Consider the following 142,030-nt stretch of genomic DNA (forward strand, 5'->3'; position numbering starts at 1 on the left):
CGACCTCCTCTCCCAGGTCATTCTCCCTGGGCCCCGCTAGACCTGAGAGCACACACCAGGCAGGTTCCTACCTCTGGGTACCTGGTAGGCTCGGGAACCGAGGTCTGTCTGGCGAGGGCGAGTGAAGGAGATCTTCGTTCTAAGCTTCCAATACTCCCGCTGGTTCTGTGGCCACCAAAAGTCGAAATATCCTTTAGGGACACGTTCACTTCTGAGAGGGCTGCAGGATCGCATGGAGCTCTGCTCCCCAAAGAACCTTTGGGAAATCACAGCACAATGGCCCAGGGGCCAGCTGGCAACACGGATGGAATCCCAGGGCTAGTGTATTGGCCTCCTTTGGGTCATGCCTAACTCCTGCTGATGCCAGCTGTAAGACTGCGTGCTAAACAGCACAAGTCTGCTGGTTTGCCCACCTGCTCAGAAGCTGACATGAGTCTAGCTGGATGTCACATCCAGGGAAGTTTGTACCCACCCAGCCTGGAAGAATCTGTCAAGTCCTGCAGTCAAATGCTCTACCCCTGAGATATACCCCCTAATCTGTCAACTTATCATTGACAGAGGTCTCTAAAGGGGGGCAGCCTTCTTCCTCCCAGCCCCACATCCCCTCCTTGGCCCTTACAGGACATGTATGTTGCAAGGGGTGGGGGGCACTTCTCATGCAGACCCTTCCCTTCTACCTCCCCATGGGAAGAATTTACCAGATTGGTGAGAGAATCCCTGCCTTATGTTGGGGTCCATCTCAAAAGCTCAAACTCTTATGGACCATCTACCTCAGGTATGGTGGCCACAGCCTTCACTCACCTCCAGGCTTCACATGGGAGCAGACCCTGACATCTCTGCTTTCTTTCCCCTTCTCTGCCCAGGTTGAGTAAATCAGTCAAGCAAGCCCTCTACTCCCAGCTGGCTCAAGTTCACAGGGGAAAGGAATGCACCCGAACTCCTGACCAGGCCAAATCACCACTTACAAAAAAACAAAAACAAAAAAGCCAAAATAAATAAGTCCTGAGGGTGTAACGTAAAGCATGGTGGCTATAATTGATAATACTGTATTATATCTGAAAGTTGCCAAGTGCCTAGACCTTAAAGGCTCTCATCACAAGGAAAAATAAAAAACAAGACCATTTAGCAATATACACAAGTACTGAATAAACTGCACACCCGAAACTAATGTCAATTATATCTCAAAAACAAATTGAGCTTCGGTGATGCTGGTACTTGATTCTTGGTACATGGATAGCAAGCTAAAAAGTGAACTTCAAAATCTAAAAGACCCCTCCACCCTTGAATCACTGCTGCTGAGGCCTGGGCACTAGCATTTGTTTAAAATTTTCACTGACACCACAGAAAGTCAGACTTCAGAGTTAAAGGCTCAAATTCAAATTCTGGTTCTGTCACCTAACTGTGCAGTCACAGGCAAGTCATAGAACCACTACGAATTTCGATTTTCTCTATAAAATGTAGAGAAGGGCTGCTTCGTGGGACTTCTAGGATGAAAGATATTACAGTCCACAAAAATGGTCCACAAATGTCCCAAACAGTGCCTGGCACACACATAGCAGCCTCTCGGTATACAATGAATGAATGAAACAAATCCACACAAGGCATAATGACATGCCTGTTACTAAAACAGTAAGGGTGGAATCCAGCCAACAGCTCAGAGTAGTGGCTGTCTCTGGGTTTTGCTGTCCTTCTCCTCCGTGAAATGCTAATGCTGGGCCACATTCTGCCTGTCACTGCTGGGACACTCCCCTTCTCCCTAAACCATAGCTCCAGCAGGTAAGGGAGCAAAATGCCAGCTCTTGCCAGCGTCACGAAGGCACGAATGTGCAACTGGCTTCTTGTGTTCACCCTGTGACTACAACGAAGTTGCCAAGATTCTAGCCTCCCACCAAGTAGAACTTACATTCCATACTGTTACGTGTAAGTAGGCTGGGCACGCCAGGAAATCAAGACAACGCTCAAGTCCAAATAATGGTGCACTGCCACTAAGCTCTCCTTTTTGTTTTTCTGGAAGGGGCTTAAGACAACAGCTGAGCCATATACCCACGAATAGGACACCCGAGCCAAGGAACCGGGTGTGCCTAAGCAATTAACATTTAGCTGAGAGGGAAGCATACAGCAGAAGCTGGTGGTTGGAGCTTTGACGACCAGATCTGACCCTTCATCATGTCAGTGTTTTAGCTGCAACCAAGTACTGCCAGTAGGATGGGGAAAACCTGCCATAAATCAGCACTAACGGAAGCTCTGGACGCCCACCGCGAAACAGGGGAGGCCAGCAGTAACAGGGCTATTGAAGATGGCTACCATTTACTGAGCGCTGTGTGCCAGATCCCACACTAAGTACCTAATCCAGATTATCTTTCACCGTCACTAGAAAGCTGGTCTCATTATTCCTATTTTCCGAGGAGGAAACTGAGGCCCAGAGAGGTTATGGACCTTGTCCCAGTGACCCAGCTAGAAAACGTCTGGCTCCGAGCACAAAACCACTAGGGTACATCCAAGGAAGGGGGAAGTAGGCGTCGTTCCCAGGGAGAAGCAGAAGCAGTGGGGGAAGTCTTAGGCAAAAGCAGCTTGTCCTGGGTAGGAAAGAGGTAGCCAGAAGGCAAGAACCTAAGATGGAAACTGGAAAGAACAAGGACACAAAGAGCGGGCACTGGTCATCCCTAGTTAGGGGCCCAACTTCCAATGTCCGGTCTAAGATACGTCTGAAGAAAGCTAGAGATCCCCACCCCCATCCCAGTCTAAATTTGAGAAGCCAGGTTTTTTCTCCTCTGGGGTCTTGAGATCAGGGAAGTCCTATGTAAACAGATCACCAGCCACCTCTCAGGTCCAGTCACATCAGCTCCCTAGCTTTTTTATAGATGGAAAAATGAATGCTTTGAATTTCATGCTTTCTCCCCACTCAAATGACAGGGCCAGAAGTTAGCAGAACTGGTTGAGAGGGCACGGTGTGACACAGACTAGATCATCCAGAGAGAATTGGCAATAGAGATCCTCAGAGACAGGCTTTCTCCCTTGCAGGATTCAAGAGTTGTAAGACTACTACCACTCAGGACAATGTAAGTACCCCCTGCCCCCCAGTACACACACTTTGCCTTTATCCCTTGTCACCTAGTTATAAAACCCCAATTATCTATTAAGGCCTGAGTGCTGCACTGTGTAGATTAAAGCAGCCCGTTTTTTCCATCCTTCTTTGGGTTTGAACCACACTGTCTACACTGGATGCTTTCCAAGGCTGCTTCCTCTACTGGGGAGACCAGATCCTGCTCTGCTAGTCATAGTTTCTATGGGGCATGTGTCTCTGTTCCAGGACTCTATACCAACAGGTACAATGAACACAGTGAGGTGCCACCGGTGACTCTCAGTCTTTCCTGTGACATCAAGAGCAGAGATCTCCATCTGAAGAGCCTCAACTTTCTCAACACAATCTAGCTGTGCTGGTAAATGCGGAGGGGGCTGGGAGTGCAAGATTCGGTACAGGAAAAGCAAGATCTTGTTCTCTGACATGTATCAGCTTTCAAGTTAACATACAGTTTTAATCCCTGTCACCTTTTGTCAACTTCCAACAACAACAGAGGCCACAAGGTATAGTAATGGCTTCCTAGAAGTCAAACCACACAAAGACGGTGATTTTGAATCCTTGGTCTGCCTCCTGAAATGAGGTGAGGTTGCTCTGGGTACGTGCTGTAATAATGACAGCGCGATCGCAGGAACAATGAAGCAGAGAAGCAGAAGGTGCCTACACAGTTTTACCTAAATGTCTTGTTTGTTAGGATGAAGCTGATGCGCCTGTACCGACGGGAACAATTAGCACTGAGTGGTTCTGAAAAGGGGGAAGAATTCACAAGGCATCACTTATGGGTGAAGGGAAGTCACCATCTGCTAACAGGCCCAGAGTGTCACTGCAATGGAAGGGGAAAAGGAGTGGGTTGGAGGAGATCCAGGGGCCTCTCTGCCCACATGAAGACTGAGTAGCTTCTCTGCCTGCCAGCATCACAGTGTCAACACATTCTCTGTGTGTCTCTCTCCGTCTCACACCCAGAGAAGTAGAAACAATCGACGTAGGAACCCAGGGGAAGAGAGAACCGTACAGATTCATTCTCCTGAAGTGGGGAGCCGTTTTTTTGTTTTTTTTTTTTTTAAAGCCCATGCCTCCCTCGGTCCATAAGGCCTTCATACCTCATCTGCCTCCATCCTGGAGGGAAAGTGCCTGCTTCCCTTTAGGAGACCGAGGTGGGACAGTACCTCTAAGTCTTCGCTGCTCACAGCCTTAAAGCTGCCCTGTGTGCAAAGGGGAAAGAGCAGAGGGGAGGAAAGGACAGGGCAGCACCTTTAGGCCAGTAATAGCTTCCATGGTTAGAAGCCACAACTATAAATGTACCAAATGGAGAGGGGCCTCGACAGTACCCAGCAGGGGCAGAAGATGCAGGTGTGTCCCACTGGTGTGCACTAAGGATCCTACAAGCTGCCAGAAATAAGTCCTTGCATCTACACACCTAAACAGCACTTCTGCTTCCTGGCCACGATGAGATAAGGCCTGTTTGTTTCTCCAAGCTTTAGAGTCTTAAACACCACTGGATGGAGGGAGGAAGGGGAAGGAGAAGGAAAAGGAAGGAAGAATAAGGAGAAATTTCACAATAAGTGATGAGTGTTAAGTGACACTCCCTGCAGACGCAGTTCAGAATCTTTACTTAGTCACACAACATCGAGAATTGGTTAGTTCCAAGGGAGGTCGCCATTCCGTCACCCGGCTCATTTCTCCCACCCACCCCCATCCCCCATGTGTTCCACAATGCAGTACAACCAAACGGGATGGTCATCTAGAGCCGAATGTTTAAATAATACCTGTCCAATAACTGCCCTTGCTTCTTTGTGCTGTTGGGAAAGGAAAAAAAGAAAGCAACATGATCCAAACACTCTGCACACCAGTGGGTGCCTATCTTTCCAGGGCATTTTCAGTGGAATTTCTGCTGAGCCCTCCTCCCCTCCCCCCAGCACATCAGCAAGGAAAGACGCAGCAGGACAGGTCTGGACATCTGCACTGGAGTGAAAAGAGAAACCAAACACAAGTCGGGCCACAAGTGGACTCTGGCACATTTTTAGATGAGGTTAAAAATGTCACGGTGTGCACAGGAAGCAGGCAAAGGAGTTCTGAGGGAGGTAATGCCCGTAGGCAGAACAAACCGTCCGGTCTACTCTTGGGCAGGAGCTTGGGAGGGACACGGGAGCTAGGGGGCCTCGAGGAAGGTGTTGGTTCGGAAGATGGAGGAGACGATCTTGCCAGTGGCGTTGATGGTGCCTTCACTGTCTGAGCTGGACTCGGAGTCGCTGCTGCCCGAATAGGCACCCAAGCCTGGGAGGATGCCAATACAGACCGCGGCAGAGGGGCAGTGGATGGAAGGAGTGCTCAGGGACGTGCTTCCAAGAGACATGCAGGACGGGGCTTCTGCAAAACAGGAGGAAGCACTGTGACTTCACCATTTTGCCCAAAATTCACAGGGTACTTTCCATGTGCGGGGCACAGCGCCTCGGGCTCTACCCTGAAGCCCCAAACCGCCCTGTGCAGTCATCACTACTGTCCCCTGCATCGGACAGCTGTGTTCCTCTTTTACAACTGAGAAAACTAAAGCCACACTCAGAGAACATTTTAAAGCCATGCAGAATGTGACCACGTAGCTAAGGCTCTTTTTGCTCCGGGAAACCCAGAGTCACTGCAGCACCCCAGTGATGGAAAGCCTCAATCCAGGGGAATACGGCACTTAGAAGTAAAAAGAGAAGTTAAGGACTCTACTCCACCACTCCTGTTGCCTCTAAATGTTTCCGGACTCAATGAATCACTACAACAACCTGCTATGTAGGTATCCCCATGTTACTGATGAAGGAGGTCAAATGACCAGGCCAAGGTTAAAGGCCACTTAGAGTAGAAAACGTTAAACTAAATCTGAATCAAAAAATAATGTACTAGAATGATACCAGAGCTCACTGTAGACTAAGTGCTGGACTTTAAACCTCAGTGTCTCAGGCTGACAAGCATATACCTCCCGGCTTTTGCCTTTACAAGCCCCTAACTGACACTTTATGTAAATGTGAAAAGGATACATGGTTCCAAGTATATGAAATCAGGAGGAAGTCAAAACTACCACTGAGAAGCAAGAAGAGACCTCCAGCGGCCAGTACACAGGGTTGAGAAGCTCAGTGGATTTGCTGGTCTTACAGGAAGTTCTAATAGGGGAAAAAGAAGCTGCTGAAGAAAGGCAGTGTTGAAACACAGAGATGTAAGAACGTGACCTGAGAGCCGACACTGATCGTAAAGACGGTGATTACAAGACTACATGAAAGCAGAGGCAGATTTTTGCAACAAATATCACAAAAGTCAATTTCTTCGTGAGATCAGGTTCTTCCGACACCAACCAACCAACCAACAACCGAATAGAAAACTGGACACAAGCTACAAAGAGTTCACAGAAAAAGCAAAACAGACATTTAAACTTGGGAGAGGAAACAATCTATAAGGAGGGAAGGTATAGGGAACAGGCATCTTTATATGCTGCTGAGAGGATGTGGGGCAGTTTGGCAACGTCCTTCAATGTTAAATGATGTTCATATGAGAACATTCCCTGCGGCACTGTTGACAGTAGCAACTGAAAGGTTCATTAATAAGGGACCAGTGTAATGGGCTATTATTCAGCCATGAAGAAGAGTAAAGCCTCTACGTACTGGTACCAAACCACTACGCTTTGTGAAAGAGGCAAGGGTATGTGTAAGCTATAATCTGTAGGGAGGGGAACATGCCCATAGACATGCATGATGATGTCTAAAACAATACATATAAAACTGGTAACAGTGGTTGTCCTGGGGAGATCAGCAGAGCGGTTGGGGAACAGGGAGACTTAACTTTTTTTATTCCAAACTTTTTTAATTTTATTTTTATTTAAAAAAAATTTTTTTTTTTTAACGTTTATTTCTTTTTGAGACAGGGAGAGAGACAGAGCATGAACGGGGGAGGAGCATAAAGAGAGGGAGACACAGAATCGGAAGTAGGCTGCAGGCTCTGAGCCATCAGCCCAGAGCCCGACGTGGGGCTCGAACTCACGGACCGCGAGATCGTGACCTGAGCTGAAGTCGGCCGCTTAACCGACTGAGCCACCCAGGCGCCCCACCAAACTTTTTTAATTTTAGAATGAATAAATAAACTTTATTCTTTTGCCCCTTTTGAATTTTCTATGCATATACTGCCAATGCAGACAATTTTTTAGAAAAGCAAATGCAAAAGTTCAAAGAGCATCATAGTCTACTTAAATTGGGGAGGAATAGCCCCATGTATCTCTGTAACCTCATGGGCACCCCACTCTTACAGCCAGGAAGGCTGCAGAAGAATGGACAGTCTAACAACAAAACGGGTTGCTTGTCTGTATGTTCTCATTGTAAGCCACTTGAGGGCAAGGGCTCCTTCTTCACCACTCTGTCCCCATAGCATGGGGTCTAGCACAGAGCAGGCCAGCATTTGCCATGTGTTAAAGATATTTTACACATTTCATTGCAGATAGCTAAATTGGGGGGGAGGGGTGAAAATCTGGGACCCAACATCAAATTGTACATTATTCATTACTTGAACATTCCCTGTATTATTTTCATATATACAGTGATACTTTCAGTATTCTGTTAGAAATATTTGGTTAAGGGATGCCTGGGTGGCTCAGTTGGGCTCAGGTCATGATCTCACGGTTCATGAGTTCGAGCTCCATCAGGCTCTCTGCTGTCAGTGCAGAGCCTGTTTTGGATCCTGTGTCTCCCTCTCCCTCTGCCCTTCCCCTGCCCACACACACTCTCTCTCAAAATAAATATATATTTAAAAAAATGAAATATTTGCTTCAAAAAAAACCTGATTCATAAATCAGTTACTCAGAAAAGTAATTTATGTGAAGCTGTTCAATGAGATGTCATTTTATTAAGAATTTCAAGGGTGAATTGAATTTTAGGGTCTATCTGAGATAGAAAAGGAGGATCAAGTTCAGAGTAGCTGTGCAAGACTAGAGCTGGCCTAACGGAAGGACGGAAGCCAGCCACGAAATGAAACCAAGAAATCTGGACCACAATGGCATCAGCAGAGTTTAAGCCAAAAGACCAAATCTCCCGATTATCTAGGTTTCAAGAAAGAAAAGAGACTGCAACTCTGACAAATTTCATTCCAAAAATAGTTCAACTGTCCAAAGAGAACAAAATGGTGCCCTCTGATCTCACCCATTTGGTGAAGTTTCCTGCCAGCTTCTGCATTTGCAGGACCACGTTGTTATACCAAATTAACACCGAAAATTACTAATAGGGAATGTTCTTGGGATTCAAACAGATGCGTGAGTTGAGAGTCAATGGGGCCAACTTGTGCGTTCACTGGCTCTGCTCAGAGCCTAAGTCCAGAGCCCCCAATGGGGGAAACCTGAATCTCCATTAGGGTCACAGAGTTCTTTTCTGGGGGGAACAAAGGCACAAAGCTTTCTACTGCGAAGGACAAGACTTTCAAGCAAGCTTTTAGGGGATATTCTTCCAATGGGGCCTTACTAGCAAAAGAGGGTATCTCTTGCCCAGCTGTAAGAATGCTGCTGTGAGAGTGGAAGGGAAGACAAAGAGATTAAAAGGTGGCTCTGAAACATGGTGTCTGCCTTAGATGGTTTTTTTTTAAACAAGTATTATTATTATTTTATTTTACTTTGAGAGAGACAGAGTGCAAGCAGGGGGGGAGCAGAGAGAGAGGGAAAATCGAAGCACTGCACTGATAGTGCGGAGCCCAACGCAGGGCTCGAACTCACAAACTGTGAGATCATAACCTGAGTCGAAATCAATAGTCAGATGCTCAACCAACTGAGCCGTTCAGGTGCCCCCTAAGATGGTTTCAAAAGGCCACACAAGTGGGGCACCTGGTGGCTCAGTCAGTTAAGCGTCCCACTTCAGCTCAGGTCATGATCTCATGGTTCATACATTCGAGCCCCGCATCAGGCTCTGTGCCGACAGCTTGGAGCCTGGAGCCTGCTTCAGATTCTGTGTCTCCCTCTCTCTCTGCCCCTCCCTCACTCACACACTCTGTCTTAAAAATAAATAAACGTTAAAAAACACAAAAACAAAAACTGCCACATAAGTTTTCCTTTCCACTGACTAGTGCAAATACTTCCTACAAGGGAATAAGCACCAGACACAGACAGGGCTAGCTGAAGTACATTTAAGATTTCTATGAAGTTTTATGTACTTGTGTGTATGTGCATGTGTATACGCCCACAGTATACACTTAATCCTATTTACACATCCAGATTAGCAAGTTTCCTATATATTAAAAAGACATCTGTGAAATGGAAGTCCTATATTGCTGATGGGAATGTAAACTGGGATAACTTCTTTGCATGGCAATTTTACAATATTTATCAGAATTACAAATGTATATCTTCTCTGTCCCAATAATTCTATTTAACCTAACATATCATGGGTGTGAAAAATAACGCATGTACAAAGTTTTTAATAAAACATCATGACAGAGAAAGCATGGAAGCAATCTAAATGTCCATCATAAAAAATAGAAAAAACATACTATGTTGCAACCATATAACAGAATACTACATAGTCTTAAAAAGGAATGAAGCTCTTTATGTACAGTCATGCAATGATTCTCAAGGTACTACAGGTGAATTAAACAATGAACAGAGTATGTTAATTAAAATAATGACGATGACAGGAAGTACAAAACAACATATGAGGTATTCTTGCCAAAACACTTGAATTGATCAAGCTCTAGATCTAGTTACCATTTTCACAGGAAACACAGGAATAAAGGAACACCATGGAGATATAATCAACAAGATCTAGAGCATGGGAAACTCCACAGGACAAAGAGACCCAGTTTCTTCACAAAAACAAAGGAAGCAAAAAATAAACATAAAAAGGAAGAAGAACCTATAGGCCAAATGAGACTTAAAAGGCACACTAGTCTATTGTTAAGATGCTATCTGATGGCAATATTCCCAGACTGATCTACAGATTCAGGTGATCCCTATTAAAATTCCAACTGCCTTTGTTATTGAAATTGACAAGTTGATCCCAAAATTCATATGGAAATGCAAGGGACCTCAAATAGCCAAATGATCTTGAAAGAGAACAAACTTGGAGGACTCACACTTCCTAATTTCAGAACTTGCTACAAAGCTATGGTGATCAAGACTGTGTGGTAACGGCATAAGGATAGACATACAGATCAATGGAAGAGAAGAGAGAGCCCAGAAATAAACCCATACATGTTGGTCAACTGATTTTCAACGAAAGTGCCATGACAGTTCAGTCTGGAAAAAATAAGTCTCTTCAGCAAAGGGTGCTGGGCCTACTGGATACACACAATGAAAATGAATCCCTACTTCAAACCATATACAAAAATTAACTCAAAATGGATCAAAGACCAAAATGGAAGAGCTAAAGTCATAAAACTTAGAAGAAAACACAGGTGTAAGTTTTCATGGCTGTGGATTAGGCAATGGTTTCTTAGATACGACACCTAAAGCACAAGCAACCAAAGAAAAAATAGATAAGTCAGATGTCATCAAAACTAAAAATGTTTGTGCTCCAAAGGACTCTATCAAGAAAATGAAAATATAACTCACAGTAAGGGAGACAATATCTGTAAATCATCTATCTGACAAGTGTCTAGTAACCAGAATATATAAAAAACTCTTTAAACTCGACAGTAAAAAGACAAGTAACCTAATTTAAAAATAGGCTCAGGATTTGAGTAAATATTTCTCCAAAGAAGATATACAAATGACCAATAAGTACATGATGCCAACACCACTAGTCATTAGAGAAATGAAGTATCACTTCCCACCCACAAAGATAAACAAAATAAAAAAGACAATAACAAGTGTTGACAAGGATATAAAGAAACTGGAGCCTTCACATACTGCTGGTAGAATGTAAAAATGGTGCAGTTGTTTCGGAAAACAATTTGGCAGTTCCTCAAAAAGTTAACCATATAAACACAGAGTTACCATATGACCTAGAAATTCCATTCCCAGGTATACACCCAAGAGAAGTGAAAATAGCTGGTCACACAAAAACTTGTACACAAATGTTCTTAGCAGCATCATTCAGAGTAGCCCAAAAGTGTGAACAATCCAAATGCCCATCAACTGATGACTGGACAGAATGCAGCATGCCATACAACAGAATATTATTCAGCGTAAAAAGTCCCAATACGTGCTACCACATGGATGACCTTTGTAAACACGTGAAAAGACACTGGACACAGAAGGCCGCAGATGGAATGATTTCATTTATAGGAAATGTCCAGGAAAGGCAAGTCCACAGAGAGAAAAGTAGATGAGTGGTTGCCAGTGGCTAGAGAGAGGGAAGAACGGGGATAACTGTTAATGGGCATGGGGACTCTTTTTGGGGTGATGAAACATTTTGGAATTAAACAGTGGTGATGAATACACATTTCTGTGAACATATTAAAACAAAATCACTGAATTGTGCTTCTTTCAAAGAATGAATTTTATGGCACTGAGTTGTATCTCAATATTTTTTTTAAAAGCCATATAGGCCAGATACAATGTATGACTGATCTTTGCTTGGATCCTGATTTTTAACGTTTATTTATTTTTGAGACAGAGAGAGAGACAGAGCATGAACGGGGGAGGGGTAGAGAGAGAGGGAGACACAGAATCGGAAGCAGGCTCCAGGCTCTGGGCCATCAGCCCAGAGCCCGACGCGGGGCTCGAACTCACGGACCGCGAGATCGTGACCTGAGCCGAAGTCGGACGCTCAACCGACTGAGCCACCCAGGCGCCCCTGGATCCTGATTTTTAAAAAACCAATTGTCAATGGAGCCCCTGGGTGGCTCAGTTGGTTGAGCATCTGACTTCGGCTCAGGTCATGATCTCGCAGTTCGTGAGTTCAAGCCCCTGCTCTCTCTCTGGCTCAAAAATAAACATTAAAAAAAATAATTGAAAAACCAATTGTCAAGAAAAAAATTGTGAGAAAATTGGGGAAAATGAATACTAATATGCTATCTGATATTATTTAGAGATCACTGGAGGGTGGGTGATGGGCATTGAGGAGGGCACCTGTTGGGATGAGCACTGGGTGTTGTATGGAAACCAATTTGACGATAAATTTCATATTAAAAAAAAAAAAATCACTGTGATGTCAAAAACAAAACAAAACAAAGAACCCTTATTTTGTAGTGATATGTACAGAAGAATTATGGATAAAACAATATAATGTCTGACATTTGCCTCAAAACACTATAGTTAAGGAGGTATAAATAAGATTGGATATGTGTTAAAAAAACTGATGAAGCTACATGATGGGGTTCCTTATTATCTCAATGTTTGAATATGTTTTAAGTTATCTCAATAAACATTTTTTTAATTTTAAAAGCATATATTTGTAATTGCTTATACAGACACAGAATAGCTCCGGATATACACATAAGAAATGTATAATACTGTTTCTCTCTGGGAAGCAGAATTGGATGGAAGAGGATATATACGTAGAAAGAAGACTCTTCACTCAATGTCCTTCTTAAAAGTAATTCTAGAGCAAAAAGTTATCAGCAACAGCGCACCATTACTGGTGCTCAGCAGATATACATTTTTAAATATCCATTATATTTTGAGGGAGAAATCAATGTAAGCCCTGTTTTATAGATGACCCACTGAGTTTAGCGCAGAATCTCAGTCCCCCAGGGAGTCAGGGGTAGAACTAAAAACGCTCTTGGATTTCTTATCCCCGATCCAGCCCTCAGGAACACTCACCTTCACTTACAACTCTGTGCCACTTAATACAGTGCCAGATTTGATTGCATAAAAGTAACCACCAAAGAAAGTATGCTTCTGGAGACTGTATTAAGCTTCCAGGCTCAATCCGATCCAACCATCAGCAAGAGCCAGGCATTCTACCTCTCACTGGTAGCCAGCCAGGTGAAATCAAGAAACTTGACATTTGGGGGACACAGAGAAAAACCCTTTGTGAGCAGACAGGGCTTTGGCTTTGTAAGCACTTCTGGGAAAGCACAATTGTCATTTATCAGTTCCACTGGTTTCTAACATATTGCTTGGCAGGGCAGTTGACATATACTCTTGGGTATAAATCCTGCCTGGTAGAAAACAGTTTGGTAAACTAAATTTAGATCAGCTTGCTCAGAGACCCATGCATTCCTTCACAGCTGTGCTGCGGTCCAGCCCTGTACTATGGTTCATGTGTATTACAAGTAAACAGTGAAATGAAAGCTGCCACCCTACCTTGACTCTTGTCATCTGGGTCAGTGTCCGACTTCAGTCTTTTCACGCTGTTCCCGCTCTCTGAGCTGTAACAAAAAACATGGTAATTTGAGCTATGTCCAATTGTGGGGATTAAAACTTTGGGACCCAGGAATTCCAATAACCATTATATGGGCCTTAGGTAGCCTCAAAGAACTGGGATGATCTGAAATGAAAAGTCTTCACTTCAGGTTCCTAATCTCCTTCCAGTTACATTACTGTTATAAGGACAACATAAACCCCTGGCCAATTCAAGGGGTGAAGCATTAGACCTTCAGACATCACCTAAACTTCAGATTCTTTGTTGTCCTTATCATTCATCTTGGTTAGAACCACAGATGGATTTGAAGAATATCTGGACAATTTCATACGTGATGAAAATTTATTTAAGTTCTTAAAGATTAAAGGAAATCTCTTTAGTGACATGTTAGTGATTCTGAAAGTCACTCAAAAGACCTTCACTGAAAGACGGTCTAGAGAACGTACTTCCCTTGCTGTGTAGCTTAGTGCAATACCCCAAGCTCCACCATTACTGCTAATATTTAGGGCAGTCAAAAAAAAAAAAAAAGAATGCACTTCAACACGGAAAGAAATGATCCCAGAAAGAAGGCTTTAATCACAGAAGGAAGGGATAGTGAACAAAGGAACTGGCAAACACAATCTAATTTGTGGTGTTCAACACGACCATACTCAAGTCCTGGACAGTAGTAGCATGTAAGGAAGAGGTGATTAGAGTGCAAAGTTCTAAGGTCAATGTATAATTTTGTAGGAAAGGAAGACAGTTATTTAACTTTAGGTTGTGCTAAGTACTCCTAGTAAGTTGCAAGGTTAGCCACCAAAAGAACAGAAACACCGCATGAATCCAAACCAGTAGAAAGAAAACGAATAAACAAAAGTTTTTAAAATCATAATTAATTTTTTAAAAATACAAGGAAAAATATCTTTTAAGTAAAAAGACAAGCAACATTAAGACAGCAGAAACTGTGTCAAAAATCCCAACAAATCCAAGCCTACCTGTAAAAACAGATGAACATACTCCATTTAAAATCAGATATTTATGAGACAATCCAAAAGATTTAACAAAAGTAAACAAAAACAAACAAGACCCAGAAAGATTGAAAGCAAAGAGTAGCAAGAGTCACTAAAGCCAAACCCAAAGAAGGCTGAGCTACCCGGCACAGTATTAGGAAAACAGACTTTAAGACCAAAAACATTACAAGAGGTAAAGTTTATAATGAAACAAAGTTTAATTCATTATGGACAAATAACAATTCTGCACCTGTATGCTTCCAATTAAAGAGTTTAAAATAGATATTCAACAGAACTCTGAAGAAAAATCAAGAAATCATCATTATAGTGGGAGATTTCAAAATACTGAAGTACTGACAGAGCAAGCAGACAAATATGTAAAGACACAGAAGATATAAACAATACAATTAACCTGCTTATTTGGTGGTACCTACATAGAACCCAGAAATTTGCAAAAAATAAACAAACAAACAGATTCTCCTCAAGCTCACTCAGAACATTTGTAAAAATTAACCTTAGGAGTAGGTCACAAAGCAAGTCTAAAGGAATTTCAAAAGGATTAGCACACATAAACCACGATGCAATTAAGAGAGATATCAACAACAAAAGATAAATATTGTATGTCATAGATTCTAAGATACCACTGATAAGGTGTTAAAATGTGGGGGTAGGGGGAGAGCTTCACCTTAGTCCTGTGAAATACAGTTGAGTTACCTGAATATGTCTGGAAACTTTAAAAAATGTTTCTAATTCAGAAGTTAAAGAAGAAATCATAATGGATATTTAAAAATAGTTGGAAATACAAAATCGTATACAGTGAAAGCTGAGGAAGAATTACACTTTCAGGTGCCTATAACTAAAAAGAAAAGCTGAAAATTAATTAGCTAGGTATCTGACACTCATTTATGACAGAAATTATAAAAGAATAAACTTGAAGTAAAGAATACCCCAGAGAAAGAAGGTAGGAGAAATTAAGAAACCAGCCAAAATAAGAATAAAAATACAAGCCATCAATACATGGGATGAAAAAGGACACAATTACAGATACCACAGCAATCAGAAAAACAAAAAAACACTGGGGCACTTGCGTGACTCAGTCCGTTGAGCATCTGACTCTTGATTTTGGCTCAGGTCATGATCTCACAGTTGTGAGATCGAGTCCCGCACTGGGCTCTGTGTCGAGCGTGGCACCGGCTTGGCCTTCTGCTTCTCCCTCTCCCCCTCTCCCCTACTTGTGTGCGGTCTCAAAAAAAATAAATAAATAACCCCGAATTGGGCCCTGTGCTGACAGAGTGTGGAGCCTGCTTAGGATTCTCTCTCTGCCCCTCCCCTGCTCGTGTGCTCTCTTTCTCAAAATAAACAAACATTTTAAAAAATAAATGAAAAAAATAAATGAATAGGGGCACCTCAGTGGCTCAACTGGTTAAGCATCAGACTTTGGCTTAGGACATGATCTCATAGTTGGAGGGTTTGAGCCCCTTATCGGGCTCTCTGCTCTCAGCATAGGAGACCGCTTTGGATCCTCTGTCCCCGCCCCTCCCCACTTGTGAGCTCACACGCACATGCTCTCTCTCTCTCAAAAACATTTAAAAAATAAAAATAAATAAAAATTTAAAGTTACTAAGAGTTATTAAAGAGTTATTGTTAAGGTTAATAAGAGCTGAGTGACCAGATATAAATACTCCAAAATTGGCTGCACTTTTACAAACCAGCAACAAAAAAATTATAAAACGCCTAAGAATAATCTAATAAAATATATGCACAACCGTTAGCTTTTGAAAGATAACTTTAAGACTTTATTGAAGAACATTAAAGGAAACAAATAAATGTATATATACCATGTGTAGAAAGACTCATATCCATAAAGATCTGTTTCCTCCATAAATTTATCAAACCATTTAATAGATTCCAATAAACTTGAAGAACTTAATCGAAAATTTAAATCTAGGTGTGCCTAGATCTAGGTGTGGCTCAGTCGGTTAAACAGCTGACTCTTCGGCTCAGGTGATGACCTCATGGGTTCAAGAGTTTGAGCCCTGCATCAAGCACCATTATACGACAGTGAAAATGAATGAATTACTCTGAGCTGACAGCACGGAGCCTGGCTTGAGATTCTGTCTCCCTTTCACTCTGCCCCTTCCCCGCTTGCTCACACACTCTCTCTTTCTCTCAAAATAAATAAAAATAAACTTAGACTAAAAAAATAAAATTTAAATCTAACTAAAATTTATATGGAAGAACAAAGTGGCCAACAATAGACAAAATACCCCTGAGAAAAGTATAAGGGGGCTAGCCTTACCAGATATCAAAATTATTTATAAAGCTACAATAAGTACACAGAGTGGTAGTGGTCCTATAGATCCGAGGAACAGAAAAAAGAAAAAGAAAAGAAAAAAAAAAAAAAGAGAGAGAGAGAGAAAACTCCCAAACAAAGCCATATATGTTTGGAAACTTGTTATAAGACAGAGTAACACTGAAGATCAATGGGGAAAGGCAGTAGTGTTTGTTGCTAGAAAATTAGCTACTCACTTGAAGAATAAAATTGAAAAGGGATCCCTAGCTCATACCTTCAAAAAAAAAAAAAAACAAACTGATTTCAGGGGCACCTGGGTGGCTCAGTCAGTTAAGCATCCAACTCTTGGTTTCGGTTCAGGTCCTGATCTCATGTTTGGGGAGTTTGAGTTCCTTGCTGGGCTCTGTGCTGCCGGTGTGGAACCTGCTTGGGATTCATTTTCTCTCTCTCTCTCTGCCCCTCCTTTGCTTGCTTTCTCTCTCTCTCTCTGTGTGTAAAATAAATAAACTTAAAAAAAAAAACTGACTATCTTCAAAAGGTATAAACTTCCAGTTAAAAGTCATGGTGTTGTAATGTGTAGCAGCGTGACTATAGTTGATAACACTGCACTGTGTACATTTACAAGTTGCTAAGAGTAGGTCTTAGAAGTTTTCATCACAAGTAAAATAAAATGTGTAAACATGTATGGTGATGGATATTAATTAGTCTGTGATAATTTCACAATATATACATATATCAAATCATAATGCTGCATACCTGAAATTAATATAATATTATGTGTCTGACTGCCTTAGAATTTAAAAACCAACCACCTTAAAATTAATTAATGAAAGTAAAAAGAAAAGCTGTAAACTGGGGGTTGGGGGGGTAGGGACATGTCAGGACTATATTTAAAAACAAACAAAACACACCTGCAAATCATTAAGATAAATACAAATAACCCAGTAGAAAAATGGCAAAATATTTGAACGTACCTACCACAGAAGAGGACACCTGAATGGCAAATCAACATATGAAATACGTCAACTATATGTGAACTGGAAATGCAAATTAAGACAGCAAGGAAACACTATTTCACAAAATCACTACATCACTGATCTGTGCTGTCCGGTAGGGCAGCAGTTAGCCACTTGTGGCTATTTAACACTTGAAATGTGACTAGTGTGACTAAGGAACTGGACTGAAAATTTTAGGTTTTTTTTTTTTTTAATGTTTATTTTTGAGAGAGACAGAACATGAGCAAGGAAGGGGCAGAGAGAGGGGGAGACACAGAATCCGAAGCAGGCTCCAGGCTCTGAGCTGTCAGCACAGAGCCCGATGCGGGGCTCGAACCCATGAACTGTGAGATCATGACCTGAACTGAAGTCAGACCCTCAATCAACTGAGCCACCCAGGCACCCTGAAAATTTTAGTTTCAATTAATTCAGATTTTGATAGTCACAGGTGGCCAAGTGGCTACCACACTGACCGGCACAGCTCTGGAGAAACATATGCACATACATAATAGAGCACGTCCTGGACCTATCAGCACCATTTATTATAGTTCAAGCATGCATCCACAAGAGAATGGACACATTTTAGTATCTCATAAAGCACTATGATATGACAGTGAAAATGAATAAATTACAGCTATATATAGATGAACACACACAAAACTGTTTCAATCACAGAAACAATTGGAGTGAAAAACCAAATTTACAGAAGATCACATAGAGAATGAAACTGTTTTTATAAAGTTCAAATACAAGCAAGCTATTACACTGTTTATGAATACGTATATAGGTAGTCAAAACAAAAACAAACACAAACAACCCCCTCCCCCACACACGCAGAAACTACTAAAAGTAAAGAAAGGCAAAAACATGATAAACCAGACTTGGGAACGTGGTGTGAGAGCAGCAAGGCAGAAAAGCAATGGAGAGGGAGCACAGAGGTGGACTCAATTTTGTTGATTATGTTCCAGGCACACACCAGGCACCAGACTTTCACAAGCATCAGAATCACCTGCGGAACTTTGAAAATCAGACTCCCAGACCTCACTTCAAACTTAATGAACCAGAATTAATGAAAGGCCTAGAAGCCACATTAACAAACTCCCAGGTGATTCTAATAAACCCAGCGCTGGGTAGATTAGGAACTCCTGCCCCAGGAGACTAATTTATCATCTTGCCACAAAAAAACAATAATAATCGATGATCTAATAAAAGGTGATCTAAGGACTAAGGAAAAGAGATGGTTGTAACACCCATTCTGCCAGCAGCAAGACGCTGCTGAGAGGTATCTAACTGCCCACCTAGAGAGCCCTTTCTTGGTGAAGTCCAGTAAAACGGACCCAGGGCCAAATCCTGAAAGACACTGGGCAAGGCACGAAAGCTTATGTGAAAACTGGAAAGGAATAATTCATGGCTCAGGTAATTGGCCCTTTTCAGGTTACTGCTACTCCTCCCCTCCACCGCTAAACCATGACGACATTTTTAGATGTAAGCCATGTCCTAGGAACATCTGCAGCGGATAGATGGTGCACCAAACCACAAGAGTGCATCAATGCGCTCCCTTAAAAACATGTGGCTGGTTGCCTTACTGATTTTCCTAACAGACTGCATTTGAACTTCACATTATTTCGCCCATGGTATGGCTGGTCAAACTGAAATGACCGGATTTAATCACTGGTGCCATTTCAAGACTTAGAAAGGGAGGAGCAAACGTAAGACAGAACTTATCAAAACCTCCAGGCAGTGCTGCCACCCCACATCAGAACCCCAGCCAGGTCTATAATGCGGTCACAGCTTCCAGGGTCTCAAAGGCCACGGTGCCTTTGCAGCAGCTACTCCCGCTGCCCGAAATTTCTCCTCTCCCTCGTCCGCCAAAGCCCTACTTGTTCTATATAATCAACATCTCCCTCTAATGCTTTTCCTACCTTCCCCAACCTGAGCTCACATGCCCTCTCCAGTGAGTTATGTGTTTCCTCCTCCCTGCTCTCATTACACCCTACCCAAATCTTTTCACAGAACTCGCTCCCTCATTTGCCTAGAAATAGAGGCCCAAATATTGAACTCTATACCTCTGTTACTCTATAACCTTGGACAAATGTTCTCAACCCATCAAACTTGTACTTCATAGACTTGTGTAAAGAGATCATTCCTGGAAAGCACTTAACACAATGCCTGGCACATGACAGGTGCCCAATGAAGAGCTGGGCTAGCGTTGGGCTAGTTGGGCTAGCTAGCGTTCTGTTGAATGAACAGTCCGAGAGACAAGGGTCAAAGGCTACAGAAGACACCAAATCTGGAGGAGGAGAGAGAGGTAAGGCTACTAAAGAAACATCACCAAGACTTCCGCTTAAGTATTTGCTCAGGCTACCATTACCAGTGGCATTTCAGAGTACACAGAGGGACATTTCAGTTGTGTGAGTGCTGGCTGACCTCTTATGTTTCACAGCTCCTGCCAACAGCTTCGCCTGGGAGAACTTGTTCTTGGTTTCTATGGATTTCACAGCCACTTTCTTCTCCACCTCCTTCTTGTTTTCTGGAGAAAGTCCAACTTTGTTGAGATTACTGTGTTGTAGGTTAAGGGTCAAACTAAGCAAAAATAAGAGTAATGGCAGGACAGTGGTAAATCAAGAGAAGCCAGACTCGCATAATCCACTAGGACTTCAGCTCTGCCATGTAATGTTTGGCCTACTTATATTCAAAATAATGTCCTCTCCTCTTTATTCTGCCAGGAATATCCAGCTGATTTAAAGAGAGATGAAGGTGACCACAGAGGGAGAAGACCCAATTTAATATACAGAAGCAAACTTTTTCCCTCTGACTCTCAGTGAAAATCTGAGTTACAGTCTGAAAACCTCCCTAAAGATATGGCCAACATCATGCTTGCTGGCAAAAACAAAAATCTTAATATAAACGCAACAGAAAAAAAACGTGGCTTCCCCCCAAATTTTTAAATATTTGCTTTCTTCCCCCAAGGGTAAAATCAAATCTTGCAGAATGTCCTACCACCAATGGCATTCAATCTTGGACACCACAGAGACTAACTCCTACTCTGCTGGTGCAAGACAACATCAGAATCACCTTAAGCCTCGTTAAAATACAAGAGTCCCTCCCCTGTCCCAAACCTACTGAATAAGGACCTCCAGAGGCCCAGGAAACTGTCTTAAATACTCTCTTCAAGGTGATTTTACCCAGTGCACATGCAACACAAGAACCAAAATGTCTTTAAAAGCACAACCAGTTCACTTGTAACATCACTTCTTGCAGGCTTGACCTCAATCTCTGGCTGTCAAGCTTTGGCACTTTCTTTTGTTCTCTCCGCCAGCCCCTCCCCGTCCTTCCCTTTCACACTCTCACAAACCATTAGCAATAGATTTGGACTTGGTGCAATTCTTTATTTAAGAGCCAGCGATGCCTTAACGGAACAATAGTGACACCTAGCGACCAAAACATCTAAGAAGTAGGTAATATCAGCCCAAAGCAGAGGGGGTATATGTATATGGCCTTTGAATCCTGGAGAAAACTGGGTATCAGAAATAAGGAAATTCTAATTCTGATCACTCTTCAGGCACTCACTTTCTTACAAGCACCAGTTACCTTAAATATTTGCAGTGTTCAATGGAGATTACACAAAACACTCTTACTATTCTGAGTTTCATCAATTTAAGGGTTTCAAAGTCAACATGGAAACTGATTGTATGTTAATATTATGTGTTTGGCCTTTTAGAATAAAAAAGAATCAGATTTCATCTTTCTAGTACCAAATGCCAAAAACCACCAGCATGATGATTTTTACCTGCAACTCCTTCATTAAGGGATAAATTCTTTTGAGAGACAGAGAGAGAAAGAGAGAGAGAGAGAGAGAGAGAGACAGTGTGTGAGTGGGACAGGCAAAGAGGGAGAGACAGAATTTGAAGCAGGCTCCAGGCTCTAAGCTGTCAGCACAGAGTCCGACGTGGGGCTCGAACGCACGGACCGTGAGATCATGACCTGAGCCGAAGTCGGATGCTCCACTGACTGAGCCACCCAGGCACCAAGGGATAAACTCTTAAGAGAAAACTCTTAATATTGAAAAATAAAAATGGAAAAACTTAACAAAACACACATATTTATAATACTAGGACACAGACAAAAAACACTTCACTTTTTATTCCTTTAAAGTGAAGAAAAACTGGGGCGCCTGGGTAGCTCAGTCGGTTTGAGTGTCCAACTCTTGATTTCGGTTCAGGTCATGATCTCACTCATGATCAAGGGACTGAGCCCCACATGGGCCTCCAAGCTGAGCGTGGAACCTGCTTGGGATTCTCTCTCTCCCCCTCAGTCCCTCTCCCCAGCTCATGCTCTTTGTCTCTAAAATAAAAAAATTTTAAAAATCAATAGGTGAAAAAAAACGCTGCAACCTTTTTTTGGGGGGGTGGGGTAGAGAATAATATTACTTTTGATCCAGAGCCAAAGCATAAGCCATTTTTCCCCTTAAGTTCCTCTCTCCCTAAAATGCTCTATATACACAAGCACACCTCAAAAATCTCAAGGAATTCATTAGATGAGGCATTTTTTTTAATTACATGCTTTTTAACACATATAATATCGCTAAATACTGGTTTAATCTGAAGAAAACAAAAGTTCTATTGTTTATGGCACAAACCACAGTTTATCATCTTTACAAGTATCACATTATAAAATGTCTCCTATTATAACAATCAAGCAAAGTCAAGAATCTGCTCCTGACTTAGAGCTTCAATAAACAAATGTCTAATCCTTCAGTTCCCATCTCAACATGTCTCTGGCTGCATGCATGCCAGGGATCCGTGCATTACAGATCAGTGGGTTGGAAGGCTTGCTTTTCTACGGTTTTTCTAGACAGTTGGAACTTACCAAGTTTCCAACAAAAGCCACTACCCGTGGGGCCTCTCCAGTGTTGTCCTGTAATGTTAGCAGGGCAGGAAAGTTTCTTTTTGCCTTACTGCTGCCCTGTTCATTCTTCCCTTTGAACTGAAAACTGGAAGGCTTTGCACACTCATGCCAAACCAACACCACGCTCCAGAATGTCGCGTTGGGAGATGTTCTATGTCTTATTTGCTAGCCTGCCAAATTAAGCACATAAAACAAGACATAATTCTAATGATCACTGTAACTGATATATTTCCTTAGAGGAAAAAAGGCTGGTGCGTGACACAATGCAGTATGTACCACATCTGCCCATCTCTACAAACATGAGCAGTATTCTTCTGGAGTCGCCAGGGAAGGCAGTGGAGGAGGGGAGCGCCAGAAGGGCCAGCTTCAATCCTACAGTTGGGATTGAGGTGTGACTCTCCATCATCTCCGATCTTATTTTTTTTTTTTTTCAACGTTTATTTATTTTTGGGACAGAAAGAGACAGAGCATGAACGGGGGAGGGGCAGAGAGAGAGGGAGACACAGAATCGGAAACAGGCTCCAGGCTCTGAGCCATCAGCCCAGAGCCTGACGCGGGGCTCGAACTCACGGACCGCGAGATCGTGACCTGGCTGAAGTCGGACGCCTAACCGACTGCGCCACCCAGGCGCCCCTCATCTCCGATCTTAAATGTTACACCAGAATCCCACTAGGAAAACTGGGACTGGAAGCCAGGGCTCTCACCACCAGTTCACAGTGGGTTTCACGGCACCAAGCTGCCACCTTATCTCAATTGTTGTCAGTCACCTTGATTTCAGCCAAATCCCTGGGAATCAGTCCACATTTGCTCCTACACAGCTCTTTAACGGAACCTACTGCACATTCCCTGCAAAAAAAACCAACTAGCACATACACACAGCCGTATCACTAACTTTAGAGGTAAAGCCTGCTCAATCACACCAGTGGGGTTATTCGATTTATAAGCTTGAAATATTCAAATAAGTCTTCTCATAGGAAAAAAGCTAGGGTGGCTCTCCTGTGAGTCATTCATTAATTTGTTCACACATACACTGAGAACCTACATGCCAGGAACCAGGGAAATCAGTGGTGACCAAATCTTTATTCTTATGGATCTTTATATTCCAGCAGTATGAAAGGCACAGAAACTAAGAAGCAAATTAAATTAAGATTTTCTTAATTTTCTTACGAGAATTACTGTTAAAAAGTGACATCATACACACTGATGTGCTTTGGTGAAATTTTAGAGGGGGTATGGAGGGAAGAGGGTCTCTATGAGGGAGACGAGAGCTGAGACCCAAGTGCCATGAAATGCCAGCCCTGTAAAATCTGAAGACAGAACATTCCAGGCTGAAAAACAACAAACACAAAGGCCTTGAAATGGAATCACAAAGCTCAGCCTGAGAGGAACATAAAGGAGGCCAGCAGGCTGGAGTGTAGTGAACACGAGGAAGCAGTTCAAGATGCAACAGGAAGATGGGTTGGCCTAAATCATGCAGGGCCTGGTAAGAACGCAGACTTTTAAGCCTAAAGGCCACAGGAAGCCACTAGTGTTTCAAATAGGAAAGTGACAGGATTTCATGTATGTTTTTAAATGTTCTTTTTGACCAAAGTGAGAATGGATTGTTGCAGATGAGAGCAGAAGCAGAGACTAATTTGGTGGTCACAGTGGTCCTGAGAAGCACAGAGAGTCGAACTTCACAGAGGTGGAGTCCATTTTGGAAACAGTTTTTGGGCCAGGCCCGTATGGGCACGGAAGCACCGTTACGGAGATCTGAAAGAGCAGAAAAAGAAGAGATCGGGGGGCGAGGGCAGTGTGAGGAGTGGAGAGTAGGGGTGGTGAGGCACAGAACTGAGAATTCTGACTCAGCCAAGTTACACGTGGGATGCCTATTGACACATGCAGGGATGACAAAAAGGCAACACTGAGCCAAAGCGAGGTCATCTTTGTTGTCTTCTCAGTTTTCCCCTCTGTGGAAACAGAACAGGCTATACCTCTAGGGAAGATCTTAAGGAGGACACAGGAGAGTCGCTAAACATTTCCTTCTGAAACTCAGAAGCCAATTTCTCCCCTGGATGAGTTTACTGCAGCGCCCATCTGTTTCAGAGTCTAATCCCACAAGGCAAAAATACCCTGGTACTGACTATTAGGATTTAGGCCTTTAGTTAATCCTAAAGGATCTGGACTTTTGATTGCAACAGACTCTTGCATGCGACCTAACTCCATAAATCACTGCCAGTTATTCAGTCACAGGAATGTCAGTGTTGAAAGGGAACTCAGAGGTCACGAGGTAAAAAACCTTATTCTCATTCTATTTGTGAAGAAACTTAAATCCACAGATGTTGACGAGGAAACGGACATCATACAGATTTGTCTCAAGGTACAAAGGATATTCTGTATTCCTTCAGTTCTTTCAGTTCTTCTTCTCTTCGTTGCTTTTCTAGTAGTTCCTGCTGCCGGGAAACCTCGTCGAGGAAGTTAGTCTCATCTTCGTCTAAGCCTCTTACCATGTTTTCTGAGGAAATAATTGAAAAGGAACACTTAGCAGGCTAAAGGGAAAACAGAGTCAAATAAGATTTTTCCTTCTCCTTATTTTTAATAAGCAGCAGATCCTTTAGAGGATTAGAAGAAAGAATTTGTAAACACCTCGGCTTCTGGAGAGGGAACACAGCATAAAATCAAGGCATTTGTTCCATTACTAGACATTAGCACAGAATTAAAATGGGTATCTTGAGCTCAAAACAAAAATGTTCAATGTGGTCTGGAAGGCAGCAAGCTATCTCTTTTCCACCAAATGAACATCTAGAGACTAGATAATCAAGACAGTTCCGTGGCTAGTTAGACAAAGTGTTGCATGAGGCAAAAGTACACCAAAAAGGCTGCGCGGAGTGTGCTGGACTGTTTCTGAAGCTTACTGAATTTGAACTGCTCCTCATACTCCTGCTGCTTCCTGTCTTTCTGTTCCTGTAGCCTTTCATACAGAGACCGAGGGTCATAAACCTCCTCTGGACATTCTGAAAGAAAGGGGGAGGGAAAGAAAGAGAGGGGGGAGAAAAGGTACATACTTTAGAATTGTTCACATTATTTTGGAATCACAAAGGATTTCAAAGATAAAGTCAAGTCTCTGCATGATCTGAGGGCAAGGATAACACAAAAATAGCACAAAGTCCACAGCTTCCCTCTGGACCTGAGAGAGGGGCCGGCAGTTCTCAAAGGCAACCACCAACGGCAAGAGGACCCACGGCCGAGACAGTTAACTGGAAGAGGGGCCAGCCCAACCCCCACAGAGCGGCAGCATTCTCAGTCGTTCAGATCCTGCATCCCCCTGTAAAGATGGAACAGACTTGCAGAATCTTCTAGAAGGCAGGATGGTGGCATGGACAATGCATACTGTACTTCTGCTCTGCCACGGGGGCCTTGCATTGGCTCCTGCCCCACTCTGAGTCTCAATCCCCCTACTCTAAAGTGAGGACATTAGTGCCTCCTCTGAGGGCTGCTGTGAAGATTAGAGATCGTTATGCTGAATACCGAACTGTAAGCCCACATACCTTCTGGATCTTCAGGTTTTCGAACTTTCTCCCATTCTTCTTGCCTCCTTTTGCGCCGTTCATCTAGTTCTGCCTCGGACACAAACCTCTTTTTGATAACAAGATTACCATCATCCCCTCCATCCATAATGGAACAACTGGTCTACAAAAAACATATGAAACATTTCAAGTGAGAACCGCAATTTAACTTCTATGGTGAAACAAGGAGATTTAGCTCTGTCTCACCTAGCAACAGATTATAGATCACTGATGGAAGCACATGATTACATTTTTCCTACTGTATCAGGCAGTTTTATTCACATTTATGTTATCTACGAAGTCAGCGAGAGGACCTGGACTAATTCTTATTACCTGCTGTAATTACACGGAAGTCTTACACTGCAGATATTTCTTGGTCCCTCTAATCTAAACCAATTGGCTTCCTGGGCACCCTAACTTTTTCCCCAGTTTTCAACCTCTTTTATTTCGGTAACATCTGACATTGTTCCTTCTTGAAATACCTGTTTCAGGGACATTCCACTACCTCCATTTGCGTTATTGTTTCCAAGTAGGTTCAGAATGGAGAAACTCAGGTATTCAAGGAGCCCTGGAAACAAAGTCTAGTTTGTACAACAGGGAAGGGATGTGCCTAGAGGCACACAAGCCCCAAATGGAGAAAGCGAGACGAGAACCCAGATCTCCTAACTTCAGGTTTAATGTGCTGTGCGCCACACTGAGTGGGGTTCAGGTCTTTCCTGACCTTCCTTCCTGTAAGCTACAGATATATGCCCCTAAAGAGTCTATCTTCAATCCTTCCCTTTTCTCACTCCCACAATGACCTCGCCCACTTTATGAATATCTTGATGTACAAGATTCCCAAATCCCAAATCCATATACCTCTACCTGAGCCTCTCTTCGGAAGGAAGGGACAAAGAAATATAGAGGAGTGTGCATTACTCCTTTTAAGCCTTTCTGCTTTTCTTTGCTAGTTTCTTTCTTTCTGAAGAACCGTGGAATTAACTCTCTACTCAGACATGTTGTATTATTCACAGAATTACACCCTAACAAGGAAGCAGATATTCTGCACTACTAAGACATCAACTCAATGTCCATTCCAAGATGATCCCGAATAACAAATGTAAGTCTCTACTGATAGCACAAAAATAAAGAAGCTGCCATTTATTGAACTCTTACATGCACCAAATACATTTTTATGTATATTATCTCATTTATGCTTCCATTGACCCTATGAGAAATACTCTCTCCTCACAGATGAAGAAATGGAAGCCCAGGGAAGTTAGGTCACTCGTCCAAGGCGATAAAAGGTGGTGAATGGTAGAGCTGGTTTGACATCAAAAATTCATACTCTTACCCACTTCACCATCCCCTTCCCCAGAAACCTGGGATCCTGGTTAAAAAGAAGGACATGTCAATTTCAGCGTTCTTCCTGTACCAAATTCCAGGCTGAAACTGTTCATGTAAATATTTTAATAAAGACGAAAATGGAAGGTAAGAAAACAAATCCAAACATTCTTAACAAGAGACCAGTTTCAGCCTAAATCCTACTGTAGCTGAATTTGAGTTCAATATAACCATGAGAGAGAATTTTGAAATTTACTAGAAAGAAAACCAAATCAATTGGCAGAAGCTACTGTTCCCACCTAAAACCCACAACCTGCACACTTGTGATTTACCCTCAATGTCTCCAGCCAAAGGACTGTTACAGAAACAGAATTATTCAGTCTCTGTTGACCATGCCAAAAATTCCTCAAGTTCTGCAGAATAACCTCTTAGGAAACATGAGCTGACATATTCTTAAATGTCTTAAATTAGGACTCTAATGAATGGGAGAGATACACTGGATTCTCGATGTCCCCCCTTTCTTATTTCCTGGTAAATAATTCAGAGTGGCTCGGGTCCTTATGTCACACCTAACAGGATTCTCCATCCAACATACAAATCCACCATACATACCCAGGAGATTTTCATCCAACCCACACTCTAAAACTTCAACAGGGACCAATGCACTCATTCCCAGGCAGCTGACTCCCTCTCTGAGTAGATTTGACTGGTAGGATAGTTCTTCCTTAAACCAAACTGCAATCTGTCTCCCTATAAATTCCACACTCAGGTTTAATCCACTGGGACTACAGAAAAGGAGCCAAATCCTTTTTACAACATGACAACGCTTCCACTGTTTGAGGACAACTCCCACGGTCCTCCTAATCTGTCACTTTTCTGGACCAAACATCCCTAGTTCTTTTAATCTTATGAAGCAGAGAAAAATAATAGTTTCTCAAAGCAGTAAACTTATCAGATTGCATAGGATTTCAACCTGGGAAATAAATGTTAGGATGTGGCAATGCCCTGGCATTCCTACTGAATGCATCTCTCCACTCTCATTGTACGTTTTAAAAAAGGAAAGAAAGTAACATATTAATACTGAAAAAAAGTGTTCCAATAGGCAAAAACAAAACAAAACAAAACCTAGACTCGCAAATGGTTCCATCTAAATGAGAATTCAGTCTCTAAGATTTATTCTTATAAATCAAAATTAAGAAAGTAAAATCATTAATTTTCACAGCTTGTTGCATTTTTGGAAAAGGAGAACCTGTCTTCACTTTAACCAAGATCCCTGAACTCAAGGGACAAAGCCTTCAAGATACATGTGTTAAAAGATTTGAATTTGAAACAGAAACTAGAGAATCTTCCAACACTTCACTCTGGGGAAAAGACAAACCTATGGAATTCCTTATTCTCTTTCTCATCAATCTTTTTTCACTTAAGTGTTAGAATTCAACTTCTACCCAAAGGGTTGAGTCTGTGCCATTCACCATCTTTCACACCACAAGGACAAAACCAGGAATTGGAGATGGTTACCAAAACTCAAAGAAGATGAAGCAGCACGTTGAAAATGAAGCAGCACGTTGAAAAAGGGAAATTTAAAGACAATGGCTTCAGAATTTGACAGAGAAACTACCGCTCTCAATGGGATGGTTTCCCGAAAACAGAGTCAAAACGAATGAACACTTAAAAAAGCCTGCTCTTGGGGCGCCTGGGTGGCGCAGTCGGTTAAGCGTCCGACTTCAGCCAGGTCACGATCTCGCGGTCAGTGAGTTCGAGCCCCGCGTCGGGCTCTGGGCTGATGGCTCAGAGCCTGGAGCCTGTTTCCGATTCTGTGTCTCCCTCTCTCTCTGCCCCTCCCCCGTTCATGCTCTGTCTCTCTCTGTCCCCAAAATAAATAAAAAATGTTGAAAAAAAAAATTAAAAAAAAAAAAAAGCCTGCTCTTTAAAGCTAATATTATAGTCCTGATATTCCCTTGTCTCAAAATAAATTTGAAAAAGCTAGATGGCCACACCTAATTATAATGAATTTCTGAGCATTAAAGGGATACAACTAAAGCACAGATTGCTCTATCCTTTCTAGCCTTTCTACATCTTCCGCGTGTCCTCATTCCCTGGCACTTCAACCATCATTCCCTCCTTGCCTTCAACCTTGCCAGTGGCCCTCCTGGCTACTGGTCACCTTCCTATGTTAGGAGAGGTCAAAGATAGGGACAGAAAATGCTCATGAACAAGTGGCCATACTCCTGAGTATTCAGATAATGGTCAGGATATTCTCCAGAATATCCTGAAATACTCAGATTTTTTCAGGATTCAAAACTTCACTGTCAATACATACCGCCAAGAAGCAAGCTTAACTTCACACACCTTTCACCACAACTTGATCGAAGTTCCCCACTAGAAAACAAGTACCTTCTGTACCAGTCTCCTTACACAAGGCAGCGCAGGTAGCGATAAAGACTTTACAGTCTGTCTGAAATCAAGAGACCTCAGTTCTGCCAGTTACAAGCTGTATGCCCTGGGCAAGTCACTTAAGTGCTCAGAGTCTTGGTTTCCCCATCCACAGGTTGCACTTACCAGTGGGGATTAAAATAGTCCTGCACAACAGAGAGTTTCTGTGAGGATAAACAAGGTAATTCGTGCAAAGCACTTAGCACACTGTTTGACACATGCCTAAAAAATGCTTTGAAAGGTCTGCCATTACTATAAAGCACTACGCTCAGCTCTGGACTGATTATAGGAGAGAAATACTGTCTGTACTCAAGGAGTGGGGGAGAAACAGATCAGTCACGTGAACAAAGGGATTACATCAAACAGAGAAATTAGGAAAAGCTTACATGTATATATAATTTGGTAATTCTGTATTTTCCCTTTAGTTGGGTTCTCCATTTTACTGTTTTATTAGGTTAATTTAAATAAACTTGACATTGTGCTTCCACTAGTCCAGCACTATGCCAGATTCTATGAGGTGCATAGAAGAAATAAACTTTAAAAGAGTTAGTGCCCTTAAGCTAGTTAATACCAGATAATAGTGTATATAACGAATTACTACAACGAATAGTACAAGTAAGGGGCAACAATGAAGGGCATAAATACGGATCAATCTAGTTTCCCTGGCTGAAAACCTGGACATGAACCTTTTCCCTCACTGCCTTACATCTCACCAGTCACCAAGTCTGGTGTTGCTACCTCATAATGACCTCTTTTTTATCCATCTTTCCTTTTTTTCAAGAGGAGAGTCCTTTCTTTTTTTTTAGTTTACTTATTTATTTTGAGAGAGAAAGAGAGAGCTGGGGAGGGGCAGAGGGAGGGAGAATGAATCTCAAGCAGGCTCCGCACCCCCAGCACAGAGCCTGACACTGGGCTTGAACCCATGAACCGTAAGACCATGACCTGAGCCGCAATCAGGAGTCAGAAGCTCAACTGACTGAGCCACCCCGGCCTCCTGAGTCCTTTCCTTTCTAATGTCTTCTTTTCAGGGCCTCATCCCGGCAAGGGCTACTGCAATAGCCTTCCACTAGTCTCCCTGTTTCTACATTCACCCCTACTCGAGCCATTTCTAACTCTAACACGACCCCAGCACTTACCCACTGTGTTTTACCGTTTGTGACTGTTCCAACGGCTCTTTGTATTCGTAGTGCTTCTTAGCACAGTGTCTGGCATATATTAGGCAGATAATAATAAATACTTATTGAATAAACCAACCATGAAGAGGATTTCAAGAATTTATTCAGGGAAGAATGATCTCACATGAATATTCTAAGGTAATGTCCACACAAGTTACAGAAAATAGTAGATGTTACGTAAGCATTTGCTCAAGCTCCTATGTCTCACAGCGAATTCTATTCAAACACAAAATTTGGGTGGCCAGAAACACACGACCAAAAATTAAATCGCTTTCCTATATTACATAATTGATATCTTCAAGAATAACTCACTACTTTCCTTTAATTTCAACTGACTGAAAAATGCTGTTACACTGAAGAATAAGTATTTCCCACACAAAGCATTTTTCTTTGAAGAGTTCAATTTTCATTGGTTGTTTATTCTGCAAAAGAAGGTGATGAGAACCTGGAGCTCATTCACCTCCTTCTGGAAGTAGGCAAGAACTGGAAAATAAACTGTTTATTTCTAAATCCTACTGCCCTGCTAAATTTCCACGAGTCTCTTATTTTTCCCCTTTGCTAGAATAATTAAAAACAAAACACAAACAAAGCCCAGGGGCCTGGGACTGAACTATAAAGATTCATGTAGGAATGAAGAGTATTTACAACAGGAATATTCGTTTTCTTCAGTGTTTAATTTTAGAAAGAATAAATGCTGTCAACTTTCCTTTACTCACATTGCTTTTTTCCCCCGTAAGATGATTCAAGTTTAATTATCAAACTAAACACTGCATTACCTTAAAAAGGATTAAGTTCTTCAAATAGGGAATTCATGGAAAACCAAAACCATACCAAAATCACTTTGTGCAACCTTAAAAGTTACAAACTGACACTTATAAATAAATAAATAGTTTTCAAATTTGCTTGACAGCCAAAAAAACACAAAGTTCTTATACATCAGGCCAAAGTAACTGTTAAACATAGCACTTCTGTGTTTGTACTGGAGACTGTGGTATTTAATTTCCAGGTTGGAGGGACAAAATGGGCCCGGTGACACCGCATGCTATACAAGATATAAAACTTCCACTGCTGCTGCCCCCAAAGTAATTCCTACTGCTGACTTGAAAAATTATTCCATTTAGCTAGTGCCATGATACAAGTTAATGAGATCTGGTTTCCTATGGAATTGAATTTTGTGATGGCAGACTACTTAAGTGTTTACATCACTGGCCACTACACCTTTCTAATTCTAACATTAGACTGTAGTGTAAAAATACACCAGGGGGAATCAGATTTCTTTGTTATGGTGTTCTGAGGCTTCTCTTTGGGAAGCAAAAACAATAGGCCAATCCACTTTCCTTTCGCCAGTAAATATACTTAAGTCCTGCTCTTCCAACATTTTTACCCTGATGTTCAAGTCACATGGGATTTCAAAATGCAGGACAGCAATTAAGAGGAATTTGCCATCTGGCAAACTCAACTGTATTCCAAATAGATAGCTTTCTGGCCAGAAGTCACTTCTACCAAGCCACAGTAATTCAGATCAAGATGACTTTCCCTATACATTATAAAACTTCAGAGCACGACAACTTCTAACAGAGAACAAGATAAGCGTTTGTTACCAAAGTAATCCTCAATCTAACATTAAGCCTTATTTAACGCACTCCAGTAGCAAAGGAGACTAAAGGAATCTAAAAATCAGGGTACAGCATACGCAATTTTATTCATATTTAAAATGTTTATTATAAAGAGCAATTTGTCACAATCTTCTGGTTGTCCAGGCATCTAAAAAAACACATGCAATAAAAAAAATTTTTTTAAAGCAAACGTATATATACATTTATCTTTTCATAGCACAAGAACAGTCTCATCATATGTGCTTTTACCTTGAATTCATCTATATGCACTGAAAAGAAAAAGAGATCTTAAAATATTGATTCCCTTGGCTGATCATCAGTTCCTTAGTTCATGTGTGCCTCTCAGAGTATAATCACTTTCCTCACTATGTATGATTCTAATATTAGCTGTATTTTTTACACATTGTGACTCCTAAATGCCAACCAACTAGTTCATCTGGGGTTCAAAGGAAGATAAACTTTGCATTACACGAACCATACAAGGCCAACTAACCCATTCAGTGGTATTGTTGAAGTAAATCTTTACAGGGGACCTACTGCGTGCAAGGCACAGAGTGCTCGGTGCTGAAATGGCACTCTACAATTTAGCAAATGAAGAAGTTGCATTCAGTAAAAGAGATAAGGCTGGCATAAGCAATTTTAGGAGAAGAATGAGGTTAAATGCTACAAGAGAATAAATAGAAGCTAAGCACTATGGAGTTCAGAAAAGGAAGACTAAAAAAAAGTATCAGGGAAGCTTCATGTTGACAGCAGCTGTGACACTACATAGGGAAAAGTGGTGGAAGTTTAAGGTATACGGAGAAAGATCTTTAAGATTGCCTGAAATCACAAATTTCACATTCCAAAATCAACATGAAAGGGGGCTTTCATTTCCAGAAATAGTGGGCTAGGTAATAAAGACCAATCCTCTACCTCTATGACTAAACAAACAAAAAACTGGAAGAAATTTTTTAAATGATTCTTAAACAGAAAACCTAACAAGGCAGTAAAAAAAACAAACAAACAAAAAAGGCCCAAAGCCAAGAAAGGTGAAAGAAAATCAGAAATTAAACCCAACATTCAAACTGGTTTTCATCCTGAGGATTTCTCTGTCCTTGACCTTGAAAACTGCTGTTTTGATGCACTTACGAAGCAACAGAAACAAAAGTCAAAGCCAGGAGTCCACAAAAGGTGCAGAGTCTGCAACTTCTTCTTCATCTTAACCTAGTGTCCCAAAGAACTATACCATTAAGATAAAGGTGGGGGCGCCTGGGTGGCTCAGTCTGTTAAGTGTACGAGTCCTGATTTCGGCTCAGGTCATGATCTTAGGTTAGTGAGTTTGAGACCCGCGTCAGTGCAGAGCCCTCTTGGGCTTCTGTCTCTGTCTCTCAAAAATAAATAAATTTTTTTAAAAAGGTAAAGGTGAGCTGGGAGGAAAAACAGCAGCAATAATGAGCAAAAGAAACAGACTCAAAGGGAATTGACAGTGGAATTAACACATATAGATTATAAAACAATGCTTACTGCATTGAAAGAAACAAAAACCAAGCCTCTAAATTAACAGCAGACTGTGAAACAATGGCATAGCACATTTGAAAAAGGATGAAATAGAACCTCAGGAACTAAAAAACACAATAACTGAATTTAAGATGTCAATGGAAGGGTGTAATAACAGATTAGAAATAACTTGAGAATTAATGAAGAAAACATTATCCAGGATGTAGTATGGAAAAATAAAGGAGTAAGACGCATAGACAATAAAGTGAAAGGATCTGTGTTAAATCAGCAAAGGAGATAAACAATGGGGCATAGCAATATCAAATGGCCAAGAATTTTACAGAATGAAAAGAAGTCTGACAAACACCAAATCCAACAAAAACACATCCATAGTTGGATATATCGCCAGGAAAATGCAGAAAACAAAAAACAGAAAACAACTTTTAAAATACATCCTACAATAAAGAAACAGATCACATTTAAGAATGAAAACAAAGCATTTTCAAAAGGTGATCAACAGTGAATATACTGAACTTGTTTAATGCAGCTGCCCAAAAGGCACGATTACAGTATGAGTGCATGAATGGCGGAACCACGCACTTTAATTGCTTCACTTACCAGCTACGTGGATTTCAATTTCTGAGGCAGCAGCTTAACTCTAACCAAATATCAAGATTCTTAGAAGGTACAAGGGAAGACTGCTAACCAGGTAAATGGTCTTGACATAATTCTAACTGATTGTAAGGGATTAAGACACCAACACTTCAGCTGAGAAAAATATGTGGCCAGCCTCTGCTTTCAGACCCCTATAAATTGTTAACAGCTCCTCTCATGCTCCATTTGAAAGACTGTAAAAGCTGCTTTTATCTCCGCTCAATTCCTGGTTATCAAAAGGGAGAATAAACACTGATTCTTTTCAAGGATTTCAGAAGTCGTGCCCTCCAAACTATTTCATGAGGTCCCTGTTTGATATCAAGTCAAACAGCCGAACAATCAACAAATCTTACCTCACAGCTGGTATACACAAGAGGGCATTGGGAATTCTGACCACCAGGCCCGCACTTGGCTTCCCTGGGTCCCAACTGCAGACCTACTCAGTCAGACTATCTGGGGGGTAGGGTCCGAGAATCTGCATTTAAACAGGCCACAGAAGATCTCGTTTTCTACTAGATTAAAAACCACTGCTATCAACAAGTAGGTCGCCACCTTTACATCTGTGCGCATTGACAACTCACGTGAGCAAACTCTCAATCAAGATCCTTCAACCCAACCCTCAGTTAGTTTCCTTTTTTTTTTTTTTTTTTTGCGAAACGAGCACGGTGGATTGCTATCTATCAGAAGAAAACGCATTGAGCACAGCAAAAGGTGCATGGTACATAATAAATGTGTTTCCCATCCTACACTTGCACTCTGTGATTCAACCATGTCCAACCAGGCACTCCCACATCTCCTGAGTAACCTGGAGCCTTTCCAAGACCCCTGGGAGAGAGCCCGCTCCTCACTTGGAACCTGGGTGGCCCCACTTAGCAGAAACGGTGGAAGAGATCCGGCAAGAGGTGCGAAGTCCCAAGACCGCTAGAAAGGGCCGGGATCCTTCCCCCCAGACGACTTGGAGGCCCTCCCGCGGGGTTCCCTCGGCTCCCCTCAGGCTGGCCCCCAGCAAGCCCCTGGCCCCAGTGACTCAGAATACTGGGCAAGTGCGCAGACTGAGAACGGGCTTGGCCCTAAACCTCACACCAGACGTAGCCCCCCCCCCCCCCCAACACACACCCATCTCCTCAGCGAAGAAGCTGGAGCCCAGGTCTCTCTGCCAGGGCCCAGGCCGCACTCACCTACCAGCGTGCAGGAGGCTAGACCCCCTCACCTCGGCGGCGCCCACCCCAAACCGCCACCACTAAGGCCACGCGCTCTTTAGGGGGAAAAAAAAAAAAGGGAAAGAGAGAAAGAAAAAAAGAAAAGAAGGAAAATAGCCTTTGCTTTTGTATTCCTTTTGACCCTTCAGGGCTTCCTCTTCCTCACCGCCACAACAAAGTTCCGCCCCGCTTCCGGTAGCGTAACCCAATCCGCACCTTTCTTCCTCCCCAGGAGACAGATGGAAATCCGGTACCAGGAAAGCTAGCCAGAGAGACTTGATTGGGCCATTCTCACCTCAGCAAGGGGATTGGCCAGCTCGTGCTTGGGGGGCGGGTCGGGCCGGGCGATCACGTGATACCACCCCTGAAGTATGATTGGCTGTAAGGGAGAGGGCTTGCCACAGAGGAAGGGGCGTTTCCTAGGGGACTGAGGGAGGGCAGGGGCGGTACGAAGCGGGGGTGGGCCCAGCGCGTAATGGCAGCGCCGTGGCCTCGCGTCCATCTTTACCGCTCTCTCGGACCTGTCACAAAGGAGTCGCGCCGCCACCGCCGCCCCCTCCCTCGGGTGGGCCCTGGAGCTGGAGAAGTCAGTGCCGCAGCCCGGCCGCGCTGCTCTGGGAAACCACTGGGGACGCGGAGCTGGGGGGAGCCCGAGGGCTGGGGACGTCCGTGAGGGAGGGGAACAGCCGCCCGAGTCTGCGGTGGGGAGACCGGACTGGGGCTGAGGGAGACTCCGGGAAGGGGCCCGGGAGGGAGTGGCGTTGGGCAGAGCCCAGGAAACAGCCCGGAGGTTATCCACTGAGGCCCGCGCTGAAGGCGCCTGAAGAGGTACCTGGAAGAGGGTGTTCCCCCTTTAGCGGATTCGTGACCGGAGGAGGTTGTTGGGGGTCGCCCTTCCGAGGAGGCCGTGGCTAAAAGGGCCCAGGTGAGAGGCAGGTAGCTCTTGGGAGGCTCCTGATGTTTAGGGGTGCTCCTCGAGGGTGTCCTGGACGGAAGGGGTAACGGGAGGAGGCTTTGGGAGGGTTTTCTTTTGTGGAGTTTAAGGTTTAGGTGGCACGGGTGGAAGTCGGACCTTCCCCTGGGAGACATAGAAATGCCTTCGGGTCGAGAGACACCTCAGGGAGAGGGGCTAGGAGTTGGGAGCCAGAGCTAGAGGATTCTTTTACTCCGGAGGCCCGATGTGGAAAATGGGTAAGGGCCCTAGAGAGAGGTTGTTGCTGAGCGGCTCTGGAAAGAAGAGACCACCATCGGTAGGAAAGCCCGGCGGAGAATAGTGAGAGGGAAGCAGTAATGGCAAGGGTTTTCCTCTCTGGAGACCGAACCTGTGTCTCAAACACAGGATTCAGCTGCTTCTGGGCAAAGTGCAGGTGGGGTGGAGGGAAGTCCATCCTAACAGCACTGCTTGCGTGACTCTAGCTGTGGCTTTTGTTCCTACCTGGTGCCTCAGTTTCCCTGTCTTCGGGGAGGGAGAACGAGGCAGAGATGGTTCACTGAAACTGTGCAGTTCCATGCCGTAGAGCTGTCTGAATGAGGCTGGCTGCTCCCCCTTGGAGTGTTGTACTTTGAACTTCAGAAGGTTGGAAGTGTCTACGAGTGACTGAGTAGGGTCCTGCAGACGTCCAGGCCCCTCACCTACCGTGTACCGTCCTTATTAACCTCCTCGGGTCCCTTCTGTAAAATAGGGCAGTACGTGTAGATACTTTACAAACTACAAGCTGTGTGCGAGTCAAGTACTGCGATTCTACCACCAAAGGGGTTGGAAAAGAAAAGTGAAGGCACTTTCTAAACTGTAAAGCAGTATGTAGATGTAAGGGATTAGTATTAACACAATTGTTGATCACCTCTTGTACTGGGAGCCATATTGTATGAAAACCTCAAGGTTCAGAGCTTTCTAGGTCATATTATGATCTAAACCCATGGTTTCAGCCCCTGCTTAGGTAGGAGTGGAGGGATTTCCGGTTTTTTGCTCCCAGAGTTTTAATTTACTCTGAACTGCTGATGGTGCTGGCAGGAGGTAGCACTAGAATATAATCTTTTCCTTCAGAAAGTTTTTCTCTGACAGCTGAAATTTGATCTCAATATTATAAACCTCCTCCCCTTTTTCCATCTATATATTTATGGCCTTTGGATGTCTACATGTAGTGAATATCATGCTTCCTCTCTTGTGATTTTGTAAATGAGACCTCCTTTTTTCCCCCACGAATATTACGCCTTTCTGCACTCTGCGGTGGCCTCAAACTAGATTATGAGGCACATAAGCAATTGCTTTTAAATTTCTCTTCCACAATGGTTCTTTTTATTTTTCCCCATATATAGAAGTTACATTTCCTCGAATGACATCTTGCTTTGTAGCTCCCCCTATGAAGCTATAAAATACTTGAGTCCATGTATGACATTTTCCTAATATTTGGTTAATGGCGTTTGTTAGCTGGTTTTCCAGATGTTGGATAATTTGTGATTTTTGAAGTTTTTGTTGTTGTTGTTGTTTTTTAGCTAAAAGCTGGCTTGAAATTCATGTTTTTCTAATTTTATATTCCATGGGTCTTTAAAAAAAAAAAAGCACTGTGGTGATTTTATGAGCTTTCTGATTTCCCAGGATACATGTTGTCCTGACCTACTGCTTAATGTCTGTGGCCTGCTTTTGCTGTTTTCACAAACCCTTCATTATTTTTGTATTCCATGATTATTTTTAAGTTATTGATTATAGGAAATGTTCCAGCATGCTCTATGTGGACTTTTTCAGTTTGTCAACAAATGACTTTTCACCTTAGTAAATTGGCCAAGAAACAAGGGGAAATAAAAACTTAGCATTATGTATAAAAGTTTGTTATTCAATACAGCTCTGAAGTGTGTTTTGGCAAGAGAATAACAAAAAAATTGTTGTGTGTTCCTGAAGTGCATTTACTCATTTTGTTTCTACACTCATCTTAATTCAGCCTATCAGGAATTACAAAAATAAATAATTTTTTTAATGAAGTGAGAAGTCATTTTGCATCCTTTAAAATACAACTCTCCTTGATACTCTAATATCTACATAGTTTGAGAAATTATTAGGAATTCTTAAGGATGGTAATCAGTATTACGACTTCAAATTGGAAGTTTTCTGTTTCGTGATCGGATGCTTGTAAAGTAGGTGCGATAGTCACAGGGCTTAAAAAGTAAATGGAAAATCATTAGGCACCACAGATGGGAATCACAATGGAACCAGCAGTCTATATCCAGAGTTATTTGGGAGCAGTAAACTATCAGTGTAGCTTCTCTTCAAATATTTGGCATCTTCGCGTTTACCATTGAGTTTGGATAGTTTTTCCTTGTGTACAATTTTGAAAATTGAAAAACAGAATAGGAAGTGGTGAATGATAAAACTTGGGCCAAAACCATTAGAAGGAGACTTACAATTTTAGTAGTGCAAAAGAATGAATATTTTCACTTTGGTTTATCTATTCGGTGGTCAGCTTTTGAAATAGCTTTTGCAATATGATTGGGAAAAAAGGTAAAATTGTTAAATTTTACTCTCCGTGTCCATTTCAAAAGAGAATGCTTGCTGGTTAAAGATGTAAGAGCATATTTAACTATAGAAAACTGTATATAACTGTGTGATATATACAAGGCTAAATGAAGCAAACATTTTATAGTGGTTGGCTGTAAGAGAATATTTTCCTTTCTCCCTTTCTGAGCTTTTGAAAATGAAGAATGTGTTTGAAAAATTAAAGAATTGATGCACTCCAGAAGTTTGTTAATGAATGAACCGTGCATGTAACTTTCTTGTTGTTTGAAATTATTCCAGGCATAATATCATGGGTCCTATACACATCAAATAGAACGTTTGAAATACTTGACTTGGCAAGTTGATTATTACCTCGGTTTAACGTTGCAATGTAATTTTTTTCTTACCCCTTCTACCTCCGGAAGAGTTAAGTTTCTGCTCCTGGGCTCCCCTAATGCAGTGACTCTCCAAGTACGGCTCCTACCCCACCGTTCTTTGTGAGAAGTGCAACTCCTTTTTTCAGTTCTTATTGCTTCATAGTTGTTCATACTTTCATATACCTAAGGGCTGCTTATTAATAACTTATGAAGTGAATTGTTAAGAATTACTAAAATGTGTATTCATAAGCCAAAACTAGTATAGCATTAGAGTTTACTGTTGTCTCTGAGTCTGTCCTGGGAAACTTGGCAACAGTGCAAAGCTTCTTACATGTCATATGCAGAATGGGGTTCCTGCCATATTCAGGAAGGGTGCTTATTTAGGATGTATCCTCAGTATGGTCTCAAATGGATCTTGGGTTTCCATTGTGCTTCCTCTTTTCTACCCCCCTCCCCCACCTGCCATTTAAATTACTATTAGCTTCATCGTTATCTATTTAACTTATGGGCTTTTGGTTAACTTTTCACTGTGTGGTCAGGCATAGTTGTACCAAAAATGCTTTGGCTTATAATTTAAAACATGAATGTGTTGCAGCGCAGATAAATCTTCATTCCCCTTTTGCTAATTCTGGTATATATAGTCACCTAAAAACTTGGTTGTAAGAGATACTTGAAGGTCACTAAGTTCCTTTTCCACTGGAAAAACGGTCGAGGGAGAGGCCTCCTCCTAGTAGACCTAATGCTTTATCCGTAAGCTTCTATGGCATGTGCTGTGTTATGGGTCCAGCACTAGGTGTGTTGTCTGTTGCTGTCCTTTGTTCCTCTGCCAAAAACATGAGGACCTTTCTTTGGCTTTGCTTGGTGCATATAAGCATTGGATTTATATTTATTGAGTGATGTTGTCTCAGTTTTTCAAAGTGATAACTCCTTTGGAAATATTTCATTTTTACAGATTTTAGAATAAATTCACTTAAATTACTTATTGACTGCCTATTAGTTTCTAATAGGTATCCAATTGAGTATGCAATTGACTATTTAAGTAGATCTCTTTAAGGAAAGTGTTGCCATACATGCTATTGACACATTTTGTTTTCTTAATAGCAGAGAGTTCTGTAACAGTAAAGTCCTTTTCCTTCAGATTTGTGGATGATATATGTGTTTGAGTAACAGATCTATATGACTTCCTGTTATTTGGTCTCCCAGGGGGGATAAATCCCCAATAGTGTGGCGTATTACGTGTGGTTTTCCCCTCCGTACTGTAGCCATCATTAGCGCTTACCTCAGTTCTTCCTTAGCATTTCCGTTTTGGATTCAAGGCAAAATTTTCAATTCTTGAGACCAGGCAAGTATTATTTACTTGTCCTTTTTTACTATTATTTGCTTCTGGAAATTCCTTACTCTATCCCAGCCCTACATTTTATTTCTTGTTACAATTTTTGAATATTAAAAGGATTTGACTCTTCTCCTTTGTACTGTTTCAGGTCAGGGCTATCTTCTATAATTTATTCTGCTAAAAAATCTCACCTGACCACAGCCACCACTGCTACTGAGTTAAAAAGTTCCCAACGTTTTAGAAGCTTTTTCCAGCTACTCCTTCTCTACCAATTCAACCAGAAAAATTAACTACTTTTCCTCCCAAAGTTGTACTTTCTCTAACTAACCTCTGTGCATAACAGAAGTATGAAAATTACCCAGTGCTTTTCTCGGACAATGTGAAGGTTAGTTATGATCTCTGGGATAATAGTACCCTATCTGGCTTAAACTTCAAGTGGCCAGCACTAATGCAGATAGTTTTGGACACCTGGTTGACATGTAAAACTATCTTACCAGAGCTGCTTTTCCTTTTGGGGGAAAAGTGAAGTCCCAACCAAATATTTCACAATCTTCCCCCCTCACCCCCACCCCCACCACAGAATATCAGATGCTTTTGAGTCTAGAGAAAAACACTCTTGTTAAAATGTCTTTAGGTGGTTTCTGTTTCAACTTGTAAGTATACTCTTGACATATAATACACTTTTCTTATCTACTTATTGTACAACTAAATAACCTTGTTGACCTCCAACTTTTCCCCATTTAGACACAGTCTTCAAAAAAAAAAAAGTTATGGTCTTTGGGCTGTTCTGTAGAATATTTTAAAAACAAAAATATTTGAGTAAGGTTGTCTACCTTTGAGTTACACAGGTGTATGCATTTGACAAAACTTGGCACGTATATTCTTAAGACTTGTATCTTTCATTATGTGTAGGTTTAACCTCTGAAAACATATTGAAGGCCAGTTAGTGATATACATGCTGAATTATTTAGGGAGCCAGTATACTAATACCTGTGATTTACTTTGAAATGCATCAAAAACAGATGGATTGAGGATAGGTGTGTGATAAAGCAAGTATAGTAAAATGTTATTGTTAGAATGTAGATGGTGGGTATGTAGGTGTTCACTGTAAAATTCAACTTTTCTGTATGTTTGAAGCTGTCTATAATAAAATGTCGAGGGCGCATTAAACATGACACTGGACGCTATCCCTGGTCCTATGCATATTCACTATCTTAGGATAAAATCCAAAACTTGATCTAATGAAAGAAAACCATTCAAATTTTCAATGTATTACATGTTGTTACTCTTCATGCTATAGGATTTAGTCTTTGAGAATTGGGGAGTGGCTTGGAAAAAATTACTGCATCCTGGAACACTGTTTTGGAATGATGAGGTGAAGATGACAGCAATGGTAATTTCATGCCCAAAGTGTGTTTTTTCTTCCTATAGCCATTCATTTAACCAGCTTCTCCCTTCTTGGCAGCATAATCCTGAAGTCTTATTTTCAGAGAAAAGAAAGTATTCTTAATGTCACTGAGCTTTATTATGATTGAATGCAAGCAAATATTTGAAGAGATGAATCATTGATTCCTGGACCATCGTCAGACAGAGTTAGATCAGTTGGCCACATGTCTCTGTGGTGGATAGTTTATGATGGTGGAGGTCTGTGTTTTGAGTACCAGACCTCACTGCCTTAACACTGAACTTTCTGAGAGCCCAAGTTTGATTTCTTTTTCCCTTTCAGAGCAGCGCTAAAGTAAATAAAATGTAAAAATCTAATAAATCATAAATGACATAGAAATGGAAAGAATAGTTGTTACTTTATTTTGTAAAAGGAAATGTTTTATAATTATGCACTTGCAGCAAAATGGCTATGAACAGTATAATGATTTAAAACGCATTATCATTTAGATGGTAAAAAGTGTCTCTACTAAGCAATGGCATCCAGTGGCATCATTATAATTTAATCAGTTGGTGGTTGCCACGTCAGTTGATGACTGCTACAGCCACAGATCTAGTCCTTGTGTATATTTAAATTATGTGACTAGCTTTTTTTGTTCTCAAAATCGAGCCAACCATCTAATGCTAAGTAGTCATCAAAGTTATGTGGAAGTATATAGGTATTTGAGATGTTTTGCCTTTACATAATCTCTATTCTTATTCATTTTCCATTTCATTCAGTCTGTCAACCATTGAATGACATTACCCATCAGCAGGGTACCATCTCGATTCATGATGCTTCATAGGGTGGGTCTGTTGGGAAAAATAGGGAGCTATTTTATTCATTATGTCAATATGTACTGTATATAATCATTAATGAATGTAACTGTACTCTAATGCCTTTTTTGGCTGCCTTCTCCAGAAGGCTAAGTTCAAAGATAGTATCAGTTCATTTTTCTGGAAAGGGAGATTAACTTTTTTGACCTCAGAAGAATCACTCTGTAGTGTTTCAATTTGTTCCTTCATCCAGTTAGTAGGTCCTACCTATTGTGACACATTTCTGTGTTAGGTTCTATAGCACAGTGATTTCCAAACCTGACCACCATCAGAATCAACTGGAGAATTTGAAGAAAATAGTTGCTTGGGTCACATCCTAGAAATTCTGATGCTGGTGATTTGGAGTGGAACCAGGAATTTGCATTTTAAGAAGTACTTAAGCAATTCTAATGGACATTGCCTTTGGGATGATTAAGCTACAATCCCTTCTAAGGTTCTTTGTCTAAAAGTATGGATAAGTAAAAATTATTTTAGTACAGGGTAGATGATAACTATAAAAGATAACTTCTTTGGTTATCTTAGTGCTGTTTGTTTCTTTGTTTAAAGTTTATCTCGAAAGAGAGGGGAGGGCAGAGAAAGAGGATCCCAAGCAGGCTCTGCACTGTCAGCGCAGAACCCCACGCCAGGCTTGAACCCACAAACTGTGATCATCACCTGAGCTGAAATCAAAAATTGGATACTCAGCTGACTGAACCACCCAAGTGCCCCACAGTTATCTTAGTGCTCTTTTTTTTTTTAAATTTTTAATGTTTATTTACTTTTGACGGAGAGAGAGAAAGACAGAGGGAGAGCAGGGGAGGGGCAGAAAGAGAGGGAGACACAGAACCTGAAGCAGACTCCAGGCTCTGAACTGTCAGCACAGAGCCCGACGCAGGGCTCAAAACCACGAACCGTGAGATCGTGACCTGAGCCGAAGTTGGACACTCAACCGACTGAGCCACCCAGGCGCCCTTCTTAGTGCTCTTAAATCAGGTCTTACTCCAGAGTCCCCACATCCCAGATTATTTAGTCACTCATTTTATAATAACATCTTGCATTTTTGGATCCAGTGTAAGTGTAAGGCTCTGTGCGACATGTTTTACATGCACTATTCCATTTAATCCTCACAGTAGTACTGTGTAAGAACTATTATTATCTCCATGTTTTAAAGTGTGTCAATAGTCAGGGTACTTAGAATGCATAGCTGTAAATATTGCAGAGCTGGGACCTGCGCCCAGTCTTTCTGACTGCAAAGCCCCGTACCCTGTACTGGAGGTGGCCTCTGGCATCCTGTATAAGATCTGTAGGCTGAGTGTTACTGTCTTAAAACAATGGTCCTTCGGAAGAGGACCACATAATGATTTTTGGAATGAGATAAAACAAAGCTGTGTAAAGTGTAATTGTTTAACTTCATTACCTCGTCTTTTGCCTAAAGTATTCACAATTTGTTCTGTGAGAGAAGTATAACAAGTGGCAATGATTTCCTGATAAAACCTATATGTTCTTTAGTACTGAATAAATCTAAAAGATCATACCCTTTGTTCACTTATGTCCCCTGCCTTTAGATGTGACCCTTAAAGATTCTCTGTATGTTCATTTCAGAAGTTTTTTAAAGATACCAGCTCTTTTTTTTTCTTGTCTGTTTATGATTTCCCCCACCTAATTAGCCTCTTCTTTACACCTGGTCTTTAATTAAAGAGAAAGTCTTTAATTTTAAAATATTTGAAAACTTTATTTTTTTACTCCCATTTCCTCCTATGACAGATTTTGTAGTTGGCATCATTTTGGGGTCATTTGGGGAAAATGACTCCTTTGGAAGAACTTGACCTGAACTACACTTGAGTTCAGTATGAAAATAAGCAAAAGCTCACTGAATTCTTGTCATCTTCCTCCAAATTTAGTCAGATTTTTATAAATACCTATAGGTACTGGATATCTTCCCTTTACTTTAGAACAGTACTAAAAGGAAATCTGCATAGATTAATTATTCTATATCCAGTTTAGCAAAACATTTTTGGATAGAATGAAGTTTAAGACTTTGAGATTCAACAAGCTTTTTTTTTTTTTTTAACCCACTGTATTTCTCAGAAGCATTCCCATCATTTCTTGTTAATCTAAATAGCTTTACAAGTGATGGCATTAAACTGTAATTGTAGGATTCTCTGTTCTCTCCCAACACTTTTTCTGAGACTTAATCTCAACTGACATTCTCAAATCATTACCAGTTTTTTAAAATGCCTGATTGGTCTTCCTTCCACAGTTATGCATTCCCCAATTTAATGTGTCTGAATGGACTGAATCTTATTTACATGACACGCCTATCCCAACTTCCATATTGATCATCTGGAAAGGCTCAGGAGCTTTAGAGAAGCCAGTAGAATTCCCTCTGCTCCAGTAACCCCAACACCACGGAGCAGTTCAGGGTAAGAGAGCACTTGGCCAGGAAATGAAGCATTACCAAATAGAGTTCCCTTGTATTGAATCCTGGACCACTCCCACTACCGTCCCCGAAGTATTAGTTGGTTTAGACACAGATTTTTATGGCCTAGTGGGTAAGAAACTATGACAATCCAGAGTATGGATTTTGATACAGACTTAACTGGGATGAGGAGTAGTTTTAGATATACTGGTATAGAAAGATGTGCTGTTGGTGTGCCTGGGTGGCTCAGTTGGTTAAGCATCCAACTCCTGATCTCAGCTCAGGTCATCTCCCCCATTCATGAGATCAAGCCCTGCATCAGGCTCTGTGCTGACAGCATGGAGCCTCCTTGGGATTCTCTCTCCTTCTCTCTGCCCCTCCCCCACTCATGCTCTCTTTCTCAAATAAACAAAAAAATGTATTGTTAAGAAGAAAAAAAGCAAACCTCAGATGTTTATGGCATCATCCTATTTAAGTTAAAAAATTGGCGGGGGGGGGGTGCACCCGGGTGGCTCAGTTGGTTAAGCATTTGACTTCAGCTCACATCTTGATCTCATGTTCTCGAGTTCGAGCCCTGCTTTGGGTGAGGTAAAGCCCCACATCGAGTGAGCACGAGCCCCACTTCAGGTGAACCCCACTTCTCTTTCCCTTTCTCCTCTGCCCCTCATGGGATATTTTTTTCTCTCCCTGCCCCCCATCCCAGCCCTTTGCTCACTTGTGGCCTCTCTCTTAAAAAATAGTTGTTGTTTTTAAGTATAGTAGTGTGCAAACAGACACATGAAGCTTTCAGCAGGGGTTACCTCTGGGAAAGGAATGGACTATGCAGAAGAGAGGCTTTCACTTTTCTGTAGACTGTATGCAGCATTTCAGTCTTAAAATGAAAGTGCATCCATCTTTTGTTTTAAAAAGTTAACAGATGGGGTGCCTGGATGGCTCAGTTGGTGAAGTGTCCGACTTCAGCTCAGGTCATGATCTCATGGTTCATGGGCTCGAGCCCCATATCGGGCTCTGTGCTGACAGCTCAGAGCCTGGAGCCTGCTTCAGATTCTGTCTCCGTCTCTCTGCCTCTCCCCCACTCCTGCTTGCTCATGCTCGTGCTCTCTCTCTTTCTCTCTCTCAAAAATAAGTAAGCATTAAAAAGTTAACAGATAAAAAACTTTTAATATAATTCTTTGATATTTCATGGGAGTGCTCTAGTGGCATATCAACTGGGCAGACCTATCAGAAAACGTTGGGTTCTTTACCCGCTTCGTCTGAATTGTTCCAACAGTGTCTTCTCTGAAATTTCTGTGAGAAGGGCTGGAGCACTGCTTCTTAAATATGTTACTTTTTGGTCTTAGCAGCATAGTTTATAAGATCAATAGAAATTTATAGCAGGGACCCTTTTAAAGCCTTATTTCTGATTTGTCTCTTGTCCTTTTAAGCATTGAGAGCTCTTAATTATCTACTCTCTGAGGGGAATTGTATGTATACCATGGTCCCTGCAGTAATGGGAATGGTATTCAACTCTTTGTTGATTCTCTTTTAAGAAGCTGTTTCCAGCAGAGTCCTTGTCTCATGCTCCTACCTATACTTCAGTCACATCCTTTTAAGTATAACATCCAAATTTTAAAGACAGCCTGACTGGGGAGAACCAAAATACCTATGGTATTACTTGGCTCAGCCATTGCTATCTTGCTAGTCTGGAGAGAGATACTGTCTGTTAACTCTCTTCTTTCTTCCCATCCCTCCCTCCTCTTCCTTCTGTTGTCCCTCCCTCTATGGGTTATATTAGATTATTATATGTATGAGTAAAGGCTTTCTATCTCCATCTATCTTCTATCTCCATCTCCTTTCCTTTAGTTTTCCCCCATGAAGAGTAATTAAACTAGGCAAATATTTAAAAGAATTTGCTGCAAATCTGTCCCAATAATGGAGTTAATTTTTCTCTTGCTTTTCTCTTGCTCCATTGAATTAACACATTTTATTTATAGCTATTCCTGAGCCAGTGCTCAATATACACAGATTTAATTGTAAATAACCAAATGTTGAGAGTACACACTAGTCTCTATTCCTTATATGTCCATTTTGTCCTTATGGGTCTTGTCTCTGGGTCTTGGCATGATTTTTTACTTTCTATTGCCAACCCCCTCCCACTTCTGTTTTCTTCTTCCAAATCCTTTCTAGACCTAACCAGATTTTCTTAGTTTAATGAGGAGGTGGTTCTATCATTAGGTTTTTGTTGATGACCAGACTGTATGGGATGAGAATTGCCATCCATGAATTCCTGGAGGGCAGGGACTGTGCCTTGTTCATTTTTATTCTCCCAGTGCCAGCATGGTGTAGGCATAGGGTGCCTAGTCAGTATTTTTAGACAAAGATCATGGGTGTGCTCTTTCTTAACTTAGTAGCAGCAGACATATTGTACAAAAAACTCATCGTTGTGAAAATGTAACTTTGTAATGTATATTTGCCTCTCTCCAAACAGTCTTGCTGACATAACAGAAAAACTTTGTAACTGCTTGTATGATTTCTGTAAATTCTCAAGAGTGCCTCCAAATGGGAAAGTGTACAGTTTGGTGATTGCATTCAAGTGAAACACTCTACTCTTTATTCTCCTTGATATCAAGTGGGTGCTAGCATATTTGTATCATAACTTTTTTTTAACAATAAGCATCTGTAATTAGATAGTTTATTTGAAATATTAACTTTTCTCATACATTTAAATTTAAAAAGGAAACAGTTCTTTTTTTTTTTTTTAATCCATTAAAGGAGTCTTTGCAACAACGGCACACATTCTTCTAATGTATTTCTGCATAGGTAGAACCATGCATATGGATTTTGGGGGGGAAAATCAGTGGTAATTTGTGTGGTTTACAAGGATATGGTTTAGCAATCAACTTTATGTTGTAATGCTAAAAAGAAGTTCTTGATTGTAATTCCCTTATGTAAAGGTACCTCTTTGTGTCGGAAACCTATAAAAATAACCAGAGATGATTTCCCACTATAATCCTATGCCTATAAAATCAAACTTAGAAACTGTGAGTAATTAAATGACCAAGAATCTTTGATGCATTTTTCTTTTCTTCTCTTTTAGAACTGCCACTGGATGACCCAGATTCCCTGTAATTGATAATGTTGGAGATCGGTTCTGCAACTTTCTTCCATATTCGTTTGTTAAAAACAAATAGAATGCAAGTTCCTCCACTCCAGATTATGAAAACAGTACTTGGAAAACTGAAAACTATCTAAATGATTGTCTTTGGTTGGGCCGTGTTCTTAGTGAGCAGAAGCCTTGGCCAGGGTCTGCTGTTGACTCTTGAGGAGCACATAGCCCACTTCCTGGGGACTAGAGGTGCCACTGCTACCATGGGTAATTCCTGTATCTGCCGAGATGACAGTGGAGCGGAAGATAGTGTTGACACCCAGCAGCAACAAGCCGAGAACAGTGCAGTACCCACTGCTGACATGAGGAGCCAACCCCGGGACCCTGTTCGGCCACCAAGGAGGGGCCGAGGACCACATGAGCCAAGGAGAAAGAAACAAAATGTAGATGGACTAGTGCTGGACACACTAGCAGTCATACGGACTCTTGTAGACAAGTAAGTATCTGACTCCTCGCCACCTCCTATGAGATGACAGCGTTCTATAGGAACCATAACCTTTGACTCCTTCACTTCATTAGGATCTCTTCACCAAGCCTTGAGCTCATAAGGCAAGGGAGAATATTTTATTTCTCCTCTGATGGCAGAGTAAATTATAAGCTTTGATATTTTTACTTGCTAACATCTACTCCTGTTTGGAAGTATCTAAACATTTCAATAGCAGAAAACACAAAGCTATGATCTTTATTAGGGAATGTAGTAAATAGGGAGCGAGTTTGTGTTGCAAGCTACAATAGGAAATGGTTTCACAAAGACTGATTCTTATCTTGCTTGCCTATCTACGCCACAGACCAGAGATTCAAGATGAGTTATTTTTCTGAGAGCATGGCTGTGTGCACTTTCTGTTGGCGATGTAGGGACAGAGATCAAGGAAAGCGTTCGTCCTCCTCTCTTTTTGTATCCCTTATTTGGCCATCTTAGATCCATTTGGGAAGCTTGTAAATTGAAACTGCAGGGCACACCTGTACGTGTTTTGTTTCTCCCCTGCTTTGTCTAACTATATGTATGAAATCCCAGATTGAATAACAGTGAAATGAAAGAACATTGTTCAAGTTGAAAAAATATTTTAACTTAACTGCAGTTCAGTAGTTAGGAGCAAAAGTTTTAGAACCATGATCAACCAAGTTTCAAATTTCGGCCCAGCCCCTTGACTAGCTACATAATAGTGGGTGAATTAATTCTCTAAGCCTCAGGTTCCTCATCTATAAGAGGGAAATTATGTCTTTCTTACAGAGATTATCATAATATATGTAAAGCTTCTAGAATAGTGCCTTACACGTAACAATCACTCAGTAGATGATAGTATTTTTTTTTAATGCTTATTTATTTTGAGAGAGAGAGAGGGAGCACAAGCAGGGGGGAAGAGCAGAGAGAGAGAAAGAGAAAGAGAGAGAGAGAGAGAGAGAGAGAGAGAGAGAATCCCAAGCAGGCTCCACACTGTCAGCACAGAGCCTGACACAGGGCTCGATCCCATGAACTTCGAGATCATGAGCTGAGCTGAAATCAAGAGGAGCCAGACATTCAACCGAGCCACCCAGGTGCCCCAACTTTTTTTTAAAGTTATATCTGGGTTCTTTTTGCCTCAGGCTCTGCTAGTAAATTTAAGTATCTAAATATTTGATAATCACTTTTATAAAACCTAGTTTTAATTCCTCAAAATTATAGCGTTAAGCAAGGTATACCTGTGCATATTATTCTGAGGGGAATTTTTTCCCTCATAGAAATAAATTTAGTTTGTACATCTTAATATCTGCTGTAGAACAGGCCGGGGAAAGGAGGTTCTTACAAATCTTCTCCATAACCAATTCGGAAAGGTCTTCCTAACATTAATACCAGCCTTTGAAGCAGTTCTGATATCTGACTCAATTTTGTTTATACTGTGGATAGACTCTTTTTATTTCTTTTTTTAAATTACTTATATTGTAGTTAATATACAGTACAACATTGGTTTCAGAGGTAGAATTCAGTGATTCATCATTCACATTCAACACCCCGTGCTCATCACAACTGCCCTTCTTAATACTCACCACCCATCTAGCCCGTCTCCCACCCACCTCCCTTCATCAACCCTCAGTGTGTTCTCTGTCAGTTAAGAGTCTCTTGTAGTTTGTTTCCCTCTCTTCTCTTTCCCTGCCCTTCCTATATATCCATCTGTTTTATTTCTTATATTACACATATGAGTGAAATCATGTATTTTTCTTTCTCTGATTGACTTTCTTCACTTAGCATAATATATTCTAGCTCCATCCACGTCATTGCAAGTGGCAAGATTATTATTTTTGATGGCTGAGCAATATTCCATTGTATATATACATCTTTATTCATTCAACAGTCAAGGGACATTTGGGCTGTCTCCATAATTTGGCTATTGTTGATAATGCTGCTAGAAGCATTGGGTTGCACGTACCCCCTTGGAATCTGTATTTTTGTATCCTTTAGGTAAATACCTAATAGTGCAATTGCTGGGTCATAGTTCTGTTTTTAGTTTTTTTGAGGAATCTCCACACTTCTTTCCAGAGCGGCTGCATCAGTTTGCATTCCCACCAGCAGTGCAAGAGGGTTTCCCTTTCTCTGCATCCTCACCAACACCTCTTGTTTTGTTGTTAATTTTATGAATTTTAATGCTCATATGTTTGTAGAAAATATTTATTGAATAGAAATCTATGCCATTTACATCCCTCAAACTCAGTCAAGAAGGTAGAAACTGTTATTTAAAGTTTTTTCATGGTGCCTGTTTTTTTTTGTTTGTTTTGTGTTGTTTTTGAGAGACAGCACATGCAAGCGCGTGAGCAGGGCAGGAGCACAGGGAGAGAGAATCTTAAGTAGACCTGCACCTGGGGGGTGGGGGTGGGGTGCACACACACAAGGCTCCATCTCACAACCCTGTGAGGTCATGACCTGAGCTGAAATCAAGAGTCGACGCTTAACTGATTGAGCCACCCAGGTGCCTCTCTGCATGGTGACATTTAAAACATACTATAAAATTATAATGAAAAGTTTCCCTTCCCAAATAAGGAAACCACAAGCAGTGTTATTTAAGCCCATTCGAGAAGTACAGAATAGGCTTTGCCGTATTTTTTAAGAAAGTGATTAAGACAGTATGGAAGCAGAGTAGGAGATTTATCTCCAATCTTTTAGAAAATATTACACATTATAAGTGAACTTGTTGATGAAGCAACTAATTCACTAACCTGAGGCAAATAGCGTACATTTGAGTAATAGGGTCATCTTTACCGTAAACCTGCTTATACCAAATTATAGCTAGAACTCTTCTGAGAATGAGCAAATAAGGCAGATGTAGAGCAAGTGTGACGGGACCTGTTCGAGAAGCTAATGGCCAAACAGCGTTCAGACAGTTACAAACATAGTCACTGTAGCTTGTTTTTCAGAAACTACTAAAGGAGAAGAATTTCATACCTATAAAGTTTATAAGGCTGTTAAAACTAACCGTGGAAGATAGGACTGATGGACTTGGTAAGAATATACCTAAAAGGATGTATGCAGATGTCACAATTCTAGAATAATTGGTATTGATTGTTCCCCTCATTCTGCTTGTTACTTAGGAAAGGATGATGTTGATCTGAGAGAGGGGAGCAGTTTCTAAAGCTGTAGTGAGAGGCTTATATAGGAAACACACTTTAAATATACTTAAAGTTGTTTTGAAGTTCTCTTATTTGCATTTTTTTTTTTTTGGTAGTGACTTTATCCTCAAATTGTCAGTGGTATTAATATTATTCTCATATAGTTTGGGACTTTAAGTTACAGACTCCTCCTGATGGAAGTTTTTTCCTCACTGTGTGTGTGTGTGTGTGTGTGTGTGTGTTCTGTCTTCCTCTCTGTCATTCTGTCTCTCTTCCTGTCATTTTTGCTGTTATCTCCATCTACCTTCAGTCTACGACTTAACCTAAAACTGGCAGGTCTGCGTTCCCATAGCCTGAGTCCTGCTACATGGCTTTCTTTGCCTTTTCTGTCACTGGAGACTTGCAGCTTGATATCAGTTGTAGGTCAGATTGTCATTCCTAACTTTCTTCCAACTTCTTTCACTGAGAGGGGAACCCCATCTGAGCTTCACTTCCTGAGTCTGTTCCATCCCTTGCACAGGTGTGGTTTTGGTCCCCATTACCTACCCTGCAGGCATAGAGCTTCTGGTCACCTCTGTCTAGTTCCAGACAGTGAGCCCCATTGTCCTGCAGCTTTAGCTCCTGCGTCCCACCAGGAATTTCTGCTGCATTTCTGTTCCACAGAGAAGTTTATCTTGTTTTTTGAATGTAAGGATGTGTGTGTGTGTCCTTAAAGTGCATCTGTGTAGAATCGAGGTGTTGTAGTCCTCATTGGTCACTGACTCTACCACATTTTTATTATTCTTTCCTTTTTCCCTAATCCTGTTGTCTCCTTTGCCTGACCCACTAACCAAATATCAATGGGTAACCATTCTCGTGAATTTAAGGTTATTTTCTTCCAATCTGCCTGCCATATGTATGTTTGTGTCTCTATAGGAAGTTTATAATAGTATTTTGTGTGTGATTTTAAAAACTTACATAAGTGATACATAAATCTTTGTTTTTAACTTCTGTCAACATTATTTGAGACCTATGTTGCTGTGTATCAAGCTACAACTGCTTCTGAGTCCTGCAGATTATTCCTTTGTATGTTTGAAAGTCTGCTATTTTGTTATCCTGTTATCTGGTGATGGTCACTTACATTGATTCCAAATTTTGTTCCTACAAATAGCATCATGACAAATAATCTCCTACACATCTATTACCTGTGTTAATAGTTTCTCTGGCATTGTTGGGACATTTAATTTCATTATTGCCAGATTGCTCTCCGGAAATATTTGTAATTGGTCAGCTACATCATTTAAGACAAATCTTTTGAATGGTTATTTGTTATTTCTTCTGAGAGAGATTGAGAAAGAGAGTGTGTGTGTGCGCATTCAGGGGAGGGGCAGAGAGAGGGAGAGAGAGAATCCCAAGCTCCATGCTGTCAGCTCAGAGCCCCATGCAGGGCTAGATCTCACAAACCATGAGATCATTACCTGAGCTGAAATCAAGGGTCTGATGCTTAAGGAACTGAGCCACCCAGGTGCCGCTAAGGCAAATCTTCTAAATGATAATTTTCCCTTGTTATGGAAAGGTACAGGGTATGTCAGATAACCAGTACCTAATGAGTACCTGAAATTAACTTAATAATTTCCATATCATAAGAGTATTCTGAGGATTAAATGATTGAAAACAATAGTTTTTACAGGTTTCTTCATAGTAAAGCAGAGAGCCACGATATGTAAATAAACCTGAATTAGATCTAAGTAATTAGATTTATCATTGTTTGATGGAAAATATTTCGTTCATTAGTGAAGTTCCCCTAAAGCACTTCCTTAAGATTCCTGGGATCACAGATTGAAAACCCACTAAATTACAGTTTATAATGCCATTTTAGAGCATCATCTACAATATTAAATATCTCCTTGATTAAGTTTGGTTTCTTTTTCTTCTGCCATTTTATGAAACTTAAGCAAATAGTGTTATCTCCCAGAAGAACACTTAAAAATGAAGACGTTTATGTAGGCGCTTTCTTCCATAAATCCTCAGTTGAGATTGTAATCTCCCTTCCTGGTGTTTCTTTGAGGTAAGTTGGAGGAAGATGATTTGGGCCTCCCTAGCTCATCTTGGTTGGCATTGGTCCTCTAGAGAAAGCTGAGTAGTTCTGTGGTCTCCAGTTCTAGTCCCATGCTTTTGCTCCAGGCCATGTGGTGGTCCGTGCCTATGCCCTCCCGCCCCTTTTATTTGTGGGCCATCACAGATGATGGTCTTGGTCTTGAAAATGAACACATGTGGTGTATATTTGTCCTCACAGCATGTATCTCCAGTTGTCTCTTCCATCTCTTTCTCCACAACCTTCCATGTTCATTTCTTCTTTCTCTTTCTATACCACACTGTCAGTTTGAATTTTTATTTGGAATTGTCATTTCTTATTTCTTCAAGTTTGATGTGTTGACTATTTGTTTTTCAGTGATCAGGAACCTCCCTATTCAATGATTACATTGCACGAAATGGCAGAAACAGGTATTTTTCAAATTTTTAAAAAAATATTTTCTAATGAATTCATAATTATGGAAAATATGACCACTTTATTTTAAATAAAAGATTCCAAAAGTACTTAATACACATGACCATTAAAAGCCTTACATGTGCAGAAGTTTTCCTATCCAAAGGTAAAAATTAATAATCACTATATATTGCATCCTGAATATGTAGCTGCACCTCTCAGCAATGGTTTTATTTCACCTAAATTATTAAAAGAGAACTTGGGGGAGCATTGACAGATCTTTGACCAAAACTCTTCCAGAATGGGAAGGGTAGTTTTTTGGCCCTTAATTTCCTAAGTATCATTCTGAAAGTAGAGCCAACTGCTTCAGATATTTAATCTTCTCAGTACGCTCCTATGTTATAAACAAGATGCTGAAAACTATTTTAATTATAATTTGAGAACCCAGGATCATAGCTTCAATTCTCTCCAAATAAAGATGCCCCCAAATCACCAGGCTCCTGCAAATTAAGAATCTTTGGTTCTACCGTGATGACTACAATTAATGATTGTCTATGCTAAATGTTAACTGCTTAAAAGCTACAAGATGAAAGCCAAAAGTGTTTCTATTTTAATATAAAGTCACCTTGTGTTATAAGTGATATATTTTCACATTTTAGAAATAGTGGCTCTACCATATAATCTTATTGATTTGCTCTTAGATGAAGGATGGTTGGATGTTGTCCAGTCTTTAATTAGAGTTATTCCATTGGAAGATCCACTGGGACCAGCTGTTATAACATTGTTACTAGATGAATGTCCATTGCCCACTAAAGTAAGTTAATACTTCTCTTTAATGAAACTGTCACCTATGCTTAAACACAGGATAAATGCCTACAAAGAACCTTTGATATAATGCATTTCCTCTTTATACATTTGTGGTCTGTTTCATTCAATATTGACTGAGGGGCATTATGTAAACTTTTTTATTTCTAATGAAGTGCTACATCCTCTTTCTATCACTAACTTACTATAAAGCTTTGGTTTAAAATTTTAAAATGTTAAAAATTAAAACATTTATATTTGAAACAGCAATCTTCTTGAAGTTGGAAGACGATGTTCAATTGCTGAGCTGATTTTCTTACCTGTCTCTAAACAAATTTCCTCATAACAAAAGGTTTTCTTTAATGTTTCCTATTAGGAGAAAAAGCTATTATACTAAAAGCCCTTGTGAGTCTTACTCTAACATATTAAAGATTGGTATGACCTTGATTTTCCCTTAAATAGAACAAAAGTATCAAACTTTCATTGCCTTCGTCCATATCTTCTATGGAATGGGTTTTTGTTGTTTTTTTTTAAATTTTGGGTGCTGGCATCTGTCATTTGGTTGAGCCTCAGACATTTGGGCACAACATGGAAAAACTTATGAACAGAAGAGAAAAGCCTTTGGCCCAGTCACTGATGAAATGACCTTTACCTAGGCTTATGAGAGGTTTCTGTTATAATTTGCCTCAAAAACTCTGGTGAGCTTTGTTCTTGCTTGATTAAAAAAAAAAAAAAAATGTAAGTAACCTTTTACTTAAACATCACTAAGACCCTATTATTATCAATCATATTGGCATTTGGGTGGATTTAGTCTGTTTAATGATTCAGGAGTAAACAGCATATTTTTTTAATACAACTGGTACATTTTTTTTTTTAATGTTTATTTATTTTTGAGACAGAGAGAGACAGAGCATGAGCAGGGGAGGGGCAGAGAGAGAGGGAGGCACAGAAGCTAAAGCAGGCTCCAGGCTCTGAGCTGTCAGCGCAGAGCCCAACGCGGGGTTCGAACTCACGAACTGTGAGATCATGACCTGAGCCGAAGTCGGACACTTAACCGACTGAGCCACCCAGGCGCCCCTACATTTTGAATGAAGTAGAATCTAGCAATTCATGTAAGAAAACTTCCAGGTTGATCAAATAACATTGATATCATTGAGTGCATTGTATCATTTTGTAGGTGCATTCTGAGTTAATTTCATAACTGGCTATAGCTTTTGTCTCAAATGATTCCCCTGGAGGAAAAAACCTAAGTGATGATATATTTACCAAATTCCCTTGTACATTTTTGTTTTTAGGATGCACTCCAGAAATTGACTGAAATTCTCAATTTAAATGGAGAAGTAGCTTGCCAGGACTCAGGTCATCCTGCTAAACACAGGAACACATCTGCAGTCCTAGGTTGCTTGGCTGAGAAACTAGCAGGTAACTCTGGAAACCTCTACCAAGAAAGATCTTCAGTTTTTTTGACATGATGGAGAAGATTGCAGGTCTTTAATCAAACCTGTATCAGAAAGGAGTGTCTCAAAAGAAATAAAATAAAAATTTAATTTAATTTAATTTAATTAATACTGAGGGACAAGAGCTAACTGGAAAAAAAGTACTCAAAGTCCAAAGAGATGAATGCAATCTAATTTAGCTTTGAGGATTTTCAGAGACATTTATTTATTTTTAAATGTTTATTTTTGAGAGAGAGAGAGCACAAGTGGGGTAGGGGCAGAGAGAGAGGGGGGCACAGAATCTGAAGCAGGCTCCAGGCTCCGAGCTGTCAGCACAGAGCCCGACATGGGGCTCAAACCCATGTACTGGGAGATCATGACCTGAGCCGAAGTCGGATGCTTAACTGACTGAGTCACCCAGGCGCCCCCAGAGAGACATTTAAAAGAAAAAGTTGTACTCATTTGCTTTAAAATTAAGAATAAAAGGTTACATTCAGTATAATAAAGATTATGGAGGTATATATTTATGCATATAATAGATAATATACATTTATGCACTTTATAGAGTTTAGCTAGATAATAGAGACCTACAAGGTAGGAGAAGAAGAAAAGGAACTGTCATTGTAGTAGTTCCTGAGAAGAGAAGCAGATATTTAACTTGTTTATGAACATTACCCACTTTAGGAAAGTTAGCATCAAAGTGCAGGTGAAGAGCTCAGCTAGTTAGAATCCTGTATGGTGGAAGAAACAATGGATTCCAAATCAGGACCCGTGGGTACTGCCTCTGATTCTGCCATGTGCACCCCAAATGCACCAGAATGAGTGACTTCACTGTGGGCTCCATTGCTCAGCTGTGAAATAGAAACAGTACTATTCCCTGCCTCAGAGCAGGAGGCTTGAATAAGACACTGTGCGTGAGAGTACCTTGTCAAAGAGTTCTAAAAAACAATTTTACTGTTATTAGTTACTGATGAAAAAGAATATGGCCCATTTCATTGTATCTTGTGTTTGTTATGTTTGTCCAGGTCCTGCAAGTATAGGCTTACTTAGCCCAGGAATACTGGAATATTTGCTACAGTGTCTGGTAAGTGAGGCATCAAAGCCAGTTATTCTTAGTCATCTACAACTGTGCATTTTTCTAAAATTGCCAGCTTAACCACTGGCACAGAGAATGGAATCAGTTATAAATTTTATTTGCAGGTGTTTCCTGAGTGTTTATCTATTCCCTCCTGTTCAAAAAAAAGAAAAAAAAAATGAGGGCGGGATAGGAATTTATTGCAAGCAAAAGCAGCTGAGTTGGTCTGGTTTTAAATTTAGTCCTAAGATAGCTGCTATGATTGGCTTTTGTGTGTGTGTCCTTAGGGTCGGCCAAATGGTAGTAGGGACCTCTGCAGCGGAAACAAAATTACATGGCATTCCAAGCCAGGAAACTGTCAGGTCAGATTGCCAGTGCATATAAATCTCCACTTCTTCCCTCCCCCTCTGGCTACTGCTCTTATAACTGTTGTCGTGGAGTACTTGATCTATTGTCTGTGAAGCTTGAGGTTTGCTGAGGTTGTGCTGTCAGATCTCTTACACTGCTGGACTGCAGACTTGACTGGTCTGTATTTGTTAAAGTTATTTTTGCAGGCCTCCTGAGCATTGGCCTTCTTCAAAATCTGAAAGACCTTATTTTTCAATACTTATATGGTATGTACCTAAGACACACCCCACTATGCTAAGCAAGCCCTGTGGGGATACAAAAGTAGTATAACCAGTCCTTTGCCCTTAAGAAGTTTCCTGGTTAACGGGGGGAACAGAACTACTCGGACAAGACCGCCTCCGTTTTATGACAGGGCATGATCAAGGGCAAAATCCCCTCTCTCAGACTAAGTGCCGTAAGAGTACTGAGAAGGTGATGGGGAGGTGAAAGATGGTGGTGGTAAGGGCCAGGAGAGCCATGGGAGACAGGCTTCCAGATGAAGGTGGCATCTCAGCTAGGTCACATCATAGGTTAGGATTTGACTGTGCACACTGGAAGGAAAAATGGGTTTTGGCTAAGGGCCCATCACCAGCAGAAGCTCAGAGATAGAAATGACCATGCTCCTGGCATATTACAAAGAATTGTCTGTTCAGGAGACAGTGTTTAGAGACAGGAGGACAGGCCTGAACATCCTGATGGGGAGGGCTCTGGGCCTGAAAAACCAGACTGAGGAATTGAGAGTGGATATGGCAGGAAGCAGGGTGCCGAACAGGCTTTGCTGCAGGGCATGCTGGTGGTTGCATGAGAGTTGCAGAACCTTTGAGCCCCAGGGAAGTGAGTAGGAATCACCTGATGTTCTAGAGCTCCTTTGCAAGCTGCTAACGTAGCTGCGGTAAAGGATGGCTCTGAGAAGGTGTGATGTTAAGCAGGTAGGTTTTTCTTTAAATGATGAACACATGTGATGTGAAGTTAAATGTAATTTAAAGAGCGCTGTCCCACCTACCGTTAGCATTTGTGGATTTCCTTGCAGAGAACAGACTGAAAACTAAGCCATAAGGTATTCATTCCATCATTTATAATTTTGGAACCTGGTAGTAATGTGTGGTTCCTTTAAGGCTTCTGAATAAAAGTCATTCTTAGCTACAATTCTAGGTTTCTGTTTGGCTTGCTTAAATCAATGTAAGAATCCGCATGGTTTTCTTTCACAAAGCCCTAATATAAATGTTACTAAGTGGAATAACACAGTGCATTTAACAAAATACTTCTGAAATTTGCATATCTGTAAATGAACCCAGTAGCTTCAAGAAAATAATATACATTTTATGAGACTCTGTCTTGGTTCCTTATTACTAGCAGTATTAGCAAACAGAGGATTAAGGACTCAAATGAGTAAAACTCTTCTGATTGCTCCAAAAAAATCAAGCACATATTGGGTAAGAAGAAGAAATTGGTAACTCGCCGCCTCTGCAGGGAAATGATGTTTTTGCTTTATGTTTCTCTATCTTTTGTTGTCTTTCAGAAGCTACAGTCCCACCCCACAGTCATGCTCTTTGCACTTATTGCGCTGGAAAAGTTTGCACAGACAAGTAGGTATAGTGACTTCTTGCACTAATGATCTTCTGAACTGGCTGTTAAAAATCTTATTTTTATTACTTACTGGATGAGCTTATGCTTTGAGCCCCATCAAACAGGTATACGTTCCGTATTTGGGTAGACACTTCAAGGCCAGTGAGATATAACAGGGACAAAAGCCAAGAGTTTCTCACCTAAGAATCAAAGCTTAATGACCATGGTTACTGACTTTTTGTAGCTAAAAAGTTAATGATGAGGGATGCCTGGGTGAATCAGTCAGTTAAGTGTCCAACTTCTGCTCAGGTCATGATCTCACAATTCATGAGATTGAGCCCTGCATCAGACTCTGCTCTGACAGCACTGAGCCTGCTTGGGATTCTCTCTCCCTCTCTCTCTGCCCCTCCCCTACTTGCACTTTCTCTCTTTCTCTCTCTGACGCAAAATAAATAAACCTAAAAAAGAAAAAAAACATTAGTGATGAGATTGCTACTTCCCAGAAAGTAGTCAAGGCTCCTGGGCTATGTCCTTATTCTAGTTTCCAAGTTTTCTAATTGCCTGTCCTCACTCCTTCCCACCCCTTACCTGCCCAGCAAATCATCCTACCTTTTCATGGTTAATTCAAGGTTTATGTCTTCCCAAACAGGTGAAAATAAATTAACTATCTCTGAATCCAGTATTAGTGACCGGCTTGTCACATTGGAGTCCTGGGCTGATGATCCTGATTATCTGAAACGTCAAGTCGGGTTCTGTGCCCAGTGGAGCTTAGACAATCTCTGTAAGTAGCAATTGTCCTTCCAAAAAGGAAAAAGCCTGTTTCCCCTTCCAAACCCATTTCTTACACAGGACCACTATTCTGTAATTCACTATTTTGTAATAGTGAATGTGACACTTACCTTATAAGGTCCTATACTGTAGCTTGGCTGTATTCTAGCAGAAAAACATTCTAGGGACCCTCTAGATAAGAATTATATGGAATGCTTCTAATTCCAGCACTCTTTCTGTTCACAAACTTTTACTGATACCCTACTTCTTGCTGCATCAGGGCCATTAATCAAATGGCAGTGTCTAGGGGTGCCTGGGTGACTCAGTCAGTTAAGCGTCTAACTCTTGATTTCAGCTCAGGTCGTGATCTCATGGTTCATGAGTTTGAGCCCAGCATCGGACTCTGCTCTCATAGCATGGAGCCTGCTTGGGATTCTCTGTCTCCCTCTTCCTCTCCACTCCTCCCCCACGTGCATGCACCTGCTCAGACTCTGTTTCTCTTTCTCTCTCTCTCTCTCTCTCTCTCTCTCTCTTTCTCTTTCTCTCTCCCTCTTTCTCAAAAGTAAACATTAAAAAAAATAGCAGTGGGGCACCTGGGTGGCTCAGTCAGTTAAGCATCCAACTTCGGCTTAGGTCATGATCTTGCGGTTCATGAATTCAAGCCTCACGTTGGGCTCTGTGCTAACAGCTTGGAGCCTAGAACCTGCTTCAGATTCTATGTCTCCCTCTCTCTCTGCCCCTCCCCTGTTCTCTCTGTCTCTGTCTCTCTCTCAAAAATAAAATTTAAAAAATAGCAGTGTCTAATCAACTCTTCTGACACAAACTATCTCCTCACTGTCCTATAAGCGGGCCCCAGTCATTCCTGCCTCTGGGCCTTTCCCTCACTTGGAGTTCTCTGTCTTTACTGTCCTCCTTATCCTAACTTGGCTCTTCAAAACTCAAGACTCGTCTTACCTATATGAGGAGGGTTGCTCCCAGCTTTTCTTGTTCCCTTTCAACAGTTGCTAGAACTAAAACTACCCCTACTACTAATCCTCACTCCCCCTCCAGAGTTAGCACTGTGCAGAAGCACGGCTGGACGTGTGCACCCCCTGCTCCTGCCACAGCACTGTGGGGAGTTGCTTTGTGCACGGCCTGTGTGGTGCCAGTGAAAGAATCGTTCTTAGAAAGTATAGTTTGGCTTTGGTTGCGTGCAAAATAACAAATCCAGAGAACAGAAGCATGAACCTCACAGTGCTGTCCTAGCCTGTCCTAACTTTTGCTTAATTGATCCTCATGTGGTCGTGCAGCAACAGAGCCAAGGTCTTTAAGTCTCCCTACCAATTCTGCCATTTCTGAGCACCTCCCCTTAACTAGAATGGCAGCCAGTGATGACACTAGCTTTTTCCCCACAACAGCCTGCCTTAGAAACATGACCACTTTTTCTTTTGCAGTTTTAAAAGACAGTAGGCAGCTGACCTATGAGAAAGTGGACTTGAATAGCATTAGGGCCATGCTGAATAGCAACGATGTCAGCGAGTACCTGAAGATCTCACCTCATGGCTTGGAGGTAAAGCTTTCATGGATGGAACATTCAGGGGGAAGAAATCTTGGTCTCATTTTCACACCCTGGTTCTGAACAAAAAAGCAATTTTTTGCAGAATAGATGGAAGTTCATTTCATACTCCAGGAGTGTTTAGAGGTAGAACTGGCAGACAGAAGGTGTTTGGGATATTACTTAGTCTTTTATATCCCACACGTGCTATACTCATAGTAAGTAAGCACTATAATATTTTTTGACAATTTGATTTTTTTTTTTGTAGTTTCAAGTTTTCTTTAAATTCCAGTTAACATACAGTGTAAATATTAGTTTCGGGTGTATAATTTAGTGATGCATCACTTACATACAACGCCCAGTGCTCATCACAACCAGTGCCCTCCTTAATGTCCATCACCCATTTAACCCATCCCTCCACCCACCTCCCCTCCAGCAATTGTTTGTTCTCTATAGAAAATTTGATGTAAATATGTCTGTTTTCAATCTCTGCCATTTTATTCAGCTAAAGGTACAAAGACTAGTGTTTCCTAAAGAAGCCCTTCCTTTTTAAATCCCTGCATAACCAGTTGTATTCTGTCTAATGTTCCCCCTCTTCCCTGTGTGTTGGAAATGTTGCCAATTTTGTGGTGCACGTTGGTGAATGCTGCTTCTGTACAAGAAGGCACCTTAAGGCACTAGACATGTCAAGATTAAAGAACTGTTTGAAGAGTGGCTGCAGACAGCTCTTTGATCTTGCGTATTGCGAAACGCCTCCGTAGTTTTCTGCTTTAGATTATCTTGGGGTATCCCGTCTTATACCCTTCAATGTCCTTCTCTGTCTCCATCCTAACAAGTGCAGGTTAAGGCCATGTTAATGCATCTGTAAAAGATTCCACTGTGAAGGTAAATACCTGTAAGTACTTCAAAAAGAAGCCAGTAGCCCTCGTTAATTCTTCCTGTGGCCATCTTTGAGGCCTTTCAACCCTGTTAGAACTCCTTGGGGATAAAACCATAAAATAGAGTGTGCTTCATTCTGTTTTGCACTTTTTGTACCTGGGGATGTACAGAGAAGGAAATGACCATCCACCAGAAGCTTTGATAAGGAAAAAGACTCCACCTCTGAGTGGTCACTTGTCTTTGGTAGTCTCCAGGCATTGATGGTAGACTATGACCCGCTTTGGTTTTGCCAGGCTCGCTGTGATGCTTCCTCTTTTGAAAGCGTGCGTTGCACCTTCTGCGTGGATGCTGGGGTGTGGTACTACGAAGTCACTGTGGTCACTTCTGGCGTCATGCAGATCGGCTGGGCCACGCGAGACAGCAAATTTCTCAATCACGTGAGTACCCTAGAGAACTGTGTGAACAGGGCCAACCGCAGGCTTTTGGTGAGCGGGTGGAGGACACGGCTTTTTCAGGTAGGCTTGCAGTGTCATCGTGCCTCGGGGTGCACCACGTGCTGCCAGATCCCTCGCAGAGGGGGTGCCGAATGGATTCAGAAAAAGCGAAACACAAGTGAAACCGCCCGTCAGCTTTTTTCCCCCTCGAGTTTCAAGTTCACATTCGTTTTTACCTACAGGTTGGATGTGTCCTTTGTCTCTGTAGGGTGTCTCCGCCCCCAGCCACATTGCTGGCTTGGTTTTCGTATTGGGACCCAGCATGACTTTTACCTTGCATTTAAGCTTTAGGAACCTTGTAGGAATTCTCTTCCTTTCATAAAATACTAAATATTGGCTTGACTTCTTTAACTTGACTTTTATCTTGTGATTGGTAGGCACATTTGTTTTCAATATTTAGTATTTATCTTTTGTTGTAGAAAGCTGGCAGGTAAGAGGGAAGATGAAATCCACTAGAAGAAGCAGGATTCAGCTACCGCTGCTCAAGTGTGAGGGCAGGGCTTCCTCTCTTTCCTATAGATATTAATTTCTTGCCAGTTTATGCCCTTCTGATGCCCAGCCTGATCGACTTTCTTGTGTTTCTCCAATTTTAAGCTGTTTGGAATCAATCCAGTTTTGATCTGGAATCTTTTGTGTGGATGTATGATTTTTACCCTTTGAACTGGGAAAACACTTTGGATTATTTTGCTAATTTAAACAGTAGTCTCCCATCTGTAAGGTGCTAGGTTGGGTGTTAGAAGTGAACCAACAAAACCAGACTCTGCTTGCCTGCTATAGGTATAGTTTTGGGAGGACCGTTTCAGCAAGGCTGTGTAGCATCTTAGAATTGTGCATGGCCTTTTACTAAACTCCTTGCTGGAGAGACAACTGGAGGAAGAGAGTCAGTGGAGAGGTCAGATTCTTGTCCAGGATAGAAAACTAGACCCCAGTCTGCTGTTGCTTTTGTCGGGACCTTTCTCTGATGAAGGGCCTCCTCAGTGACAGCACCTTAATTAAGACCTGGATGCGTGAGACTTTATTGCGGCACCATGTGGTCAGAAGTACACGGGTCTGGAGAACAGTGCTGGTTAGTCTCTTAGTTCCCACCTTGGGCACTGATTTAAAGCAGGTAGCATCAATTATCCTGACAATCTGACCCAAAGGAGGTCCCGAAGACAATTTTTTAGACCTTAGGGGGCAAAAAGGTTTGTTTCCAGAGCGTTGTCATTTTGGAGCCATTCCTCTGACTCCCACAGCAGTCTGTACTGCCACCACGTCCATTTCACATATGACAATTGGAGACTGGGAGGACCTAAAGAATATTGGACTAGAATTCAGGCTCCTTCCTGTTCTATAAGAGTCATCTTCTTTGCATTTGAAAATGGAAAGAATCTCAGAGAATTAGCTAGGTTCCTCATTTGGGTGTAAAAAAAGTTGTTCCAGAACTAGAAGAAAGATGGAAATCTCTAGGGAGGAAGGTCTAGGACAACATTTGTTTCTCATCATTTGGCAGCAGCACCACCACCGCCCCCCCCCCTGCCGCCCATGAGTCTATGTGTAGTATATCTAATTCTCGATATTGTAAATTGTTTTTAATATTAAAATTTTTTAATTATTTACCAGTGAGGCTGCCACTAATTTCTGCCATATCATTGCAGAAACTTTGGCTCCTCAAATTAAGATCCTTAAAATGCTGTTTTCCTATCCTCTAAATTGCTTGACAGACTTTTAATTTCTTCCTTTAAAAATCAAAACCAGGGGTGCCGGGGTGGCTCAGTCTGTTAAGCATCCACCTCTTTGGTTTTGGCTCAGGTTATGATCTTATGGTTCATGAATTCGAGTCCTATGTCGAGTTCTGTGCTGACAGTGCAGAACCTGCTTGGGATTCTCTGTCTCTCCCCATCTCTTTGCCCCTCCCCAGTGTGTGTGCTCTCTCTCCTCTCAAAATAAATAAATTAAAAAAATGTTTTTTAATCAAAAAATATTTTTTTCCTGATCTAAGTACTTGTTGATTCTCTGTTAGAAGTCAATGAAGTCTGATACCTCTTTTCCCAAACGTAGGATTTTAATCATGTTGCCATACTTACAACTTTGCTTCAAACGGACGTTCTGGTAATTCTGATTTTTTTTTTTTTTTTTTTTTTGCCTGTACAGACGGGGTGTGGTTTCATGAAATAAGTCATCCCTAGGATACACCCAGTCTCTAACGACTTGAAGTCAATCCACAGTGCCTCTTTTAACTCTTACTGCTTGGGCTTCAGTTTTGAAAGGATGATAAAAGTGTTGGGCTCTCATTAAAATGAGAAGCTTAAGGACAGTTCTTGTTCAGGTCACCTACAGAATAGTTGGTCTTGTGTATTTTTATGGAGGTTTGGGTGAAACAAGTTTTTAAGGGTGCATTTTGAGTTATCTGAAATAACTTTTGCCTTTTCATGAGCATCTACCATACTTTCGCATACTATCTCTAATCTTTTTGAGAGTTTGGGAAGGTATTATTCTCATTTAAAGATGAGAGTGAGGTTCAGACAAATGAATTTAGAAACTTACCCGAAGTCACCTGGCCTCCAAGTGCTAGAATCACTCCAAGAAGAATCGAGACCCTGGTCAAGATAACCCATGCTCCTTCCCCTGGGGTAGCCTCGTCCCTTGGAGAAAACGAGTCTGCTTTCTGAAACAGAAAAGGGGAATAACTCGGAAGCCTATTGGGAACTCCCAGCCTGTTGAGGAGTTTGGGAACTAGACAGGCACCAAGGCAACATCAGAGAGCCAAGAGACAGGAAGTACAACAGCCAGTGTTTTAGGCGCTAAGGTGCCAACATTTCTGCCACAAACCAGTCCTAACCATTCCTCCGTGTGGGTCACTCCTACCACACTGGGTGTCTGCTGGACGGATCCAGCTGGCCAAGCCTAGGTTACATCCTACCCCTCCAACTCCTGAGCAGGAGGCAGGACATTGTATCTTCATTAAATTCCCTAAAACAGGAAGGGGTTGGGATGCTGGACAGCAGAAAAAAAAGGGGAAAGAATTCAAAATATTTCCTGAATGGCAAGCTATGGATTAAACTTTTTGTTTTCAGTAATGTTTCCGTTACTAAAATATACATGACCATAAACAAGCATATCAAAATTATTACTCCAAGTACTAAGCTAGCTACCCTGTTCTCCCATTTATCTGTCTCAGCTGGAAACCACAGTCCTGCTGGGAATGTTTTCAGGTTGACAGAGGGTGTAGGGCATCTAGCTCGCTCTCAGAGATGTCAACTCAAAGGGATTTTTCCAAGTGATCTCTGCTTGGTAGAAGTACCTACTTCTTAGCCTGTAGACGTTGAGCTCTGGTTGAAATTATTACAGTTCCACCTTTGTCCCACAGTGCCACTCTCCAGTGAAATTCATCCTGGCATGGAAGACATTGCATGGTAAAAGTCTGATCTTAACCAACTCTTGTGGCTAGAAATCTTCTAGGAATGTCTTCACGTTGTTCCACAGAGGACTTGGTAGTACATTAGAAAGTGAATTGCTTGCCTTTTGCCTATGACCAACACGCATAAAATAAAAAACGATTTTTCCTCGTTCAGGCTTGGAAAGGAGGGATAGCGAGGTATTCTTTCTAGTCAACTGATGAATTTCTTCTCTGCCTAAAGACAGGTAGATGAAAGTTCATTTGACTCTTGAATAATCTGAATAGTGCATTCAGAACAGCTGGTTCAGAAGCCTCACTTTGGAGAACACTCATGAGAATTCAGTATATTGTAGTCCCAAGTAGTCAAGGAATATGTTCGAGCCTTTTCTCCGGTCGATCTCCTCACTGCATTGTTTATTCCAGAGAACAAGCAGAACATCACCAAGGACCTGAAATCTTACTTGGATTTGGCCCACTAAGAATCTTTCACCATGAACATTTAAAGATAGCAGTTGCCTGATCTGCATGCTTCTTCTGTTTGTTCTATTTTTTCATAAGCACTTAAAATAATTTAAGATCCCATCCACCCTTTTAACAATAAAATAATTGTGAAATAATTAAAAGGCAATAAGAAATAAAAGAACTGCCGAGGACTTGTATGATGCTCGAGTTGAGCCCACCTCCGAATAGCTATTAGCTGACTGTCCACTATAACCTTTTTGTTGTGTCCAGTTTTTAAATCTCCGTGTATGTGGTTGTTTTGAAGTCTACTACATGCAAGAAAGTTGTTTTCCCAGCCACAGTGAAGTAGAAAGCACACCATTCTTAGGATCAGAAGAGTCCAAGGTCCAAACGTGGCTTTCTTAGTAATGATTTGTCTTTGGGTGATGTGGTTGACCTCTCTGAGCCTTTATCTCCTCTTAAAGTGGAGCAGGATGCCATCAGCCTTATGGTGGCTCATGAGAATTAAAAGAACTAACAAATTTGTTGGTGAGGTCATTATCCAGTCATGGAGAACCAGGCTTCCGGGTCAGCATTTTGGTATCTTCTAAGAACCATAGGCTCCCTTCATCCGGAAAGCTTAGAATTCCAGCCACCAGGTCTATGGTTACAAAAGACACACCGTCTTTTCTCAGAACGCAGCAGGCAGAGCCTTGCTAATCTTCTGGACCCTATCTCCCTCCAGGAAGGCTATGGCATTGGGGACGACGAATACTCCTGTGCCTACGACGGCTGCCGGCAGCTGATTTGGTACAATGCCAGGAGTAAGCCTCATCTACACCCGTGCTGGAAAGAAGGTACCCGTTCCTCTCTGTCATGAATTTATCAACTGGGTCCAGACATCTGGTTATGATGAAGGCATCTATTATGTTGGGCCTTAAAATGTTTTAATGGAAGAAGATGTGATATGAAAAGGGATATGAGCCTTTGTATTCCCCCTCATGGATGTAAACAGCGTTCTGATAAGTTCACCTCTGGTAGAGCCCTTCCTTTTGCAAAAGCATTTCAGACTATAGAATTCTTAATTGAGTGGGGAAAATGATAAGATTAATATGAATTCTAGTTTTCTCTCTGGGTATATGCTTTTTTTTTTTCTTTGTTGAGATTTTATTTTTAAGTAATCTCTATACACAACTGGGGCTTGAACTCAACCCCAACATCAGGAGTCACTCGCTCCACCAACTGAGCCAGCCAGCCGCCCCTCTAGATACATGCTTTGAATCAAAGCCTTCAGGGAGATATTGAGGACACTGATATTGTAATGCCAGTAAAATGAGGATATTTTTAGAGGCCAGGTGGCTATGGAATAGGCACTATTCAGTTGCCACATTCTGGGCCCCACTAGAGCAGCTTTTAAGGATGAGTTGAGGGCACCTGGGTGGCTCAGTCGGTTAAGCGTCTGACTTTTGATTTCGGCTCAGGTCATGATCTCACGGTTCGTGAGGTCGAGCCCCGTGCTGGGATCCATGCTAACAACATGGAGCCTGCTTGGGATTCTGTCTCTCTGTCTCTCCCTCTCGGTCTCTGCCCCTCCCCTGCTCATGCTCTCTCTCAAAATAAATAAATAAAAACTTAAGAAAAAAAAAAAAAGAGGCACTGTCTGCAAAGACTGTCTCATTTTTGTTTTCTAATAATTTTAAAAAAGATTACTGAAGTAATACGTTTAGCATAAAAATTTGGGAAATAGGGGAAAGGAGTAAAATGAAAATCCCTTATAATTCCTCCATCCAGAGATTTTTTTTTTTAAACACTTAAAATTTGGTGTATGTATTTTTTGTTATTGTCTCACTCCTATGCCTTGAACAGCTTTCCAGGTTATTAAATAACATGATTTTTTTGTGTGTGAAATTTATTCATTTTGAGAGAGAGAGAGTATGTGTGCCAGGGGGCAGACAGAGAGGGAGAGAATCCGCGCTCTTTTTTGCCACCCAAGTGCCCCAGCAGCATTTTCTTCTTAATCGTAGTCTAAAATATTAGACCAGTTGCAGAAGAAGCAAGACTGGTGAATGTGTTGATACATAGCTACAGATGCAGACTTGACTTGATACAATGACTAAAACCCTTGAGACACTGAGCAGAATCCTGGTAGTAGTATACACCCTAACCCTTAGCATGTTTCACTTTCTCCTGTAGGAGACACAGTAGGATTTCTGTTAGACTTGAATGAAAAGCAAATGATCTTCTTTTTAAATGGCAACCAGCTGCCTCCTGAGAAGCAAGTCTTTTCATCTACTGTGTAAGTAGCTTTCCTCAGTCAAAAATTTGAGTAGATGCATGGAATTCACTTTTCTCCAGAAAAAGACTTTGTCCATTTATGTAGTCAGTTGTGATGAGAAATCATTTTATTTAGAGTAATTAAGGACCCATTTGATCATATCTATAACCGTCCTGAAGCTTAATATAAGAAGATGAGGTTAGGACATTGTCAGGGTCACAGTCCTGTCTAGGTTAGTAAACAGAATCCATTACCCTTCCTTTCTACTAGGGGATAATGTCTAAAAACCACTTCCATGTATGAGCTTTACTTTGTTTTCATGAATTCTGTTGACCTCTGTACTCCTTTTTACTTGTAGATCTGGATTTTTTGCTGCAGCTAGTTTCATGTCATATCAACAATGTGAGTTCAATTTTGGAGCGAAACCATTCAAATATCCACCATCTATGAAATTTAGCACTTTTAATGACTACGCCTTCCTCACAGCTGAAGAGAAAATCATTTTGCCAAGGTAAGGAATCTGCTTAGACTACCTGTAGACTTTCACGTGCATCTCGTAAGAAGCTGAAACAGTTCCTGAAAGACTTTTTACAAATAATTTTGAAGACCTGAATAAAATGGATGACCTCCTAGGAAATATAAATTACTCAAACAAATCCCGGAAGAGATATAAACTAACCAGTTATTATTACAAAATTAATTGAAATGAAGTAAGAGATATGTCCCCCAAAACACACCAGACCTGGGTGATTTCACAGGAGATTTCCACCACATTTTTTATTAATGTTTTTATTTATTTTTGGAGATGGAGACAGAGTACGAGTGGGGGAGGGGCAGAGAGAAAAGGAGACACAGAATCCGAAGCAGGCTCCAGGTTCTGAGCTGTCGGCACAGAACCCGGCACAAGGCTTAAACTCATGAACTTCGAGATCGTGACCTGAGCAGAAGTTGGACACTTAACTGACTGAGCCACTCAGGCACCCTTCACCACATTTTTAAATAAAAGATAACTATTTAAATATCACTATTTAAAATGTTTCAGAACCAGAAAGAAAGAGCACTTCCAAATAATTTTTATGAGCTAAATAATACCGGTATAAAAACCAGGCAATATAACACATGCACAAACACACAAAAAAACTGCAAACTAACTTTACCTGAATGTCAATGAAAAATCTTAAATATTAGGAAATCAAGTACATTTTTTAGCAGATATGCTTTTAACTTTGGAGTTTGTTGAAACATACTTCTCTCTCTCTCTCTCTCTTTTTTAAACATTTTTTTATTTTTGAGAGACAGAGAGCATGAAGCAGGGGACGGGCAGAAAGAGAGGGAGACACAGAATCTGAAGCAGGCTCCAGGCTCTGAGCTGTCAGTACAGAGCCCGATGCAGGGCTCGAACCCATGAGGCATGAGATTATGACCTGAGCCAAAGTTGGACGCTCAACCGACTGAGCCAACCAGGCGCTCCAGAAACATACTGTTGCACTGCCAGCACTGTTCTACAGCCATTAGGACAGTGAATGCCATCTTGCATAAAATTCCACAGCCCTTCTTTGCCGAAAAGTGTGATAGACATTAGTTATCTCCTTGGAAGAGTATCTGCTTTTCTTTCTTATGAGATGAACGTGGTCTGTTCCTTAAGCTGAGAAAGACTCAAGCTGCTTCCTGGTAATGATCTGAACTTGAAGCTTGTTTCACAATAAGAACCAAAGCTTATCATTTTTTAACAGAGCAGTTTTCTAGATCCCTGTGGGGAAGGGGATTCTTGCCACATGTATTATATCAATGACAGAGATCACACTGGCCATGGTGCGGTCAGTGTTGGGCTGTCATGCCCCGGAAGGTATATGTAACATAATGTTATAATCCTAGCTCCTGTTTTGGCTCAAAAAGCAGGTCTATTATAAACAGCCCTTCTGGGCCATGCTTCACCTTGGACGTAGTGTCTCAAGCCTGAAGAGCGGCTCAACAATTTGCAGACGAACCAGAAAAGGTCACAGAGTGACCCAGCAGCATTGCCTGCTATGGCAGAACCTCCGTAACATCACAAGAACAGAAGGGCCCCTTACATACCAGCTCAGGGACCTGAGGTTCATTCCTAGAACTTCCCTTCAACTTGTGTTGGTGCCTGACAGAGATTATGAACTTTAAATTCCTCTTGAATTTAGTGAAAGTCTGAAGTAATACCTCTCTTGTCTGTCATACCTCATTCCTTTTTAATTTAGCCTGTCTCACTGGAAGCGGCCCATCACTAAGCCTGCCTTGTGACGTATACCCTGAAAAGTGAGCAAAGGCTCCAGGAGTTCCCCTGGAGGCTGGCCTTAGTTAAAACGGCAACAGCATTTAGAGGACCGCCCCCTGCAGAATTAAGCTTTGTGAAAGTCAGATGGCAATAGGTGCCAGCTGTTCAAAAGTCTCCTTTTACGGGCAGCTTCCAAGTACTCAGTACCCTGTCAGGTCAGCACCCAGATGCAGCCTGCCTTGAGTAAGAGCAGAGTTCCAGGTTAGGGCATCTTACGTTGCACTGTCTCTGACAGTGACACCAACACGGGAGTTGCTGGAGGCTCATTGAGTGGCGTCCTCCATGGCACAGAAACCTGCCACTGTCTTTCACCTCTTTAACATCTCAGTTGCACCTCATTGTGGCATTAGGTGTGAATGTGCCTGAGACCATTTCCTATGCTGTTAATATTTTCAGCCTGTGTTCCAAAAGCTTATATTCGGCTTGTGTTTGTTTATTCACTGGAATATATTCCTTTCTGGCTTCATGGTAGGAGATCATGGCCCTGTTGCTATCTGGGATTTTGTAAATTGCTCTGTATACTCTCTGTATGTACTCTCTGTCTCTAATTCTCATTCATTTATTCACTCTTTTTTTTTTTTTTTTTTTTGCTCCTTCTTAACCTTTTTATTATTTGGAAACTTCAAATACACACAAAAGAAAAACAGACTATATGGCGAACCTAGTCACATACAGGGTTGGAGGGGAACTACTGTCTTCCTTTGTCTGAGCTCCGTTGTCATTCCAGGTTCCCTGGCCATAATCCTAGAAGTTCTTTGACACCTTACTTTCCACCATTCCTACATCCTACTCAGAAAATACTGTGGGCTGTGCCTTCGGAATATATCCCACATGCAACTACAGCTTGTCACCCTCACTCCTGCTACCATCGTCCAAGCTGCCTTTTTTTTTTTTTTTTCCCTTTAGCTAGTCTCCCTGTTCCTACCTAGAGCCCCTTCAGTCTATTCAACACAGCCTCCAGAATGATTTTGTTACAACTTAAATCAGATCATGCCCTTCTCTGCTCACAAGACTCTAGTAGTTTCTCGTTTCACTTAAGATAAAAGCTTAAATCCTTACAGTGACCTTCCAAGTTCTACATGATTTGTCCCCTTCCTTCCTTTATTACTTCTCTGACTTTACCTCCTACTTACCCTCTCCCACTTGTTCATGCTCCTTATTCAGCCACCCTGGCCTCCTTGCTGCTCCTGAAACATACCAGATCTATTATAGCCTCAGGGCCTTTGCACTTGCTGTTCTTGCTGCTAGAATGGGCCAGTGTGTGTTTTCCAACACCACCAAGCAATTAACTCAATTCCGACACTGCCTGACTGGAGACAGTCAGTGTCAGGTCCCACAAGTTAAGGTCTCATTCCTACAAGGCTGCCCTCTACCCCGACTTTAAATGCCAGTCGCAAGTTCAGGTTTCTATATTTGCTTCTGGCTGACTGGCTGGCTGTAAATTGAAGGTTCCCATGATCCCCCTCATCAGGTTTGAATCACCTGCTAGAGTGGCTCACAGAACTTAGGAAAGTAGTTTCTTTGCTAGACTGACTACCAGTTTATTATAAAAGGATTTAATCCAGGGACAGGTGGAAGCAGTGCAGAGGACAGGCATGTGGGAAGCAGCCTCCATGACCTGTGAGTGTACCGTCTCCCCAAACCTCCACATGTTCACCAACCTTGAAGATTTTCAGACGGTCCCCTTAGGGGTTTCTCTGGTGGCTTCATTACAGAGGCATAGTTGATGAGAACATTGGTCATTAGTGAGTACATTCAATCTCCAGCCCCTCTGCCCCCCTGGGAGGTGAGGGGAGGAATGAAAGTTCCAGCTCACTGATTACAGTGTTGGTTCCCCTGGCAGCCAGCCCCAAACTTAGGTTACCTAGGGGCTTTTCAAAGCTGCCTAATTAACATAGCAAAAGACATCTATTGCTCTCATCTCTTAGAGAATTCCCAGGGTTTTAGGACCTCTGTGCCAGGAACCCAGACGAAGACCAAATATGTATTTATTATAAATCGTAATATCACAAATGGTGTCTCTCCAGATATCCACAAGACTCAATCCCTCGCTCCCTTCATATCTTAAATGTCACCTTAGTGAGATCTTCCTTGGCTGTCATATTTAAAATTGTACCTCCCTGCTCCTCGTATACACACTGCCTTTACTCTTCTCCCTGCTTTATTTTTCTTCATACTGCTCATCAGCGCTTAAAATTCTATATATTTTACTTTTTTACCTGGTTTCTTTCTGTCTCCCTTCACTGGAGTGTAAGCTCTCTGAAGGCAGGCATATATGTTTTTAGTCCTCTCTTCACTGCTGAGTCTCCAGGCTCAGGCCAGTGTCTGTCACATGGTAAGGCCTGAAGTGAATAGAATGAATGTTTCATGTTTCTCTTGCCCCCTGGCTGTCAGGGCTGCACTTTTAGCAAAGCAGTTCTGCCTGTCCACTTTTCCGTTTCAAACTGAGTGGAAGTGTCATGCAAGGATTCTAACCTGAGGTGTGTGGACTTCCAGAAGAGTCTGTGCTGGCCTATCATAAGCACCTGAGACTGTATAGAAACTTGTGTGTGTGCATTTTTCTTGGGAAAGACTCCGCTGCTTTTCATCAGACTCTCAGAGCTGTGTGACTCAAAGGTGAAAATTTGCTGGTAAAACAAAGAGTACTAGTCTGAGAACCAAAAGGTTGGCATTTGATTCCTGAATCTGTTTCCCATGTGTTGACCTTATGCAGATCACTTCCATGAACTGGTTCTTTGCCTATAACATGGGATTGATCACATCTGTGTCATTCTCTACTGTAGAAAATCACTGTCAGGTTGAAATGAGATGCGTGTGTGCAAACCTTCCTGAACAAAGCTTAAGGAGTGCGTAGCGTACTTCACACGGACAGAGCATTTTCACAGCATTTCATATGCATCACTGCTCATAGGCCCATTGATTTGTTGACCAAATAAGTTGTAAACTACACTTTCTTCTCAGGCACCGGCGTCTTGCTCTGTTGAAGCAAGTCAGCATCCGGGAAAACTGCTGCTCCCTGTGTTGTGACGAAGTAGCAGACACACAGTTGAAGCCATGTGGACACAGGTAAGAGGGTTTGCTCATTTCTTCTTTTTTGTATTACATTAGGCAATCATCCTATTCTTGAATTATTTTATGGTTATCAGAGAGGAAGAAACTTTCCTCTGTCCAGGGTTCTTCTAACTGGACTAAGAATTAAATATATATGATACAGATTAACAGGAGAGAATCAAATGTAGTTACGTGCACATGGGGAATCCACACAGACATGAAATTCCAAAGACAGGCAAAATGAGGTATGCATGTCGTCCTCAGTTAAGGAAGGGGGTAGGGGTCTGGGGGTAAAAAGGGAAGGAAAGCCCTTAGCAGGAAGCAGAGGGGATGTTTGGAAAACAAAGGTTGCCCCGTTGTGCAGATATGTTTCTTAGGTAAAGAGGAATCTCTTATTAATAACTCTCTTCCTGGTAACAGGTCCTCTATTTAAATTCTTTTTAGGCAGTTGCAGGGAGGTCAAAGTTTCTTCCTGAGTCTTTTGGACCTTGATTGTTTTCAGCTCAGAATAATCTGTGTGTCCTTGCAGCCCGTCTTGGGCTGTCTACCCTGGTACCCCACACAATGTTACCAGTTCCATAGCTGTTCTTTAAAGTTTATTATATACAAAGTGGGCTGAGAAATTCGAGTTTGCCAGACAGTTCATGGCTGTCTTCCAGAAAGTACCTGAAATAGAAGAAGCTGTTTGATGGAAGGCCTCTGTTTTTATCTTGTTTACTCAGTACTATATTTTAATACAGTTTTACAAAATGTAAAAGGCCTAATACTACTTATGATCCTCTTGGGAAATCCCTTTTAGTTTTATTTTTAGGGCCTCCTCATTTACTAGCTGCTTAACCCTCTAACCATTGAGAAGGCAGCACCTCCCTCCCATGCAGCCAAGTTGAACTAGAAGGCAGCCTGGATCCTGTAGAACAGTGTCTAAAGATCAGCAAGAACAGCAAGTAAGACGCCCCCAAGAAGGCCTCCCAACCGAGTTTGGAAGCAGAGAGAGATGGGGCACCTGGGTGGCTCAGTCGGTTAGGCCCTGCATTGGGCTCCACGCTGGGCACAGAGTCTACTTAAATAAATTTTAGAAAGGAAACAGAAAGAGGAGCTGGGCGGTGGGCTGGCCCTGACCTGGCCCAGGCATGTATGCTGACTGGGTGAGCAGTGCCCGGGCCAGTCTTCCAGGCCAGCTCCCTGTAACTCAGCACATCCTCTCTCCTGCCCTGCTCTTTTTTTTTTTTTTTTTTTTTTTAACGTTTTTATTTATTTTTGGGACAGAGAGAGACAGAGCATGAACGGGGGAGGGGCAGAGAGAGAGGGAGACACAGAATCGGAAACAGGCTCCAGGCTCTGAGCCATCCGCCCAGAGCCTGACGCGGGGCTCGAACTCACGGACTGCGAGATCGTGACCTGGCTGAAGTCGGACGCTTAACCGACTGCGCCACCCAGGCGCCCCCCTGCTCTTATTTTTGACAGAGCTTTAGCCACCAGAGCTCCTGAGGGTCCAGAGTCTGAGTGATGGACCCCAATTGTCACCTCCAGGTGTGGCTTAGTCTAGGCCCTTCACTCTACCTTGCCAACTTTTGCAGTGGGTTGTTATCTAATTGGCTGATAAGGGAGGTGCATGCTGTGTATCTTATGTCACTGCTCACTGTACCAGTTTCTCTTCGAAAAGAAAGGCACGGTGACTCCAGCGGTAGCTATTTCCTTGGTATCGACTCTGCAGCCTAGAAGTCTCAGTTTGAGCACCTTTGAAGGTTTTAGTTATTAGGGCCTCACAGGCAGATGCAAAGTTTAAAGGATGGATATCTCGATACCCCTTTTGATCTTTGTTTGTGGGAGGATATTAAGATCCCAAAGAGCAGTATCTGGTCTTCACTCATCCTCAGGCTCTCTGGCCTTCTCAGTGGGTTTGCTCACAATGAGCACTTGTAAATGAGGGCTGAAATCTAAAAACTTAGAACCAGGTATCTTAGCCTCCGTAATAGATATATACAAAACAGGATTGGAAGAGGAAATGTAAAGAGTTATAAGAAAAGTTAGCTCAACTTTCAGCAACAACAACAATTTTAAAGGGTTAAGAAAGGAAATCTGGATAAACTGAATGTCGTGAGCTGACCCCGGGAAGAAATGGACAACCTAGGCATTTCTATTACCGTAGAAGAAAATTGAAATGATTATCAAAGGTATATTTGCCCTCCATTCCCTCCGCCCCAAGCAGTAAGCCCAGATGGTTTCACTGATAATTCTTTCAAACTTTGAGGGGCTGGGTAGATTCTATTTAAACCTCTCCAGGCCAGGAGCACCCGGCTGGCTCACTCAGTGGAGCATGCAACTCTTGATCTCGGGATTGTGAGTTCGTGCCCCACTTTGGGTATAGAGATTACTTAAACAAGTAGATAAAAAAATAAACAAGGGCTGTCTAAGAATACGTACCAAGAAATATGTGGTGCCTATGAGAAGAAAACTTTTAAACTACTAAAGAATGCAAGATAAGATTTGAATAAATGGGTCTGTTCTTGGATAGGAAGTCCTGTTGGTGTTTTAAAGGTGACACTTTTCTCTAAACCGTAAGTTTAATCTGGGTTAACTTTTTTTTTTCTTCTGAAAATAGAAATGCTAGTTTAAAAGCTTGCTTGTGTGCTGGGACACCTGGGTGGCTCTGTCGGTTAAGCATCCGACTCTTGATTTCAGCTCAGGTCATGATCTCACGATTCGTGCGTTGGAGCCCTGTGTCAGACTCCACACTGTCAGCGTGGAGCCTGCTTGGGATTCTCTCTCTCCCTCTCTGCCCCTTCCCTGCTTGGCAGCTCACTCTCTTAAAATAAATTAAAAACTTTAATTAAAAAAATAAGTAAAAACTTACATGCTATAAATAAGACAAGAAAATTCTCAAAGAGAAGAGTTACAGAGGGGACCAAACTACCTACCACATCTTAAGATATATTAAAATAAATGCTAATAGTTCGCTCCCCATATATAAAAAGAATGGCAGAACTGTGGAGAACAGAATAGAAACCCAGAAATGGAACTAACCACAAGTGAAAATTTCACATATAAAAGCCTCGTGTCAAATCTGCAGTGCAAGATGGACTGTTTGATATTGGGATAAGTGGCTAGCTGTCTGGGAAACAAAGCGTGTTGTGTTTCGACCTACCATACACGTCTGTAAGTTTTTTTCGTGTACATACAGACTTTGTGGAAGAATATACTTGAACTTTTTACTTACTCCTCACAAGAGGATGAGGGAGGATCAGAAATGAGAGACTTGTTTGTTCATATATTTGCTTCGTTTTTTAACCATGTGTAATGATTACCCTTTCAATTAGCCAGCTTGTTAATATTTTAGACTGAGTTGGCACATTGTCAGTTTGACCTCCTGAAGCATTAACCTAACTGGCACTTGTATCTTTCTCCTTAGTGACCTGTGCATGGATTGTGCCTTGCAACTGGAGACCTGCCCATTGTGTCGCAAAGAAATAGTGTCTAGAGTCAGACAGATTTCTCATATTTCATGACACATGTGAAGAGGCATCATGGACTTATTTCTACTCAATTCCAGCCAATGTTGAAGAGACAAAACAAAGAAAAAAAAAAAAAACATCTCTAATCAGTTGTGCGCACATTGAAACTTATAGCCATGGCCAGATTTTATGCTAAAAATGGTAGTTTGTCAAAGACAAAATTCTCTTAGAATCTAACCCAACTTGCCAGCCCTGAGAAATTCCTTTTAAGGCCAAGGAAAGCTGAGTGCTAACAGCTAGGCCTGTGGTACTTCCATGGAACACGCTAGGAGACAGTGCCCTCCCAAGTGCTGAAACCACACCGGAATTCTCCCATGTTGGGTTCATGTGAATGTCTAACAGGATGTTTTCTCTCCTATTCTGAAGTTTTTATTTGGGGCAGAAGTCATTATGGAGAAGTAAATGACAGCAGTTCTGGGTTAAGCATAACTTCCAACCGGTCAGAGAGGCCCTGGTGTGTTAAGCGTGGATATTGCCCTGCAAAACTTGAATCTATAAACCAGAACCACCCAGGTCAATACTACAAGCAACATGGAGGGCCCGAAAGAAGGTGCACAGACTGTGGAGAAAACCCAATTTTTGATATTTCCGTGATTCCAAAGAACATTGTAGTTTTTTTTTAACTGCAGAAAACTGGTGTATTTTCACATTCATGGTGTTTCTATCCAGTTTCAGTATCCGCATTTTGTGAGGAAAAAATGTTTTAACAATGCGGGAGGAATTCTTAAATTAATTGCAATGTTAGACTGGAGAAAATTTGGTATTTAGGGTATTTTTAAGGTACCATCAAATCAGGTTTTTGTTTTTTGTTAAAATTTTTTTTTAATCAGTATTGTTTCTGGAAGTAATATACTTTGAAACTCTTGAACTAACAGTCTCAAAAACTCTTAGAGGACAGTCTGAGAGCACGTATTCCTGTTGTTTTAAATAAATACCTGTTTTTGAATAGTATATTCAATCATGGATTGTTGACTATGTCTTCATCAAAAGTGTTAATCCCTCTCAGGGTCTCTGGTGAAGACCTTCAAGAGTTTGGTTTTTTCTCCCAGAAAATTGGAAGGTAGAATTGTAAATTCATAGAACTTATTTTATAATGGTGTACCTCAGCAGCTGCCTTTCAATTTATGCCAAGTCCTTACTGAGTTTATACTTGAATAGTAAATACGTCTTCTGAGTTTTACAGTGTCTTAAACTCAATGCACATCTTTCTTTCCTCCTTTCCTACCCTTTCTTGTTTGTAATTCATTAAACTGTCCTATTATAGAGATGATTTCCTTCCTGGCCGTACTTGTTGGGGTGCTGGATTTTTTCCATGTCTTTAGTCTTCCATAAATTCAAATATATATATAAATATATATATATATATATGTTCTCTTCTTTAGCTTGTGGTGAATACAGTAATTTGCATTGAAGAAATAAAACATTTGTTGCCTTTTTTGAGTAAGATTTCACAACTTTCATTGGTGCCTGCTGCCAAGGTCCCAAGACCTCACCCTCTCCGATTTCAGGGCTACTTTCCAGGGCAGGAGAGAATCAAGTATTAGATTTTAAGAAGCAAAGGTAATCACTTACTCATCCCACAGATCTTTATTGAGCACATAATATGCTCTGGGTACTGTACCTAAGTGGTATACAAAACAGATCTATTCATGGAGCTGCTGGTAGTTAATGCCTTACAAGATTAGGGTGCTATGAGAGAATGAGGGGGATTTAATTTAGATGGGTGGGAGGGGCAGAAGAAACCTCCCTGAGGAAGTAATATTAGTAAAAACTCCCTTTTTTTTAATTTTTTTTTTAATGGTTATTTATTTTTGACAGAGACAGAATGCGAGTGGGTTAGGGCAGAGAGAGAGGGAGACACAGAAGCAGAAGCAGGCTCCAGGTTCTGAGCTGTCAGTACAGAGCTTGACGTGGGGCTCGAATTCACGAGCTGTGAGATCATGACCTGAGCCGAAGTCGGACGCTCAACCGACTGAGCCACCCAGGCGCCCCAAAACTCCCAAGGAAAAAGTAGGACATGGCCAGGCAGAGACTGAGTGAGGACAAGCTTCCAGGACTATGTAGCTATGGGAGCACAGCATTACAGGTGAAGGCCTAACTAAGGAGAAAAGGAGCTCAGCCTCAGGATCTGATGGACGACCCCCGTAGCTAACAAGGGGGTAGAATAGTATGCTCCCATGTTGGAGAGGTGAGGAGATTGCTCATGAAACCATGTTAAACATTTAGTATTTTCTCCCAAGTGCAATAGAAAGCGAAAGAGTTTCAGCTTTGTTAAAGTGCTTTGTTAAATCGTTTTAAAAGAGAGCTCTGGCATCTATGTGGAGAATGGAAAAGAGAGGTGTGGGGTGGGGGTACAAGACAGGACAAGCAAAATACGCAACGAGTAAGACCAGTAGAGAGACTTTGAAGTCCAGCAGAGAGGTGAAGGTGGTCTATAAATTTAGTGGAGATAAAGTAGACAGAATTAATAGGTAATCTGTCACAAATCAGAGGAATGCAGGAGCCCGTTAGCTTTCTAGAAATCTACCCTTGGATTTTGTTCCTAAGATGGTCTATTCCAATTCTTCACTGCTAGACCATATGACAAAAGGACTTCAATATTGATAAAGGTATTCAGGATGGAAGCAAAGTTATAATCTTGGAGCTGCTTCAAAGGGAAAGACCACATAGAAAAAAAACCAGGGAACAGCAAGCAATGTGGAAGAGAATAAACAGCTTTATATTCTGCACTGCATGTAAACATTTTAAGAGAAATTGAAAGGTAGGCTGGGGCAGGGAGGGGAATTAAGTAATGGCATTTCTCCAATGATTCATTGGGGTAATGCTACTAGGGTTCCAGCCAAAAAAAAAGGTTTTAGTGAATTGCCGTCTTTTTGGAATGAGATTGATAAAGCAAAGTAAATTTGGTGCCATTTGCACACCAGGAAACAGGATTCAATCACAGAAATCAATTTCATTTGCAGAAAATGACTTTTGCATGAATTTCAAACATCTTGAATATGTATCCATGAAACAAACTATCCAACTAAGATCAGCTCTTTCCAAGATTGTCCATTATTCACTTAAAACCATTTTTAATGTCAGGGCACCTGGGTGGCTTAGTCCGACTCTTGATTTCAGTTCAGATCATGATCTTGCAGTGGTGAGATCAAGTCCTGTGTTGGGCTCCATGCTGAGCACGGAGCCTGCTTAAGATTCTCTCTCTCTCTCTCTCTCTCTCTCTCTCTCTCTCTCTCTCTCCCCCTCTGCCCCTCTCCCCTGCTCATGCTCGCTCTCTAAAATAAAACAACTTTTTAAATGTATTTATTTGAGAGAGAGAGAGAAAGAAGGAACAAGGGGGGAGGGGCAGAGAGAGAGAGACCAAGAATCTCAAGCAGGAATATTTATTTTTGAGAAAGAGAGTGAGCAGGGGAGAGGCAGAGAGAGAGACAGAATCTGAAGCAGGCTCCAGGCTCTGAGCTGTCAGCACAGAGCCCAACGCAGGGCTCAAACTCACAAACTACAAGATGATGCCCTGAGCTGAAGTCAGACACTTAACCGACTGAGCACCCCAGACCCAAGCGCCCCTAAAATAAAATAATTTTTAATGCTAACCCACAAAGGATTTAAGAAATGATTATTAATGAAAAATATTTATTTAAATTTTCATTTTTTTTCTTTAAAGGCCACTTCTGTTTTCAGCAGAAAAACTTCACATTCTGATTTCCAGGAGTATTTGACAACTCAGGAATTGGAGCTATTTATAGCATGATGGTTAAAACATGCCCTTGGGTGTGAGCTTGGACCCACTTCCAGCTCGTTTAGCCTTTCTTTCTTTTTTTTAATTTACATCCAAGTTAGTTAGCATATAGTGCAACGATGATTTCAGGGATAGATTCCTTAATGCCCCTTACCCATTTAGCCCATCCCCCGTCCCACAAACCCTCCACTAACCCTCTGTTCTCCATATTTAAGACTCTCTTATGTTTTGTCCCCCTCCCTGTTTTTATATTATTTTTGTTTCCCTTCACTTATGTTCATCTGTTCTGTGTCTTGAAGTCCTCATATGAGTGAAGTCATGTAATACTTGTCTTTCTCTAATTTCGCTTACCCTTTCTTAATCTCTAAAATGAAGATTATAATACCTCACAGGAATTGTGGGGTGTTGTTATTGTTGTTGTTTTCTCCTAGAGTTTCAAGTATTTCAAAAAGAGACAATGTATTTATAAATTTTTAGCACGGGGTGCCTGCGTGGTTCAGTAGGTTGAGCCTCCAACTCTTATTTCAGCTCTGATCACGATCTCAAGATTCATGGGATTGAGCCCTGAGTCGGGCTCTACACTGAGAAGCAGAGCCTGCTTGGGATTCTCAATCTCTCTCTTTCTCTCTCTCCCCCTCTTCGCTCACGTGCATGCTCTCTCTCTCAAAATAAATATTTAAAAAAATGTTTAGCACAGTAACTAGCACATGCCTGAGTATATGGGTACCTATTATTATCTTTATGCCCATTTGTTCTTAAGGCCAGACATGATGAAGTGGATTAAAAATAGCCACAAATTCTTTGATAGCCCTCTCATCTACAAATGAGGTTTATGCCCCTCCCCTAAAACCTGGGTGGATTCTGCGTCTGTTTGACCAATAGAACTCCTTGGAAGTGATACTGTGCCAGTTCCCAGTCCTTAAGTGACTGGTAGCTTCCACTTCCTGTCTCTTGATATATTTGCCCTTAGCCCCAGCAACCATGGTGTGAAAAAACCCACGCATCTCTGGGAAGACCTACATGGAAAGAAACTGAGGACCCCCTCCCCTCCAACCACCAGCCACCTGGCCAACATCCACAGCTGAGCCCCCAGACAAGAGTCAACAGTTATTTGCCAGCCATGTGAGTGAGCATGTCAGAAGAGGCTCCTCTAGCCCCATTCCAGCTGCCCCAACTGATGACAAGTAGAACAGAGACTAGCTGTCACTAACAAATCTTGCCCAAACTGAAGATTAGTGGGCACAATAATTGTTTTCAGCTACTCAATTTTTGGGTGGTTTGTAACAGCAGTAGATAATAACCAGCAACAGATGAAATCACAAAGTTTTCTCCTCTACTCTGATTCCATATATGATTTAGAAGTAGGAAAAGGGTGGGAAGTTCATTTAGTCCAGAAGAAATAAGTAGTTTATAGAGAAAATAGGTCATGAGGAAATTTGCTGAGTTTGCTTTGAGCTGCAAAATGGGTACTTGACTTAAATATAACTCAGTCCAGGTAATCAGCAAACCTTTACAGATACCTGTCCTCTACTTGGTGCTGAATATATATATATATAGTATAGATATAGATATACAGATAGTATATATCTCTGAGAACTGATCTCACCCTGGATACAACTATGTCTTGGTAACCATTTTTAGTTGCAGACCCCACCGATATCTATTTTATGTCCATTCAAAATGTCCATTCAGGCTGGCCATCTGACCCTGAGATCAAACCGAAATCAGACCTTAAACCACTCTAGACAGGTAACACACATTTGGCCCAAAGGTATAATGCAACCGAACAGCCATGCCTAACGATCCAATAAAGAGAAATCAGCTCTAGGGAATCCTTTTGCAAAATCTGGCAGTTTGGGAGGGGAGTTTTTCTGAAAGTTATCCGATTTCTGGTTGCGTTGTCCAAAGTGAGTGTCAACTTTTATCTTGCCCAACTAGCCAAGAAACTAATAAGTGCCAGATAACGTTTATGATGTGTGTGTGTGTGACAGAGAGGGAAAGAGAGGGAGAGAGAGAGAGAATACTGTATGATGTAAGTTATGTCTACTTCTTGCAGTGGGGCTTTCCTCCCATGAAAAGGAGTAACTATCTTGAGAGCCCCAACAGGCATCTGGCAATCAGGCAGGCCAGAGGTCTGCATTATCCGATTCAAAAGCTGAGGGACTGGTTCTCAAGAAGTCTGCAGTTCATAGTGCTCTTACAACCCTCTTTAAACTATTTAATCTTCTTAAATCCTGTAATTTACCGACAAGTTGCAAGTGAGAAAACTGAGGCTCTTAACTTCGATTCCTTCCTCCTTAAAATGGGGGCGATGTGAGACTTAACCCCACACAGGGAGAGCACCCAGTAACCCCTAGGCTTGCCTCTTGAAGCCCAAGGAGCTTCCCTTCGCGTCTCTCTATCCCTTTCCTGGCTTCCTCTCCCTATCTTTGCCCCGCCCCCGGCGTCGAGCAGCGCGCGCCTGTGATTGGCTCTTGGGAGCCACGGGGCAGCGGATGGGGTTGTGGTGGCCATGGTGACGGGAGGCGGGGCGCGGCGGTTGTGGGTAACTGACGCCTGTACTTCACGGTGGCTGCGGCGCGCGTGGAGAGGCCTGGCCCCGCGTGGGGCCGAGCCAGCGCGAGGCTGCCGCCGGTGAGCCTGAAGCACGGGCCACGCACGCAGGGCCCAATCTTTTGGGCCGTGAGCGGCCGCGGCGTTGGCGGCGAGACCTCCCAGATGCCGGTTGGGGCTCTTAGGAGCGGAGCGCAGGCTGGGCCCGGGCCGCGGGCGGGATAAGAGTCCGACGGGCCTGCTCGCCCCGCGCGTGGATGCGGCGGCGGCGGCGATGGACGCCGTAGAGGAAGAGAGCTTCGCCCTTTCCTTGTGAGTGACGCCGTCGGGCCGGGGAGGCCTCGGCTTCCGCCCTGGGGAACGGGTGTCCTCGAGGGGTGGAGTGGGGGTGAGGGACCGCCAAGGCTCCTCCCTAGTTCCCGCTGTTGATTGTGCGGCTGCTGTGACCTCCGGGTTCAAGCCCTGAGGACGGGAGTGCGGGGCGAGTGTCTCGCGGTGATCGACGCCTCCATCACAATTCCCCCGGCTTTGACCCTGGTTTGAGCTGCCAAGGTCCGACCACGGGTCAGAGGACCCTTCACCACCTCCACCTCCAGGGACTTCCAATCCAATTGTCCCCTGGCCAGTATCTCGCTCGCGCCAGTTTCACGCTCACAAGCTGATAGGTGGGGGGTGATAGCGAAGATGCGGTGAGTAAACCCAAAGGAAATACATAAATACGAGGAGCCTTAAGATGTGTCATGTGAGCCTTTGCTCCCTTTATATGTCCCTTTTGTAGTTCCTTGTGTCATAACAGGTTTTCTGAAAATGGAGCCCTTGAACCCTAATGTCACAAAAATACGTTTTCTTGTTGAAGTTGGGTGATGGGAAGTTCATTTTTCTGCCCTCTTTTGCACCTGTGTGAAAGTGTCTCTAATATAGTTGTTTAAAGCGAATTATTTGAAACAGCACCTAATCCAGGTATATTTTTCAGCTCTTCCGCCTCCGATGCAGAATTTGATGCTGTGGTTGGATATTTAGAGGACATTATCATGGGTAAGCTTCCTTACCACAGTCTCACCTGTGCTCTCTCTAGTTCTTAGACCTTTGCAGCTTGGAGGGTTAATTTTGAGAGAAAACAGCAAGCTGCATATAATTTTTAATGTAGCACAGACTCAAGTGAGATTAAGTGGTTTTAGAGGCAAACGTTCTCCTTGTTTTAACAAGTAATAATCATAATTATTATAGCTGTCTTGTAAGGCAGCTATCCAAGTAGTGGGGCCCTAGACGTTACGGACCTCTTGGCAAAACTTCAGGAGCGACTTATTTCAAAGAATAAGAGGAATTCCATTTTTTTTGGTTTTGAGTTTTAACATTTTTGTGCCATAAACCACAGCATAGTGCCATAATCATAGCGCGCGTGTCCGTGAAGAAAATAAAATGCCATACTTCCGCTGGTTCTGTATTTTCCTGGGTTCTGAGTTCCTATTCGTGCATTCATTTTTTGGTGTGCACAGACCTGCTAAGTAACGAGCGGTAACAGGCACCCGAGGTTTAAGACAAATGTATGGGAAGGGGAGACTCTGAGAAAATTTTTGTCTGAGTTTTCTGAGAATTAGGCGAAAAAGAAACGTTTACTGTGGTGGTGCTAGTGATGTTTCTTAGTCTAGTTTAGTCTGAAAATCACTGACCCACACGTTTGTAATCTTCAGGTCCCAAGAAAGTTCATGCCCTTAATGCCTAAATACAGGTGTTTCACCATTAAGCCCTTGTCCTGTGTGGAGGTGAAGATTTCTGGGGAATACTGAGGAATACCTTGAATTCTTTTGTCCTTTGCTTACCCTGTGTGCCATGGGAAAATGAGCCTTTTTTGACCTCGGTGTTTACCCTAAAGTCTAGGTCATTTGTGAAGCTTTCCTTTTATTTTTAGAAGTAATTATTGTATGCACTTGTTAAAATTCCCTGTTCTCTCACGTTCAGGTGTTTGCTATAAGCCAGTCTTTCTACCAACCCTCATCTGAATTCCACCTGGCAATCCTATGCGATAGGTACTAGGATCATTCTCATTTTCTAGTTGACAAAACCGGGGCTTAGAGAAACTGAGAAATGTGCCCAAGGTCACACAATTGACGTGGCTGAGCTAGGATCAGAGCCCGTGTGCTTGATCACTACGCTGTTCCCACCACAGCTGCTGAAATCATATTCAAATAAGAGATCCATTTCATTCCGTTGTGGGAAAGGAATGTGATGGAGTTCCCAGGCCACCCCGTATGGGTGTGTTTAAAATGGACTCAAGGATGGTGGTAATGGTTGTACAACAATGGGAATGCACATAATGCCACCAAACCACACTTAGGGGCGCCTGGGTGGTCTGACTCTTGATTTCAGCTCAGGACATGGTCTCACAGTCGGGGGCTCCCCACTGGGCATGAAGCCTGCTTGGGGTTCTCTCTCTCCCTCTGCACCCCCCTCCCCCACCTCTGTGCCCTCTCAAAAAAAAAAAAGTGAATTCATGGGAATGCAAATTGGTACAGCCACTCTGGAAAACAGTATGGAGGTTCCTCAAAAAACTAAAAATAGAACTACCCTACGACCCAGCAATTGCACTACTAGGTATTTATCCAGGGGATACAGGTGTGCTGTTTCAAAGGGACACATGCACCCCAATGTTTATAGCAGCACTATCGACAACAGCCAAAGTATGGAAAGAGCCCAAATGTCCATAGACAGATTGAATGGATAAAGATGTGGTATATAGAGACAATGGAGTATTACTCGGCAATCAAAAAGAATGAAATCTTGCCATTTGCAACTATATTGATGGCCCAGAGGGTATTATGCTAAAAGCAAAGTTAGAGAAAGACAAATATCATGTGACTTCACTCATATGTGGGATTTAAGATACAAAACAGATGAACATAAGAGACGGGAAGCAAAAATAATATAAAAACAGGGAGGGGGACAAAACCTAAGAGACTCTTAAGTACAGAGAACAAACTGAGGGTTGCTGGAGGGGTTGTGGGTGGGGGGATGGGCTAAATGGGTAAGGGGCTTAGGAAGACACTTGTTGGGATGAGAATGGGGTGTTATACACAGGGGATGAATCACTGGAATCTACTTCTGAAACCATTATGGCACTATATGCTAACTTTTGGATGTAAATAAGATAAATAGTAAAATAAAATACTTAATGTGTTTCAAACTATCAGGAACCACAGAGGTATGAGAGTAAGGATGTAGCTAGACTCTTAATAGAAGGCTTCACCTCCCCTGCCTTTCCTCGAAGACTCATTGATGTGGAATACTAAATACAGGACTTAGAAAAATGTGATATTATGTGACTCTTGGTTTTTTAGCATACTGCATTTGATATGTTTCTTAAACTTTATGTGACATGTTAGAAGGGCTTGCAACAAAAAAATAATTTAATGTTAGGTATATTTTACCACTATTTTTAAAATATTAATATTTATTAATAAAAAGACTGGGTTTTAAAAATATTAATATTTTTAAATTATTAAAATATTTTTAAATTTAAATATTTTAAATTACTATTTTTAAAATATTAATATTTATTAATAAAAAGACTGGGCTACTTGAACATCGGCGTCCTATTGAACACTTCCCTAAAACACTGTTAGCTTTCCCTCTCCTAGAGACTGACCATTAGGAAGCAGTTCTGCTGACATAGAATTTGGCCTATTTATAAATCAATGGTTTTTAATCTCCGTTGAAAAGAATAAAGTTTTCCTGTTGTTCAGATGACGAGTTCCAGTTATTACAGAGGAATTTCATGGACAAGTACTACCAGGAGTTTGAAGACACAGAAGAGAATAAACTGACCTACACACCTATTTTTAATGAATATGTAAGTGGTTTTCTGTTTCTTTCCCCAGAGATTAGAATTTCTTTAAAATGTGAATTCAGAATCCAAATATGTTGACATTTCGGGCACCTAGGTGGCTCCGTCAGTTAAGTGTCCAACTTCACTCGGGTCATGATCTCACGGCTTGTGGGTTTGAGCCCCACGTGGGGCTTTTTACTGACAGCTCAGAGCCTAGCACCTGCTTCGGATTCTGTGTCTCCCCCTCTCTCTGCCCCTCACTCACTTGTGTTCTTTCTCTCTATAAAAAAAAAAATAAGAAACGTTTAAAAATTTTTTTAAGATGTTGACATTTGGAGGACTTTAGAAGCTGCCAGGAATTGTAGTTAGAATCTCCCATTGCTGGGGCGCCTGGGTGGCTCAGTCGGTTAAGCGTCCAACTTCAGCTCAGGTCATGATCTCACGGTCCGTGGGTTTGAGCCCCGCGTCAGGCTCTGTGCTGACTGCTCAGAGCCTGGAGCCTGTTTCAGATTCTGACCCTCCCCTGTTCATGCTCTCTCTCTCTCTCTCGGTCTCAAAAATAAATAAATGTTAAAAAAAAATTTTTTTTTTTTTAATAAAAAAAAAAAAAGAATCCCCCATTGCTTTCTTCTGCAGTTCTTGAGGGTGTTTGATGATTTTTGTCCAGCTCCTATTTTTATTTCTTTCTTTTGAGGGAAGGAGAAAGAGTGAGCATGGAAGGGATAGAGTCCCAAGCAGGCTCCACACTGTCGACTGTGAGATCATGACCTGAGCCAAAATCAAGAATGGATTCTTAACTGACTGAACCACCCAGGGGCTCCTCCAGCTTCTGTTTTAGAAAATGCTTGGCTTGATCAAAATCCCGTTTTCAGTTACAATATATGGGTTCGCTAAACCTTGCATTCATATACTCTGTGTGTGTGTGTGTGTGTGTGTGTGTGTGTATATATGTGTGTATATATATATAGTATACCATATGTATATGATATTCATATACAATATATTGACCTTTTGACTTGCACACAATACAGTTAAACAACATGGGGACTAGGGGTGCCCACACCTGCACAATTGAAAATCCACGTATAAGGGTGCCTGGGTGGCTCAGTCAGTTAAGCATCTGACTTCAGCTTAGGTCATGATCTCACAGTTAACAGGTTTGAGCTCTGCATCGGTCTGTGTGCTGACAGCTCAGAGCCTGGAGCCTGCTTTGGATTCTGTCTCCCTTTCTCTCTGCCCCTACCCTGCTCACACTGTCTCTCTTAGTCTCTCAAAAATGAATAAACGTTACAAACAAAAAATATTAAAAAAAAAAAAACAAAACCTGTGTATAACCTTTGACTCCTGAAAAACATAACTACTAATAGCCTATTGTTGACTGGAAGCCTTACCGATAATGGAGATAGTTGATAAACACGTATTTTATATAGATACTCTGTACTACTGTATCCTTACAATAAAGGAAGCTAAGGAAAATGTTACTAAAATCATAAAGAGAACATACATTTATGGTATTGTGCTGTACTTATCAATACAATAAGTGGACCGTGGAGTTCAAACACTTACTGTTCAAGTGACATCTGCGTTTTTTTTTTTTTTTTCTACTGTGTAATCTAATCAGGTGCACATGACCGTTAGGTAGAAGCGAAAACCAAGGCTAGATCCCCAGGAGTTTCAACTCTGGACCCTTGGGCCTTCCCATTGTGCTGAGGCCTCCGGTAGCCTCCTAGAACAGTCTCATCTGAGAAGAGGTTTGAGCCTCGAGAACTTTCTTAACCTTAGAAGCATGGCATACCTGATGGTTTCCCCAAGTCAAGCCTCAGCTTACAATGAGGAACCTGTGATTACCTCCAACAGTATGCTTCTTTATATATTCCTTTTTAAACGTTTTTTTAAATGTTTATTTTTGAGAGAGGGAGGACCCAGAACCCCAAGCAGGCTCTGAGCTGTCAGAACAGAGCCCGACACGGGGTCCAAAGACACAAACTGCGAGATCGTGACCTGAGCCGAAGTCAGACGCGTAACCAACCAGGGGCACCTGTACGCTCTTTTTGCACAGATTCCATCTACCCAAGAAGAAAGGCCCCGCTTTGTTCCTTACTTCCTGCCGTGGGGGGTGGGAGCCCTGCTGTTCATGGTCTCTACCTACATTAGCGCATTCATCTTGTCACAGGGTAATTACCTGCAGATGCCTCTCTCCCGTGGTGTGCCAGGGCACATGCTCACTGAGGACAGGAGCTCACTGAGGACAGGGGATACTAAAGATACTTCTCTTTAGTATCCCCTGTGCTCAACATGGAGCTTGGCACATAAAATAGGCCCTCAGGAAATGTTTGCGAACGTTGGAGGCTAGGCTTTCTGAAAAGCCGCCTTGTTTTCCTAAAACCAAGATCCTGTCCACTCTTACAGATTTCTTTGGTAGAAAAGTATATTGAAGAACAGCTCCTGGAACGGATTCCTGGATTTAACATGGCAGCTTTCACGACAACTTTGCAGTGAGTTGAACTTGACTCTGCATTTTTGCCTGTTTTCCCTTTCTCCTTTACTCTGAAAAAAGACCTTTTTTTTTCATTGCTTGATCATGAAGGTTTACAGCCCTTGGCGGTTAGGTCCTGGGTGGGAAGGCCCTTAAAATCTGCAAATGGAATCTTGAAGGGACAGAATCTGTTTCAGTCTTCCATGAAACAGCCATCCTTTTCTTTTGCAGGCATCATAAAGATGAAGTGGCTGGTGACATATTTGACATGCTGCTCACGTTCACAGATTTTCTGGCTTTTAAGGAAATGTTTCTGGACTACAGAGCAGTAAGTCCCTCTTGCTTGTGTCATTAGCTACATGGAACCATTGAGATAGTTCCAGATAGTTCCTAGTAGACCAGCTGCCATGTTTCTCCCCATGACTGGCCAATATCAGTCTGGCAGCTAGCAAGGTGTCCAGAGTGAGCAGCTGCCTGTTGGGCAGGACCCAGGTTCCTCTTAAAGTAATCCCTAAATAATCAGAGGGACAAAACCAAAAAGCAGGTCTAACTGCTTTGCCTTTCTTATAAGGCAGACTCTTAATAGGAAAAAGAGGTATTTTTCAGTGAAGAGAGGTATACTTTTTATGAGTGACTGGGCCAGTGCTGAACAAGAATGCAAAATAACCCCCTTCCACCCTCCCTCCCCCTGTACCATAGGCAGGGTTTGGAGCTAGGAAAGGACTCGTGTTTTTTCCCTCTTCCTTGCCGCTTGGGATTCTTTTTCTCATGCAGGAAAAAGAAGGCCGGGGACTGGATTTAAGCAGTGGTTTAGTGGTGACTTCATTGTGTAAATCATCCCCTGTGCCAGCTTCCCAGAATGATCTGCGACACTAGGCCCTGCCACCAGGCAGAGATATCTTCCTGGACGTCGCCAGCCCCATAGACTGGAAGAGGCTTTGGCTATGTGACAGAAAACATCTTGGAAAGACGGGCTCTGTTCCACAACTCTTTGCTGACGTTAAGTATTGATGGGTCAGAAGACAGTCCATCTGACCCTCCTAGGCCCCTGAAGCACCTTGTGTTCAGTAATCCTAGCACTCCTCCCCAAGTAGACCCCTCTCTCAGGCCTGAGTCAGGCTCCTCTGGAGCAAGCCTGAGGCCAGCATCCCCCCGGGGACCCCATCCCCAGCATAAACGTTGGTAGGTCAGCATCATTTGGAAGAACCCACCAGCTCCACCCCTCTTTGGCCCCGCCTGTCCATCAGGCTTTTTGTGTGCTAACAGCTTCCTGTATGCATCAGTTTCAGTCCTGCAGCCTCAGAGGGGTTTCTACCCATGTGGGAACATTTCTCTAGGCTGTTCCTTGAGACAGCTGCCCTCTGCAGCAGCTCCCATCCCAGCTGGTCCTGGCTGTAGGAATAACCGAGAGATGCCCCTTACCTGAAGCTACCTGTGAAAATCACTTCCTTGTCTTACAGTCGGCAGTCCCTGCATCACTCTGTCTTCTGCTGGTCCTGATGTAGTCTGTTTCTAGAATTCTTTTAAGCATTTATAGATAACTATTTTTATAGATGAATACTCAGGCTAACCTAGTGGCTATAATCTTGGAGCTTCCATGATTACCCACTTAAAGATCAAAGTATTATATACTGTGTGCTTTTTAGCTATTAGTGCTATGAAAGCAAAGATGCTTTCTATGTTGGTGTACCTAGTTTACTGGGCACCAGTGAGTGTGTGCTTATGCTGGAAGTAGGCTAAAAGGTCTCCCCTTTCTTACAGCATGTTAAGTGTTCGTACAGGTTTGCTAAAACTTTACCCTTCTGTGTAAATCAGTTTGTTAGGTTTTCTGTTGGAGTAGGGCCTCTGCAGTTCCTTCCTGTCCAGATCTCCCTACCAAGGCGGTGTTCTGCTGGGTTGGCTCAGCATGAGTAGGAGAGCGCAAACAGCTTCACTAGTCATATGTATGCCTTGATTTAGCAGTGTTTCATAGAAATCACCAGAAAACATGGATGTCACATCTCTAGAAAGACAAGACATAGTATTTCAATTCTCAATGTGTACCTTCCATATATTTTTTTTTCTTTTTTTTAAGTAAAAAGACTATACTTATAAACTTCGGTTGGCTGTTCTGGTCTTAAAGTGTGAGCTGTAGACTCTTTCTGTACTGATGCGTGGCACTTATTAAATACTTTTGTACCATGAATATACTCGGAGGTGCATTGCAAGAGCCGTCATTCTCCACGAGTCCCTCCCCTTTCTTGGCTATCACCCCTGCCCTCGGGGTCACTGCTGCTTTGGTCCTTCAAAGCCAGAGGCCCTCGCAGAGCCAGCTTTTTCCATTGCTGCCCCTCCTGGCCTTGCTTTCCCTTCTTGCCCTTTTTCTATAAAGGGCTACTCACTGTAGGCTGGGCATGTCCGAAGTACTTGATGAAGACCTGGTTGAGAAAACCCATGTATGTGGACTTAACGAAAAATGAACAACAGCAGAGGTAAACGGTTCTTTTCCACTCAGAAAAAAAAAAAAAAAAGCCTGTTGCTTACTATTAGCAGATAGGCTTTCTGATTTTATAAAACCAGAAACCTGTCTCTGTCCACACAGGGACTTCCGTCATCGTGTGCCACCTTTGGTGGGGCTCAGGGCTGGCTGGGATGAGAAAGCCCGCCATCCTGCCCAGTCTCCGTGACAGCTGCCCTGTCATATTGCTCAGACCTCCTCGCCCATGGGAAGCACAGACCCTTCAACTGCAGGGTCTGAGGATCGGGGAGGCATCGGCCTCACCGAAAGGTAGTTGTTTGAGGAAGCATGTTAATATCCGCAGTGCAGTGGGCTGTGTGTTAGCAGGTTAGAAACTGATAAGACCTTGCCTAGGACTTTGTTTCCTCTTAAGCCAAAAGAAAATGAGTTGATCTTAACACTAAACTCCCTCCTTATGGCTTAATCATGGAATGACTCCCATTTATCATATTCTGAGCCACTTGAGAGTAAAAAGCGATCCTGTTAGTATCCACACCAGGACAACAGGCAGGCCGTGGGCCTGTCCCAGGCTAACCAGGACATGGGTGTCTGACTTAACCCCGTCCCTCTGTTCTGGAGCAGGTCCCCCACAACTGTTGGACTCAACAGTAGCCCCCACCTGCAGGGGATCTGCCCCGAGACACCCCCTCCCCGTGGATGCCTGAGATCCCGGATAATACCGAACCCTCTTCACACTGTTTCTCCCTGTACGTCCACACCTGTGACAGAGTTCAATTTAGAAAGGCATGGTAAGAGGTTAACACCAAGAAAATTAGAACAGTTACAACAATATACTGTAATAAGAGTTACATTACGGTGGGCTCTCTCAAAATATCCTACTTCCTGTACTCTTGTGATGATGGGAGATGAGGTCTGGCCCCCAGGCTGAGATGAAGTGAGGTGACTGGTGCAGCTTGACCCTGCTGGTAGCCTCAGGAGGAGGACTGCCTGCTCCCAGGCTACTAGCTGACCGCGAGTAACTGAAAACGCAGAAAGTGAGAACGTGGATAAGGGGAGCCTATGGACTACTGGAGTTACATCCTAATTATCCCTGGGTTTTTGCAAAAGGACCAAGGGGTGCCCAGAAATGCCCTCCCCTCAGCCTACTTACTATCCAAAGCATGTGTGGCAGAGAAACATAAGCTCGGTCAGGAGGACTTCCTCTCTGTGGTCTGCTGCCGGCCCCCCAGATCCAGCCTGTTATTCGCGATGATGACTTGATCTCTGAACTGCACACTTTCAAGGCAGGGGACAGGATGGCAGTCTCGCCTTCAGCAAGGTGACCTTGATGTGCCTAAAGCTGGGATAACTGACTGGCTTAGTGTTAAAAGGACACCATTCTGAGAATGGGGGGGGTGGGGATCTATTAAATCTGTCAGGACAGCTGGCATGAAGGGGAACTGTCCCTGGCAAAGAAAGCAAGCAGGAGGGTACTCAGGTGGCCTCAGGTCAGAGTAGCAGCTGGGGGTGCTAAGTCCAGAACCGGATTTTGAACCTCCCAGTACAACATTTAGCTGCGGCTTCCTGGGCTGTATAAGCGTCTAGAACCATGATTACCCAACATCTTTTCCAAATAGGTTCTTCCAGCTTTATTTTTGTAAAAAACAACAAAAAAAACCCAAAGAGAACCAAGTCACCAAGCACGGGACAACTTACCAGGCAAGGTCTTGAGTCCCTCCCTCCTCCATGTCCCATGTGCCTAATCAACAGCGTCCGGGAAGCAGGTGGCACGGTTAGCTTTTCCCAGAGGGGATATTACAAACAAGGGCTTGGGTACAGGACGGAAACCTGGCCAGGTTTTTAATCGCTGAGAAGTTGCTTAAGACCGATTGCTTTAAATAACTGGTATGTTTGAAATGCAGGAAAAGGACGACCATGCTGTCAGAAATCCTAACCCTCTTTCCACAGATGACTCCCTAGAAGCCACCTGTTGGCTTGAGGGAGGGAGGGTCAGGTCAGAATTTCGGCTGAAGGAATGAGGCCGGTTTCTGAGAGCTCGCTCTGCAGTCCCAGGGCAAAGACTAAGGTAAATACGCGCGGCTTGTTAGGCTTATTCTACGGTGGGCCAGCGGCTGCAGGTCTGGAGTCCTCGTTAGTGTATTTAGTGTTGGTGAGAAGACTGGGCTCCAGCCTTGGACACTGGAGTCTCTAAAGACAAAGCGGAGAGCCCCGCGTCCCCCGTCACCTTCCACTAAATACGGGGGACGGGCAGGTGGTGTCAGCCATGGGCCTCTCTCCAGCCCAGGCGCTTGCCGACTTGGGCCAAACCAGAGGAAGGATCCCGATTCCGTAGGAGCGCTGGGTGAGCCCGGGTCTGAGGAGCAGAGCGGAGCAGGCGTAGTCCCTTCCAGGCCGACTCCACAAAGGGCTCGGGCCTCGGGCTTGCAGGCCGCCCCGCGCTGTGACCCAGCTGCAGCCTTCAGCCCTAAGGTGGGCCATGGCACAGGTGGCCTAGGCATAGCCGCCAGCCATCTGACTGGTGGCTGCGTTGCTGCCCACGCCCCGCCAGGCCTGGAAGCTGAAGAAAGCGCTCACTCCGTAGGCAATCATCACTAAACATGCAAAGAACTGAAAGGAAGAAGACACCAAAGCTGAGTTGGTGTGCGCTGTGGCACTGGGGGGTAGGGTGACAGGGATCCGAGTGCCAGACAGACCGCCTCAGACCCACAGACAGCAAAACCTTGAGCAACGCCCCTCCATTAACCAGAACAAGTTGCTCTAGCACCCGCACCAACTCCAACTTAGCCATACTTTCCTATAGCAAGTGTCTGGGGGTGCCGATGGGTGCCAGGTTCTGGGGCTGCCGACATTACATTCTCGCGGGGGAATCTATTAAGAACCACGCAGGCAAGGTATGTCAGACTGTGATGAGGGCGACTGGATGATGTGCTAAGAGTGACCGAGGGGTAGGAGCTAGTTCACACACACATCAGGGATTTCGTTTTAAAAAGACAACACTGTGATTCCAGGCAATCTTCTGGAATCGGTTCATAGGTGCCCTACGCTAGCACCGGTGGCCATTTTCAGAAGCTCCGTGTCTCTACCACGGATTTCAAAACCATCTTCTTCCTGGTCTAGCTCCTGCCCTACCCTGGACTTCCCCTAGGTGTGCTCACCTCTCTGAGCCTCAGTTTCCTTGTCTGTCCACAGGGACTACCAGTCCCTGTCCTCCTCACTGTGGGAGTCAAAGGGTCCTGTGAGGAGAGGTCTGTGTGGGGCCCCTTGGAGTCAGGCAGGACAGGTGTGGCGGGGGTCACTGGTATTTTACTGGCTACCTCACGGGGAGCCCAAGTTTGGCCTTTCTGAGAGACCCTGTAAATCCCCCCAAATGGTTTAAGCCAAAAGGTTTTGCAAATGCCCCTTTCAAGAAGGGCCGACAGTTTTTAACAGGTCCTCCCAGGGGGCATATGACTGTCAATCAGTATGGAACACCCGGGTTAACAACAAAGTTCAACGGTTAACCCAGAACTTCATTTACTACCACAAAGTACTTCCCAAGCATTCTGGTTCCTCAAGGTTTTACTGTTAATTATGGAAGACTGAAAGCTCAGCTTCCCTGAACCCCTGAGATGATAACTCTAGCGGTGGCGGATGCTGGCCTCAGTCCAGAGAGTGGTGGGAGTCCTGGGGCATAGACTTGGTCTGGCCCGTCTCCCCTGTAACTAACTGCCAAGGGCGCCCCGGGGAACCATACTCACAGAGGCAGCCGCACGCTGGTTATACGGCCGGGTGCCCTTCAGGGACGTCAGCTCGACGGCGGCAGAGCAGGTGATGAAGGCCGTGATGTAGAGAACGGTGGCGCCCACGTTAAATATCATTAACTGGGGGGCGGGGGGAGGGGAGAACAGGCTTAAGACAGCAGACTCTTCCAGGAAGCGTGGAACCTCTTGGTTCCCAACGGCACCTGCCTTTAGTAGCCAGGACCGGGGCTGGGGCTCAAGGAAGGGGAAGGAGACCTGGGTCTTTGCCACTAGAAGGGAAGTCCACATGGGGTCAGGCCGGTGGCCATCTGAGCTGGGAACGTAAACACACCTAAGGCTCAGCGGGGAGGGGACACTATGGGGGAGGCCCGAAGTGATCTGGTCAGGAGCAGCGGCGGTCCCAAGAGGCAAAACCCATTGCCAATGGCAGGAGATTGAACCAGGGCCACGCTCTTCCATGTTGGCTCAGCACAAGCTCGGCCCTCCCTCTTGGCACCGCAGGCCTTGGTCCTGAGGCTGGGCCTGGGAGCACCTCACATCCCTCTCTACCCCGGTGGGAGGAATCTATGTCTGCCTTTTGGCCACATCTTTGGCTCAAGGCCCCCCATGTCAAATGCCAGGGTCAGGACCCCGCAGGGTTCTGGACCAGACTGACAGGGAGGACCCTCAGCTGACATTCAGGCTGAGTCCCATTTCCCCAGTGCTTGGCCCCTGGAGCCAGTAAACAAGTCTTAGCAGACACTGCAAACTGGGGGCCCTCAGGCATGTCTGGTTCAACCTAGAGATTTTTTTTTTTTAAACTACCAACATTCTAAGAGCACCTGGGTGGCTCAGCCGGTTAAGTGTCCGACTTGATTTCGCTCAGATCATGATCTCACACATGGGGCTCTGTGTTGACAGATCAGAGCCTACTTGGTATATTCTCTCTCTCTCTCTCTCTCTCTCTCTCTCTCCTCCCCCCACCCCCTCGCTTGCTGGCTCATTTGCTCGCTCACTCTCAAAATAATAAACATTTAGGGGCGCCTGGGTGGTGCAGTCGGTTAAGCGTCCGACTTCATCCAGGTCACGATCTTGCGGTCCGGGAGTTCGAGCCCCGCATCAGGCTCTGGGCTGATGGCTCGGAGCCTGGAGCCTGTTTCCAATTCTGTGTCTCCCTCTCTCTCTGCCCCTCCCCTGTTCATGCTCTGTCTCTCTCTGTCCCCAAAATAAATAAACGTTGAAAAAAAAAAATTAAAAAAAAAATAAACATTTAGAAAAAATAAAGGTTATTTTCAATAAATAAAAATCACCAACATTCTAAAATTAGATTTCATATGAAAACCTGAAGATTTCATATAACACTTTCAATCCTAAAATATCAAGAGTTGGCACCAGGGGGCCTGCACTCCCGCTAACAGTAGGAACTAGGAGAGGTGGCTCCCTATGGACAGGTGGATGCGGGGTCTCCGGAACCCCTCCTGATCTACTTCACTCACTCATCTTGCCCGGGCCCTGTAGGGTGCTGGTGGCCCCCGTCCCAGACAATGACCGTCTGGCGATCCCAATCCAATCTTCTCTGGATGCAGTCAAGCCTTCCCTGCCCTATCTGCTAATGGGCCCAGGAAAAGAGCGTCCTTCCATCAACAGCTGGGGCTAGAGCCCCAATCAGGGACACTGAGGCCTCGCCATCTCGGGAGATCTCTTTCTTCAAGGCTCCTGGGACACAGAGCAAGGGCTGGATCCCAGCCAGGAAGTCCGGCCACCCCTCCTCATCCCAGGATCTTCCCTCCAAGCCCAGCGCCCGCCACGAACACTGCCTGGCTCCTGCCAGTGATGTCAAGATCTAACAAACCCGGTCTGTCTTGAGGATGACTCACGTTTCCTCGGTTTAAAAAGTCATTGAATTCCAAACAATGCCGCCTAGTCCCAGCCTCGCTTGTCTTACAATCATGTGCCTCTCTTGCCTCGCTGCAGAGCTGAAAGCCTCAGACCCCAGCTGCAGGGGTTTTCCGGGTCAGAGAAAAAAGCCCAGCAGCTCTCTGTGTGTCTGGCCGGGGTCCTTCCTATGGACGCTCTCAGCTCTGTGTCCCGAGGAGACTGGCCCGGACGAACCTGGGACACCACCCTCTCCCAGGCTGTGAGGGCCTCGTCCCGGGTAATTCCGGACAGCTCAGCCCAGCCTCCAGACACAGGGCTGCCAGAGTCCGACAGACCCTTGGCAACACGGGAATCCCCACTGCCCCCCAAAAAGGAAAAATACTTTCAAGATCCCAAATGGCCTCTGGGCTCTCCATTCAAGAGCTCCTCACTTCTACTCCCTCCCACGGAGAAAGCCAAACCTGTGTCCTCCCTGGTTTGTGGCCATCAATCTTCCCTCCCCTACTCGGCCCTGCAGGCTGGCTGAGGGCCAGCCCCCACGAGCCACTCCTCACGGAGGGAGAGGGGTCAGCCTGGAAGCACCCCCGCCCCCCCTCCCCCGGCTCCCACCCGGACTCACCACCAGCGGCCAGGGCACCATGTACAACTTCATGTGCAGCTGAAACAGGTAGAGGATGAAGAAGACAATTGTCACCAGCCAGAGGAAGACAGCAACGAACATGACCCAGCCGTAGGCTGGGTACAGGTGGTACGGGGTATCGGCAATCAGGGCCCACACCAGCAGCCCCAGCACCTGGAGGGACGAGACAGGGCCAGAGTCCCCCAGAACCCCCACCGCTCTGGCTGGAGGCCACAGGGCTCCCTCTGCAGGACACATTTCTCATTTAGTCGAGAAAAATATTTATCTGGCTCCTACTGTATACCACCATGTACCAAATCCTCAGGTGAAATGTTACATACCGTGGGACACCTTCCCTGCTCCTCCAGTCTGGGTTCTAGAACGTTCTTTTGTGCTCTCATGGCCCCCCTAGGCACCTACCACCCAGGACTGGGATACTGTTTCCTTCCCAGCCTTTGAGTTCCCTGGGGGCAGGCCAATGACTGTCTCACCCATAGCTGTACCCTGGCAGCCGGTACCTGGGCTCAGTAAGAGCTGCTGAAAGGTGAAGTCGCCATCCTTGAGGGATGGACACAGTCCAACTTCCAGAGGTGGGAAAACCCACAGCCTGTGCTGTCCTCCCACCCAGGGCCTCAGGGCGACTTCCATGTGACACCCTACCAAGCCCTTCCCACCTTCTCTGACTCTCCTAACTGCCTCTCTATATAGGTGCTACCATCCCGTTTCTCAGGGAGAAACTGAGTCTCACACCATTCCCACATGGCAGGGTGGGCTCCAATATCCCTGCAGTGTGTGAAGCAGCTACCGGCATGGACCTTGCAGCCCACTACCTGGTTTTAAACCCTGCTCCCTTCCCAGCTGTGTGACCTTGGGCAAGTTCACGACCTCTCTGTGCTTTGGTCACCCGATCTGTAAAATGAGTATAGTGACCATACCTACCTCACAGGGCTACATCAAGGACCCGTAAGTTCACGTATATAAATGGGTACAACAGACGTTTGCTTTTATTATTCCCCGCTGGATACACTGCCCTCCGGGCCACGGGGAATTCTGCGCAGACAGGCTGATACCGGCTTGGGGAACTTGGCGGCGTGGGAATGAGCAACGGGCTTGCTCTGAGGCATGGCCCACGAAGCTCAGGAGAGCCCACAAGCAACACCTCACATGTAGCCATCCCCGCCTCCTCCATACCTCTCCTACCCTCTTCCTTGCTGCCCAAGACCCCTAGGCTGAGGCGTCCTCCCTTGTCCCCAAGGGCATTCTTTGGAATCCCTGGAGCTAGGCATGACTCAGGTCTGGCTGCTGAGGCAGGGAGGGTCTACCATGGGGCTTTGGAGAAAGGCTCCTTTGCTGATGAAGATGCACAGAGAGGGCTGCCCTCTTCTTCCTCGGGCGGCATCCAGGCACGTGGCAGCAGGCCTCGCAGTGACCTTGCCACAGCCTGAGAATGAGCAGACCGTCGGCTGGATCCCAGAGAAGTGCCTCAGAAGCAAGATCCACTTCTAGCCGCTGGTCTCAGAGACAAAAGTGCCCCCCTCCCGCCCCCCAGGCCAAAAGCTCCTCTGCCGGCCAGTGCTGGGCACCTGCTAGGCACCCCCACCGAAGCACCCCTGCCAAGGACCAAAAGGGAGGTTTCAGTACCCATCCCCCTACACTTGGGGGGCAGGGCAGGAACGGCCTTAGGTGAGTGGGCCCGGAGTCCGGCAACCCCTAGAGCGACCTGCCACCTTCCCTTCGCGTCCTCCTGCCGCTCCGGCACAAGAGGCTGGGGGAGCGTGTGGTTGATTGGCGTCCCTCCCACAGCACCGCTGGAAAGTGGGAGGTGGAGCCCCAGGCCTGGGAGCCAACAGCTGGGGGTCAATCCTGCCCGTGCTGTGGGACACCGGGCGAGCACCTTTCCCCCTCTGTGCGGCTCCCGGGGCAACTCCGGTCCGTCCACCAGAATGCAGGCCCCGTGAGGAATCCAGGTTTGGTCACTGCTGCATCTCCGGTGCTCAACAGTGCTTGGCATATACCTGCTCAATACCTATGTGCTCGGAGCTAACAGGCCTCAGTTTCCTTATCCATGAAGTAGGAGTCAGACACCTGCCCTGCACAGGTGCTGTGTACTAAAAGAGGAAGCAGGTGTGAGTCAGTGGATGTGCTGCGGGCCTTGCCCCCCCCCTCCACCCGGGGAGAGATCTCAGCCCAGGGCGGGAGGCGGGAAAGGCATCCACTCCTCCTCTCCAGAGCCCTGCGCCCGTTCCCCGTCACCCAGTGGGGTGGGTCCGCAGGGACACCACTCATACTGCACCACGCCAGCCTCAGCTGCCCCATCGGAGATGGGCAGGCCCGCTTTGCAGGTGAGGAAGGTGGGACAGGTGGCAGGGCTTTGCCCACAGGCACACAAACTGGGCACAGAGCCGTTCCCAGTGAGGCCCGTGAGCCAGGTTGTCTCAGCCCATTGCCCCACCTTCTACCACCCATCCTCAGCATACCCTGCTCAAAACAGACACGTCAGGGGGGCAGAGACCCCCACCCCCCTCCCAGAGCTGGGTGAGCTCCCTGCTCCGAAGGAGAACCAACCCTCCTAAAGCAGCAGGACCCTCCCAGGTGAGAACTCGGCACATCAGGGACAAAGAATGATCTTAAAGTAGGGTCCTTACAGGCCTGCATGCCATTGTGCTGCAGGTTCCAACTACCTAAAAGGAAGTTGAAAATCAAGAAAAGAGCAATTCGGGGGCGCTCGGGTGGCTCAGTCGGTTAAGCGTCCAACCTCGGCTCAGGTCACGATCTCACGGTCTATGAGTTCAAGCGATGCACTGGGCTCTCTGTCACCGCAGAGCCTGCTTTGGATCCTGTCTCCCTCTCTCTCTCCCTCTCAAAAGTAAGGAAATACTAAAAAGGAAGGAAGGAAGGAAGGAAGGAAGGAAGGAAGGAAGGAAGGAAGGAAGGAAGGCAGGCGGACCAATGTACACCTATGAATTATCAGTACTATTACTCCTAGATTTGGTCGCAATAACCACTTAATGCTCTCCAGCTCGGTGCCGCACAGGCCTCTGGAAAGCACCTCCCCTTTTATTTCACCCTTTCCCTGTAACCCCCTCACCAGTTGGTACTATTTATTTTCCCCATTTTCCAAACAGAAGCTCAGAGGGAAATGAGCCTGTGGTCACCCATGATCACCCGTGGGTAAAGGGCAGGGCAGAAGTTGCACCCAGATCTGTCCTTCTCTGGAACCCAGGCTGCTGGTGGTTACTTAGTGTTGTGTGAAAAATGAGGACACTTGAGCTGTCTCCTGGCTCTGCCCTGCCCTCCAGCCCTGGTTTCCAGACCAGCAAGCGCAGCCTCAGAGAGATGAGCTGCTAGATAAGCAGCAGGAATTTCTGGTGTCCCTCCTGGCTGTGCCCCGCTGGCCCCGTGCCCTGGGAGCCGCAGCCTCGGTTTCTGCCTCAGACAAGGAAAAGTCCACTTCTCCATCTGAACCAGACAGACTGGTTTTTCCCGTCCGCTCTCCCCCAAGAATCCCAATGGGGCACCCCAGGCCAGGGCCTCAGGGAGACCCCGCTCAGGACAGGGCAGCCCCACATCTGCCAACCCCTCTGCCAGCCTGAGCAGCCCTCCTGCTGTGGACCCACACTTTAGCGGGAAGAAGGGGTCGGAGGGCTTGTCCTATGGTCCACTCTAGGAGAGTAAACACCACTTTTCAGAAGGAGGGGGGCAGCGGTAGGTAGCTGAGGGCAGAGAGCAGGAAGCCGCCTGTCTCCAGGGCCTTACCCGGGCCCCTCTGTCCACGACAGTCACCTTGCAGCTCTGGTGCCCTGAGCACGTGCGTCTCGCTGAGATCATTCATTCAACCAATATCGAAGTGGCCTTTACCTCCGGGTCCCTGTCTCTTGCCTACACATTCATCATCTGCCCCCGTGTTTCTCTGTGAGAAACAGACACACAAACACAGAACCAAACCGTATCCCCTCGCTCCTTTAATGCATCCCTTGCAACATCTCTTCAGGCAAGCACTATAGATAAAGAGAACTGTCTGGAAATCTTGAAGGTGCAGGGTTTTTTTTTTTTTTTTTTTATCCCCGAGAAAAAAATCTAAAGACTTCAGATCCAAGATTTTTCTCTTTAAATGAGGACTGTCAAAAAGGACACATTCACGCATTCCCCAGGACCTTTGCGCCTACAAAATAATTTCTAAACAATTGAAGAACAGCGATATTTTTGTTAAAATCACCTGCAAAGAGGAGAGATTCATCACAAATGCCAGACAGAAAGGCATTCCTTGATTAGGATGGGCCCTGATCCAGTGACTGGTGTCCTTATAAAACGAAGGAAAACGGACAGAGATACACAGAAGTAGAAAGCCACGTGAAGATGGAGACAGAGACCAGAGTGATATGTCCCCAAGCCAAGGAACATGACTGCTGGCAACCACCAGAAACTAGGAGACAGGCAGGGAACAGGTTCTCCTTCAGAGCCTCCAGAAGGAACCCACTATGCCCACACATTGATTTTGGACATCTAGCCTCCAGAACTGCGAGACAATAAATTTGTTTGAAGCCACCCAGTTTATTGGTATTTTCTTATGACAGCCCTAGGAAACCAGTACGTCTTTCTGAGCAACTTTTGACTGCAGATGAATGTCATGATCTGATCTGTGTGACACTGGCATCAGTTTTGACGGAAGGCTGGCCTATTAATTCACTGGGTTCGAGCTCTGGCCCTGCCAACTTCCTAGCTGCGTGACCTAGGGCAAGTTGCTGAACCTCTCTGTGCCGCAGTGTCCTCACCTTCAAAAGGTGCCTACCTCATAGGGTAGTTCTGAGATTAAATAAATATCTGTAAGGTACTCAGATCAGTACCCAACATGGGCTTACCACTCAATACAGGTTCTACTGTAATTATCAGTCTGAGAGGTTGGAATATGGGTTTTCCAATCCATTCTCTGCCTGGGTTCCTGAGGTAGTAACAATGTGTGCAGTTCCTTGGGGGTGGGGGGGGGGGGTGGGGAGGCCTCCCTCAGATAAAGAATGTATCTAACCTTAAGCACCAGGCACCGTGTATTAAGTGATAAGCTTGTGCCCCACCCGTCTTTCAGATAAGGCAGCTGGGCTTATCTGGAGAGGAGGCCCCAGAACATCAGGCGGCCCAGCTCAGCTCTAGAACACCTCCTGGAAGTATACTCTCTGTTCCTCACAGGTTGAAGGGCCCTGGGCAGAACCCTTCAGCCCTTAGACCTCGGTCTTCCCCTTAGTACAACAGGAACAGGGAAGGTCTGCTTATGTTCCCCAAGGCTCCCTTCAGTCTGGGCCTGGCACTCCTCAATGCACACCCCCTCCCCCCCAGGGGGACCCAAAGCCCTCCCCCCCCCCACCCCGTACGGGAGGGACTCCAGCAGCCCAGCACTAAGCTAAGTCCTCTCCCACCCAGGGACAGTCACCCCGACTCTCCTAACCCTCTCCACTTCCTGGGCCAGGTCAGACCCTTGTGGATTTGCTGTGTAGCCTTGGGAGAGTCACCTAACCTTTCTGGTCTATTTCCTCATTTGACATGTGAGACAGCTGGGCAGGCATACCTATCCTGATCACCTCGCAGACGTGTCATTGCAGGTAAAGGAAAAAGTTAACAGCTGTAGGAGGCTGGAGTGACTTCGGGGGCTGTCAGACTGTCCCATCCCCCAGAGTGAGGGAGCCACAGGGAGGGACAGCACCTCAGAGCCTGGAGTCTGACACTGGGGGCTCAAACTCAGCCAAGGCAGGCAGGTCACAGAAATGGCCAAGGTGGGTCAGGTGGGGACTGCGGAGCTGAGAGCAGCCTGCTGGCACCTGGGGGAATGCAGCCCAGGGTTCCAGGACTTCCAATTTTCCAAGAGACACTAAACATCTGAATTTCTATGTGAAATTTTCAGCTTAAACGTCGACAATGAACCCAAAGGTTTTGGAGACGATATGAGGATGGGGCCCGCCCAAGAGCCCCCAGGACTCCCTTCTCCCCACTGCACCATCCAGGAAACTGAGGTCCAGGGGCGACATGAGCCCTTCCGGGGTTCCCCCTCACAGGGACACATCTGGGCAGCTGAGGACACTCAGAACTTGGCCTGGCCAGGCCCAGTCTCCACCCCCGCCCTGGCCCTTCTCCCTACAGTGAAAGGGACTTTATGGGGACAAAAAGCCACCCATTGTGTCACAGGAGACAAAGGCGCAGGGGACAGAGGCTCCGGGTGCCTGAACTGGCCACAACAACCCCACGCACCACCCCCTCCCGGTGCAGAGGAGGCGGGCTTGGGGGTTAGGCTCCGCGGAATTCCCGCTCTGTATACTCTGAGCGCTTGCTGTATACACTGTATACCTGAGCACTCAGGGGGCCCTGGGGCCACCTCCCGGCTCCACCAGGCCTGGCACCGTGTTTACCTCCTCTCAGCCTCCCTTTCACTGGAAAGCGGGCACGGGAGAGCCATTCGGTCATTGAACAAAGTCTCCTGAAGGCCGGCTGTGCGCCAGGCTCCCTTACAGACCCTGGGAAAGAAACACAGAGCCTGCCACCAGAATCTGCGCACACAGCACGTGGCTCCCACCCCGGGCTGTGGCAGGGAGCACGGGGACGGGAATACTGGCCCAGGGCCTGGCTCACCCAGAGGCAAGGCTTTCCAAATGCGGCTTTTGTCACATTACTTGTTATTCTTCAGTCTTGAGTCTCGGAACTGAAAATTTTAAATCCCAGAGGTGGAAGAGATTTCTGCACACCCACCCCAGCGGCCCAGCTGCCCCTAGAGCCCCCTACCTCCAGTGCCTGTCAAGGAGCCCACTCTGCTTGCACTCTGCGTGTCAAGGAGCCCGCTGCTACCCTGTTACTTTGTGGTCTCCCTCAGAGTTTTAGAAAAATCTTCCCAATGGACTGCCTCCTGCTTATCCCCGGGCCAGTTCCCATTCTCCACTCCGGGGCCAGACAGCCCATTTCACAGATGAAGAAACCAAGCCCTTAGAAGATCTGGACCTGGCCCAAGGTCTTACACAGTAAGGGGTGGGGCCTGGACAGTTCTGTGGCCCAGTAGCTGGAGACGCCCAGAGGAGGACGGTCTCCATATTACGGGGCGGGGGGGGGGGGGTGGGGAGACCAGGGCAGAGAAGGGGCAGGGCAGACCTTGAACCCTGGGGCAGAAGGGATGACAGAAGCTTATGTACTTAGCACCCTGGGGGGCCTGGCACCACAAACAGGTCCCAGTCCCGCCAGTGACCCTCCAGAGAGAGCTGGCTGTCGGGAGCATATGGAACTCCATTAAACCCATGCAGCCTGGCCCCACCTGATGGGGAACAGGGTGGTACAGAGAGACTGAACTGAAGGTCATCCATACTCCCTGACCCTCCTTCCTCAGACACTGGCTCTGGTCCTGACTCTAGAACTGTTGTGGGTGACAACCCACAAGCCCTGCCCCATCTTAACTTCAAGGAGGGACAGGTGACCCCAACTGGCCAGCCTCATATAGGGTGGCAGATCATCTGATGTGTGACTCCCTCACCCCCAAAATGAAAGCTAGAATGACCTAGAACAGGCCCAGGTCTATCGCCTAGCAGCTTGAATGCTGAGCCCTACATGACCTTCGGCCCTTGCCTTCGTGCCCTAATCTCCCTATGAGACCCTGGGGTGCCACCCTGGCCTCTCCCCCTTGGGTAAACAGGACAGGCCAACCCAGACCAACAGCAAAGGGCTTGTTAGTATCGAGGGCTGAGCTCACTGGGCTACCAAGAAAAATAGTTCCACCCCTCCCTGCCCACCATACAGGTTCCTGGTGGCCATGGGGACCAGGGCGGCACCCCGGTGGCTCCCCTAGACTTTCCATGAACAGGAGATCAGGGCCCGGTCCTCACTGAATCCCGCCACACAAACAACTCACCAGCTCTCAAGGGCTGACCAACACCTGACCCTGCCACACAGAAACAGCAACCATCCACCAGAGTAGACGGCTTTGCAGGCTCCTTCCATTTATACCTGGTTAAGGAGACCACCCCAGGTCACCCAGCCAGTAACCCGGAATTCAGGGCAACTGCTTGCTGCCGTGTGTTCATGGGAAAGTGTCTTCCCCAATCTGGGCCTGAGGGGCCCTTCAAGTGCCACCTTTGTAGTTTTTGCCATACCCACAAACTACCTGTACTACTTTTGTACTCTGTATCTTCACTGAAAGGTTTTTAATACGTTATTTCATTTATTTTTTAAATACATAATCTGATTTTTTAAATCCTAATCTGTACGACACGGGAGGCAGTAAAAGGGTGTTTTTGACCTGTCTCCCTCCTCCCCTGAGACTCCATTTCTTCCCCAGCGGCAACAGAGAGTGGTTTCTTATGCATCTCTCCAGAGATCATGTGCACGAGCACGCACACACTCTTTGGACAGGTGCCTGGCTACAGTCTCCCTATTTCTCCCACACAAACGACAGTATTTTCTTAAAATGTTTTTATCTTTGAGAGAGACAGAGACAGAGCACAAGTGGGGGAGGAATAAAGAGAGATGGAGAGACGCAGAATCCAGAGCAGGCTCCAGGCTCTGAGTTGTCAGCACAGAGCCCGACGCGGGGCTCGAACTCACGGACTGTGAGATCATGACCTGAGCCGAAGTTGAATGCTTAACTGACTGAGCCACCCACGCGCCCCAAATGGTAGTATTCTACACACACAGTTTTGCACCTTGCTTTTTTCACTTAACCGTACAGCCTGGAGACTGTTGGCCATCACATACAGAGCTGCCTTATTGTTTTCTCCAAGGGGTAAGACATTATATTTTTACTAGCTGCATGGTACGCCATTGTACAAATGTATAACAATTTACTGTAATAGCGTCCAATGCATTTGAATTAAAAATAAACAAACTGGGGGCGCCTGGGTGGCGCAGTCGGTTAAGCGTCCGACTTCAGCCAGGTCATGATCTCGCGGTCCGTGAGTTCGAGCCCCGCGCCGGGCTCTGGGCTGATGGCTCGGAGCCTGGAGCCTGTTTCCGATTCTGTGTCTCCCTCTCTCTCTGCCCCTCCCCCGTTCATGCTCTGTCTCTCTGTCCCAAAAATAAATTTAAAAAAACGTTGAAAAAAAAATAAAAAATAAAAAAAATAAACAAACTGGAGGGTTGGCGCCTGGGTGGCTCAGTCGGTTGAGCGACTGACTCTTGGCTTCGGCTCAGTTCGTGAGATCAAGCCCCATAGTGGGCTCTGTGTTGACAATGCAGAGCCTGCTTGGGATTCTCTCTCTGCCCCTCCCCTGCTGGCTCACTCTCTCTCTCTCTCAAAAACAAACATTTATTATTTTTTTTAAATGCTTGAGACAGAGAGAGACAGAGCATGAACAGGGGAGGGTCAGAGAGAGAGGGAGACACAGAATCCAAAGCAGGCTCCAGGCTCCGAGCTGTCAGCACAGAGCCCGACGCGGGGCTCGAACTCACGGACCACGAGGTCATGACCTGAGCCGAAGTCGGCTGCTCAACCGACTGAGCCACCCAGGCGCCCCACAAAATAAACAAACATTTATAAAAATATATATATAGAAGTCTGTGTGGCATTAAAAAAAAAAACACAAAAAAACACACCATGACCAAAATCAAAAACAAAACTAGGAAAAAGATGTTTGCAAGTCATCTGAAGCTCCTAGCAATTGAAAGACAGACTTACAACTTTATAGAACAGAGGAAGAATACAGACAGACAACAATATATAAACAACTCTTAAACATGCTTTTAGGGGCGCCTGGGTGGCTCGGTCAGTTGAGCGTCCAACGTCAGCTCAGGTCATGATCTCACAGTTCGTGAGTTCGAGCCCCGCGTCAGGCTCGGAGCCTGGAGCCTGCTTCCGATTCTGTGTCTCCCTCTCTCTCTCCGCCCCTCCCCCGCTCACACTGTCTCTGTCTCTCTCTCACAAATAAACATTAAAAAAAAATTTAAAAAGCAAACCATGTTTTTTAAAGGTCAACCTCACTCATAAGAGAAATGCAAACGCTACTTACTGCCCGTGCTACCCTGACCTATCAGACGGGAGCAGGTGCTAATTCACCAGGCTGGTGACCCCTACGGAGGGCGTGTGGCACTCTCTCTCTCAAAATCACACACACATACCCTGAGCCAGCAGTCCTACTGCTGGAAATGTACTGTACAGACGCACTCAGGGGCTCGCGTGAGATCGTTCCTTGCGACAGCGTGTGCAGCAGCAAGAGTGGAAACGCCACGTGTCTGTCCACAAAGGAACGGGGCCGCTCAAGTCACACAATGGAACGCTGCAAAGCCCGAAGACCAATGTGACCGTGCTCCACACGCGGAGACAAAAAGACTGCCAAGACACATTTTTGAGTGGAAAAGGCGAAGTGCGGAAGGATGCGGAGAGACCGTATCCCTTGGGTAATGTGGGGACAGGTGTGCCACATGTGCGTTTCTCTCAAGAAAAAGTCTGAGAAACAAAGGCAGCTGGGAAACAAGAGTGGGGGGGTGGACAGGGCAACTCAAAACCAGGAAGGGACAGAGATTTGTCACTGCGCTCTGGCCCAGGCTATTTTACTCTGAACCGCAGTAAATATATTACCTATTAAAGAAATGAAGAGCATAAAGGATCCAAAAAAGAAACACAGTTCAGTGTGTGCTGACATAGAACATCCCCAAGGGGGTTGCCAGGCGGGGTGGGCACACACACCCAGTGTTCCCATCTGTGGTTTTTTTTTTAAAATTTTTTTTTTTTTAACGTTTATTTATTTTTGGGACAGAGAGAGACAGAGCATGAACGGGGGAGGGGCAGAGAGAGAGGGAGACACAGAATCAGAAACAGGCTCCAGGCTCTGAGCCATCAGCCCAGAGCCTGACGCGGGGCTCGAACTCACGAACCGCAAGATCGTGACCTGGCTGAAGTCGGACGCTTAACAGACTGCGCCACCCAGGCGCCCCCCATCTGTGGTTTTTAAGCGAGGACACGGTTATGTGTAGAAGGCTTCGACTCAGCGGGGACTACGCCTTCGCACAGGTGGCTGCCTCGGGGGACGCGTCCGGGATGAGAGAGACGAGGCTTTCATTAATCACCCTTTGCATTGTTTGAATGTTTTGCCATGTGCCTGTATAATTTCCTCAATACAACAGTTTTGAAAGAAATACTACTTTTTAGAGAAAGTGTGAGCAGGGGAGAGGGGCAGAAGGTGAGAGAGAATCTTAAGCAGGTTCCACGCTCAGTGCAGAGCCGGATGTGGGGCTTAATCCCAAGACCCTGGCATCACGAATGAGCTGAAATCAACAGTCCGACACTTAACCGACTGGGCCACCCTTTAAACGGGCCCCTCAACAGAGAAACAGTGACACTAGGGCAGACCCTGAAACAGTTAACAGGGAGGGACACAGCCCGGTATGACAGAAAGGATCTCAGGTGCCTGGCGTGTAAGAAAAGCAAAGTGCTGAACAAAGGATACAGAATAAAAGCATCCATGTTTTTTTACAACGTACAGGAAAAAGAACCAGAAACACCCAACAGTGGTCCCCTTGAGGAGAGGGGCAGGTGATCCAAGAATAACTTTGGCCTTCTGTGTTATAAGTTTTGACATTTTAAGGAGAGTGTGCTCACATATTTATTGCGAATACTCGACTCCCTCCTGGCAGGACCCAATGGGCGTGTGGGTGGAGCTAACAATACAAAGCGCGGGTTTCCTCTGGACACAGGAGGCAGAAGATGAGCTCACAGGGCCTGGAACGCTGCACCAAGGAGGCTAAACCCCCAAGTCTCAGTGCTCAGGAAAGAGGAAAGCCCTGGGAGGCCCCGGCACTGCAATTCCAATGTGGCTGACCTCTGCACGCACTTCTGAGACCCCAACCACCTCACCGGGGCAGCCTCCTCCCCTCCTCCTGGAGGAGAGAGGTAACTTGCCGGTAACTTGCCCTGCCCCCCACCTGGAGAGGAACGAAGTGCCTGCGGGGGGGCTGGGGACAGAGCCAAGATCACCTTAAGGAAGAACTTTCTAACACTCCCAAATACACAAGGATGGAGCAGACAGCCTTGAGAGGAACTGAGCTCCCCGTCCCTGGAAGCATGCAAGCTCGAGGGACCTCTGGAAGCAAGCATAAGAACCCTAGGATTCTATGGCTCTGTGAATCCTAACTGCCCTTCATTCCAAAACACGCTGCACCAAGCCCTTTACAGCATCATCTTTCATATTCCTCGCTATCTCACCATCACTCTTTCACCGACAAGGACACGAAGGCTCACTCCCCCCAGTACTCTGCAAGACCCATGGATCACAGTGACCTAGTGACAGGTGAAGCTTCTGAGAGCTGTTCATTCACCTGCAAAAAGGAAGGACAGAAGGTACCAAATACTGACAGCCCTATTGCCACTGTCTATTTATCATTGTCTATTATCATTTATCATTGTCATTGCCTCTATTTATCTGGGCTTCTGTGCCTGAGGCCTCAGGGATGCCTTCTGACTGCTGGACTTTTACACAACCTGTTCTGAGGTTCATCTGTTCGGAACCTCCTTCTTACTACTCCCTTCCTTGTAACTAAACCCTTCAGGGCCCACTTCTGTCAGGAAGCCTTCCCTAGTGGCCCTGGCCCCTGACAAGTCTCCCTTCCTGAAGTTCCTTTCCTTCTGCTCCAAAGCACCCTAGAAACCTCCACCCCCCACCAAAAAAAAACAAACAAACAAACAAACAAAAAAAAAAAAAACAAACAAAAAAAACCACGAAAAAACCAAACACAAAACAGGAGGCTAGAGCCAAGCTTTGGATTCCCAGATCTGAGTGCAAATTCTGACTGTGACACTCTACCAGGTGTGACCTTATACAAGTTCCTCACCAGTAAACCCAGGTAGGATCATCTTTTCCCCCAGGGCCATAAGTATCAGTTGACCACACCTTGCACAACTTTCCTGCCACATCCTAGCCACACAAAGATTTGCAGCATCAAAGCCTCTAGTTCTTTCTGGAAGTCTTTATGACCAAGAGTTATCTCTAGATCAAACTTGTCTACTTGCTTTTTAGATGCTACCTTCATAAATGCATCATGTTTCCCCCTTTGCTAGGAAACTCAACAAAGAATCAACAGCCTTCAGGGCATGACCTTGTGGTTCCTGAGTTTGAGCCCTGTGTAGGGTTCAGCGGCTTCCCACTCTCTCCTCTCTCTGCTCCTCCCCCACTTGCCCGTTCTCTCTCTCTCAAAATAAACTTAAAAAAAATTTTTTTAAAGAATCAACAACCTTAAACTTGCTATGGATTCCTAGTACAGTGATCTCTTTTTAGCTCTCTTTAAATCAACCCTTCCCCCTCCAACACAAACACACACACACACACACACACACACACACACACACACACACACCAACTTTAAGAAATATATTACTTTAGAGGTGCCTGGGTGGCTCAGTTGGTTGGGCGAGCTACTCCTGATTTTGGCTCAGGTCATGACCTCATGGTTCGTGAATTCAAGCCCTGTATCGGGCTTCTCACTGACAGTGTAGAGTCTGCTTGGGATTCTCTCATTCTCTCCCTCTCTCTAAATAAACAAACAAGCTTTAAAAAAAAAAAGCAATATATTACTTTAACTTTTCTGCTGTACATGGCTTAATATCACATTCCATTTAAATTCTTTCTGGACCCAGATGTGGGGGTGATAAATCAGTGAACACTGAGGTTCTTCAGGACACATTTAATACCAAAAAGCACATCTCCTTCCCAAGGAGCTGGGGCCTTTCTGCCCACCCCTCCTCCCTCCTCCCACCATTTCTAGAAAACGTCACCAAATCCTTTGGGAAATAAAGGAGAATTAGCTTTCATCTCCCATTTACTGTCTCCTCCATGCAGCCTTCCCTGATCCGTGCACAAAACGCTCATCCTCTGGGCACCTCCCTCACAGACTAAGAGCTCCTGGAGAGCAGGCAGGTGTCAGGGATGACCTCCATCACTCCCTCAAAAGCACCACACCTGTGACCTGTGGGAGCACAGCTGACCGTGGTAGTTAAGAACATGAGCCAGAAAAGTCTGACCACCCAGGGCTTAGATCCCAGCTCTCTCACTCCGTGAGATCTTGGACAAATAACTAACCTCTGAGCCTCAGCTTACTCACCTGTAAAATGGGGAGAATAAGAGGACAGAATGCCCTTGCCAAAGAACCTGGAGCATGGTTCGCACCTGACTGGTGGGAGCTTTCATGGCTTCCCAGCAGATGGCGGTGCCCGTTGGGTGGAACCAGGAAGCCGTCCATTGAAACTGTCTTTTGTGGCCAAAGAAACAGCTCAGGAAACAGCTTCTCCCACAAGTAGATTGGTTAAGGCACTAAAGGGTGCAGGTCTTCAGAACTCTGATGAGAGACCCTCATCCCCCCACCTCCAGGGGCAAAGGCACTTCAGGGAGGGCAAAGGAAGGCCACCCCACTCACACCCAGTCCCTAGGAGTCCGGAGACCTAAGTGCCAAGCTTCCCCACAGGCCTCGTGGCAAGTCCTACACTCTACGTAGACCTCAGTGTTGATATCTGTGCAAGGGGCCCAGATGCTCGGGGCGGGGCTGCTGGGCCCACAGGGACCCCCAAATCAGAAACAGCCTCCTGCAGAGGAATCGACCGGGGATCTGGCAGGGACAGCAGGGCCCTCTTATTTGCTCAACCCCAGCTCTCAGTGTTCAAATGCAAATGATGCCAGACTACCAGGATCACGGCCTAGGGTTCCAGCCCACCATCCTCTGCAGAGCCCAGTAGAGATCTCCCCGTTGTTGCAAACCCCGCTGAGGCTGCCAGCTGAACCGGGTTCCCATCTCCCGCGGTGGTACTCGAGGCCCTCAGCTTCCGACCTCCTCAGAAAAAGGGCTTCAACTCCAGCTTCACCAACCGGATTCCTACTCCCCCCAACTTCCTCTCCACTCACCCATCCCCAAGCCCTGCTCACACGGCACCCCACACTCTGAACCCCCTTTCCTTCGCTCTGCCACAGAGTTCAGTGAAGTCCCACTCAAAAGCTCCCTCTCCGAATTCATCCCCCCTCTCCTCTGCCCCCAGGGCCGGAAGGAGGCTCCCACCCAGGAGGAGCACGTCTCCTGAGAGGTGCTTTCTACCAGCAGACTTCAATCAGCCCCCAACCCGACGTCCTACCCACCTTCCAGAATCTCCCAAACAACTGAGAGAAGATTGCAAATGTAGATTTCTGGGCTGCACTTCCTGAGATTCAAATTCCAATTCCACATTTCTTCCGGGGTGGGGATCCAGAATCTACATTTCAAACAAACCCCTCCAAGAGTCTGAGACTGGGATGGAGGAGGGGGCCCCAGGGAGAGATTTGTGAAGTTCTAAAACAGAGCTAGCACCGACCCAGGTGCAGATGGAGGCGGGCAGACACCTGGGGGGGGGGGGGGCGGAAATCTCCGACCACCTAGACTTCCAGCCTGGCAGTCAAGCTAGGACCCAGCAGGAGGGGACGGCGGGAGATGCCCTAAAAGAAAATGGATCCTGGCCCACCTCCAGTTCCACCCTAGTCCTCTGAAAACGGACCTCGGTTGGTGGGGAAGCTTCCCACAGGGGCAGCCACCCGGCTTCCTGACTGCCACCTGCGGGTACTATGGGCCTGAACTGATGTGTGGAGGAGTGGGGCGTCCCCACCGGTCTGCCCCTCCCGGGGTGTGCACAGGGTCGGGGAGGCATCCGAGCCTAGCCTCTAGCTTCCCACAAATCCTTCCCGCCTGCATCGGGCGGGGTATCTCGGCCCCACGGGACCGGCCAAACCGGCTGGAACCTGGTGGGGCACCCAGTGGAAGCCAGAAAAGCCCGGCTCTCGAGCGGGAGCCCCCAGGGCCGTGTCTAAATGTACGCGCCGGAACGGATGTGCCCTCTCGATTAGACAAGGAGTGTTCTGGGGAGTGACTACGCGGAGCCACTCGGAGGGGACTTTGCCTCACTCCAGCCGGGTGCCCTGGAGGGCTGGGGGCACGTCCTGGCAAAGGCAGAGGCTGAGAAAGAGACAGTTGTGCGCAGCGATTGTGCGTCTGTGAGCGCTCCTTTGGTTGGCCTCCAGTGACCACCTCAGGGCTCGACGGGCGTGCGAGAGCGGGCCCCCTGAACGCGGGTGCTTGCAGGGTCTGCAACGGGGAGGTCTCGAGGCGAGAGGCCTCCAGGGTGGCCTCGGGGGCGTGCGTCCCGGAGGCGCCCCGGGATAGGCACCGCGCGTCGCGGCCCACGGGAGCCGAAGGTGACGGTGTACTAGGAGCAAACCAGGCAGCCCCCGGAGCCCCGACTCCTCCCGTCCCGGCCGCCCCCGACCCCGCGGGCCCGCGCGCGCTCACCAGCTGCAGCAGCATGAGCGCACCGAGGCTGGAGCGCACGAAGCCCAGGTCCGGGCGCAGCGCGGAGACCGAGGTGCCGGCGCCCTGCGCGGGGCTGCTGGTCCGCGTGCTCACTTTCGACGGGAACTCGGCCATGGCGGCTCCGCTAGCCTCCTGACGTCCCTCCGGCCGCCGCCGCCGCCCCTCCCGCCGCGAGTGCCCGCAGCCGCGCCGCTCTCCCCGGGGGCTCCGGCTCCGGCGCTCCGCGCAGTGCAGGGGCGGGGAGCCGCGAGCCCTCAGGTGCTGCCGAGCTGCGGCCCCGCCCCCGCCGCGGGACCCGCCCCTTTAACGCTTCGCTCCCCGCTGGCCGCCCCCACCCACCCCGAGCTGTTCGAGGCCGCGTCCCACTTTCCAGACGGGGACACCGAGACCGCGGCCGATGAGATGGGTCTCTGCCACAACCAGCCTGGACGGCGGCTCCGTTCTCTAGCGAGGAAGGCCGCCTGCCGGGACTCGCCCTCACCCTCGCCGCAGCCTTGACCGCTGCTCCGCGCCCTCCTAGCCCGTCACTTCCAAGCCCAGGGTAAACTCGGCTGGCAGAGCGCAGTGCTACAGGCCTTCTCCTGGATGCCTCTAGGGCGCTGGGTGCCCTTCTCTCTGAGCTCTCTCCTGAAGGCGAGGTCCGCCCCTCTGTGCAGCGCCGCCTAAGGAGTCCGGGAGACCTAGCACCCAGGAGGTGAGGGGCTGAGTAAACTGTGGCTGCACCTGACTCCACTGATGTGGTTTTCACTTCCGAACGCGCTAAGCAGTAACTTAGAAGATCGTTGAGCCTCGGTTTCCTCGTCTGTAATAGAGGGACTGTTGTGTAAAATAAATGAAGCCCCTGACATACCGTGATGGGGGGAAGCCACTCACAAGGTGGGAGACGATGTTGGAGTTAGGGTTTCATTGTTCCACCTGCACCCCGAAACACACGCGCGCGCATGCGCATACATACACACACCCTTCAGGCCTTGGAAGCTTGTACAGATTATTTATCAACCAGTGTTTGCAGAACCCCTACGATATGTCAGGCCCTATCCCAGGCCCTGGGGATACAGCAGGTACAAGCCAGGCGAGGCTTCTCAGATCCCACTTTCTACTGGGGATGACAAGTAATGAACTGGGAAGAAAAAAATGACTTCAGTGACAAATGCTGTGAGTAAAATAAAATAGGAGGATGTGACAGAGATGGTCAGGAGACAATTTTTAGATAAACTAGGCACAGAAGACCTCTCAGAGAAGTGACATTTATGCAGAGAACTGAATCATCAGTACGGTCTGCCTTAGGGAAGATCTGGGAGAACAACTTCGTTAGTGCAAAGGCCCTGTGGCTGGAGGAAGCTAGTTAGTTTGAAGAACAGAAAGATCCTTGGTGGGGCTGTGTGCAAAGTGAGCAAGGGGGAGATTTGACAGGTGGGCAGAGACCAGGTCCCATAGGGCTATTTAGATGATCAGAATAGCTTCCTGTGGCTGCCACCTGAACATGGTGGCTTAAAAAACAAACACAAAAACAAAACAAAAACAAAAACAAAAACAAAACAGAAATGTACTCCCTTACAGTTCTAGAGGCCAGAAATCCGAAATCAGTTTCAGTGAGTCAAAATCAAGGTATCAGTAGGACAGCTGTTCCTCTGAAGGCTCTAGAAGACTATCTTCCTTGTTCTTCTAGCTCTGGGTGGTGGCCTTGACCTTGACCTGTGACCTCATCTCCCCAATCTCTGCCCACCCAGGTAATCCAGATTACCTTCCATATCAAGAATCGAATCTGCAAAGACTCTTTTTCTTTAGACAGTAAATCTACAGATTCCAGGGATAGGATCTGCTATCTTTGGGTGGCCATTTATTCAGCCTACGCAATAATGGAGGGGAGAGGTTAACATTTTATTCTGAGGACTGGTGGGTTTCAGACAGGAGGGTGACAAGATCTGATGGCTAATATCTGATGGAAAATATCACTGGTGGATGATGACGGAACCACTGGGTGTCCAACCCCTTCTGCCACAATGCACCTGAGCCCCTTCTGCCCACCCCCCACACACTCAGGAGATGAGGAGAGCTTCTTGGTAGCTGCAGACTCAGAGACCAGCCTCTCTGCACACTGTAGGAGCCCAAGTGCAGAACACAGCTCTTGGGTAAACCCTTAATTTTACTATGACACGGAAACAGTAAGATGATTGTTTCTGAGGCAGATCCTAGAACAGTAGAGTGTTTGGGTTTTGATTTGGGTTTAGATTTTGCTTTTTTGGTTAATCCCACTTTCATTCCTTTCAAATGGCAACAAGCAAGACTCAATCACTGCATTGTTTTTTACTTTGACATTTTCTTCCAAACCAACTTCACTCGCCGCCCTCCCACCCCTCCGTCAGAAAAAGTGGGAAGGAAACTGCCACCCACCCAGAGTCTCCACTGGCGCCTTAGAAGGTCTGGGAAGGGGTGGGGGAATGAGAGCCAGGGATGAGGCCCAGAATGCCTGTCCTTTCCAAGGGTAGTCTCCGTCCCTGGGGTCCGAGCAGGCCATCTCCACACAGATCACCAGCAGCGCATGCCTTGTCTGAGTCCTCAGTTTTATAAAGACTCTCTACTCTGGCCAAGCACCTACTATGTGCTGGGCCTCCCTCCCTTGGGGTGGGATGAGGGCATGCTGGAGAGGCAGTGGAGATTCAGGCCCTGGGCAGATGTTTAAGGTGTACCTTGCATGGGCTGGGCACTGAGGACAGAGCTGTGAGCCATCCAACCAGAAACCCTGCCCTCAGGAAGTCTGATGGGGGAGACAGACAATCTAGATATACAAACCCACAGATAAATTGATAGTTACCAATTGTGATAACATTACTACAGGAAAAGAGCAGGACCCCATGGGAGAGAATAATTGAGGGTTGGAGAGTGTCAGGGAAAGTATAAACATTTAAGCAGAGACCTGAAGGATGAATAGGAATCAGGCAGAAAAAGAACATTCCAGGCAGAGAAAACCACCATATGTGCAAAGGCCCTGGGGCAGGAAAGACTTTGGGGTCTTTGAGGCGGGACAAAAGATTATGAGCTGAAGGGATTGGGGAGAGATGATGTTTAAGAGGCAGCCAGAGACCAGACCACCTGGTTATTAAACCCTCGGTAATAGAGTGGGTTTTATTATTTTAAAAAATAACGCCCTTTGGAGGGTAGTTATACCTTTCAATTTGCAATTTTTAAAAATCCGCAGAAAGGTTCCCCTGGCGCTCATCCAGCAGCTTCCAGAAGCCAACTCTGGGAAGTTGCTGATTATAATCAGCAACTATTAATTGAACACTTTTCCATCTGACTCTGTGCTTCGTGCAGTAGGGTTGCTTCGATGTCTTTATTTTTGATCACACAACTAATTCATCCATTGATCTTGTTGCACGGCACACACACGTCTCCAAAGCTGCACCTTCACCTCCAGTTAATCACTGAGAAGACTTTGAGTATCTGGCTTATCTTTTGTCTTCTTCTCTCGCTACCACATCGATGTGGGGGGAAAAGGCAAAACGGAAATGTAGATAAAATTAAATTTCCTTCTGGGGTGTCTGGGTGGCTCAGTCGGTGAGTGTCTGACTTCAGCTCAGGTCATGCTCTCACAGCGTGTGAGTTCAAGCCCTTGGAGCCTGGAACCTGCTTCGGATTCTGTGTCTCCCTCTCTCTGCCCCTCCCTTGCTCACGCTCTTTCTCTTTCTTTCTCTCTCAAAAATAAATAAACATTAAAAAAAATTGAAATTAAATTTCCTTATAACCCGCAGCCCACTATAACATTCCTCCAGGAACTCCTGCCAACCTTGGCTGGACTATAGCTAGGCCTCCAGGATCCTATAGCAAATGAGAATGCTTTTGGAAACTTCCCCAGGTCTTTACCTTCACCACCCCCGCCCCCCAATATAATCAATACCCCCGCAATCACCACCCCCGCATATAATCAATAGCTCTTCAGGATCCCAGGGCAGCACCTCTTTCTGCCCCTGAGTCCTATCCCTGTGCTGTAATAAAACCACCTTTTTCCACGGAAGACGTCTCAAGAATTCTTTCTTGGCGGTTGGCTCCGAACCCCAACATTTTCCACATTAACATAACGTGTAGAAATGTAAAGACTTGCTTTGAGTGTCATTTAAAAAAATTAAAAAAAAATTTTTTTTTAAACATTTATTCATCCTTCAGAGACAGAGAGAGGCAGAGCATGAGCAGGGGAGGGGGAGAGAGAGAGAGAGACACAGAATCCGAAGGAGGCTCCAGGCTCTGAGCTGTTTGTCAGCACAGAGCCCGATGTGGGGCTTGAACTCCCGAATGGCGAGACCATGACCTGAGCCGAAGTTGGACGCTCAACCGACCGAGCCACCCAGGCGCCCCTCAAAAATCTTTTTACCAAAAAATAAGTTTCTACTATATATATTGAAACTTGACTTGCACTTAACATCTTGGAAATTTCAATTTCACACGAAGACTGACCTTTTTACATGTCATGTAATAGTGATAAAGTGGCTACTAATTCCCTGTCCCTTCCCCCCAACTGATAGGTGATTTCCAATAGCTCCTCATTACAAGAAATATTATATAAGCCTCCTTATTTACACGTCTTTCCTCACAGGTGAGATTTTCTATGGATCCAGTCTTCAAAGCAAAACCACGAGATTGAGGGTATTTACATTTTTTGATAGATACCGCCAAATTTTTGTAGATTCTACAAAGGACCATATTTGTTGATGCCCCTGTTAAGAGTGAGCTTAACTATTTGCCCAACCCCCAATATGTGTGATGAGCATTAAAAAAAAAAAAAAAAGTCTCTTGTTTCCATTGGCATTTTCTAATACTTGGCTAGTGGGGCTGGGTTCCTACTTAAGCCTACTGGCCATTCATATTTCTTTTTCCTTGAATTTAAGGTTTGAACCATATGCCCTTGTGTGGTAAGGAATTTAAAATTTCCCGGGGGTACCTGGGTGGCTCAGATGATTAAGTTTTCCACTCTTGATTTCTGCTCAGGTCAGGATCTCAGGGTTCTGAGATCGAGTCCTGCATCGGGCTCTGCACTGAGCAGGGAGTGTGCTTTGGATTCTCTCTCCCTTCCCCTTTGCCCATCCCCCCTCAAAAAAAAATAAAAATAAAAAATAAATAAATAAAATAAGTTTGCCCAAAGAGAGGTCTGGTCTTTGCTCTTGGCTTCTGGGAGGTAATCTCTAAACCTCTGGAATGTCATGCCTGATAGAAATGTCCTTCTTTGTTTAGGGTGGGGTCTGGCCACACCAGATATTCTAACAGTGTGGTTTAGGGTCAGGGAACTGGATATCAGCTCATTTAGCTCTACCTGGAAGAGCTGGAAACTGAGATCAGCTATGCCGGAAGTCAGTCAACTGTGGCTCCATGATGAAGGGCCTGCAAAGATTTGGGACACCGAGGTGGTGAGTATACCTGATTGGTAATAGTTACACATCAGTGCTGAGAAAACAGCGCATGGAATCCATGATTCCCTGGGGAGAGAACAATGGAAAGGCCATGTTTAGAACTTAAAAAGCACCCTTTAAAAAATTATACAAGTCATGGGTTTCAGTATATTCACTGTAATGAACCATTACTGCTCTTTAATTCCAGAGCAATTCCATCAGCCCTGTGTGCCCTCCCCTTGGCTGATTTTAATCTGTATCCTTTAGCGGCAACAAACCGTAACTGAGCCTAGCAGTTTTCATTGCTTTCATTGCTTTCATTGCCTTCTAACTAGTGAATTATTGAACCTGAGGGAGGTTTAGGGAACCCCCTGAGCTCTGCCGTTGTGTCCGAAGTGACCGTGGATTACTGTGCTCCCCTCTGACACCACAGCCCTGTTTGTGCTTTCAAATGCTCTGAGCTCTTTTTATATTCTGAATGCTCATTGTTTGTCACTTTTATGTGTTGCTATTGTTTTCTCCCACTTCGATTCTCCCACTCTGTAGCATTTTGGCAAATGTGTATAGTCATGGAATCACCACAAAGATTAGAGTATAGATCACCCCAGAAACTGCCTTTATGACCTCCACCCTGGCCCCAAACAACCACTGATCTGTTTTCTGTCACCGTTTTTTTGAGCCTTCTAGAATGTCATATAAATGAAGTCTTACATTATACAGTTGTGGCAGGTTGAATAATGCCTCCCCTGCCAAGGTGTTCAATTTTGATCCCCAGAACCTGTGAATGTTACCCTGTATAGCAAAAAGGGACTCTGCAGGTGTGATTAAGGATTTTGAGATGAGATTATCCCAGATTATCTGGGTGGGTGATAAATGTAACCACTGTATACTGATAAGGAGGAGGTAGCGTCACCTGCCTAGCTCAGTCTGTGGAGCAGGTGACTCTTGATCTCCAGGTCATGAGTTCGACGCCCCATGTTGGGCATAGATTACTTAAAAAGGCGGGGTGGGGGTGGTGAGTGGGCACCTGGGTGGCTCAGTCAGTTAAGGGTCCAATTTTGGCTCAGGTCATGATCTCACAGTTCGTGAGTTCGAGCCCTGCATTGGGTTCTCTACTGTCAGCACAGAGCCTGCTTCAGATCCTCTGTCTCCCTCTCTCTCTCTCCCCTTTCCCCCACCCTCAAAGATAAATAAACTTAAGAAGAAGAAAACAGCGGTGGCAGAGAGGGACATTTGATAACAACAGAAGAGAAAGCCATGCGAGCAAAGAAAGAGAGACCACTGTGGTGCAGCCAGGAGCTGCCAAGAAAGGCAGGCAGGTGGCAAGAGGCAAAGAATGGATCCCTGCAGCCTCCAGAAGAAACCAGTCCTGCTGACGCTTTGATCTAGCCTCTTAGGATTCGTTTTGGACTCTAGAACTGTAATAGAATACCTTTGTGTGTGTGTGTGTGTGTGTGTGTGTGTGTGTGTGTGTGTGTGTGTTTAATTTGTGGGTTTTTAAATGTCTTTTAATGTTTGTTCTGAGAGGGAGAGAAAGAGATAGCAAGTTGGGGAGGGGCAGAGAGAGAGGGAGAGAGAAATCTGAAGCAGGCTCTGCACTGACCATGTGCAGAGCCCGACAAGGGGCTCAAACTCAAACTATGAGATCATGAACTGAGACAAAACCGAGAGTTGGATGCTTAGACTGAGCCATGCAGGCGCCCCTTAATTTCTGCGCGCGCGTGTGTGTGTGTGTGTGTGTGTGTTTAAGCCATTAAGTTTGTGATAATTTGTTACAGCAGCCAGAGGAAGCTGATACAGCAGTCCTTGGTGAAAAGCTCTGTCCTGTTAACATAAAGCTTTTGAAATTCATCTGTGCTGTTGAGCATAGGTTAAGTAGATTGTTTCTTTTTAATGCTGAATGTATTCACTTGTATTGATATACCACAACATCTTTATCCATTCACTAGTTGTTGGACATTTGGGGTTTTTTCCAGCTTGGGCAGCTATGAGTAAAACTGCTGTGAACATGTGCATGCGTGCAAGCTGTGTGTGTTTGTTTGTTAGTTTGTTTGGTTTTAAGATTTTCTTTTTTTTTTTTAATTTTTTTTTTCAACGTTTATTTATTTTTGGGACAGAGAGAGACAGAGCATGAACGGGGGAGGGGCAGAGAGAGAGGGAGACACAGAATCAGAAACAGGCTCCAGGCTCTGAGCCATCAGCCCAGAGCCTGACGCGGGGCTCGAACTCACAGACCGCGAGATCGTGACCTGGCTGAAGTCGGACGCTTAACCGACTGCGCCACCCAGGCGCCCCTTTAAGATTTTATTTTTAAGTAATCTCTACACCCAACATGGGGCTTGAACTCACAACTCCAAGATCAAGAGCCCCACGTTCCACTGACTGAACCAGCCACAGGCCCCCGGGGTTTCTTTGTGCGAACAAATGTTTTCATTCCTCTTGGGTAAATACCTAGGACTAGAATTGTTGGAGCATATGTTACGTGTATTATTAACTTTACAAGACATTTGCGAAACTGTTTTCCAAAGTGGCTGGTCATCATTGGTTTTACAGATGAGTACACCAGCTGGAAAAAGGGCAGAAACTGGCCCGGGGTCACCGGTTGAATTAGAGACATCAGCAGAACTAGAATCAATGTCTAAGGCTTCTCATCACCATCAGGGATCCTGAGGGGCAATGGTCCAGGGCAGTCATCAAACATCTATGATGCTTCATTACATGCACTTTGTTTTTAACTTTGCTATCAATCTGATTACGCCGAGGAGAAAACCTCCTTTGGTGCTGATAGGTCTTCAACACCTCATTCTGTTCATTCTTTTCAGTGAATAAATATTCTGGCTAGAATTTAATGACAGTGGTTTGGTTCCCATTGTGCTTATTTTCACTGTAACCTTCCATTTCTGGGTAATGAGGTGGGTTTTCTATTCTAGCCGTATTACAAGTTTCTTCCCATAACACATTTATTAGTTTTAAAATGAGGCCATTCCAAGAAAATATTTAGTTTTTAAAAAGTGCACAAAAACCGTTGCATAGATGGTCAAATGGTTTTGCCAAGGGTGTCGAGACCATTCACTGGGAAAAGGGCAGTCTTTCAACAAATGTTGCTGGGAAAAGTATACACACACAAAACAATGAGGTTAGACCCTTACCTTACACCATCTATGAAAATTAACTCCAGTGAATCAAAGACCTAAAAATTAACTCTAAAACTATAGAAGAAAACATAGGGGGGGAAATCTTCATGACATTGGATTTGGCAATGATTTCTAGGGAACCATGCCAAAAAGCACAGGCAACAAAAGTAAAAACAAATACACCGGACTATATCAAAATTAAATTTTCTGTGCATCAAAGGACACAATATGTGAAAAGGTGACCAACGTATAGATTGGGAGAAAATATTTGCCAACCATATATCTGACTCAAGGGGTTAATTAACTCAGTATACAAAGAACCCCCTACAACTCAATCTCAACAATGAACTAAAAAAAAACAAAAAACAAAAACTGGACAAAGGACTTGAACGGACATTTCTCCAAAGAAGCTATACGCATGGCCAACAAGCGTATGAAAAGATGCCCCGGGGCGCCTGGGTGGCTCAGTCGGTTAAGCCTCTAACTTCTGCTCAGGTCATGATCTCACGGTTCGTGGGTTCAAGCCCCAAGTCGAGCTCTGTGCTGACAGCTCAGAGCCTAGAGCCTGCTTTGGATTCTGTGACTCCGTCTCTCTCTGCCCCTCCCCCACTCATGCTCTGTCTCTCTCTCTCTCTCTCTCTCAAAAATAAATAAGCATTTAAAAAATAAAAAAGAAAGATGCTCAACACCACTAATCATTAAGGAAATGCAAATCAAAACCACAATGAGATATCACCTCACATTCATTAGGATGACTGCTATTAAAAACAAACAAGCAACCAAGAGAGAAAACAAGGGTTGGCCAGGACGTGGGGAATTAGAACCACCGTGCCCTGGTGGTAGGAATGCAAAAATGATGAAGCCGTTGTGGGAAACAGTAGGACGGTTTCTCAAAAAATTAAAAACAGAACCACTGGGAGGCGCCTGGGTGGCTCAGTCAGTTAAGTGCCCTCTTGATTTCCGCTCAGGTCCTGCGCTCACGGTTCGTGAGTTTGAGCCCTGCGTCTGGCTCTTTGCTGACAGCAAGGAACCTGCTCGGGATTCTCTCCGTCCCCTCTCTCTCTGCCCCTCTTCCATGTGCACCGTCTCTATCTCTCTCTCAAAATTAAATTAGCGTCAAAAAAACAAAACCCAGAATGACCATATGATTCAGCAATTCCACTTGCGGGTATACGTCCAAAAGAACTGAAAGCAGGGTCTGGACGAGATATTCGTACACCCATGCTCACAGCAGCATGAGTCACAACCACCAAAGGAAGAAGCCTCCCAAGTGTCCGCCGATGGACGGATGCACAAACAAATGTCGTATGTCCATACAGCGGAATGTTATTCAGCCTGAAAACGAGTAACATTCTGACCCATGTTACAGCATGAACTTTGAAGACATTATCCTAAGTGACACAAGCCAGTCACAGGGACATCTACTGTTTGATTCCACTTCTATGCGGAGTCACAGTCACAGGAACAGAAAGTGGGACAGCGGTGGCAAAGAGGTGCAGAAAGCGAGGATTGGGAGTTAATGTTTAATGGGGACAGAGTCTCACTTGGGGCAGACAAAAAAGTTCTGGAAATGGAATGGGGTGAGAGTTGCAATAGAATGTGAATGCCACAGAACCATATACTTCAAATAGTAAGAATGGTAAATCTTATGTTTATTTGTGTCTTTGAAAATATTATTACTATTTTTAACATTTATGTATTTATTTTGAGAGGGGGGAAACATGAGCAGGGGAGGGGCAGAGAGAGAGGGAGAGAGAGAATCCCAAGCAGGCTCCACACGGTCAGCACAGAGCCCAACGTGGGGCTTGATCTCATGAACTGTGAGATCAGGACCTGAGCTGAAGTCAAGTCTGATGCTTATCTGACTGAGCCACCCAGGCGCCCCTATATGTATCTTACTACAATTAAAATGTTTTTGTTGGGGTGCCTGGGTGTTTCAGTCAGTTAAGTGTCCAACTTCATCTCAGGTAACGGTCTCATGGTTCGTGAGTTCGAGCCCCGTGTTGGGCTCTGTCCTGACGGTGCAGAGCCTGTTTGGGATCCTCTGTCTCCCTCTCTCTCTCAAAAATAAATAAACATTAAAAAAAAAAAAAAAGGTTTTGTTAACATGCACAAATGGTATGCAGATAAGGAAAAAGCGGGTAATAAATGCCTAAAGTTTGGGAAGTGCAGTGATCCAGTCAAACTCCCTCCCGTCGCCACTGGGACATCTGTCCATTTCAGGGAGGGACAGGAGTTACCTCAAGTTGCACAGTAAGCCGATGTGACCAGGGGCCAGATGGTTCCTCCTGTCACTCTCCAATCTCCTAAACTCTTTGGGTACAGCCAAGGGGCAGGCTGGAAGTGGGGTGAGCCGGAAAATCAGAGCCAACAGCGTTGCTGGGCTCTACGAATTCGAAGCGAAGACCCATTTCCAAGAAATGCCACCAGGCTTGAACTTCCTGGTACAGAGAGAAGATGTGGGGCCTTCAGGGTGGAGGTGCCATTTGAACAGAGCCTTGAAAAGAGCAATTTGAGAAGGAGGCATTCCAGGAGGAAGATACAAGAGCAAAGAGCAGACATCAGGACGCTGAGTGGTTTGGGCTGACGCCCTTTGTGTGCGCGTCTCTGTTGAAGGACACAGTCAAGGCACGGACGCAGTGGGTGGGGTGCTGGCATGGCCCTGCCAACCTCTGGGCCAGTTACTGATTGGCTCAGACGGAGGCAAAGGTCAGACTGGAGGTTTGGTTATTTTCCCTGCCCGGGCCCTTCTGCCTACTGGGATTGGAACAGGGGTTGTTTGGGATGGGAGGTCCAGAGCTCCAGAGAGAGGGTGTTGGATTAACTATTTGTTCAAGGATGCGTGGCTTCTATTCCTGGGCGATGGGGGCAGGCCAGGGCGCTGGCAGAGTGACCCCATTCTGTCCAGGCGCCAGCTGCCCGAGGAGGTCTGGGGTGGCATTTCCAGGACTTCCTGCCTGGGCACACCCCTATCCTGTTGTCTCATTCATTATTCAGTCTGCACTGATTTATCTCCCTCTCCACGTTTTTGTGTCCTAGGCCCCAGGGTTTCAGTGGCAAAGACTCTTGCAATCCCTGCCCTTTTGAAGAGCTCAGTTTTAGAAACAGGAGAAGGCACACATACCGAGACAGGCCATTCCAATTCCATTGTTGGGAGGGGTTTGCCTAAGAGCTTGCGGGAACACAAAGGAAGCCCAAAATCCTCGGTAAGAGAAAGGAGCATCAGGGAAGGCTTCCTGGAGGAGGTGACATAGGAGAAGCAACCGAGGGGAGGAAAACCTCTGCTAATCTCCTTCAGCCTCCCTTTGGATGGTGGAAGATTCAGCTCCAGCCATGGGAGGGGTGGGGATGGTGTCAATACTGTCCCTCTCCTGACTCTGGCCCTGGGCACTGCTGCTGGGAATTGTCCCTATCCCTTCATCCTTGTCAACCAAGCCTGCATGCAGTTCCAGGACCATTCCCAAGACCTCTTCTCCAGGACAGGGGGCTTCACCATCTCCATTATCTCCCAAATGTCCTTTTTTTCTTCTTCTGCCCAATGGGAAATCGGCACATCTACAGCAGTCTGTAGATGCCACAGTAGCACCCATCTGTAGATAAATAACCCTATTTTCCCACTGGATGTGGAGTACATTTTGTTAAAGGATAAATTTTTATTTATTTCTTATTTTAAAGTTTATTTTGAGACAGAGAGAAAGGGAGCACATGGAAGGGCTAGAGAGAGAGGGAGAGAGAGAGAATCCCAAGCAGGCTCTGCACCAGCAGAGTGGAGCCCTATACAGAGCTTTTCCACCAAGTGGATGTCCAGCCTTGTCTTGATTGCCTCCGCTGACGGGGTTATCACTATCTACACAGACAGCCTGTTTCCTTTCCAGCAAGCTCTTTCTTCTATGAAAAGCTTCCTCTCTAACTACCTACCCCCTGCTTGCCCCCTCTTGGAGCAAGGAGAGACGGACACAATCCCAATCCCTCGTACACATCAGGCTTTTGTAGACAGATAAATCGTCTCCTCTCCAAGTTTAACAGCCTCCGGCTTTTCCCTTGTTCAGTTTATTAAAGAGGTATAAAAGCCAAATTTCTCTGGCTGTGGCTCCAGTTAAACACGCGTGGAATGGGATTCCACGGCTTCCAATCCTGAGGAGCTCAAGGCAAAGTTCTTGGCAGAGCACCTCCCTTCCAAAAAGAATCGTCTAAATCCCCTCCCCACTACCCTCAGGGGCCCAACAATAGTCCTGACCCTGGCGACCGATAGTATCAGTCGTTAAATACACGTCACATTTTCAGGTTCCGAGCATTGGCGAATGGCTAGAATTTAACAATATAGTTTTGTTTCTATTGTGTTTATTTTTACGGATATTTTCTAGGGATGGCAAGGGAAACTGATTTCCCAGGCTACACAGTTTCCATACGTAGAAAAAAGACGGAAGAAATTGAAAGATAACAGCGAGTCTCGGCAACAGGGGTGGGTTTTGGGTTTTTTGGGGGGGTTTTTTGTTTTTTGGGTTTTTTTACCCGTGGACGCCTGGAGCAGTGCGGCAGGACCTGGGGCTGCCAGCTACCCTAAGACAGCTTGCGGGTTCTCGAACCACGTGGCACGGAAATGGCAACTACTGTGAATCTTTGTAGGACGCTGGCAGGAAGTCAGGATGGCCGAGCGGTCTAAGGCGCTGCGTTCAGGTCGCAGTCTCCCCTGGAGGCGTGGGTTCGAATCCCACTTCTGACAATCCTACCCTTTTGCCGTTTTCTTTCTGCAACGTTAGACAACGTCAGAGAAAGGTGCATCTCTGCGGCACGCGTCGGGGCTTTCTTTTTACAATCCAAAGCCAAATGAATGTCACTAAGAAGAAAATGCCTGTTAGGAAGGAAGTACTTTGTTTTGTAAAGAGATGAAAAGAATACCCAAAGGTGTAACGTATTCCCTAGTTGATTTGCGGCTGTTCGTGGAAAACAAAACTGACTTGCAGCTGTTGGTGAAAAAACAAAACAGCACTTGTCAGGAGTGGGATTCGAACCCACGCCTCCAGGGGAGACTGCGACCTGAACGCAGCGCCTTAGACCGCTCGGCCATCCTGACTGCTCAGACGCTGCTTTGCAAGCAAACCTCTTCGGAATAGTTCTACTGTGCGCATGCGTAGCGAACAACCGGCTCGGGCTTTGTTTTACGCCGGGTGCCGGGAAGACCTGGAAAGAAAAGCGCTCTGGCTCAAAGGGGAGGGACGAAATGGGACGAGAAAGGGCGGAGCGAGGCGCGTTGGTGGCAGCAGAGGGCGCGCGCAGCGTGCTGGAGAATCGAGGACTGTCACTTTGGCCCCCAGGCATTCGTGTCTCGGACACGTATTCATTATGCATGCGTGCATTCATTTACGATTCGTGTCGGCTTTTATACTTGCATATCTTCGAGCACCTTTGCATTTCTGCATACACTTCCTGCGCATTTCCTGCACGAGGCAGTCAAGCCCACATTCCCGAACTGGCTTATGTAGATCTCTGCTGGCGCCCCTACCAGGTGAAACCCAGGTATTTCAAGGTCTAATCGCAAGCACCTCGCGTTCTCCTTCCAAACGTTTGTTGGAACCGCAACTTCACATTTATATGCGTGTTAAAGCCATTTATTCAGGCTCGGGGTTAGACCGCGTCCTGCAGCGGCACAACCGGATACGCTCTGTTCCCTGACCGTGTCCTTAGAGCCCAAACCGTGTTTGGCACACAGTGGGCGCGCAGGGAATGTCCGGGGGTTCATCCTTACCTCGCCTCCTCCTTCCTGCATTCTGTCATTTTGTGATTCACTTTTCCTCCCCAGCAGCCGCCTCTCACCCGCATCCTCACCCCGCCTCTGCGGGAAGCAGATCCGGACCCCTCCCTGCCCGCCCCCCCCCCCGGCCCCCGCAGCACCTTCCGCCCCCTCCTGCCATAACCCCAGATTTAGGCATGCACCCGCCTCTGTCCCGGGATCAGAAGATTTATGCGCCTCGAAGGCGCCTTTCTCCGCGGGATTTCCGGGAGGCAAAAAGGCACCTCCACTCTCGCAGGATCTCATACGCCCCCATTTCCAGGCTCCCCAGAGGCCCTGGAGAAGATGCATCTCCTAAAGAAAGACGGGCAGAATGAGGGCACAGGAGACAGAGGTTCTGGCGTGGCTGGGCCACTGACTTGCTGTGTAACGTGGGTCTGAAAGAGAGCGCCTGAGGGCGACTTCTGGGGGTCGACCCTAGAGTCCAGGAGACAGACCCTAATGTGCGTGGTGGAGTCACATTCGCCCCTCAGTGCCCTCTGACTTACCTGACATGGTATCACAGAACAGCCTTAGCCAGAGAACTTTCCCTACCAACTCCGGGTCGGGTCCCTTTGGGGACCCTCAGGGCTTGGGCTGCCAAGAGGTGCTGAGGCTTCTGGGTGCGCAGAGGTCTTGGTTATTTAACGAGTGATGAACCTGCCGGCGCCCTTTCCTTCCCACAAATGCCCCCTCCTCCTTGGCTGTCAGAATTTATTTCTTTAGGCTCAGCAATGACCTCTTTTGTATCTTCTCCTGAAATACAAATTACCCTGGACACTGGAAAAGGCAGCAACAAACATTTGCCGAGCACTCGCTATGTGCTTGCAGATGGTGTTACAAAACACAGTTTCTGCCCTCAAGTTGAATTGCAAACGGCAAAGAAGGTCAGGTGCTGGTAAGTGCCAGAAAGTCAGGAAACCTGTAAGATAACCAAATAGCTCTCTGGAGCACCAATCCTGGCCATCTGATTCTCTAGGCGCCTGCACCTTTCATTACCTTTCATTACTTGAATCTCATCCATAGAAACGCAGGTGGATTTTGTTGGGGTGGAATGTAATTAAATATTGCCCGCTGGATATTGGCCATTTATCCATTTATTGATTTATTTACTTATTCTGAAACAGAGAGAGAGACGGAATGCAAGAATGAGTGAGGCGCGGGGCGCCTGGGTGGCGCAGTCGGTTAAGCGTCCGACTTCAGCCAGGTCACGATCTCGCGGTCCGTCAGTTCGAGCCCCGCGTCAGGCTCTGGGCTGATGGCTGGGAGCCTGGAGCCTGTTTCCGATGCTGTGTCTCCCTCTCTCTCTGCCCCTCCCCCGTTCATGCTCTGTCTCTCTCTGTCCCAAAAATAAATAAACGTTGGAAAAAAATAAAAAAAAAAAGAATGAGTGAGGTGGGGGACAGGGAGAGGTGGGGGACAGGGAGAGAGAGGGGGGAGGAGGGAGAATCCCAAGCGGGCTCCCCGCTGTCAGCACAGAGCTCAACATGGGGTTCAATCTCACGAAACGGGAAATCATGCCCCAAGTTGAGATCAAGAGCTGGATGCTCAGCCAACTGGGCCACCCAGGTGCCCCTATGCATCTCTTTATAAATTCATTTCATCATTCCTGATTGCCGATATACACGTGTCTTTGAATTCTCCTTAGAACCAGTTCTAACACCTTCTGGTTTTCTCATAAATTAATGCATTCCATGACATCTGACTTGTGTTCATTTTATATTTCTTTTTTTAATATAACGTTTATTTATTTGTTTTTGAAAGAAAGAGAGCGAGTGGGGGAAGGGCAGAGAGAGAGGGAGAGAGGACACCCCAAGAAGGCTCCACACTGGCAGCTTTGAGCCTGATATGGGGCTCAAACTCACAAACCATGAGATCACGACCCGAGCCCAAACCAAGAATTGGCTGCTTAACTGACTGAGCCACTCAGGTGTCCCCCATTTTACATTTCTATGAGAATCATAGAAATCCCTTTAAGAAGTCCCCTTTAAGAAGTCCCCTTTAACAATGATCAAGAATGCCCAGGGGCTCTCATAGGAAGAGTGGTCAGGGAGGACCTCTCTGAGGAGGGACAGAGTTCAAAAGGGAGAGACAAGCAAAATCAAACCTGGTGGCCTTCTAGGTGGCACGCATAGCCAGTGCAAAGGCCCTGAGGCAGGGAGAAGTGTGGTCTGTTGGAGAGGCAGCAAGCCAGGGGGGCAGGGATAAGGGTGGGAGGAGGCTGAAGTCCGTATCACACAGGGCTGGACGCCGGGGAGGGGAATTTGGATTTTCTTCTGTGTGTGATAGCATCGTTGTCACTGGAGTACTTTAAGCAGGGGAGTAGGTGACTGGATCCAGTTAGCCTTTGAAAACGATCCCTTTGGCAGCTATGTGGCGGGTGGATGTGAGAGGCCAAGAGAAAAATCAGAGCCCAAGGCCGTGAGAGATGGGGATGGCTAGACCGGGGAAGTGGCGATTGCAAAAGGTGGCTGAATTCAAGACTCAAGGTGTGTTTTGGTAATAAAAAAGGACAAGCCCCACTGGCTGGCTGGTGTGTGCACTGGGTGCAGATGTGGAGAGAGGGGATGCTGGGATAGGACAGAAAGTCGCTAAGGCCATAGAGGGGCCAGGTTACCAGCCACTCACAACTTCTCTTTAAGGCAGGTGCTGCTGACTCCCCACTCCTGCTCCATTTTGCAAGGAGTGAAGGCTCAGACATCCTGAGTGACTTGCTAAGGTGCTCTGGAACCTTCCCCTCAGGCCTTAGACATCATTTTAGAGAGAAGAAACCAGGCAGGCCGGAGCTACAGCCCAAGCCAGCCCCGCTCTGCCTGCCGCCCTCCTGGCCTGGCTGGAGGAAAGTGCTGGCTCGATGGGGGTCAGTACTGGAGCTCCACTCAGCACTGTCTCCTGGGTTGGGCTGGATGGTCGGCCCTCCTCCCTCGACGCCTTTCGGGTACCAGACTGCTGGCCTGGAGGAAGCTTCTCAGGATCCCATTCCAGCCTCAGGCCCCCAAGACCAAAAATGGGAAAGGAGAGCTCCTGTTTTTCTCATTTTCCTCTTATCACCAGTCTTGGCATCAACAGCGGACCCTAGAGGGACAGGCCTCCCCCAGGCCCCCTCTGGGCATTTGTCCAGCTTGGAAGAGGAAAGTCCCCTGACCTCAGCCTGGAAAGTCTACCGGTGGTGGGGACGCCCCAGCATGGCTCCCCCTGTGCCCAGCCCCAAAGTGCGGATGAAGTCAGACCGCCAGGTGACAAGCAGGTGCTCAGCCAGCCGAGGGGCCCGAAACGGGGATCCTAACATCCCTGTGACCTTGGCACCCATCGCCACCTCTGCGTGGAGGAAGGGTGGCAGGAAGCTGAGTTTTAGTGAATGCCTTTTTTACGTCCATTATTTCACTTGGTGTTCATAACAACACCACGGCACAGGCTGTCTTTGCTCCCATTTTACAGATAAGGAAAATGAGGCTCAGAGAGGCCGAGTAACTTACTCAGAGTCTCACAGCTGGTAAGTAGAGCCTGATTCTTCTGGCTCAATACCCCTTTCTTGAGAACCACCCTGGGCCTGGGACTGTGATAGGTGCTTTCTCTACATCGTCTCCTTTAGGACACAAAACCAAAAGAAAAACAAAAAAAAAACCAAAACAAAACAAAAACCATGAAGTTTGGCCAGCTGGACTTTGTGATGTTGTTTTTACTCCTGTTTTTATTATTGGAAGGGACTTGAAAGAAAGGGTAGGATTTTCCCAGCAAGCCAGTCTCAGCAGCATGGCCAAGTTTTTGTGTCCAGGCTCTGGTTTCCTTGGCCAAGGTGGGGAGACAGAAATCACCAGGCGCCAGCACTGAAGCCCTGCCAAGGCCCTGGGTTGGGCATGTTGGCTTACGGAGTGGGAAACCCAGGGGTGCAGTGAACGAAGCAGGCGTGGATCTTTGATGGAATGGGATGGGAAAAGCTCGGTCCACCCAGGTCCACCCGTGACATGGAGAGAGGCGGATGGCCCAGTTCCCCGATTTTGAGTGGATCGCGTGGACGGTGGTGACCAGAATGGACCGAAGGCCACAAGCTCACTTCCAAGTTCTCTGGACTACATATCATGCCCCCAAAGCCTTTGGTCACCCTAGAAAGAGAACCCCATGAAGGAGGGAGGCCCTGTAGCTGACCATAAGCAAGGGGTACAGAGCCAATTTTAACTCGAGGCAGCATGGCCGAGTGTGTGTATGCGTTTGGACTCTAGAACCATCTGAATCCAAATCCTGCTTCTGCCTTTTGCCAGCTCTGTGACCATAGGGGAGTCACTTAGCTTCTCTGTTCCTCTCAGTTCCTCAATTTCCCTGTGTGTAAAATGGATTTAGGAATAGTATCTGCCTCAAAGGGCTGTTGGAAGGCTGAAAGGGTTCACGCATGCTGAGCGGGGAGAGTGCTTGGAATAGAATACACGCTTTGTGTGTTAGCCCAGAAAAAGAAAGTCCTGTACCCTTTCTTGCCCCTGGTGAATATTGTGGGGCAAGTTTTCAGCTGCCAAACTTGACTTTGCGGAAGGACGGTCCGCAGTGCCCTCCCCACAAGCACAGCAGCCCCTGACTGCCCCATATGAGCCAGCCTTGCTCTCCTCTCCAACCCCACCTGCCACCTCCAACCCCTACCCCATCTTTCTCTTTCTCTAACACACAAAGCCTGTGCCCTCCTGGGGCCTTTGCCCTGGTATTTCCTCTGTGTGGAGTCATTTCCCTCCAGCGTATGCAGGACTGGTTCCTTCTGTCTTTCCCATGTCAGCTCTGCTGTATCCAGGCTGAAGTGGCCCCACGCCTTATCTCCCACTCGCTTTCCATCTGGCCTCCGCCTTACAGATGCAAAGCCACTGGGCTCACTTGCTGGCTTATCTGATGATCGTGCTTCTCTCCTACCAGGGTCTGTGCTCTGTAAAGGCAGTAACCTTGGCCATCTTGTTCACCAGTTATTCCCAGCAGGAGCTTGATAAAGAAGTACTGCATGAGTGGATGAATGGACAAATGGATGGATGGATGGATGGATGGACGGAGGAGTAAATTCCCTGGGTTCCTCAAACCAGTTTTCTGTCCCTCTCAGGGGGAGCCCGGGATGCCTCCCCAGGTGAGGCCATCCACGACCCTTGCCTGCTCCTGCAGCCTTCATCTCTGACCAGTATGTCCGGCCCTCTGCATGGGCACATCAGCTCCTTTGGCCCATCTGGTACTCAGCGACCTCCAGGCCCCCTCCCAGGCCCCATCTGCTCTGCCTCTTTCAGATAAAAGATTTTGTATTCTGCTTACCTCCCCGCCCTCAACCCCAGCCCAGGGCTTTCTCTCAAGACTGGCCGAGTGCTTAGTTTAGTGGTGAGGGGACACGCAGTGTGTGAGGTCTCGACCACTGGCTAGTCTCCTGTATACTCCCCATGCCCACATCCGCATGATGGAGTAAGCTACTGCGGTACTGGTCGGTTAACAGGGCTGCCCTGTGTCCTCACCACCTCCTCGGCCCCTCCTCACTCCTGATTCCCACAGTTGACCAACCCCGGCGCGCTGCAGCACAAAGGCTGTTATCTGTCCTCATTGGCAGGTGCCATCCTAGTCATTAAATCTTTTGAATATCTCCGCAGGACTAGATTCTGGCTTTCTTGTTCTACGTGATGCTCCAGTACTCTCTGGGAGCCCCTTTGAATTCAATCCAACCCCCACTCTGGCTACTTCCTCCTCCCCCTGCCCGCCCCTCTTCCTCTCCACCCCAGTCTTCTGCTACCAACCTGGATCTAGCTGTGCCTGAAGCCGTCCGTGCCTGGCCTTTTCAGTTTCATGAGCTAATGCCTCTTTTCACTTAAGCCACTTCAATGTCAACTTTTGCCACGTGTAACCCAAAGATGAATACAGCCTATATCTCTCTTCTGGCCAATATGGTGGTCACAAGCTCGTTACTGAGCATTGGGAATGCGGCCACACTGGATTGAGATGGGTCATAAATGTAATCTACAAACTGGATTTCAAAGAAAGGAGGAAAAGAAGTGGAAATGATTTTATTATTAATTTATAATATTGATGACTTGTAGAAGAGAATGTTTTGGCTGTGTTTTACTAAATAAAAAACACTATTAAAATTTATTTCAACAGTTTGCGTTTACTTTTTCAGTGTTGCTACTGGGAAAATTTAATTGTCTATGCATCTCGTGTTGTATTTCTATCATACGGGGCTGGCCTTGTGACTCACCAGCAAAACTCAGGAAGCAGGAGATCAGAGCCTACCCAAGGAAACTATGCAGTGTTGGAAAAGCTCCAAAGGTGTCAAAGAGAAGATAGGCAAAGAAGGACAGGTCTGACCTGCAGGGATGGAGGGGAAGGGGAGGACGTCCCAGGCAGGGGGCACAGCATGAGTGAAGGCCTGAGAGTTGGACGCAGATGAGATGGGTCTGAGGAGAACCGAGGGTTAAGACGGGCCACGGGTTCCTCCAGGGAAGCAGGGGATCTTGGGGAGAGGGCAGTACAAAGGGACGAACATTCCACTTTCCCTCCAGCCACCATACATTTTTTCTGTGCGTCATGAGGACCCAGGGCTGGTGTCCCCAGCTGTGCAGTCGGTTGGCCCCAAAATGCTGGGACCCAGAATTGCAGGCTATATCCGATGCCCATGCCCATCCAGGGAGGGGAAGAGGGGCCCCCACTTCTGGGCAGGGGTGGAGGGGAGACAGAAACCAGCAGCTGCAAGCCTTTCCCATCAGCGTGGAGCCAGTCAGAGTTTTAACATTTCTTCCAGAAATTCGTTCATCCTCAAATAGCTGGCAGGTTTTCCTGAGCTATTACTGTGCCTCACAATTTCTGTTTTATCTAGGAAATAGAAACACTGTGTTTTTTTCCTGGTTCCTGCAGTGCTTTTCTTTGCTGGCATCTAGATTCTAGAAAAAATACTCTCGTCCTGGGGACCTCAACAGATGATGTGCCAGCCAGCAGGGGCCTGGGCAAGTGCCAGATGGACTCTCGGGGTCCCAGGAGTCATTATGGAGTAGTACAAAATCAGGGTGCCCCGTCCTCTAGCCAGAGGCTCCTTGGAGGAGCCATGTCCCCCCAGTTCACTGCTTTTGCCATGCAAAAGAAAAAAGTCGTGACAATTACTTCTCATTCTAAAACAACAACAACAAAAACGAAAAGACGTATTACTGACCCCTCTTGTGTTCTCCAAAGGTTTCAGCAGGTACATACAGCAAGTGTCTTGGTTTATGAAGCTCCCAATAAAAAAGAGGCGGAGCCCGATGCAATATTTTTCCAGGTCAGGCGTTCTGAAAAGGATTCAGCGCTGTTGAGGAGCTCAGTGCCTTCATCTGGTCCTCAGCTCCCCACTGGACGTCCCCTCCCCCTGGGAAGCTGAGCTCCAGCCTGGGTCAGCTCCCCTGTCTGCACCAGAACCACAGCAGGGTGTATAGTTATGTACGAGTGTGTGTGTGTGTGTGTGTGTGTGTGTGTGAACCTCAGGCCGCATGCGTCCTCACCAGACCCCCACACTGCATACGGGCAGGGCCTGTCTGGGCTCTTCATCCCCCACTCATCCCCAGCACCCAGCACCTTGTAAGTCCTCCAGAAATATTTATTAATTGAGCAAATGAATGGATAAATCCTACCTTCAGAGTCTTTTCCCCAGATATTTACAGCACCCCCACTGAAGACCTCAGTCCTTGGGTTCTAATCCCCGAGATTATATTATGGAGGAAGCGATTCTCTCCTAATATCTGGAACATTCCTTTCTCCACCTAGTTGGTGCCCCGGTTGAGTACCCACTCTGCGCCAGTCCTGGGGGCCCCAAATAGGTGTGGGGGCAGGAGTGTGTGTTTCCATGAAGTCTATCTATTTCATGTCCCTGTTGCCTTAAGGAGGCATGTTTACAGGGATCTTTAAGTTAGACTGTGCAGGTTTCTACCCTTTGAGAACTACTGAGGGAAACTGAGGCAAGGGATTCAGAAACATTCTGTGACACCGGGCAGCTGGAGAAGACAAAGATCACCAGGCTTGGGTTCTACCTCCAGTCTGGGATTTGTGTCTTTCAGCCAAGGTCCCCTTCAAGCTATCTGTGCCCATAAACCCCAGGAGGTAGAAACTCCACGAGCTAGAAACTCCGTGAGCTACCAGGGCTGAGGGGTGAGGACAAGAGCCGTAGAATCTTGGCCAGAAGGGGAAGGGGTAGGGTGCCCAGCTCTGGCTGCGGACGGGAGGCATCCGCTGGCACGAGAGCTGGTCTAGAAGACAGCAACTGGAATTTGATGGGATAGAAGGTAGAACCTTTGAAGGCAGCTTGGCCAGGAGGGGAATGTGGCCTCTCTAGGGTGGGCTCTGGACCGGCTCTAGGAGTCTGGTGACGATGGGGTTGTGCCAGCGTCTGTGACTATGGGTGCGTAGAAGTGTGTGTCTCTGGGAGTGAGAACATGTGTGTCAGTGTTTATGCAATGTGCACATGTGTGATTAAGTGTGTTTAGAGACGGATGTGTGTCTGTGGGGGTGAGGGCACCCTGCTGGGCCAGTATGTGTGTGGGAGGCATTTTTGTGCGGCAGGCTGAGTCGCTGGGTGTGCCAGGGTGAGGATTTGCCTGTATGTGTGGGACAAGGCATGGTGCAAAGAAGCACTATAAACTTGGGATGGAGCCATCCAGGGCTTACACGTCTGATAGACTCATGGCAATTTGGAGACTTGAGGGCAGGAGAGTCAAGTTCAAATCCCAACTTTGCCACTTTTCAGCTGTGTGGCCTCAACGGTTTCTTCTCCCCTTCAAGCCTCAGTTTCCTCATCTATAGGATGGGATCATTACCCTTATTGCCCCCCAGGGGTGACTGACAGACGACTCTGGGGGGATGCCAAGAAACCTGGTAGCTCAGGCTTGCTCTGGGGAGAGGTGATGAGAAAGGGGTGCCCATTCTCTGTGCCCCCGGACTTTCTAACCATGAGCGTGACTTCATTTTATCATAAAAAAGATGTGGGGAAAAGGCATTTGTGCTCTGGAGACCCTCACTACCTTTTTCAGTCTGGCCAGGGAGATGCTTGTGGTTCTGCTGAGAGATGACCATGGTGGCCACAGCCAGGGAGAGAATTTATTTGCCAGGGGACAGGACCTGAGGCTGGGGAGGCCCTAGGTGGCCTCCCTTTCGCCAGGAGCCAGCTGGGGATGTCACGGTCTAACTTTTGGAAGACAGGAATGTTGCTTCCAGGAGGACTCCAGGCTTGCATTCCTGGCCAAGGAGAATGGAGACCAGGACTTGCCGAAACAGGTCCTACAAGACATAAGGGGTTAAATGAAATGGGAACTTGGGTTCACAAGCCAGTTTTCTATTTCTTCCTTTCATAATTGTTTTTGTTTTCATCTCCCGCATGTTCCCCCTCCCCCCCAAAGCAATGAATCACAGAAAGCTATTATCAGCGATTACCTCTGGGCAGGAAGAAAGCTTTCACTATCCTTTTCGTACCTTTCCTGATAAGGATTGAATTTTTCAACCATATATGTTTTTCTTTCTGTCTCCTCCTCTTCTTCCTGCAGACATCAGGAAATCTCTGGCCAGACATCCTACCCTTTGGGGGTTTTCTTCTTTGAACCTCAGTGTGTTACAAGGAAATTCAAACTGCAGTCACTGTTATATTATTAAAACTTTTTTTTAACATTTATTCATTTTTGGGAGACAGAGTGTGAGTGGGGGAGGGGTAGAGAGCAAGGGAGACACAGAATCTGAAGCAGGCTCCGGGCTCTGAGCTGTCAGCACAGAACGCGACGCAGGGCTTGAGCTCATGACCTGAGCCGAAGTCGGATACTTAACCGACTAAGCCACCCAGGCGCCCCTTTATCATTGTAAAAATGCCAGAATGATGAATTTCAATACTTTACACATTTTTTACATTTTACACATTAAAATATTTTTAATGTTTTTATTTTTGAGAGAGAGGTGGGAGGAGGGGCAGAGAGAAGGGGAAACAGAGGATCTGAAGCAGACTCCATCCGTACTGCCGGCACAGAGCCCCATGTGGTACTCGAATCCACGAACCGTGAGATCACGACCTGAGCTGAAGTCAGATGCTTAACTGGCTGAGCCACCCAAGCTCCCCTCATTATACATATTTTTAAAAAATTTAACAGGCACTACATTTACAAAATGTGAGAATTTGAAAAAATACAATGCCCCTTTGTGATTAAAAAAAAAAAAGCACACACACACACACACACACCAACTCAACACAAGAATACACGGGAACTTCCTTAGCTTGATAAAGGGCATCTATGAGAAGCCCACAGCTAACATCACACTTCATGATGAAAGACTGGATATTTTCCCCTGCTGATCAAGAACAAGACAAGGATTTCTGCTCTGTCCTCCTTTATTTGACAATGGGTTAGAGGTGCTAGCCAGAAAATTAAGTAACAGAGAGAAATAAAAGGTATCCAGATTGGAAAGGAAGAAGTAAATTATCCCCATTTGTAGATGACATGATTATATACACAGAAAAATTTCAGGGAACTATCAAAAAACAAGCAAACAAAAAACCCAAACAAGCAAACAAACAAACCCCACTAGAAACCCTACTAGAAACAAAAGTAATGCTGTAAGATTGTAGACTGGAAGATCAATATGTAAAAATCAACTATATTTCTATATACTACTCATGAATAATCCAATAATAAAATTAGGAAAACAATTCCATTCACAACAGTATCAAATAGAATAAAATACTTTGGAATAAATTTAACAACACAGTGTAAGAAGATTTGTACAGTGAATATTATAAGTCTTTGCCAAGAGAAATTAAAGAAATCTAAATAAATAGACATTCTATGTCTATGGATTGGAAGACATATTCAATAGGCAATTTCTCTTCTATTTGACCTATAGATCCAACTCAATTCTTACTAAATTCAAATTCTTTTTCTTTCTTTTCCTCCTTTTTTTTTTGGCAGAAATTGAATAGCTGTTTCTAAAATGTATATTAAAAGACAAATGGCCTAGATTAGTGAAAGCAATCTTGAAAAAGAATAATAAAGTCAGAGGGCATAACTTCCCAATTTCTAAACTTTCTGTAAATCAACAGTAATAAAGAAGAGTGTGAGACTGAGTAAGGAGAGACATGTAGATCAATGGAATAGAAGTGAGAGCCCAGAAATAAACACTTAAATTTATGGTCAATTGATTTTCAACAAAGGAGCCAAGGTAATTCAATGGAAAAAGATTAGTCTGTTCAGCAAGTGGAGCTGGGACAACTGGATACACACATGCAAAAGAATGATATTGGGCCCCCTGTAGCAAACCAGTCACAAAATTTAACCCCAAATGGATCAGAGACCAAAATGTAGAGTTAAAACTGTA

General features: G+C 45.0%; 4 protein-coding genes and 2 non-coding genes across 12 annotated transcripts; 3 read left to right on the forward strand and 3 right to left on the reverse strand.

Annotated features, from left to right (window-relative positions):
• Positions 1 to 4,666: 4,666 nt before the first annotated feature.
• PSME3IP1 (proteasome activator subunit 3 interacting protein 1) lies at positions 4,667 to 36,113 on the reverse strand. Of its 4 annotated transcripts, none has more exons than XM_047078457.1 (7): positions 35,918 to 36,113; positions 26,045 to 26,186; positions 25,412 to 25,510; positions 24,890 to 25,011; positions 20,037 to 20,170; positions 13,275 to 13,339; positions 4,667 to 5,446 (listed from the first exon to the last, which is right to left on the reverse strand). In XM_047078457.1, the coding sequence occupies exons 2-7, from the start codon at positions 26,169 to 26,171 to the stop codon at positions 5,229 to 5,231; spliced, it is 765 nt and encodes a 254-aa protein (XP_046934413.1). In that variant the 5' UTR covers positions 26,172 to 26,186; positions 35,918 to 36,113; the 3' UTR covers positions 4,667 to 5,228. The 4 variants fall into 4 exon arrangements, with proteins under 4 accessions (XP_046934413.1, XP_046934415.1, XP_046934414.1 ...); XM_047078459.1 differs by lacking the exon at positions 35,918 to 36,113 and adding an exon at positions 34,704 to 35,084; XM_047078458.1 differs by lacking the exon at positions 35,918 to 36,113 and adding an exon at positions 30,955 to 31,870.
• A 290-nt stretch (positions 36,114 to 36,403) lies between these two features.
• Positions 36,404 to 79,840, forward strand: RSPRY1 (ring finger and SPRY domain containing 1). Of its 3 annotated transcripts, none has more exons than XM_047078460.1 (15): positions 36,404 to 36,863; positions 48,869 to 49,373; positions 54,948 to 55,000; positions 55,685 to 55,797; positions 57,083 to 57,209; positions 58,249 to 58,307; positions 60,205 to 60,271; positions 60,901 to 61,032; positions 62,453 to 62,568; positions 63,726 to 63,869; positions 68,492 to 68,603; positions 69,940 to 70,042; positions 70,380 to 70,532; positions 75,288 to 75,392; positions 78,787 to 79,840. In XM_047078460.1, exons 2-15 carry the CDS (start codon positions 49,024 to 49,026, stop codon positions 78,881 to 78,883), a joined length of 1,731 nt encoding a protein of 576 aa, XP_046934416.1. In that variant the 5' UTR covers positions 36,404 to 36,863; positions 48,869 to 49,023; the 3' UTR covers positions 78,884 to 79,840. The 3 variants fall into 3 exon arrangements, with proteins under 3 accessions (XP_046934416.1, XP_046934417.1, XP_046934418.1); XM_047078461.1 differs by having other exon boundaries at positions 36,404 to 36,524; XM_047078462.1 differs by lacking the exon at positions 36,404 to 36,863 and adding an exon at positions 48,275 to 48,400.
• A 5,338-nt stretch (positions 79,841 to 85,178) lies between these two features.
• On the forward strand, positions 85,179 to 93,670 carry ARL2BP (ADP ribosylation factor like GTPase 2 binding protein). 2 transcript variants are annotated; one of them, XM_047078463.1, is made up of 6 exons: positions 85,179 to 85,493; positions 86,155 to 86,216; positions 88,922 to 89,028; positions 91,414 to 91,499; positions 91,712 to 91,808; positions 92,255 to 93,670. In XM_047078463.1, the coding sequence occupies exons 1-6, from the start codon at positions 85,456 to 85,458 to the stop codon at positions 92,354 to 92,356; spliced, it is 492 nt and encodes a 163-aa protein (XP_046934419.1). In that variant the 5' UTR covers positions 85,179 to 85,455; the 3' UTR covers positions 92,357 to 93,670. The 2 variants fall into 2 exon arrangements, with proteins under 2 accessions (XP_046934419.1, XP_046934420.1); XM_047078464.1 differs by having other exon boundaries at positions 92,331 to 93,670.
• A 2,758-nt stretch (positions 93,671 to 96,428) lies between these two features.
• On the reverse strand, positions 96,429 to 101,278 carry PLLP (plasmolipin). Its single transcript, XM_047077400.1, has 4 exons — positions 101,225 to 101,278; positions 100,155 to 100,328; positions 97,676 to 97,798; positions 96,429 to 96,545 (listed from the first exon to the last, which is right to left on the reverse strand). The coding sequence occupies exons 1-4, from the start codon at positions 101,276 to 101,278 to the stop codon at positions 96,429 to 96,431; spliced, it is 468 nt and encodes a 155-aa protein (XP_046933356.1).
• A 28,303-nt stretch (positions 101,279 to 129,581) lies between these two features.
• Positions 129,582 to 129,664, forward strand: TRNAL-CAG (transfer RNA leucine (anticodon CAG)). The gene has a single exon. It is a non-coding gene; the product is annotated as a tRNA-Leu (tRNA).
• Positions 129,665 to 129,932: 268 nt separating this feature from the next.
• On the reverse strand, positions 129,933 to 130,015 carry TRNAL-CAG (transfer RNA leucine (anticodon CAG)). The gene has a single exon. It is a non-coding gene; the product is annotated as a tRNA-Leu (tRNA).
• Between the last annotated feature and the right edge of the window lie 12,015 nt (positions 130,016 to 142,030).

The sequence above is a fragment of the Lynx rufus genome, unplaced genomic scaffold (assembly GCF_022079265.1).
Source record: "Lynx rufus isolate CCGP_SWC_20201006 ecotype Redwood Valley unplaced genomic scaffold, mLynRuf1.p SCAF_16, whole genome shotgun sequence".
Lineage (NCBI taxonomy): Eukaryota > Metazoa > Chordata > Mammalia > Carnivora > Felidae > Lynx > Lynx rufus.

What these genes read in the sequence shown, in the direction of transcription:
- RSPRY1 (XM_047078460.1), top strand. Translation starts at nt 49,024, where the DNA reads ATGATTGTCTTTGGTTGGGCCGTGTTCTTAGTGAGCAGAAGCCTTGGC. An exon ending in CAAGTCTTTTCATCTACTGT is followed by an intron (nt 70,043 to 70,379) that starts GTAAGTAGCTTT and finishes TTTTACTTGTAG; the next exon opens with ATCTGGATTTTTTGCTGCAG. An exon ending in TTGAAGCCATGTGGACACAG is followed by an intron (nt 75,393 to 78,786) that starts GTAAGAGGGTTT and finishes CTTTCTCCTTAG; the next exon opens with TGACCTGTGCATGGATTGTG.
- PSME3IP1 (XM_047078456.1), bottom strand. An exon ending in AAAACCTGAAGATCCAGAAG is followed by an intron (nt 25,511 to 26,044) that starts GTATGTGGGCTT and finishes CCTTTCTTTCAG; the next exon opens with AATGTCCAGAGGAGGTTTAT. An exon ending in TGAGGAGCAGTTCAAATTCA is followed by an intron (nt 25,012 to 25,411) that starts GTAAGCTTCAGA and finishes TTATTTCCTCAG; the next exon opens with AAAACATGGTAAGAGGCTTA.
- PLLP (XM_047077400.1), bottom strand. Translation starts at nt 101,278, where the DNA reads ATGCCTCAGAGCAAGCCCGTTGCTCATTCCCACGCCGCCAAGTTCCCC. An exon ending in CCGCCAAGTTCCCCAAGCCG is followed by an intron (nt 100,329 to 101,224) that starts GTATCAGCCTGT and finishes TCGTCCCTCCAG; the next exon opens with GTGCTGGGGCTGCTGGTGTG. An exon ending in TGGTGCCCTGGCCGCTGGTG is followed by an intron (nt 97,799 to 100,154) that starts GTGAGTCCGGGT and finishes CCCGCCCCCCAG; the next exon opens with TTAATGATATTTAACGTGGG.
- ARL2BP (XM_047078463.1), top strand. Translation starts at nt 85,456, where the DNA reads ATGGACGCCGTAGAGGAAGAGAGCTTCGCCCTTTCCTT. An exon ending in GAGAGCTTCGCCCTTTCCTT is followed by an intron (nt 85,494 to 86,154) that starts GTGAGTGACGCC and finishes TATATTTTTCAG; the next exon opens with CTCTTCCGCCTCCGATGCAG. An exon ending in TGTTTCTGGACTACAGAGCA is followed by an intron (nt 91,809 to 92,254) that starts GTAAGTCCCTCT and finishes TTTCTCATGCAG; the next exon opens with GAAAAAGAAGGCCGGGGACT.